General features: G+C 40.2%; 3 protein-coding genes across 10 annotated transcripts in view; 1 reads left to right on the top strand and 2 right to left on the bottom strand.

The window, feature by feature from the left end:
* Positions 1–5,325, top strand: part of LOC133256897 (cytochrome P450 1B1) — an 8,531-nt gene extending 3,206 nt beyond the window's left edge. The window contains exon 3 of the mRNA XM_061432104.1: positions 1,488–5,325. Coding sequence (XP_061288088.1) covers positions 1,488–2,076 — 589 coding nt within the window. The 3' untranslated portion in view covers positions 2,077–5,325. The remainder of the gene's footprint in view (positions 1–1,487) is intronic.
* Positions 5,326–45,810: 40,485 nt separating this feature from the next.
* On the bottom strand, positions 45,811–114,241 carry RMDN2 (regulator of microtubule dynamics 2). Of its 8 annotated transcripts, XM_061432097.1 has the most exons (12): positions 103,168–103,284; positions 101,575–102,270; positions 89,062–89,236; positions 87,301–87,403; positions 84,732–84,792; positions 78,336–78,411; positions 76,007–76,084; positions 67,679–67,777; positions 59,977–60,030; positions 59,812–59,892; positions 47,033–47,082; positions 45,811–46,269 (listed from the first exon to the last, which is right to left on the bottom strand). In XM_061432097.1, the coding sequence occupies exons 1-12, from the start codon at positions 103,182–103,184 to the stop codon at positions 46,194–46,196; spliced, it is 1,566 nt and encodes a 521-aa protein (XP_061288081.1). In that variant the 5' UTR covers positions 103,185–103,284; the 3' UTR covers positions 45,811–46,193. The 8 variants fall into 8 exon arrangements, with proteins under 8 accessions (XP_061288081.1, XP_061288085.1, XP_061288082.1 ...); XM_061432101.1 differs by lacking the exons at positions 45,811–46,269; positions 101,575–102,270; positions 103,168–103,284 and adding exons at positions 107,185–107,652; positions 114,152–114,241 and having other exon boundaries at positions 46,698–47,082; XM_061432098.1 differs by lacking the exon at positions 45,811–46,269 and having other exon boundaries at positions 46,698–47,082.
* LOC133256896 (large ribosomal subunit protein eL27-like) lies at positions 103,452–107,178 on the bottom strand. The gene has a single exon (XM_061432103.1). It carries the CDS (start codon positions 105,806–105,808, stop codon positions 105,503–105,505), a length of 306 nt encoding a protein of 101 aa, XP_061288087.1. The 5' UTR covers positions 105,809–107,178; the 3' UTR covers positions 103,452–105,502.
* Positions 114,242–144,179: the final 29,938 nt, after the last annotated feature.

Raw genomic sequence — 144,179 nt, 5'->3', positions numbered from 1 at the left:
GTGTACTCCAACTGGGCAGCAAAAGGGAATAAAACAATTTGGGGGTCACTTTCAATTCACTATAGCTGATGAAAAGTTCTTCTTTTTAGTGAAAAGACAATATGATGGGGTTGGCAAATTGCATTTCCTATTTTTTATGTAACTTATGGAAATGCAGCTATGCCCATTAATTTATGTATTGTCTGTAGCTGCTTCTACCCCATAGCACAAGCTGGGAGGTAAGAGGGCTTGATCCACAAAGCCTAAAATATTTACTCTCTGGCTCTCTATGAAAAAAGTTTGCAAATCTCTGAAAAATCACCCATAATGTCATCACAGGCACACTTAAAATTTTTTTTTCAAAGTTGCAATAATTACACATTTTTTTACTTCTGACATTTCCACTTACTATAGTGGCCATTTCCCTGTCTTTTAAACTTTAGTAATTTTTTACTACACAATTTTAGTAATTTTTATGGCTGTATAATATTTTGCCATAGTAACAGATCATTATATACAATCATTTATCATGTTTGTCTAAATATTTCTTTAAAGAGTGAGCTATTTTAATGTTTCTGCTATATTTTAATGTTTCAGCTGTATTTAAAATTTTAGCTATTATGGTTACTTTTTTTATACCTGCTAAGTTATTTCCTGAAAATAAATTTCCAGACATGGATCACTGGCTTTTAAAAGAGTGGGGAGAAATTACCCTTATAGATCTTGCTTTGTAATAAGATTTTGTTTTCCAATAGGATTGTACTAGTTTTATCGGCAACAGTGAATAAATGTTACAGTCTACCATAATCTCATGAACATTAGGGATTTGCTTTTAAAGTTAGAAGATATGTACCTTTATCTATCAGGATACCAATGATCTTTGTATAAAATGAGAACATTGTGTTCTCTGGAATTGTCTAGGGAGATGAAGAAAAAAAGAATTCACTTTCAGGGTTACATTTTAATTTTTGTGGGCCCCAAGTGCTTTTGCCTTTGAGGACACCTTACTCCATAAAATTTTTTTAAATTAAACTTTATGACTATATTGGTATAAAGATTAGCATGTTAAAATTATAAAACATTTTCATTGGCCTAAAAGCTTTTATTCTTCTGATTTTAAAAGAAATGAGTTTTCATGAGTTCCTAAAAAGTATTGTATGTCCCCGGCACTTTCTGCTGTATCCAGTGGAGAGAAGTCATCCTTACCCTTGTCATGCTTTTTCAGGTTGAGAAAACTTAGACCCTTTTTTAACTTATGATGGGGAAGAGAGTTAGAGCTGTGTGAGACTTATTATAGGAAATATAACTGTTATACTCCATCTTGTAATAAAGTGATAAATTAGGAAACTGTTTTGGATTTTTTTTTCTGGAAATGTTAATTCAATTACTGATTCAGATAGCCAGTTTAAAGAATGGTGGTATAAAAATAAATTGTAATGGGCTTTCTAGATGAAAGAAGGATCAGTGTTCCTCATTGACTTTCTCTCTCTGCCCTTAACACCAAACAGGTATTCGGAAGTGCAGGCGCGGGTACAGGCAGAACTGGATCAAGTGGTGGGTAGGCACCGGCTGCCCACCCTGGAGGACCAGCCCCGCTTGCCCTACGTCATGGCCTTTCTTTATGAAGCCATGCGCTTCTCCAGCTTTGTGCCCGTCACCATTCCGCACGCCACCACGGCTAACGCTTCCGTCTTGGGCTACCACATCCCCAAGGACACGGTGGTGTTTGTTAACCAGTGGTCCGTGAATCATGATCCGGTGAAGTGGTCGAACCCAGAGGACTTTGACCCAACCCGATTCTTGGACAAGGATGGCCTCATCAACAAGGACTTGACGGGCAGCGTGATGGTTTTTTCTGTGGGCAAACGGCGGTGCATCGGGGAAGAGATTTCTAAGATGCAGCTGTTTCTCTTCATCTCCATCCTTGCTCACCAGTGCAATTTCAAGGCTAATCCAGACGAGCCTTCGAAAATGGATTTTAATTACGGCCTGACCATTAAACCCAAGTCATTTAAAATCAATGTGACTCTCAGAGAGTCTATGGAGCTCCTTGATAGTGCTGTCCAAAAGTTACAAGTGGAGAAAGAGTGCCAGTGAGAAGCCAGAGGCAAGCAGAAATTTTATAAGTATGCAAGTCGGGAGATGGGAGTAAAATTACAGTTTTTTTTCCCCCCTAGCTCCTCTGTGCCACTTTCTCAATTAGTCTCTAAAATGAGCGTAAACCAACTGACCCACAGATGATGTGCTTTGCACACGTGTCTTCAGAATAGTACCTCACGAGCCCTGGGCTGTGTAGGGGCTCCAGGAGACGTTTTGAGTGAAAGAGCTAAAGGGCCCAAAGAATTTTTTTACATATATTGAATGTTGCCAATAATAATTTCTTGAGGGAGCTTTCTTTGGAGTTAAAACACACATATACATATACACAGAACTACCTAATAAAGAGGCATTTCAGTAACCATGCCTTGCTTGGTGGGGTCCAAGGTTATGTTCTGTATGCTCTATAGAAAATTGTATTAAGCAGTTTTAGGAAATATTGTTGAATATGCAAAGATGAATAATTTCAGTGTAAGATTGGATGTGATCTGGGCTAATAAGGGAAAAAATAAAGACCAGAAATTCTCTTCTCACTTTTTCAATAAAATAGCTTAGTTAGGCTCTAATATCTATGGGTGGATTTATCTTTTTTGCCCACTGATGTGCTTCCTCTTACTTTATGGGATGAGTCATAAAGTTATTTGCTCAGAAGGAAATCAACTGTAGTTGATTTAGTGGGGTTCAGTGATTTCATGAATTTTAAACTATAAATTGTTAAATCGTAAAAAATTCCAAGCTGAAGACATACCTCGTTTGGTTACTAAAGTACAGAATTTCAATTATGAAGAAAAAAAATTTATCAGCTCAGCTAAACTTTAAGTTTTGTGATTATAACATACTGACTTCAATAAATCTCATAGGTTAAAAAAAAATCACCAAATAGTGTTCAAGATGTATGTATATATTATATAATTATTCAGTACCAATATGTATTAGTTATTTTATCACTAAATGGTATTAGTTATTTTGGTCAAGGAAAGGTTGAACAATGTCTTTTATAATATCACAGCATATAGAAAAGTACAACCAATTTAACCAATTTTAATTCAAATACATAGTATGAGCTTGATTAAATCAAATACCTGTTTTTGACATCATGAAAACCAAGTTGAAGCAAAGTCTCTTCTCTCATTGGAAATTTGAATTGAAAAATCTTAAAATTGGATCCGAAAGATGTGTTCCTTATCACTTTACAGCATGTTTATTAAACTTATATTCGCAGTACAGAATATCTTCCAAACTGATTTAGTTCATATGTTATATTTCTAAACTCTTGTTGTGCTTAAAATTTTAATTTAGTTTTAAAGCCATTCTGATTATTGAGTTCCAGGAAGTTACTGGAAATCTGGCTATTAGCCTGTGGAAGGCAGGGAGACTGAATCTGTGTCTGCCTGGTGAACAGTGAAAAATGCCACGAACTATCTTGATGTTCTTTATTAAATAACATGGTGAGGAAGTCCCATTATAATGGACCTAGTTTTCCTTTTAAATAATTTTTTAGATAGCAGCGGTGTTTGTGTTTTGGAAAGTCAGAATTAGTCTTGGGAGATTGTTTTGAGGATGGCATTGGATTTCAGTGGTACCAATCAGATCGGCTGTGCTGTTTAAGATGGCCTATTGATCTTAAGCAGGCGGTCACTTTGGTAACTGTGAAGACCTAAAGCTTGAACAAAATATATATGTTCAGTTTATGTAAATAACTTGAAAACCTTTTTTCAAAAAGTGATGGAAGGTCGCAAAAGTACAAAGTGAAGTTTGGAGTTTTAACTTTCATTGCTCATAAATGTACAAAGGAAGTTGTGAAGTGTCCTAAAAGCTTACTGCTTGTTACATTTCATTAAGCTTTTTGGAATCTCTGTATCAAAATTATAAAAGAAAGAGTGTATGATTGTGGTGTGTGTTGGGACGGGCAGTGCAGGGGTAAGAGAAAGGAGTGAAAAATATGAAAAGAAAGAAAGATGGTTAAACATTCTCCCACTCATTCAGAATTAATTAATTTGTAGTATGAATATTTAGAAAAAAAAGTGTTTCATGGGCTAGTGTTGAATCCCAGGCAGATTTTAAAAAATCCACAGCATAGCAGCTCTATTATAATGTGGAATTCTTATTAATAAACATTTTATACAATTTTAATTAATAAAATCTCACAGATGTACCTCTTGAATATGAAAAAATCTGTGCCAGTATTTTTAAAGGCCCCAAAGTCAACAGTAGAAATCAGGCTTACCCAATATGTTTCAATTTTTTTGGCACTGGCTATTCCAAAACATTGTTATCTACCCTTCCCTGTGCCCTGAACAGGGCTGAGACTGTAATTTGGGGCTGCCCTAGCCTACTTACTCTGAGAGACTTGTGGCAGCAAAAGTAATCGTGTACCAATCCGGATGCCTCATTAAGTCAACCAGATCCAGATGCTCTGTAATCTGTTTCTATGTACGTAGGCTCAATTCTTCTGGCGCTTTCAGTGATGAGAGAGCCGGGTTTACGAAGAAGACAATAAGGTGAGTACTGGGAGATTTCCTGGTTTATTTAATATGTTTGTAACCCAGTTCAAGGAAGGAAAGAAAAACCAAAAACAGACAAAAAAAAAAAACACCCAAATTTGAGGGCTGCCGCAATCAGGTTACAGGCTCAATCAGAAAATCTAATTTTATTTCTGCCAGAGAAAGAATGTATTTGGTGGTCACCATTTTAGTCAGAATGTCTACTCCAGGTTATTGCAGTAGTTAAATATATTGTTTATGAAATGCTTCATTGATATATTAAAGCATTGACTCAGTAAGAAAATTGCTTTTCTTTTTTTTTTTTTCCAAAACAAGAGGAAGATGTCTCAGGTTTGTTTTATGGATTATCTGAAAGCTTTCATGTCTCAGAACTTAGCCTTTACCTGTGAAATGCTATTACTGCCTTAACACTTTCATGTTAGATCTATATTAGATCAAATAGTTGCCTAGCATTATGTATGGATTTGTATGCTTTTTAGCCTTGACACAACTGTATAATACAAAGGTATACTTTAGTAGACGTTTATAATTCAAGGATAACCTCTTATTTAACCTTTTCTTGCTTTTGTATTTTATCATGTATGCTTTCCATCTGTACACAGCAACTATAATACTTGGTTGTAACGAAATAGATTTGTGGGGACATAGCATTGGTTTGATATACCAAATTTTAAAAATTCTATATCTGTAATTACCTATAATAGGACACCACTGCCAAAATAATAAAAATCACTTTCATAATCTTGTCAGGAAGTTTTTCTTTATGTTGTAGCAAATACAATCTAATGTGTTTATTCATTTTAACTACTATTTATAAGTGCTTGACTTAAAATATTGCATTGTGAATATTTTCTTTGGCCTTTTTACATTTTAGGCAGCTTGCCTTTTTCTTTTTAATAGGTTTTCAACATCCAGTTCTCTACCAAATTCTTGTTCTGTCTCTATTTTTTAGTTGAAATACAGTCGATTTACAATATTATATAAGTTTCAGGAATATAGCATAGTTCCTGGATTCAATGTTTTTATAGATTCTGCTCCATTTTAAGTTATTACAAAATAATAGCTATATTCCCTGTGTTGTACAAGATATCCTTGTAGCTTATTTATTTTATACACAGTAATTTGCACCTCAATCCCCAACCCCTATTTTGGACCCCTTTCCCACTTCCCACTGGTAACCACTAGTTTGTTCTCTGTATCTATCAGTCTGTTTCTATTTTGTTACAATATTCACTTGTTTTATTTTTTCAAATCCTACATAGATGATAAAAATTTTGAATTTATAAGAACCAACTCGGCAATTAAATTTTAATGGCAAACACCTGGTAAAGTAGGAATTAGTTTCTGGTTTTGAGAGGTTGAATAGATTGAGATTTTAAGACTCTGACCTTGTAGTTCTGCTTCATCTAAAAAATATAGGATGTTTTTCTCCTTTAACAGCATACCGGTCCTTTTCCTTGAGTATTTCATTCATTCATTTTGTTTTCTTTTGTCATGAAAACTTTTGTTTTTAATTTAGATGATAAACATTCATTCATTCATTTTGTAAGGGACATGTGCCTTATTTAATATGTGCAATTAATGTCCAATAAAATGGAACAGATGAGAGTTTTCTGTAAGATACTATGTGGAAATATTTTTCTGCCGACTCTTTTACCTGGTAAAGATTTGACTTCCCAGGGTCCTGCTGGGGTTCTCCAGGCTTTCCCTACCCCACCCTCACAGATGGCAGGGTCATGCAATGCCAAGGCCCCTTATTTCTTTCAGACTTTAACTCCCATTATTGTGAAATCAGGAAAAGTAATTTTGAGGTATAATTGCACACAATGTCATCGAGCCTTTGACTTGAGAACATCACTTTAGCAGCCCAAAGATATGGTTAGAAATTGGTTTAAGAGAATACTTGCTTGTTTTCCAGATGTATTAATCTAGGATCATGAAAATTGTCCTAAAGGTTCAGGATAAGTGAAATAAATATTTTCATAGAAAAAAAAAATGTCTTTAACGAAGTTGTAATTGGTGTCAGGTGTTTGCAGCAATGTCAAGCAGAGTTGTATTCCACCTAATCAATCTGGTAGCATATACGACTACAATGCAGGGTGAGAAATGAATACAGTTTTGGACATAAAGCAGGCATGGTCCTTGCAAACTCATAGAGATTGTTTCTATGACTTCAAAGTCAGTTTTTCTGCACAAGTGCTACAGCAGTTCTGGCTGTTACCTCGCCCTTATTTTGGTTTAGTGACTCACATACTCTGCTCTCAAGTTTTGATCTATTATAATTCTCAGAGAAGGAAAGAGAAAGAAAAGAAATTAACATATTCAAAAATATTTGGAAGCAATTCTTTTTAATGGTTTTTTTTTTCTGGCTGCACTGGGTCTCCATCATGGTCCACGGGCTCTCTCTAGTTGAGGTGCGCTGGCTTCTCTTGTCATGGTACACCCGCTTAGTTGCCCTGCAGCATATAGAGTCTGAGTTCCCCAACCAGGGATCGAACCAGCGTCCCTTGCATTGGAAGGTGGGTTCGTAACCACTGGTCCACTACGGAAGCCCCTGGAAGCAGTTATTTTTAATGGGAATGATCAGAGGAAAATAATCTAGCTTAAACAGGTAGACACAAGCTGTAGGTAAATAGCAGCTTTGTTTGTTGGGCCTTGATTCACTCACACACAGGCTATGTGGTCTTCAGTAACACTTTTCAACCAGAGCCAAGAATAAGGAGAAAAAATGAAGCTAAAATATGGTGTGAGGGAGACAGTAATATCATGGGCCAAAATTCTATGTTGAAAAGTGTCAGATTGCAGATGTTCCCTGGAGATGAACTGACCCAAGAGCTCACTGTCTTTCAACAGGCGGGCTTGTCACTTTCCAGCATCCCCGTGTTTGGGCACACAAGCCAGTCTGTTCATTTTTCTGTCCCTGTGATCCTGGGTTTTCACCAGCCCTGCTCCTCCTTTGTCTCAGCCACATGCCACACTGACAGTATCCTGTGCCAAGAAGACTCACAACAATCCTCCTTTCGAAGAGAAGCTTCCGCAAGCAAGAAAACTTTAAAAAGAGAAAGGGGGAGGTCATATTTTGTTTTGTAATATTAAAACTTCTTTCCCATAATCTGTGGTCAGGAATTTTTGCCTGAAGTTCATCCATAGGTTGGCCTGTGAAGTGGCCTGATTTGAGAACTCTCCCTGATAGGAGTGGAAGAGTGCAGCACACTCCACATTGGCTCTTATGACCAATCAGAACCTTTCCTGCTCTCAGAGATTGAATAGGATTCAATAGGATAGCGAGACTCTCCAGCCAGAGAAAGTGTGCAAAACTGAGGCATGAACGAGACAGGCATGTTAACAGGAAGCCTGCTTTTGAAGAGTGTGGCTGGAGTGAATGGAATTGGTTTTGGACTGCTTGAGATCCCTTTAAGTGATAAAAAGGCTAAATAAACTAAATATATTATGCTAAATAAACAACACGATATTATACAAATTATGCAATATTCCCCCACACACCTAACAGCCCCTGAGAGGCGGGCTGGTCAGGGCTCAGAGTCTCTACACCAGACTGAAAAATCTTCCAGCCTCTTTTAAAAATGTTTAATTCTGCTTTTATTCCTAGGTGCCTACTTTTGTTTCTTTCCCTTTCCATCTCAGTACTGTTTAATATGCATTTTTTTTGTTTGTATGTGTTCCAACAAAATGTGTATGATTATTTTGTACACGTGTGTGCATGTTAAATCGCTTCAGTAGTGTCCAACTCTGTGCGATCCTATGGACTGTAGCCCGCCAGGCTCCTCTGCCCATGGAATTTCCCAGGCAAGAGTACTGAAGTGATTCTCAGGGAATCTTCCTGATCCAGGGATCCAACTTGAGTCTTTTAAGTCTCCTGCATTGGCAGGCAGGTTCTTTACCACCAATGCCATCTGGGAAGTATACATGTGTTTTAAGGTATACATGTGTTTGTGTGAATGCTGTTCCTATCTTATCCTGTTGCTCAATCTTCTCTTATCACATCATTTTAAAGACCCATCTCTGTCTGATCTTATGGTTTAACTGCTACCTAAAATTCCATGGTATTCATCCATCACGTTTTCTCTAGCCACTTTCTTGAGAATGGGCACCTAGATGGCCCCCAAACCCATGCATCCCCAACTAAAGCTTCAAGGAACATCCTTGTATGTGTTCCCTTGCCAACTTATAAAAAATTTGCAGTGCACACCATACCCATGATTAGAGGTGCTGGACAAGCAGATCTATGTCTACATAATGTAAGTGCTGTAAGCATGTTCTGTAGAATGCCAGCCCACACTCCCATTAGCTGCATACAAGGGTTCCTTATACCTGTATCCACATTGACACATGGCATGATCTCATTATTTCTATTTTCTTTTAACAGAAGAGTATGTTTACTTCTTTAGGTAGGAGAAGATTTCCTAAGTAAGACATGAAAAACATAAACAAATAAAGAATTAATAATTCAACTGGACTAAAAATATCTTTTCATCAAAAAACATTTTAAGGTGAGTTAAAATACAAGCCATTGACATCCCCCCCGCCCCACCCCACCCCTTGCTGACCAGTGATTAAGATTTCATGCTCCCAATGCAGGGGCCCGGGTTCACCATTTGGTCATATGACCAGAAAAAAAGAAGTCTAAGCATCTCATTATTTTTGAATGAAATATATACCTTTTAGGAAGGGGTAATGCAGTAAATAGATTTTTTTAAAAGAAACATCGACAATCATTTTCCCTATGGATATATTTGTGCTCATATCGCATCTCTTCTCGGAGATGCCACATTTGTTGAAGGCAGGACAGGGTCCCCGGTCCTTGTTACTGAAAGATCTTATGCATATGGAAGTAGGCGTGAGCAGAGGGTGAGTTCTGTTACCCCTGTTTCTCTTCGGGAATGAGGTACTCTTTCCCTGACTCAGTTTTCATTTGGTGACCTTGAAGTCCATCTCAGTTTCTTCTCCTTGCTGTAGTGTTGAGCTAATTTAAGGTTTCTAAGTTTCCTATGATTCCTTGGTGGGAAGTTTCCTATAACTTACTGTGAAACAAGTAAAATTGTCATCCCTGGGGTTTCTACCCTTTGGTATGAATAGTGGCTTTCAAACTTTTTTTCTTTTTTACCATAACCCACAGTATAAAATGTGCATTTAGCTCTCAAACATACACGTTTGAGAGCGTGTATATTTACATACATATATACTTATATAGGGGCTTCCCTGGTGGCTCAAATGGTAAAGAATCCACCTGCATTGTGGGAGACCTGAGTTTGATCCCTGTGTTGGGAAGATCCCCTGGAAGAAGGCATGGCAACTCGCTCCAGTGTTCTTGCCTGAAGAATCCCCATGGATAGAGGAGCCTGGTGGGCTACAGTCCATGGGATTGCAAAGAGTTGGACACAACTGAGTGACTAAGCACAGCATATAGGGCTTCCCAGGTGGTACTAGTGGTAGAGAACCAACCTGCCAGTGCAGGTAGATGTAAGAGATGCAAGTTCAGGCCCTGGGTTGGGAAGATCTCCTGGAGATCAGGGACGACAACCCATTCCAGCATTCTTGCCTAGAGAATCCCATGGACAGAGGAGCCTGGCAGGCTGTAGTCCATAGGGTCGCACAGAGTCAGACATGACTGAAGCAACTTAGCATGCATACTTATATATAAGATCAGTTTCTAACACTGCTTGCTGTGATGCAGTCTGTTTTCAAATCTATTTTCTTATTTTTCCTTAAAAAATGCACCACAATGAGATACCACTATAAACCTTTTAGAATGGCTAAGTTAAATAAGTGCTGGAGAAAATGTGTAGCTACCGGAACTTTCAAACATTGCTGGGGATTGGTAAGGGTGGGGAATACAAAATGGTACAGAATGACCCAACAATACCAGTCTTAGATAGTCATCCCAGGGAAATGAAAACTTGTTCACATAAAAGCTTTACATAAATATTTGTAGCAATTCTATTCATAATTACCGAAAACTGGAAACAACCTAAATGTTCTTCAACAAGTGATTGGCTAAACACATCACAAATATCTCGCATGATTGGCTAAAAACATGCATATCCATGCAATGGAATGATACTCAGCAGTAAAAGGAATGACATGTTGATCCATGTAGCAATTGAGATGAATCTCAGGAAACTAATACTGAGTGAAAAAAAAAAACAAAAAACAACCTTGAACAGTTATATGCTATATGAATTCAGTTATATGACAGTCTCAAAAAGTCAAGATTAAAGCAGTTAGAGCAAAAAGTCAAGATTAAAGGCAGATTACTGGTTGCCAAGGGTTAAGGGTGGGAGGAGGGAAGCATGATGGAATTTTGGGGGGTTTTCTGATTGTGATGGTGGTTAGAGGGATGTATACTGAGTTAATATTTATAAAAGTTTTTGTTAAAATAGATTGAAAAAATGCTTTTAAAGGATAGTTGGTGCAAGTGAGCTTAAATGAAGTTGAATTGAGGTTGACAAATAGCACCGAAACTGCTGGCAGACAAAGAAGTACTGAACCAATCAGCTCAAGACCAGATGTGTGAACCAGGATGATGGCTGAGGTTGAGTTCCTGTAGGCTGGGAGAGAAGGATGGTACTAGGTTCTCAGGGCAGGACAGGAAAGTAGAATACCAGCCTGTGGGATAACAACAGCAACAAAAGCCATGGGCTGAAAGCTGCCCCGCAGGGGAATTTCAATTCAATGCCACAAGTGTTAATTGAGCACCTCCTAGATGGAAGGCACTGTAATTAGCACTGGGGATATGACAATAAAGACACCCAGTCCCTGAGCTCTTAGAGCTGATATTCTAGTAAGGTGTTGTTTTATTTTAGTTGCTAAGTCATGTCCTCTTCTGTTCATGGGATTATCAAGGTAAAAATACTGGAGTGGGTTGCCATTTCCTTCTCTGGGGGATCTTCCTGACCCAGGGATGGAAACTGAGCCTTCTGCATTGGCAGGTGGATTCTTTACCACTGAGTCACCAGGGAAGCCCCTAGAAGGGTGAGTAGAAGGGAAATAAAGATATAAGATTGAGTTAATTGTAAGTGCTGTAAACAATAGAAGAGAGAGAGAGAATATGTGTGTGTGTGTGTGTGTGTGTTGGGGAAACACTTTAGAATGAGTAGTTAGGGAAGCCTTTTTGAAGGAGGTACCATGTAGGGGTAGGCATTTTGGTCAAGCACCCTATACGCCAATAAAAATTAAAAAAAAAAAAGGCCTGAGTGTAGTATAGACTATTTCCTGCCTCAGACTCTCAGGCTCGCACTCAATCATGTTCCCCTGGGAGCACTAAAACAATTCCTGAGGAATTTAGCAGAGAGCAGGCTCTCTGTGTATGTAAGTATGTTGGAACTCACAGAGTTGACAGTGATGCTTTGAACAATACAAGTTATGATGGCCTGCTGATTCTTCAACTTTATGGTCACCAAAGGACTTCCAATTGATTCTTTGGAGCACTTAATGGATCTTCTTCTGAGATACTTCGACCTCTGACCTTTGAGTGAAATTTCTGTTATATCTGATCGAGGAGGATTTCCACCCTAATCTCAGTGGACTTGCTGAGAAAAGTGAGAAGCCTCAGGTTGCGTTTTCCAGGATCTCATAATCTGATGTTGTTCAGCATGCCCGGTGGTGCTTTCTCTGCTGTGCCTGGCTTCACTGTTTAACAACTCTGGCTCATGTCTAAGGCCTAGGAACACCAGGGCTCAGGTCACACCCTGCTTTGAGAGTTCCATGCGGTTCCCTCCCCACACTTGGAGAAAGGGCCAGACTCTGTACTGGCCCTGCTGATGTCTCCACTGGTGCTCACCTCGCTGTTCACATTTCACTGATGTTCCCCTTCTGTAGGTACCTCGGGGCTCCCACTGCCCTTCCCCGCAATCACTACTTCAATCTTAAGCCTCTGCTGTTTCCACAGCCCCCAAGCAGATCCAGCTGGCATTCTGGTTTCCTAGCACTTGACCTTGACATTGAGGGTAAAAGTGGGAAAACACAGGCTGGACAAAGAGGTGAAAGAACAAGGCTGAATTTTTACTGCTGCGTTTTCCAATATGGTTTCCAGAAACTTGTTGCAATGAAGAGCAGAATGAGCCTGCCTACCACTTAGTTTTAATTCCTTTGGTTCTGGAAACTGCTATGGAGGCTTGGTTAATACAAATCAACAACAAAAAAACCTTGTTTTCCTTCCTCTTTGCCCCACTAGGCTCATTTTCTTTGTGACAACGTGTTCAGTTCATAATATAGATCTGCTGTTTGCTCTGCAGAGTTTAGTACCTTTTTCACTTTTTTTTTTGGCTCGAACCTCCCATCATCTCCCTGTAGTCAGAGCTCAGATTTCATCTTAATGAAGCCTGTCTGGGCCTCTCTGTTTAATACTCAGTCTGGCCCAGGCACTCAATTCCCTGACTTTGCTCTGCCTTTTTCTGCTTTTCTTTTTCATAGGACTTATTTCCTGTTAACAGAACATAAAATTAGTCTTTTAATTTCTTTCCTGGTTCATGTTTTATTGCCTCTCTTCACCAGACCCCACTCTCCAGGATGTGAATGCCACAGAGCTGGGCATCTTTATGTTGCTTGAAAAGTGGAATATTCAATCATTCTGCTGCATTCCTTACACAATATTCCCAACGAATGATTTGCATTATATTTTAAATTCAGATGGTGTGATCACTGCCTAAATAATCCACTCACAAAAAGAAAGTACTTTTTGTTGTGTAGACCTGTGCTACCCAATTAGGTGAACATTAGTCACATCTGGCAATTTAAATTAAGATTAAATAAAATTAAAAGTTCAGTTCCTTGTTTACAGCAGCCATATTTCTGGAGCTCAGTAGTCACATGTAGTAAGTGGCTAGTTGTGGACAGCACAGATGAAAAACACGCCCATCAGCAGAAAGTTCTATTGGACTTTCTACTCCTCTATCGCAGTGCTATGGAGGAATCAATTTGCCAACTTATTTGATTTTTACTTTCATGTAGTTTGTAACTATATATTTAATATTTAATACTGACTTGTAGTAAGGCACCATGATAACTGCATAGGAACGATTCAGAGACCTTGCTTCTTTCAGCAAGTGGGTCTGAAGATAAATATAATATGCAGATATGTATCAAGAGCCTTGAGAAGACACAGATGAAGTGCTGCAGAAATTCAAAAGAGGGAGAGATCTGTATTTTCCAGCTGAGGGTAGAAAATCAAGGAAAGCTTCTTGGAGGAAGTGGGTCTAAAACAGAAAAGTGCCTATTACCTCAGTCCTGAAGCACAGCACACTCAACACCTCAAGATAGCTAGAGGATACCAAGTAACATTCTGGTGGGAAAATTAACACCAAAAAGGAGATTTTTTAAAGTTTTATTTATTTTATTTATTGCCTGCACTGGGTTTTCGATGCTGGGCATAGGCTTTCGCTAACACTGGTGTACGGTCTTCTCACTGTGGTGCCTTCTCTTGTGGCGACACAGAGGCTCTGGGCTTCCATAGCTGCAGCACAGGGCTCAGTAGTTGCAGCTCGCAGGCCCTACAGCATGGCTCACAGCTGTGACACATGGACTTAGTTGCCCCAAAGCATGTGGAATCTTCCCAAACCAGGGGTTGAACCCGTGTCCCCTGCAGTTGCAGGCAGATTCTTAACTGCTGGACCATCAGGGAAGTCCCAAACGAGGAGATTAATGACTATGGCTCCAAGACTTTGGAACTCCATTTTTACTTCTCCCTCACCTCCACCTTGGAACAACAAGCCCGCACATTTACAGAAACCTCGACTTCTGGTCCTGATGTCCTCTGCTTGTGCAGGGCTGAGACTAGCTGGTGAGAACTAAAACAATTTGGATGATTGCTTCTCTAATTTTCCCTTCTGTCTGGTCATTGCAATCCAAAGAGAATCTCCTAAAGCTGCTTCTCCTTGTAGGATAAAGTTTGATGTCTTGATCTAAAGAGCTATATTAAGGGGTGATGAATGGTTGATGTGATTTTCACATACCTGAGATTCTCCACTTGGGCTCATGTATCCCTCTCTCTGAACCCATTGGAGCTGACTTGTATTAACCTGACTTTCACCCATAGTTGGAGAACCCAATACTCCCAGTGGAAAATAAACTCGGATCAAGGAAACAAGGCATGTGAGAAGCACAATTATTTCTGTAGAAAGACACTGCTTTGCTGAGAGCTGTGAGGCTCCCCAGTGCCACTAATAAAAGTTCAGTATCTCTTGAGTGTTTGTTCTGACTGCTCAGATAGCCCCAGTAGGCTCCATTGGCCACTGGCCATCTTGGTAATGACTCTTCCACGGTTCACAGCAGAGGCTGCCAACTATGGCTCATAAGACAAATCTGGCCCCCTGCCTGTTTTTGTGCAGCTATGTGAGCTATGAATGGTTTCTACATTTTTTAAATTGCTGGCAAAAATCAGAAGATGGATATTTTGTGATACATGAACATTTTATGGTATTCAAAGTTCAGGATCCAGAAATAAAGTTATGTAGGAGCACAACCGTGCTTATTTACGGATTGTCTATGGGGTGTCCTGCTGCAATGACAAAGCTGAGCAGTTGTGACAGAGACTACAGGGCTTGCAAAGCGAAAAATATTTACTCTCTGGCCTTTTACAAGAAAAGTTGGCCAACTTTGGTCTATACCCTCAGCTTCTCAAGCACCAACTAATAGTGATAATAAACTCCTGGCAGGCTGATCCTGCCTCACAGAGAACTCACAAAACTGAAACCTCAAGTGAAGTCATTAGGGGGTAGAAACAGGTCAGAGGCATCTTTCACGAAGGCAATATTCCAGATTGTTTGGAAATGGAGGCATTTTCTCATAGACTAGAGACACTATAACGAAATCAAAAAACAGATTGTGGCTTCAAGCGTTGAATTCTTGACTCAGTTTTTTTCTTCTTCCTGAACTATTGGGTCTCTGTAATTTTATATTGTTTGAGAGTGTGCCATAGGGTCACAATTCTTCTGCACAGCCTAAGATAATGCAACAATCAAATAAACAAATTCATCCTCTCAGATAGTCACAGGGAACACTCTGAAATGTGTTTTTGAAGAGTTCTTATATGTTGTTAAATGCAGGACACCATAAATCAAGTATAATTTTATATCGTTCAGATCAGCCAGATCATCATTTATTCAGCATCTGATTTATGTTTCTTAAACACCGTTAAGCACTGTTAGGTTGTTATAAAACAAAACTGTTATAAAAACAGACACATTTCCTGATTCAGAGGTGTTCATTTGAGGAAAAACACTGAACTCCCCTGACACAGTGTGACAGACGCTGTAACAGAGATACCCGTCAAGTGCTATGGGAATAAAGATTAGGAAACTCCTGATTCTTCTAGGGAATGTGAGGAGATGAGGATCAGGAAAGGCTCCGCAGAGGAGATGCCATGTGAGCTGGGCCTGGGCAGGTGATTAGGAGTTGACCAGAGAGACACAGACCTGCGAGAGGGGATGAGAGGATCCCAGACAAGGCCCTGAGCTACAGAAAGGTGTGGCCATCTGCTTTGTTCCTGCTGGAAGCCCACGCGTGGCCCAGCGCTGCCATCTTATGCCTGTTCCATAGATTTCAGATGAATGAATGACTGTGATGTGTTTGGTGATAATCGAGGTAGAGTGGGGAGTATGTGTATGTATACTCTATATACTCACTAACGTGCCATTGGGGAACCATTTCAGGGACTAGACAAGATTGTCTTTTAATATTTCACGTATCTGTGGGTATATAAACGGCATTTCTTGGAGTCCTTGGAAATAGCTTGTAGTCTTTCTTAGCAGCATTTCTGAAGCTCTCTCCTGCTCTGGTGGACAATGTGCACGTGTTTGACATTCTTGTGAAACCTCTGAAAACTTACCAGGATATTTCAACTCACACTTGAAGTGCCCAGCTGTTAATGATATGTCGTAGTAGCCATTTGCTTTTGAATGTTTGGTCTTAGGTAAGACAGGCTATGGGCCTTTGGCAATTGGAAGGCATGACTTTTTCTCACACTCAAAAAAAGTATATATCAATTCATGCTGCTGCTGCTACTGCTGCTAAGTTGCTTCAGTCATGTCCGACTCTGTGTGACCCCCATAGACGGCAGCCCACCAGGCTCCCGTCCCTAGGATTCTCCAGGCAAGAACACTGGAGTGGGTTGCCATTTCCGTCTCCAATGTATGAAAGTGAAAAGTGAAAGTGAAGTCTCTCAGTCTTGTCCGACTCTTAGCGACCCCAGGGACTTCGGCCCACCAGGCTCCTCTGTCCACGGGATTTTCCAGGCAAGAGTGCTGGAGTGGGGTGCCATTGCCTTCTCCATCAATTCATGGGATTACCTTATATCAGTCACTCTCGTTTATTTTTAAGGTACATTATTTGCACTTGTTGGCTCTTTTTTTTGGTAGCAAATGACTTTCAGTCTCACAATGAATTAAAAGATAAGAACTGGGGTTTAAAAGCACTGCTTTGATTCTGTTTTATAAATAAGTTCGTCTGTATCATTTTTTTTAAAGATTCCACATAAAAGTGATATCATACAATACTTCCCTTTCTCTGTCAGATTGACCTTACTCAGATGGCAATTTCTAGGTCCATTCATGTTGCTGCAAGTGGCATTATTTAATTCATTTTAATGGCTGAGTAGTATTCCATATACATATGTACCGCATCTTCTTTATCCATTCCTCTGTCGACGGATGGATAACTAACAAGCACCTGTTGTATAGCACAGGGAAGTCTGCTCAGTATTATGTAACAACCTAAAAGGGAAAAGAATTTGAAAAAGAACTGATACACGTATGTGTATAACGGAATTACTGTGCTGTATACTTGAAACTAATATAATATTGTTAATCAACTATATTCCAATATAAAATAAAAAGTTCAAAAAAAGAAGCACCGCTTTGAACTAAAACACCTTGACATTTGCAGATTTGGCAACCACGGGGTTAGTGACTTGGGATCCACCCACACAGTAAATCACTGAGGCACAAATTCGAATCCTGTGGATAATAAAGCCAGAACATGGGAAGGCAGCCAAAGTAGAGTTAAAGTTTTCTACTTGACTTCGGAGACCCGGTAATTCTTAAGCACTGGTTTTTAAGTTTGTAGAAAATGGTCACAGGGGAAAAAAAGCAACTGCTGGCCATGACAGTAAAAAGAAAGGAGTCTTTTCAGAAAGAAGGATTCTTAGGCAGGTTTGGAAATGCCTATGGAGGATCGTTAGGAATATGAAGATCACTGAAGTCTTTCATTTCCACTTGACTGTCTTGAAAAGGGGGAATTCAAAGTCTCCTCAGCATTCACAAGCCCCCGCGGACATATCCCTGTTGTCTATGAAGGGTTGACTCTATCTTGAGCACTCTCCTACAATTTGAATTTCTTCTGTGAATTTGCATGACCCAGAAAAAAGGACTGGCAAATCCAAGGTAAACATCAAACCAGACTCAGTCTCATGGCATAAATTCCAGGTTAATGAAGCCTGAGCTAACGAGGTTTCACGCCCTCAAGTAAGTCTTAATCCTTGTCACCGGTTTTGGTGATGTCTTCCCTGAAGAGACTTGTTCCTGGGGCCAAGCCAGCCGCACGAGGCCACGTTATAATAGCTTCTCCCCTCTCCACAACTCTGATTCTGGCACTTAGAGATCATGTGCCCTTCGTGATACTTTCCAGGTAATTTTTTCAGGTGGAAGGTTCTTGAAAGCAAAGGATTACTCATGAGCCTTCTCTGTATGCTGCTTCCCTTTCTCATTTCCTTCTGGTTCTCAGGCATCAACCACATGGGGGGAGGAGATGGAGGGGGAGCCCAACTTGAGTTTCCAAATTCAGTGAATCTCTCTCATAGCCAGGAAACTAGATGCATATTAAGAATTACTAATCAACTTCATTGAGTCCGTTGTAGTGAGGTGGATGAACCTAGAGTCTGTCACCACACAGACTGAAGTAAGTCAGAAAGAGAAAAACAAATACCAGACATTAACATATATATGGAATCTGGAAAAATAGTACTGATGAAGCTATTTGCAGGAAAGGACTCTCTATTCCCGCAGATGCAGAGAATGGACTTGCGGACACAACGGGGGAAGGAGAGGGTGGGACAAATTGAGAGAATATTATTGACGTATATACACTACCATGTGTAAAAGAGACAGTTAGTGGGAAGCTGCTGTTTAACACAAGAATCTCAGCTCAGTGCTCTGTGATAGCCTAGAGGGGTAGGATGGGTGGGCTCTATCTTGAGCACTTGGATTTCTCCAAATTGGGGTGGGGGTGTGGGAGACTCAAGATGGAGGGGATATATGTAGACACATGGCTAATTCATGTTGTTGTACAGCAGAAGCCAATATATCATTGTAAAGCAGTTATCCTCCAATTTTAAAAAATGGGAAAAAAAGAATTGCTAATGAATTTCAAATTGTGATGCTTCTCTTAAAGCACATGAGGAGCAACTCATAAATAAAAATCATAGGAATAATCATCCCACATGAAGTAAGAACTTATTTCAGTTTCTTAAGCTCATGTCTTTTAAGTAGTATCTTGCCTTCATAGAGTGCTTCAAGCTTTTTAAGGTCTTTTTACTTTTATTGCCTGGTTTTCTATTTATGTTGATCCTACAGATAATAACATGTATGCATGCATGCTAAGTTGCTTCAGTCGTGTCCAACTCTTTGCGACCCTATGGATTGTAGCCCACCATGCTCCTCTGTCCATTGGAGTCCCCAGGCATACTCTTGGGGTGGATTGCCATGAATACTGCCAAGAATACTGGAGTGGAGCCATGCCTTCTTCCAGACAGATAATAACATTAATCATCATAATCCAACAAAATAACACGTTATTACACCAATTCAATAGATGTGGAGGTTGAAGCAATCATTCAGAGCTGTACAGTGAAATGATTCTTTGTTCTAACATTAAGAAATAAATGTGGATTTCATACAGAATCATGTTTTCTTTTGATCCCAAGTTCTTAATGAGATGATCAGGAGGTCTGTTAGAAATTGATCCATGATAGGATATCCTGGCCAGCTTTTTGCCCAACTAAAAACTAGCTTGCATTCCAGGCAGGCAGGGCATAAACACTATGGACTTTTTAAGGTTCCACAAAAACATCTGAGATCTGAAAATAACATGCTGGGTGGGTTACATTGCTGGTTTTTTCAGGAACATTCGAGGGGAATCACAGAGATTTGGGCTATGTGAGCGGATACATTTTAGGAGGTGTACAGTCGAGGGAGACATTTTTTCAAAGCAGGTGATGTGTGTTTGCAGGACAGAGGGGTCCAACAGAGAGTGAGGAGAGCGTGAAGCAGGACAGAAAGGAGCTGGTTGAAGGAGTTACTCCCTGAGCAGGCACTGGGGGTTAGGGTGCACGGGACCTGGGATGCTGTGCTACGTACACAAAGTGCGCGTAATGTGAGGTGAAGAGGTTTCTTCAAATCTTTTCTCTACCAGTTTGTAGAAATGTGTGGAATCAATGCAAGTTAACATTGGTCAGTGGCTGTTCCCACATGTGTAAGACGGAAGGAATAAGCTTTCACATTCAATGATTGTGAATATTCAAGTAAATAATGCAGGCAACCAGTTTAGCACAGTCTTTGGAATAAAGTACCATGTGTAGATGTTAGCTCCAATTGGAAGAGTAGCTATTATTATTGCTAATATGAGGCTGGGGAAGCAAGACGACAAGATGTCTAAATCATGGTGTCTGCCCACAAGGAGTTAAAACGTTGTGAGAGTTGTGAGAAAAATAAACAAACCACGGTAATACAGAGCAGAACCACAGCCTTCACATTCTGCTCTCATCAGGGATGTAGAGGCCAGTAAGGACTGGGCGGGGCGGGGTTCATTCCTGAGGACCCAGGACTGAGTCCTTAGGTGCCCACTTGTTATTCCTCTTTTCTCCTTTGCAGCGGGAGGGGTTGGTCCACTGTTAGGGCTTCTTGGCTCTCGCCAGCCTCTAGCCTATGACCCTACCTCGCCCTCTCCCAATCCTTCTTTCCACTACTCTCTGCTTCCTTCCCCACAGAGGGAGAAGGAGCTGCTCCTAAGAGGCTGACTTTCCAGGTCTGATTTGCTCAAGCCCAGGGCACCAAGTCATAAGCAACAACCCTTCCTGCTGTGAAGGAACTGGCTCCGTTTGATAAGCAGGTTTCTGGGTAAGAAGATGAGTCTGTGTTCTCTATATTCCACAGTCTAGGGGAAAAAAACAAAACACCTGCAAGGTACTTCATGTCAACGAGCAAGCTACTCAAGATCATCAGGTAAATTTTATTTATTTTCTATCCTCCTCACCTAACATCAGACTTCCCTGATAGCTCAGTTGGTAAAGAATCCGCCTGCAGTGCAGGAGACCCCAGTTCGATTCCTGGGTCGGGAAGATCTGCTGGAGAAGGGAATGGCTACCCACTCCAGTATTCTGGCCTGAAGAATTCCATGGACTGCACAGTCCATGGGGTTGCATAGAGTTGGACACAACTGAGCGACTTTCACTTTCTTCTAACATCATGCCTGAGAGGAAGCAGGTCTTCACTACCTGTTTAATCAGAATGAGTTAATTTCTTTGTGTTCAGTCACTCAGTTATGTCCAACTCTGTGACTCCACAGACTGCAGCACGCCAGATTTCCCTGTCCTTCACTATCTCACGGAGCTTGCTCAAACTCATGTCCATGATCATGTGGTGATCAAGTCAGTGATGCCATTCAGCCATCTCATCCTCTGTCATCCCCTTCTCCTCCTGCCCTTTTCTAATGATCCAGCTCTTTGCATCAGGTGGCCAAAGTATTGGAGCTTCAGCTTCAGCATCAGTCCTTCCAATGAATATTCAGGACTGATTTCCTTTAGGATTGACTGGTTGGATCTCCTTGCAGTCCAAGGGACTCTAAAAAGTCTTCTCCACAGTTCAAAAGCATCAATTCTTTGGCATTCAGCCTTCTTTATGGTCCAACTCTCACATCCATACATGACTACTGGAAAAACTATAGCTTTGACTAGATGGACCTTTGTTGGCAAAGTAATGTCTCTGCTTTTTAATACAGTGTCCAGGTTTAAGGCCATATATTAAAATCTACCATTGCACTGCAAATTGATCTCAGGCTCCCAACTCATAGCTTTGTAGTTGCACTTGAATTTTAAGTTGCAATGGATTTGGTGCTAACAAGTTAATATATAACATTTTCTTACATTTTTGTGAAAATTAAGTAGTGCAGTACATAAAATATGCTCATTATGAAGCTTTTGACATAGTATGCAATCATAATGGTTACACTAGCTGTGTGACTTCAGCCAATCTGCTCATTAACAAAATGAGAATAATAATACCTCTCTCACAACTGTAGAGCATAAGATCATACAGACCTAGTGAATTTAAATGAATGGTTCAAGGTCACACAGATGGTTATTAACGGGCCAGAGCTCAAGCCCAGACTTAGATTATAAATGTTTAAAACATGATGACTGTTAATTATACCTATTATTTCTCTCTCTGTCTCTTCCCACTCACCCACCTGAATCATACACACACACACACACACAAATTATTCACATGCAGTGAAAAAACTAGATCCTCATTCTTCCTACCAGCTTGCCTTCCCATCCCTGGGCTTTAGGGCTGGCCTTCTTTGTCTTCCCAGCCCACATTGCCTTTCCCCCAACTTGAACTGCTTCTTGCTCTTTGGCCACGGGGTGCCGGAGGGCAGGAGTCTTCCTGCTGTCTGGAACATAATTTTGCAGTGAAGAGAAGGGAGCCTGATGGGGAGAATGGCAGAAAGGTCCAGCAGAGAGAGACAGAAATGCTAAGAAATTGAAAGAGGGGACACATGGGGATTGCAGTCTGTGTGATCAGGCACTGTGCTGGGCACTCTCCTGTTCCATTGAATCCTCATAACAAGGCCTGACCTTTGACATCCTGGGGCACGTGGTGACACTGGAGATATTAGGGCTGTGGGAGAACAGGACCAGTCCAGCATTCTTTCTTGCTGTCCTTCCTGACCCCTCAGGGAACCTATAGGTCTGTCTCAGACACAGGATGATTTTCTGGCAATGGAGGAAGAGGAAGTCTTCCCTAATTTGTCCTCAAACTTAATTCCTCCCTGCCAGGCCTTCTAGTTAACAACAAGAGTAAAAGGGAGGGTGGATGCTTCCATCGAAACAGAAATAGCAATGATATATCAGAGGAGCAGAGCATGTAGATAGGAGGGACGATGTCTCTTAGTAAACGAAGATGTCAGGGCTTCCATCGAAGAAGTGAGAACACGCAGTGCCCCCAGGGCACTCAAGAACATCTTAAAAGACCTCATGCCAGCCTCCATATATGGCCAGTCAATGGACTTTGGAACCAGACAGGTCTAAATAAGAATCACATTTCTGTGATTCTCTTGCTGTGTGACATTAGGTCAGTTAACTATCCACTCTGGGCAATACTTTTCTCATTTGTATGATGAGGACAGTCTCAAATGACTAAAATTTTAGAAGACAACTCTAAAATGAAGACTGTCCTTTGCAGGATTAAAGTGATATATATAAAACATTGAATAACATCTGGCTTTTAACCATTGCTGAAAAAATATGATTATTTCATCATCATTTAGGAAGGAAAGTTACACGGCTTAAAATAGCCTGGAGTTAAAACTCCCCTCCAGGTCCTCCCCACCATTCTATGCAAAACAAAGTACTCTCTCACCCTAAGAAAAAAATGGACATTAAGGTTGATTACACCCAGCTCCCAGCCTGTCCCAGCCTCTGGCCGATCTCCGAATTCCTTGCCCCAGCCGTTTAAGAGATAACTACTCCGAACAACCTTGGAGAAGAAGAGGCCCCCTTAAGACAGTAGATTTCCACATATATGCCTATATATACTTACTCTTTTCTTGTTAGTGCAGCAGCTCACTAATCTAACTGCTGCCCCTTCTCACCTCATTAAAGGTGATCTGTTCCTCTAAAGTGCTGGTCTTGTTCTTTTTCCGAACCTCACCTTCTCTAGCTCCCTTACCCTATAATTTATGAAACTGAAGTCAAGCTGAGCTCAGAGGAACTCCATGTTCTATTTGGCATCCAGGGGGCTTACCTCAATGGGACGCACGGGCCTGGCCATCCTAGTGCTGAGAAGGGCAGGGTGGGGACGCAAGATGCCAAGGAATGTCCTCAGATATGGACTCCAGAATCTGATCAGGCGAGACCAAGGTGCCTCTGCTTCCACCTGTCCATAGTGTACCTACTGGTCCCAACCCTGTGGGCTTATGAGAATTCCAAGTGTAATGAACTGCCCCTCCGTTCCGATTCCAGAGGACCTGAGGTGCCTGCTACGTGGCAGGTTTAATTCTAGAGGCTGTGGGTACAACGACGTGTGGCTTCTGCTTGGCAGCACCACAGCTCAGGAAGATGAAAGGTGGACACAGACCCTGCTCCCAAATGCTGAGGCTCTGATACTAAAGGCACAGGCGGCCCTGCAGCACAGACAGTGGTGACAGCCCTGAACCACGCAGGTGACAGTCCCGAATTTTCCAGAAAACAGTGTATACAGTGCGGGTATCAGTTTTCTTCTTGGCTCTTTACCCTAGCTACCGAGACCACTGAACCAGCAACACAGAACTGGGCTTACTTGATTGTTGGGAGAAACCAAAAACACCCTGAAGGAGAGAGGGGCAGAGAGCCTCGTGCAAAGAAAGACCCGAATTAGCAGCTGCCCTGCCTTGCCTGATGATCCTGGGGCTGCTGAAGGGCACCCACCCACCACTAAGGCAGACCCGGCTGAGGCAAGTCCCTGAGGTCCTCCCCTGGGCTTGGGGGAAGGGGTTGAGGGAGAGCACAAATGGGAAGAGGGCAGGGAGGCAAAGAGAGTCCTGGGCTATACTTTACTCGGACATGCAAGTAAAGGCACCAACTGCCAGGTTTCAGAGTCTTCTGAAGCTTACAAACGACTGAAGGCAAGTCCATTTTTAACTTTTCTTAAAATTCTCCTTCTCTCATCATCTCCTGAAAGTGCCGGATGTGACTCAGCTTGGGAGAGTCATCTCCCTATAGCCCTGTCAGACTGCCTGGGTTATTGACCCTCAGGGCACTCGTGTCTCATCATCTATAAAATGGGCATAGTGACCCCGTGTGAGGATGATACAAGCCAAGGGCTGTAAAGCATCTCACCCAGCATCTTCTACCAGCAGTTTGTAGGATTCCTTCCTTGAGTTTCTGCCAAGCTCTCCAGACCCAACAGGAAATGGAAAACACCATCAGATAAAACAATGTGGATTCAGAAACATCTCACTTGGGTTTGGAACTATCTTTTAAGATCCAGTGAAACCAGGACAACTGGCATGGGTTCACCATCCGGTGTGTGTGCAGCACAGTCCTGGGGCAATAGAACATGTGAAGGAGTGGAAAACTGCTCTTCTCCCAGGACTCACCAAAAGTCCCCTGCGTGCTGCCATGCACGTCTTTGGGGATTATGGGCAGTGTGCTCAGGGCTGGGCCTGTTTCTGGAGACAGTCATTAAACAACCAGAATCCTCAGCCAGCACTTAACCAAATTCTTATCTGTGGGCAGTATCAGTGGTGCCACAGGGATGCAGGGATAAAAAGCAATGTGGAAACATCTAGGGAAGATATAGAGAGCTGGAAGATTCCCTCCAGGAGGGAAGCTGAGAAATATTCTCCATTTCTACAAGCTTGTTATTGTATGCACGTTTATTTAAACTTCCTAACAAAATCCTGCATAGTAGGAATTTTTATCACCATTTTACAACAAAGAAACTAAAGCTCAATGAGCCTAAGTTGCTTGCCAAAGTCTGGATTTGAATCTGAGTCTGAACACAGGACTCATTTTTCTCTCCTGCTGCCTTTCCCAAGAAGCCTGTATTTCTGGGAAATAAATGAACTCCAGGGATAAGGCAGCACTTTCCCCATGTTTTGTTTTCTTTTTTGTGCATGACCTCTTCCTACTTTTTCTCTAGAAATAGATAACAAGGCCACCAGGATCCTAGGGGCAACCCTGGTCATCCTTTTACTTGGGTCAGCACAGTGGATTTTTGGCTGAGTTGCTTTCCCATCAGGCTTTTCCCAGAAAGAGCCCTGCATCTGACAGTTCAGTACAACACATCTCTCAGGCTCTGTTTTCTCCCCACAGGAACCTGAGATTCTATCTCTGTGTGTGTTATCAGACCGCTAAAGAGTTACATATGTCAGCAGAGAAGAAGAGCGTGTGATGTGAGCTTGGCTTCCAGGAAAGCCCTCTCTGCTGCCCTGTTCTGGCTTGAGCTTTGTGTCTTTCATCAAGTTCCACAGGACACCTCACTGCCTGCCAAGATCAAGGCAAATGAAGCAGAAGGCTCTCTGGGTAAATGCTCCTTTCCAGGATCTGAATTTGGACAGCAGCAAAAGATGCTGATTATTCCATGGCTCTGACCCTTCACTTCCTTTGGGAGAGGGTATCTGAATTCTTGCTGGGTCTGATAGTCTGTGGCTCCTTTGGAAATAAAATGTGGACAACAGCAAAGTGATGCATGTCACAAGTACCAAAGTGAACGATTACCTCCCATCAAAGTTTGCAAACTGTACCCACACTTGTCATTTTACCTCCTTCTTATGTGAACCCTATGAGCTGGGGACAGCAGGCACGAGTGTTCCCTGCAACAGATACTTGGCTTAATCAAGATCAGGTGGGAGTCACACTGGGCTCCTGGCATGGAGGTCCTAAAGGAGATGAATGTCGCCGGATGATAGCAGATCTGTCCGTGATGAAATCTCCATGGTTCTCTAGCATCAGTTCAGTTCAGTCACTCAGTCGTGTCCAACTCTTTGTGACCCCATGAATCGCAGCACACCAGGCCTCCCTGTCTATCACCAACTCCCGGAGTTCACTCAAACTCATGTCCACCAAGTCAGTGATGCCACCCAGCCATCTCATCCTCTGTCGTCCCCTTCTCCTCCTGCCCGCAATCCCTCCCAGCATCAGAGTCTTTTCCAGTGAGTCAACTCTTCGCATGAGGTGGCCAAAGTATTGGAGTTTCAGCTTCAGCATCATTCCCTCCAAAGAAATCCCAGGGCTGATCTCCTTCAGAATGGACTGGTTGGATCTCCTTGCAGTCCAAGGGACTCTCAAGAATCTTCTCCAACACCACAGTTCAAAAGCATCAATTCTTCGGCGCTCAGCTTTCTTCTAGCATAGGCACCTCTTTATCTTCAAGTTGGGTGTCTATCAACAAGGGTCCCCTGGGTGTGTGCCCTGCTAGGCTATTCTTTCCCTCCCTTTTCCTCCCATTTTCTATCTATCCTTTTCAATTCAGAGCCTTGGTTTCCTTCCTGGTTGGTACATCTTTCCTGGCTGTGGTATTCAGAGCTAAAGAGCGTGTGGACTTTTCACGAAGAGTCACAGTATGTAGCTGCAGATGCAGCTGTGCACACCTGGAAGGTAAGCCTCTGTATAACACAGCTGGTACCCTGAAGAGGCTCTGAGTATCACGCTGCTGTGCGAGGGCAGATCTCAAGATGCTGCTGCCTTCTGCTGGTTAAACCAGTTCTAAACCAGCCGCTTCATTTTAACAGTCTATCTTCACATCCTCCCTTTTCTTCCAGGGACTCTTTTTTTTTTTTTTAATTGAGGTAACATGGATTAATAACATAATACCTCTATTTCTGTATACCCTACCATGTGCTTGCCACCCAATGTTTATTTTCCATCCATCACCATGCAGTTGACCCTTTGTACTCAATTTGCTCTCCCTTCCCCTGTCCCTTCCCCTCTGGTCACCGTTGCTCTGTTCTCTGGGTCTACATGTTTTTGTTCGGTTTGTTCATTTATTTTATTTGTTTATTAGTTTTTAAATATTCAACATATGAGTGAGATCAGGTGGTCTTTCTCCATCTGACTGGTTTCACTTAGCATAATATCTTCAAGGTCCATCTGTGCTGTCATGAATGCAAGACTGCATCATTTTTACGGCTGAGTCGTATTCCAGCTTCTTTATGCATTCATCTGTTGATGGCCTGGTGGTCATTTTTGAATGACCCATTTTACACACCACTTTTAGCACATATTAAATTTGAATGTGTATGTGGATGTATTTATGACCTTTCACTTCTGTTTCACTGATCTGTTTACCTATTCATTCACAATACTGCATTAATTATCATTGATTTATAGTACATTTTTCACATCTGCACAGTATGGTTGCCTTTCCTTGACTGTTTCAGAATTTGCACAAAGATGCTTCTGTTTGTTTTTCCATTTGAATCTTAGAACACAAAAAAGAGTCTTGTTGGTGCTTTAATTGGAATTACACTAAATTCGTAGATTTACTGAGGAACCTTTTTTGACTCTTAGGATGCTGTCTCCTTAGACAAAATACACTATATCTTTCTATTTATTCAAACCCTTGGAATGCTTAGACTTTTGCTTATGTGAAAGTGAAAGTCACTCAGTCATGTCTGACTCTTTGTGACCCCATGACCTCTACAGTCCATAGAATTTTCCAGGACAGTATACTGGAGTGGGTAGATAGCTGGTCCCTTCTCCAGGAGATCTTCCCAACCCAGGGATCGAATCTAGGGCTTCCACACTGCAGGAGGATTCTTTGCTTATGTATCAGGTATGAAACTTATTTATTCCTAGATATTTGATTTACTGTGGTACTGGTAAATGAAATATTACCTTTTATTACATCTTCTATCTGCTTGTTATTTGTATTGGTAATGGCTATTGCCTTCTACACATTAATGTTTTACTGCACTAGCTCAGTAAATTCTATTACCGAAAATAGTTTTGAACTTCATTTTCTCACATTTCTCATGCATAGAAGTTTATTTACCTACATAAAGAATGATATTTATTATTCCTTGTTAATATATTAATTTCAAACGTTGTATTGTAATTAAAGTATCTTTTCTAATTAGAGATAGTACTTCCAAAACAATATTAAATAACAGTAGTGGTAATGTCACCCTTATTTTGGTTGTGGCTTCTGTACAAATGCTTCTAAATTCTGTGTTCATAAGCACGATGTGCTGAGATAAATATCTTTCATCCTGTTAAGAAAGTATCCCTTTATTTATGCTTTGCTAAGAATTTCTCTTGTAATCAAGAAAGGGGGTAATCTTACCCTTTAAAATGTCCTGTATGCTATGTGCTTAATCATGAACATTTCAGTAGAGTATATATTACATAATTAGTTAATTACATAATTCAGTTCAGTTCAGTTCAGTCACTTAGTCATGTCCGACTCTTTGTGACCCCATGGACTGCAGCACACCATGCTTCCCTGTCCATCACCAACTCCCAGAGCTTGCTCAAACTCATGTCCACTGAGTCGGTGATGCCATTCAGCCATCTCATTCTCTGTCGTCCCCTTCTCCTCCCGCCTTCAATCTTTCCCAGCATCAGGGTCTTTTCCAAGGAGTCAGTTCTTCACATCAGATGGTGAAAGTATATGAGTTTCAGCTTCAGCATCAGTCCTTCCAATGCATATTCAGGACTGATTTCCTTTAGGATGGACTGGTTGGATCTCTTTGCAGTCCAAGAGACTCTCAAGAGTCTTCTCCAACACCACAGTTCAAAAGCATCAATTCTTCGGTGCTCAGCTTTCTTTAGAGTCCAACTTTCACATCCATACATGACTACTGGCAAAATCATAGCTTTGATTAGCCGGGCCTTTGTTGGCAAAGTAATGTCTCTGCTTTTTAATATGCTGTGTAGGTTGGTCATAGCTTTTCTTCCAAGGAGCAGGCATCTTTTAATTTCATGGCTACAATCACCATCTGCAGTGATTTTAGAGCCCCCAAAAATAAAGTCTGTCACTGTTTCCATTGTTTCCCCATCTATTTGCCATGAAGGGATGGGACCAGATGCCATGATCATAGTTTTCTGAATGTCGAGTTTTAAGCCAAATTTTTCACTCTCCTCTTTCACTTTCATCAAGAGACTCTTTAGTTCTTCACTTTCTGCCATAAGGGTGGTGTCATTTGCATATCTGAGGTTATTGATATTTCTCCCAGAAATCTTGATTTCAGCTTGTGCTTCATCCAGCCCGGTATTTCACATGATGTACTCTGCATAGAAGTTAAATAAGCGGGGTGACAATATGCAGCCTTGACATACTCCTTTCCCAATTTGGAACCATGTCCAGTTCTAACTGTTACTTCTTGACCTGCATACCGATTTCTGAGGAGGCAAGTCAGGTGGTCTGGTATTCCCATCTCTTTAAGAATTTTCCACAGTTTGTTGTGATCTACACAGTCAAAGGCTTTGGCATAGTCAATAAATCAGAAATAGATGTTTTTCTGGAATTCTCTTGCTTTTTCGATGATCCAGCGGATGTTGGCAATTTGATCTCTGGTCCCTCTGCCTTTTCTAAATACAGTTTGAACATCTGGAAGTTCACGGTTCATGTACTGTTGAAGCCTGGCTTGGAAAAATAGTGTAATTCTTGGAGAATTAATGTAAGTATATTGGGAGATGTCAATTTTTAAAAGTTTCAAACATGATTTTCATTATTCAAGCATTTATATTAAAATATTAACATTTAACACATATGATTTACTCTTTTATTTACTCTTCCCTTTTTTTTTTTGGTCTTACCACACAATTTGTGGGATCATAGTTCCCTGACCAGGGATTGAACTTGGACCTTCAGCAGTGAAAGCTCAGAGTTCTAATCACTGGAATGCCACGGAATAAAATATTAACATTTAGCGTATATAATTTACTCTTTTATTTACTCTTTTTTTTTTTTTTTTTTGGCCTCAACACACAAATTGTGGGATCTTATTTCCCTGATCAGGGGTTGAACTTGGGCCCTCAGCAGTGAAAGCTCAGAGTCCAAATCACTGGACTGCCAGGGAATTCCCTACTTTTTCCTTTTTAATGCAGAAGGTACTTCAAGATCGTGAAGTCTTTATGGATCATTATGGATACTGATTATCTTATTGGTTGATGGAAAATCAGTTAACTGAGGCTCAGTGTTTGAAAAGCCTTCGTTCTCCTGTGGAAAAGTCTGATTTTTGTGGCCCTCTCAATGTCCTCCTCTATGTCAGACAGTAACACTATGCTCAAAATCCTTCAAGCTAGGCTTCAGTGGAATGTGAACCAAGAAATTCCAGATGTACAAGCTGGGTTTAGAAAAGGCAGAGGAACCAGAGATCAAATTCCAGCATTTGTTGGATCATAAAGAAAGCAAGGAAATTTCAGAAAAATATCTACTTCTGTTTCATTGACTATGCTAAAGCTTTTGACTGTGTGGATCACAACAAACTGTGGAAAATTCTTAAAGAGATGGGAATATCAGACCACCTTACCTGTCTCCTGAGAAATCTATATGTGGGTCAAGAAGTAACAGTTAGAACCAGACATATAACAACAGATTGGTTCAAAATTGGGAAAGGAGTACAAAAAAGCTGTATATTTTCATTCCGTTTATTTAACTTCTATGCAGAGTACATCATGCAAAACGCTGAGCTAGATGAATCATGAGCTGGAATCAATATATCGCCAGGGGAAATAGCAACAATCTTCGATATGTAGATGATACCACTCTAATGGTAGAAAGTGAAGAAGAACTAAAGAGCTTCTTGATGAAGGTGAAAGAGGAGAGTGAAAAAGTTGGCTTAAAATTCAACATTCAACAAACGAAGATCATGGCATCCAGTCCCATCACTTCATGGCAAATAGAAGGGGAAAAAGTGGAAACAGTGACAGATTTGATTTTCTTGGGCTTTGAAATCACTGCAGACCATGACTGCAGCCATGAAATTGAGACACTTGCTCCTTGGAAGGAAAGCTGACAAACCCTAGACAGTGTATTAAAAAGCAGAGACATCACTCTGCTGACAAAGGTCCGTATAGTCAAAGCTATGGTTTTTCCGGTGGTCACATATGGTTGTTGAAAGTTGGACCATAAAGAAGGCTGAGGGCCAAAGAATTGAGGTTTTTGAACTGTAGTGCTGGAGAAGACTCTTGAGAGTCCCCTGGACAGCAAGGAGATCAATCCAGTCAATCCTAAAAGAAATCAGTCCTGAATATTCATTGGAAGGACTGATGCTGAAGCTGAAACTCCAATACTTTGGCTACCTGATGCGAAGAGCCAGCTCATTGGAAAAGACCCTGATGTTGGGAAAGATTGAGGGCAAGAGGAGAAGGAGGCGACAGAGGACGAGATGGTTAAATGGCATCACCGACTCAATGGACATGAATTTGAGCAAACTCCAGGACAGAGTGGAGGACAGAGGAGCCTGGGGTGCTGCAGTCCATGGGGTCACAAAAAGTCAGACATGACTTAGTGACCAAACAACGACAACAAAATGTCAGATGGTGGTAGTGAAGCAGCAGTACACTGGGCCCCCGGACCCACAGCTCCCCATCATGTAGGCACCACAGAATGACAAAGGCCAGTTTAGAGGGTGAGCTGTGTGTCTAGGCCCGGCCTCTCTGGCTCACGTTGACACAAGTAATGTTCCAACTGAAAGATGCTCTTTCTGGCAGTGTCTGGGTGGGAGCTGATACACCTATGTGCACACTGAAGAGTGGGAAGGAATCAGGTCTCATAATGACCCGCAGCTTTAGCACAGCGGGACTTCCTGTCGAGTCACTGCCAGAAGTCTTCCTGAGCAGATGATTCTGAAAAGTGAAGAAACACTAGTATTCTCTGTGGTCATAAAAAGGAAAAAGATAGCTGGAGGGATAAACATCTCAACAAACAAATTCTTTTTTATGGGATGTCTGGCTTTCTGCAAATTGTTACTGAACCAAGACATATGTTCTTTTTGAATTAATACATGTGGGGCAAAAACTCAAAACAATATGCTGATTTACTTCATAAAGATAATTTCCAGGCTAACTGGTTTGTTTTACACTGTCAACAAGAGAAGGGAGTGGGTGGGGAGGAATCTCGTAAAGTGCTGGAGATAAAAAGCTTGGGTTCACATGAAATCTAGAGTAAGTTCAATCTGTCTCTCTGTCTCACTCTCTCTAACGAAAATCTCTAGGGGATCTTCCTGACCCAGGGATTGAACCTGAGTCTCTCACACTGTAGGTAGATTCTTTACCATCTAAGCCACCAGGGAAGCCCCATGAAAATTTAGTTTACTTTTGAAAGTATTTATTGAGCACCATGGAAACACAAGGGGTTCCCTTGTAGCTCAGTCGGTAAAGAATCTGCCTGCAATGCAGGAGACCTGGGCTTGATTCCTGGGTTGGGAAGATTCCTGGGAGAAGGAAATGGCAACCCACTCCAGTATTCTTGCCTGAAGAATCCCATGGACAGAGGAACCTGGCAGGCTACAGTCCATGGGGTTGCAAGAGTTGGACATGACTTACCAACTAAACCACTACCATGGAAACACAGAAGCAAGATAAGATGTTCATTTCAGTTCAGTCATTAGTTATGTCTGAATCTTTACGACCCCATGGACTGCAGCAAGCCAAGCTTCCTTGTCCATCACCAACTCCCAGAGTTTGCTCAAACCCATGTCCATTCAGTCAGTGATGCCATCCAACCGTCTCATCCTCTGTTGTCCCATTCTCCTTCTGCTTTCAATCTTTCCCAGCATCATGGTCTTTTCCAAGGAGTCAGTTCTTCGTATTAGGTGGCCAAAGTATTGGAGTTTCAGCTTCAACATTAGTCCTTCCAATGAATATTCAGGACTGATTTCCTTTAGGATTGAATGGTTGGATCTCCTTGCAGTCCAAGGGACTCTCAAGAGTCTTCTCCAACACCCAAGTTCAAAAGCATCAATTCTTTGGTGCTCAGCTTTCTTTATAGTCCAACTTTCACATCCGTACATGACTACTGGAAAAACTATAGCTTTGACAATACAGACCTTTGTTGGCAAAGTAATGCCTCTGCTTTTTAGTATGCTGTCTAGGTTGATCATAGCTTTTCTTCCAAGAAGGAAGCATCTTTTAATTTCATGGCTGCAGTCACCATCTGTAGTGATTTTGGAGCTCAAGAAAATAAAGTTTCTCATTGTTTCCATTGTTTCCCCATCTATTTGCCATGAAGTGATGGGACCGAATGCCATGATCTTAGTTTTTTGAATGTTGAGTTTTAAGCCAACTTTTTCACTTTCATCAAGAGGCTCTTTAGTTCTTCTTCACTTTCTGCCATAAAGGTGGTGTCATCTGCATATCTGAGGATATTGATATTTCTCCCAGCAATCTTGATCCCAGCTTGTGCTTCATCCAGCCCGGCATTTTGCATGATGTACTCTGCATATAAGTTAAATAAGCAGGGCAACACTATACAGCCTTGACATACTCCTTTCCCAATTTGGAACCAGTCTGTTGTTCCATGTCCAGTTCTAACTGTTGGTTCTTGACCTGCATACAGATTTTTGAGGAGGCAAGTCAGATGGTCTGGTATTCCCATCTCTTGGAGAATTTTCCACAGTTTGTTGTGATCCACACAGTCAAAGGCTTTGGCATAGTCAGTAAACAGAAATAGATATTTTTCTGGAACTCTCGGTTTTTTAATGACCCCACAGATGTTGGAAATTTGATCTCTGGTTCCCCTGCCTTTTCTAAATCCAGCTTGAACATCTGAAAGTTCATGGTTCAAGTACTGTTGAAGCCTGGCTTGGAAAATTTTGAGCATTACTCTGCTTGCATGTGAGATGACTGCAATTGTGCGGTAGTTTGAGCATTGTTTAGCATTGCCTTTCTTTGGGATTGGAATGAAAACTGACCTTTTCCAGTCCTGTGGCCACTGCTGAGTTTTCCAAATTTGCTGGCATATGGAGTGCAGCACTTTCACAGCATCATCTTTTAGGATTTGAAATAGCTCAACAGGAATTCCATTACCTCCACTAGCTTTGTTTGTAGTGATGCTTCCTAAGGCCCACTTGACTTCACATTCCAGGATGTTTGGCCAAACTCCTTATTGCTAAATTCAGACTTAAATTTAAGAAAGTAGGGAAAACCACTACACCATTCAGGTATGACTAAATCAAGTCCCTTATGATTATACAAAGTGGAAGTGACAGATTCAACAGATTAGATCTGATAGAGAGAGTGCCTGAGGAACTATGGATGGAGGTTCGTAACATTGTACAAGAGGCAGTGATCAAGACCATCACCAAGAAAAAGAAATGCAAAAAAGGCAAAATGGTTCTCTGAGGAGGCCTTACAAATAGCTGAGAAAAGAAGAGAAGCTAAAGGCAAAGAAGAAAAGGAAAGATATACCCATTTGAATGCAGAGTTTGAAAGAATATCAGGGAGAGATAAGAAAGCCTTTCTCAGTGATCAATGCAAAGAAATAGAGAAAATAATAGAATGGGAAAGACTAGAGATCTCTTCAAGGAAATTAGAGATACCAAGGGGACATTTCATGCAAAGATGGGCTCAATAACGGACAGAAACGGTATGGACCAAACAGAAGCAGAAGATATTAAGAAGAGGTGGCAAGAACACACAAAAGATAAGATGAGGTATATTTTAGTTTATTTAGGGAATGAATACATGTGCATATGGAGTAGGTAACAATTCAAAAGAATTTTAAATTGAATAACACTATACGCGGCATAGACTGTATTGTGAGAGGTCACAGAAATCAGGAGTAGTCCTGAGTTTGTATCAACAGTGGTTCCTATAAGCAGAGAAGAGCAATGGAGTTAGAGGGACGGACCCATGGTTTATATTTCCCTTTTCCCAGCAATGTTTCAATGCCATAGGCTCAATCTACCTGCTCAGTGTTCAATGCAGGGCATTTCTGAAAGTCTGCTTGGATGGTCTCACCCTGGGAGACAGCTTCTGTCAGATTTATTATGTATTGTCAGCATTAAGGCAAGAAAGAAAAAGTAATAACCTGCCAGCAACTTACAAGGATGCTTTGGCTATGGTATTATTGAATTTAGTATCATGGAGCTAGTCAGAGTGATTGAGTCACAGAAGGAGATACCCAATGAGCACAGAATTTCTGATCAAATCACTAGTCATAATTAAAACCACAATGAGATGTTGCCACACATCTACTAGAACAGCTAAAATGCCAAGTATTGGTGAGGATGTAGATAACTGGAACTTTCAGACATTTCAGTGGAAATGCAGAATGGTGCAAGTGTCTGAAAAACAGCACGGCAGTTTCCTTTAAAGCTAACAGACACTTACCAAGTGACACAACGATTCCTATTCTAGGTTTTTACCCCCACCCTCCAATGAAACTTCTCTGGTGGCTCAGACAGTAAAACGTCTGCCTACAATGCGGGAGACCCAGGTTCGATCCCTGGGTCGGGAAGATTCCCTGGAGAAGGCAATGGCACCCCACTCCAGTACTCTTGCCTGGAGAATCCCATGGATGGACGAGCCTGGTAGGCTACAGTCCATGGGGTTGCAAAGAGTCGGACATGACTGAGCAACTTCACTTTCCAAATAAAAACACATCCTTAGAAGGACTTCTACATGAATATTCAGATCAGGTTCATTCATAATAACCCCAAATTACAAACAACCCCAGACAGGCTCCCCACTCCAGTACTCTTGGGTTTCCCTTGTGGTTCAGCTGGTAAAGAATCTGCTTGCAATGCAGGAGACCTGGGTTCCATCCCTGGGTTGGGAAGATCCCCTGGAGAAGGGAAAGGCTACCCATTCCAGTATTCAGGCCTGGAGAATTCCATGGACTGTATAGTCCATGGGGTCACAAAGAGTTGGACACAACAGAGTGACTTTCACTTTCAGACAGGTGAATTGATAAACAATTTGCTGCATATTCAAGCTATGCAATATTACAGCAACAAAATGGAATGAACTATTGATATACCCACCCAATAAAAATATTATAGATGAATCTCAAAAATGTGCTTGATGGAAGAATGAGCTCATTTATTCATTCATTGTTGAGAATAAGTAACCTATAGTGACAGGAAGAAGATTTGAGGTTCCCTAGTTCTGGGGCAGGTGAGATTGAGTGGGATGGGACACAAGGGAACTTTCCGGAGGGATGCACATATTTTATACCCTGCTTGTGGTAGGAATGACCCTGGCATAAACATCTGTCTAAATGCAGCAAACTGTGCAACTGGAAACGATTGCATCTGGTTGTATGTAACTTATACCTCAATAAAGGACCGCGGCGGAGTCAGAGGCTGGCAGCAGTAGGTCACTGTGTGCTTGGGTAGATGATTCTTCAGAGACCTGACTCCATCCACTGGCTCTTCCCTTGATCTAGAAACTTCAGGTGGGGTCTAGCTAATTACGTTCAGCAGAGCATTCTCTCCCAGGGCCTGTACATCCCCAAGAGGGTCCCTGCTCTGAGAGCTCACCTAGCCTGAGGAGGAGGAGGAAGGTCAGGAGGGGATGTGCCACTGTCTCTTCTACATCCCAGCAAGCTGGTCTTTTCATAAAGGAACCCAGTGTTAGTGGTATCTAGCTGAGTTTGGGAAAAATCCAAATAAGCTTACTCCTCATATTGAGATTTCTTGGTCAACTCAGTGAGCCAGATAAAGCAGTCCATGTTTAGGGGGGTTTTGCAACTGTGAGATAGGTCATAATCTCCACTAAGTAAGCTATGAAATGTAAATTATAGTTATGGAACAGTGAAAAATCACATATTGACATCAAAATTAAAAGGGAAACAAATTATGACTATGAGCATCATCTTTTGGAGAAATGACCACAACCAGATGTAAGTAAATTATACTCTAAGGAGAAGAAGGCATCTTTCCTGGCCACTGCCATGAATTTATCTTAGACATATCCTAAACTCCCTATCCAAAGCCCATCTTAAATAACTGTTTTCCCATCCAATGAACCATCTCCTTCACTGTGGGAAATTCATGTACATTTCTGGCAAGTTAGCAATTATACAAATTTTAAGAAGTCTTATCTTTGTAGACATCTATCTTTTTAGCTGCTTTAATCACTTGGTTGGTAAATGAAAACAAAAGGAAATAGAGTTAGTTCCTGAAGGATGTTAAATCTTACATGGTTTAAGATGGATTGTATGGCTCCAATTATGATGTCTTTCATCACTGCACAGGCCCAGGCTCAGAGTCAGGACACAGGGGTCTGACCACTGCTCACTCTTGAACTCGGTATGTGACCTCCAGCAAATCTAACCTTTGTTCCAGTTTCTTCCATGGTCAGAGGAGGATGGCAGCATTTTCTCAACCCATCTCAGCAGGTAAAAAGCTTTCATTGAAATATTACACATGAGAACACTTATAAAAATTAAAAGTTTAATATGACTATGAAGCATGGCTTGTTTTGCATTTAAAAGAAAACTTTTAAAATGTTATAAACATGATACGTGTGCTATCACTATACATATATGTTGTAAGACCAGGTCTCTCAAGCAATAAAAATAATAGGTTATCTTTTTATTTTTCCAATCCATTAGCAATGAGTCCAGGGGCCAAAGAGTCTCGAAAACAACAGGTACTCCTGCCATGCTGTCGGGGATGGTCCTCTAAATCATTTTAAGCTTCACACTGGGGTACTACAGGATTACTTTATTGCTAAAACAATAGATCAGAAACTAAAGTCTAGAAATAAAATTTAAAAAAAAATAATTGGGTCATAGAAATGCCACAATGTCTAATCCTAGTATGGGGTCTGTATTTCAATGAATGAAGGTTATGGCAACAACAACAACAAAAAAACCCCACTAAAATTAAAAAAAATTCTGTATTGTCTTTAGGGAAGTAAGAGAGCACTTTAAATTTGCAGTAGAAAGGCTGGTCTTGGCGTTGCCTCAGGCTTGCTGCCTCTTCTGTGGTCCTTGACCTGCCTCCTCTCTTTGCTGGCTTCTTCTCTCTTTCTCTGCTCTCTCTCTGTCACTTCATATCTGAAAGCAGACATTTTTTCTCTTTTGGGAGCACTTTCTCAACCCATCTCAGCAAGTAAAAAGCTTTCATTGAAATATCAGGCATGAGAACACTGAGATGGATGTGGTGGGCGGGAGGGTCAATGGGCGACTTCCAGCCTGCACGTCTGTGGCCCCAGGGACAGCTCGCTCCTGGGACCTGCACTGAGCTTTAGACCCTGACTTGGACTCCAAGGAGAAGGACCTGGACAAGGCGCTGCTTGGTCTCCTGCTTAGGGCCCACCATGATCTAGGTTTCAAGGCTTCCTGGGACCCCCTCATCGCTGGGGTGTGATGGGACTGGGAACTGGAGGCACAGAGGCTGGGCGGAGATGGACCAACCATTGCCACAGGGCGCCCCAGGCCAGCTCACAGTGCTCCAGGGGTGGGAGTCCTCCCAAGGCTCACTCACCCTGGGGAAGCTGTGCCGCGGAGGAAGTCATTGCGTGCCATTTGTGATAAGAAAGGAGGCTGAGAGGGGCATTTCTAAACCATCCGAAATGAAAAATATTAATACATGTCAATCACTCATGCTAGGCGAGAGACCAGTGTAACTATCCTATATCCTTTTTATATACAATGACATTAAAAATTAACATTTTATGACAAAAAGAACAAAGTATGTGACAAAGTACAGGAAACAATATCCCAGAGATGTCCCTCAGAGTTAATAAATAATAATGACATGTTATTTTTTCTCAATTTTTTTATATTTGTGGCATTTATCAGCTTTTAAAACTTCGTATTTGTTGTGATGTCTCTTTCATTCTAAATAAAGTTACTTTCATACCTAATTTTGTATTTTTCTATTCTTTTTCTTGGGCTTCCCAGGTAGCGTTAGAGATAGACTCCACATTATGTAAACTTGCACACAAACTTCAATCAGCCCTTGGATAATTCCATGTTAGCTCAATATACATGTGATTAATTATGATTATTGGGTAACTTGAGCTCCTAGGGCTGAAAAACATTAAGGAAATAAATGCATTTCAAAGAGACAAAATAAACAACTAAATGGTAGGTTGGCTGGAAAATCACTATCTTCATGACTGGTACCTTTTAAAAATGAGAACAGACTGTGTTAGGCACCAGATGATTTCCACACTACACCACGGTCTGCCAGATTGGAAGGGGCTGGTTGTCCAATGAGGGCTCTGCCAGAGGCAGATTTATGTGCCATTAATAATTTCTGATGCCGTTTCTACCTGCCATTTCAGCAGACTATTTTCCCAATCATGTTTACCAATTTAAATTAGGAAATGTAAATATAAAGTATTTAAGAAGGAGGAAAGATACAATTTAATTCTTCATATGCAAACTTTATGACCAAAATGTAACAATGTTATATAAAAACAAAAAAATCTCAGAGTTCTAACCAAAGTCCAATTAATTAATTTCATAGTGCAATTGCTCAATTTGCTTTATTTTATAGAATAGACATATTTGAATGTTATAGAAACTTCTTTAAAAAAATAAAGTCAATATGTTAGAGTCTGGAAAGCACCACAGTTACAACTTGCAAATTAACAATTTCTGTCTTTCAAAACCCAAAACATGGACAATGGATATGAATTAGTTGTTTTCAAGATATTGGTCAGCAGGAAAAAAAGGACAGTAGTTCTCGAGACACAGGTAATAAACAAAGTTAAGCCCTACAATTGCCCTAGGTCACTGTCTGGAGAGAGTTTCCAGGCAATGGTGCATAGTGGGTGCATCTCCTTGAGGAGACAAATTAATCGACACAATGCCAATCAAAATCCCAGGTAGATTTTTTTTGTGGAAACTAAAAAAAAAAGAATTCCAAAATTCATATGTAAATGTAAAGAACTTAGAGTAGTCAAAAAGAGTTAGCAAAGGAACAAGCTTGGAGGAATATCTGATTTCAAGACAAGAGAAAACTAAAGTAACTAACCAAGGGAGCTATTGGCATTATTACTGATAATAGATCAGTGGAAAAAACTGGAAAGTACATAAATAGACCCACATATATATGAAAAACTGACTTTTGACAGAGGAGCAAAAGCAATTCAGAGGAGAAACAATAACCTTCTTAGCAGATGGTGATGGAACAATTGCAAATCCATTCACACAACAAATGAACTTCAATCCATAACTCAGATCATATACAAAAATTAACCTAGAACAGGTCACAGATTTAAATGTAAAACCAAATATTAAAAAACTTTTAGAAGAAAATATAGGAGAAAATCTTTATGACCTTGGATTAGGCAAAATATTTAGATATAGCACCAAGAACAAGATACATGAACATATAAATTGTCTTATCAAAATGAAACACTTTTGTTTTGTGAAGGACACTATTAGGGAAGACAAGCCACAGGGAGATAAAACATTGGCAAAATCTGTATCTAATAAAAGACTTCTATCCAGAATACTTAAAGAACTCTCAGAATTCAACAAAAAAAGAAAACCAGCAACTCAGTTAAAATAATGGGCAAAAATATTGAAAGACACTTCACCAAAGAAGATATATAAATGGCAAATAAGCACATGGAAAAAAGCTCAGTATAATTTGTCTTTAGGGAAATGGAAATTAAAATCCCAAGTAGAGGTTACTATGTACCCAAAGTAGCAGCTAAAATGCAAAAGACTGACTCTATTGTACAACACAGGGAACTGTATTCAATATCCTGTAATAATCTATAATGGAAAATATGTAACTGAATTACTGTTGAATACCTGAAACTAATATAATATTGTAAGTCAACTATACTTCAGTAAAAAAAAAAAAAAGAAAAGACTGACCATACCAAGTGTCAAGAAGCTAGAAAAAGTGGAACTCTCATACACTGCTGGTGAGACTGTAAAATGATACTTTGGAAAACAGTTTGACAGTTTTTAAAAATGCTAGATATAAATCTACCATATAAATTCAGCCACTCTCTGCCTAAATATTTATCCAAGAGAAACAAAAGCATATGTCCATTTTAATAATTTATATGAAGATTCATAGATGTATTTCTAATAATCAAATACTGGCAACTACCCAAATGTTCATTAACAGGTGAATGGAGAAAAACAACAATACTGTGGCATACGTAACAAAATACCAGTCAGGAATAAAAAGGAATAACTATTATTACACACACCTACACAGCATATTAAAAAGAAGAGACATTACTTTGCCAACAAAAGTCCATCTAATCAGTTCAGTTCAGTTCAGTTGCTCAGTCGTGTCTGACTCTTTGTGACCCCATGAACTGCAGCATGCCAGACCTCCCTGTCCATCACCAACTCCCAGAGTCCACCCAAACCCATGTCCATTGTGTTGGTGATGCCATCCAACCATCCTCATCCTCATCTCATCCAACTCTCCGCATCAGGTGGCCAAAGTGTTGGAGTTTCAGCTTCAACATCTAGTCAAGGCTGTGGTTTTTCCAGTAGGCATGTATAGATGTGAGAGTTGGACAATAAAGAAAGCTGAGCACTGAAGAATTGATGCTTTTGAACTGTGGTGTTGGAGAAGACTCTTGAGTTCCTTGGACTGAAAGGAGATCCAACCAGTCCATCCTAAAGGAGATCAGTCCTGAGTGTTCATTGGAAGGACTGATGCTGAGGCTGAAACTCCAATACTTTGGCCACATGATGCGAAGAGCTGATTCATTTGAAAAGACCCTGGTGCTGGGAAAGATTGAGGGCAGGAGGAGAAGGGGATGACAGAGGATGAGATGGTTGGATGGCATCACCGACTCAATTGACATGAGTTTGGGTAAACTCCGGGAGTTTGTGATGGACAGGGATGTGCTGGTGATGGACAGGTGATGGCCTGGTATGCTGCGGTCCATGGGGTTGCAAAGAGTCGGACATGACTGAGCAACTGAACTGAACTGAATGACACAAATGAATCTCAAAATAATTATGTTGAGTAAAAGAAACCAGACAAAAATGAGAGTACATAATATACAATCCAGTTATATAAAAGCCTAGAAAATGCAATTGCTAGTGACAGAAAACAGATATGTGGTTGGGGATTGGGGGCGTGGTTAGGGAGAGTCAGGAGAGAAGGGTTGCATTGTCTTGCAGTGATGGTTTCATAGTGGTATATACATATATCTCAAAACATATCAAATTACACACTTTGTGCATTTTTTGTGTATCAATTATACTTCAACAAAGCTATTTTTAAAACACTATTTGACTTTAGACGTGTAGAGCAAAATATAGGTTTGGGAGCTCTAAAAAAATCATAGAACATCAAGATAGTAACCATATTTGGTTCTACAAATGTGACCTTATCTTTAACTGTGAAGTGAAATATTCTTGTTAACTGCCCATTCAGTAGTTCATGCAGTCCATAATGAGGCTCTCCCCTACACCCAGAGCAAGTGGAATGAGTCATTTAAAATAAGTTTCACCATTCCCCTCCTCTTTCTCTTTCCTTATCTTGTGGGGAGAAGGTGGAAATACAAAAAACAGTTTTAATATAAGTCAGGATGCACAATGGGCTTCCCAGGTAGCTCAGTGGTAAGGAAATCAGCCTGTCCATGCAGAAGATGTCGGTTCAATACTTTGGTCGGGAAGATCCCCTGGAGAAGGGAAATGGCAACCCACTTCAGTATTCTTGCCTGGGAAATCCCACGGACAGAGGAGCCTGGCGGGCTACAGTCCATGTGGTTGCAAAAGAGTCAGACAGGACTGAGCAATTAAACAACAATATGCCCAATAGATTGTTGGGTACTTAACAATGATACCAGAAGATGGGTATCAATACCCAAAGAGTAAGTACAAGGAAAGATTTTTCCTTGCTCTTTTCTTTTCCTTCTTTTTTTTCACTTTTACCATCCCTCTCTACCATCCTTTTTTAAGTACCACCCCCCCTTTTTTTTCCCTGTTCTCCTTCTACCTTCTTTTATTCCCACATCCCCACGTTTGTCGGCAGGATTCTATGGTGGTTCGGACCACTGCTCAGACTCTGGAGCTGGCTGCCCAGTTCAGATCTAGTACTGTGTCAGGCATGGTATCTAGAAAAATGGCACGGATGAACCTATCTGTAGGGCAGGAATAGAGACACAGACTTGTGGACACAGTGGGGGAAGGAGAGGGTGGGATGAACTGAGAGAGTAGCATTAGCATATATACATGACCATGTGTAAAATAGATAGCTAACAGGAAGCAACTATATAGCACAGGGAGCTCAGCTCAGGGCTCTGTGCTGACCTACAGAGCGGGAGAGAGGTCCAAGAGGGAGGCTATGTCTAGCGGATTCACGCTGTTGTATAGCAGAAACCAACACAACACTGTAAAGCAATTATCCTCCAATAAAAATAAAAATAATACCCCATGCTTCAGATCCCCCATCTGTAAGTGGGCTGTTTTAAAAACTGTTTTTAGTAGGGCTGCTGTGAGGATGAAATGAACTAATACAGGGAAAACACTCAGAACAGGTGAAACCATGCACGTGTTACCATTTTCAGAACTCTTTCCCTCCCTCCCACTTCCCTCTTCCTCGCCATCAACACTAAACACACTGGACTCCACTCAGTTCACTGGAAAAGGCCCTGACCTCAGAGAAGTGTGCAGAAGGCATGAGATTCCAAGACCTGGAACCTGGTCCTGACTCAGCCACTCACTAATTTTCTGACCCTGTCTGTGTTGCTTATGCATCAGAGCTAAAATTGTTTACTGGTAAAATGAAAAGGCAGGTCTAGAAGATCTATGGTCCCATCCACCTAACACAGCTTTTTATATTTTAAAAGTATGCAAAGATTAAGTGAAAACCTTTTTGACAACTTTCAGGCACAACAGAGATTTTCATTTACCATGAAGGATATCCAATACTTAGTAAGAAAGATAACATGGCAGATCACCCAGACATGACAATTGTTAAAATTTTAGCAGAACACTGAGTTACATGAATGTTTTACGAGAAATGATAACATGCCCCTTACTATATGCAGAAATTGAACACATTCAAACGTTCTGGACTGGAACTCCCCCTTTCCAAACCTGTATATGAAGTCTCTTGAAAGTATAGGAGTTCATGTACTTTGTGGTGGAGGGTATACCTTGGCCTTGGCCTCAGTGACCTACCAGGAGAAATCATTTCAAAAACTCTCTGCCGCTAGTCTGTCTACTCCAAGGTCAGTAGAATGAGTGGTGAGTGAGCAACTACAGAGAGGAAAGAGTTCATAATGGTTCACTTTGTATGAAAGTGACTGGAGTTTAAGTGTAATAATCTACATATAATGCCGCCATCCAAAAATACCACTCAGCTTTTAAAAGTGGGGGGAGGGTGGATTTAATGTGGAAATTGTCCTTAGCTGGCTTCACACATACATGCTTTGATTATAAACCTGATGAAGACTAGCTATGATCAGGCAGCAGGGCTCTGATGTTAATTGGAAGAGGATATGGTATTACCACAATGAGGAGAGAGATTTCCTCTATCAACATCTTACTGAGAAATCTGTCAAATGTGGCAGAAATTCACAATATTTTCAAGATTCAAATAACTTTCAGAAAAGTTACACTCCTGTTGGGTCAAGTCCTTATTCAGAAACTTATCACTCAATCGAGACATCAATTTGTCCAATGAAGGCATTATGGACTACAGGGACCAAATAGGACTTTTGTTAAAACAAGTGAGATTGATTAGGCCTTATGTTTCAATTACGATCCCAAGTCCCACCATTACCAAAGAGTGTTCTTGTAGTTTCTCATAATTCTTAGCCGAAGTCTCTGTACCACTTTCTGCTGGCTTCCCAGGTGGCGCTAGTGGTAAAGATCCCACCTGCCAATGCAGGAGACATAAGAGACACGGGTTCAATCCCTGGGCCAGGAAGAGCCCCTGGAGGAGGGCGTGACAACCCACTCCAGTATTCTTGCCTGGGAAATCCCATGGACAGTCGCAGAGTCGGACATGACTAAAGCAACTTAGCACGCACGCACTGCTTGAATGAGCTGCTCCAGCAAACCTTACAATGTGACTGATTCTACATTACTTTCTGCTGCTAGAATCAATCACCTGTCTCAACTTGTGCATTCTCCTAGCTGTATAGGGATAGCCAGAGGTAGGCTTTGTGGACACAAGTGTACCTGCAAAACTCTTGTCTCTTCAGCTAGTACTTTCAGTGTTAAACTAGTTGTCAGAGTTTGGGCATGAATCAGTTGGACTGATTTAGGTATCTTGATGGGCTGTTATAAAAGATGAAAGGGAGAAACTGGCTCAGTTTGATGAACTGGTATCACTAGAACAAGGCTTGAAATTTAGGTAACAAGTGTGCATGTGTGTCCACGCATTTGGGATAGCAAACCAGCAATTTTTGACCTGATTTCCAGGATAAAGATGGTTAAAGGGTAGTGGGGAATCTATAGATCACTGCTAGTTAAGTTCAACTGAAAAATCCTTTTAACTATTAAAAATTGGGGAATATTAGAAATAAAACACAACTCTACAGAAATATGAACATTTTCAATAGATGAACTTCTATGCACATTTTTATAGAGTTGAGATCATGTGCATATATTATTTTGTCTTGTACCTGAACTTAAGATGCTCTGTGCATTTCCCTATGTCATTTTTGATATTATTTTTAATGTCAAAAATATTCTATTGTAGTTATATTCTAATATGGTTAACTGCTTTATTACTGTTCTGTTCAGTTCAGTTGCTCAGTTGTGTCCGACTCTTTGTGACTCCATGGACTCCAGCACACCAGGCTTCCCTGTCCATCACCAACCCTTGGAGCTTGCTCAAACTCAGGTTCATCAAGTCGGTGATGCCATCCAACCACCTCATCCTCTGTCATCCCCTTCTCTTCCTGCCTTCAATCCTTCCCTGCATCAGTCTTTTCCAGTGAGTCAGTTCTTCGCATCAAGTGGCCAAAGTATTGGAGTTTCAGCTTCAGCATCAGTCCTTCAGTGAATATTCAGGACTGATTTCCTTTAGGATTGACTGGATTATTACTGTTTCACATAGGGTTTTACTGTAAAAAATAATGCTATTGTGAACATTTGTGCATAAGTGTACTTTTTCACTTTAAGATTTTTTCTATAAAATAAAATTATGAGATAAAGAGTTTACATATTTTTAAGGCTCTGGTTAAATTTTACCAAATGTTTGGTCAAAATGCTCTCCCAGCAGCAGTGCATGAGATGGTCCACCTCGAGGCATCACTGTCAGTACTGAATGTTTCTTTAAGGAAAAAAAGTCCTTGCTATTTTGATGGTAAAACAGTATTCTATTATAATTTTCTTCACATTTTTAAAATTACTAGTTATAGTTTCCCTTTTGTTTTCTCTTATCAACAACTTATGTCCTTTGCCTTTTCCCCCTTTTTCTACCACATTAGTAAAATTATTTTGTTTTATAAAGTCGCCATTGAAGCAGCAATAAAACACTCACTAGAGTTCATTTTGTTGAATTGATTTAAATATTTTATTTAAGGAAATATTCTGAAGACTATAGTTCATTATTTATAGGAAAAATATAAAGCATACATGTTTAAAGATCATTTTGTAGTGACATTATAGGAAATAGATTTCTCCAAATAACATAATTAGTTTTGTAGTGCTACCAGTGGAATGCATTCTGCAGAAACATGGTTTTACCTTCAGATCTGAGCACACTGCCCTTACATCAAAAAAGAAAAAAGGATAATAAAAAAAAAAAGAAAAACACAACTTTGATTAGTTTAAATTTTTAGTAGACCACATCTGATTTGTTGAAGAGCAAGTTCTTTTATTTACCTCTTCAAGGAAGTGCTTATTTTTTTCACCTCTTTCTGAGCATCTTTATCCTATAAAGAAAATACAAATACACAGTAAAATTTCACACTTCACCCTGATACTCTAGGTACTTTGAAACAGACTTGTTGAACAAGGGGGTATTTTTTGAAAGACCATCACAAAGAAACTGTGCATGTCTTAGCACCAGGCATGATTTGGATCTCTGAGAATGTAAGTGATACAGAAAGCTATTTCCAGGCTCTTTCTCCAGCTGGTCTGGGGTGGTAGATACAGGAAGCAGAGCCCCTTCTGAGTAAGCTGACACACTGGATCCATCACCGTGTTAATGATAACATTGTTTTCTTCTTCAACTATAACATGTGGAAAAGGTCTGAGTCCTAGCAGCAGAATTTGAACAACTCTGAGATTACTCTGTAAGATCCAGACAAGATTCCATGGTAAGATCCAAACTACCTATTTTTTTATCAGGTAATTTAAGATTTAAAATCTGGAGATCCAACCAGTCCATCCTAAAGGAGCCCAGTCCTGGGTGTTCATTGGAAGGACTGATGCTGATGCTGAAACTCCAATACTTTGGCCACCTCATGCAAAGAGTTGACTCATTGGAAAAGACTCTGATGCTGGGAGGAATTGGGGGCAAGAGGAGAAGGGGACGACAGAGGATGAGATGGCCAGATGGCATCACTGACTCAATGCACATGAGTTTAAGTGAACTCCGGGAGTTGGTGATGGACAGTGAGGCCTGGCATGCTGTGATTCATGGGGTCACAAAGAGTCAGACACGACTGACCGACTGAACTGAACTGAATGTGTTTTATAGGACTCTATGTGTGTTATTATTTCCTTAAAACAAATGTGGAAGTTATGAAGAGTGGAAATAAATTCAGATGGTAGGGTGCTCCTACGCATTTTTTGTGTTTAACAGATACTTACCAACCACCTATCAGAAAAGGTTTAAGGTGTTTAACATATTTAAAGAAAACAGAGGAGGAAAAACTGGACAAAGTTTTTGGAAGCAGTCGTTGGCTATATTTTTTTAAAAAAACTGGAAGTTCTTCAATAGTTTTAATCATAAGCTTTAATACAGTGATTCTACTGCAGTGACTGATAAACTAGAAGTCTGCCTGCCTGCTAAGTCTACCTTCTATGAAATCAGTATTTTTGAAGACTCTGAGAAAATATGGCTAATGAATCTAGGTAAGTGATGCATTATTGAAAAGAACTTACAGAAAAGCCACAATTCAAGGTTAACTTTGTAATCCTAGGGCTAGCTTAGTGCCTGGCACCTAGAAGATTCTAAATAAGTGCCTATTAAATAGGCAGTTGGCTACCAAAGCTCAGTAACATTTTCTGAAATCTAGGAACCAATTTCTTACAGACAAATGATGTAGATGAAAGAACTGTTTCCATTAAATGCCTAAAGAAATAAATATACTCAAACTACAATAAAAGGTTTAAAATTAAGCTCATGGCTTAGCAATATCTGCCCTCTAGAGGCACCACAAAAAATTCCTCTAATTCCTACCCAATCCAACTGGTAACACCACACACACACCCCTTCCTTTTTTTACCTTCTTCCCAGGGCTTCCACCCCAGTCTTTAATTAATTTACTTTTTTTTTTTTTAATAGAGAGGACACTGGCAGTGCCTTTCAGCTAAAACAAACAAAAAAACAAAACAAAACACCACCTAAAACCACCACCTCCAGTCACGCTTTCTTGTCACTGCCTAAAATGCACCCCATTCAGACCATTAATCCTCTTTGGTACTCACCCCAATACTGCTCTTCTCTGCTCTCTCTTCCCTGACTCAACCTCTCACTTCTCCCCCTTTTCCCAGACAGAGCTCCCTGGAACTCCTGTTAGAAGACTTGTTTTGAAGTCATATTTGCATAACCAGCAAAGAATTTGCTAAGAGAATATTTTTGAGGGGGGCTCAGGAAGAGAATGAGGGAGTGGTTAGGGCCAATGGTAGAGGGTAATTGCCCTCGACCGTTTCTTATATTTGTTAACAAACTCCTGATCACTCTCTTTCTATTTTTGATGACTTTGGCGCCTTGGTCACTCTCTCCGAGTTCTACCACCACTGATGGAGACTCCACTGTTCCCATGGATTGTGTATCCCAGCCTTGCAGAAGGATGCCTCTTCATCTTTTCTTCCTCCACAATGAGCACACCCTGGGATGTGTCAGACCTAAAACTGCTCCATGTCTGAGACAGGGATCTTGTTCTCTAAAGACTGCTTATCCTTGAGGGTCATTTACCTATCCATTTCTCCTCTCTCAAGAATTCAACATTTCAGCCATACTGAACTGTGGTGTTGGAGAAGACACTTGAGAGTCCCTTGGACTGCAAGGAGATCCAACCAGTCCATTCTAAAGGAGATCAGCCCTGGGTGTTCTTTGGAAGGAATGATGCTAAAGCTGAAACTCCAGTACTTTGGCCACCTCATGAGAAGAGTTGACTCATTGGAAAAGACTCTGATGCTGGGAGGGATTGGGGGCAGGAGGACAAGGGGACGACAGAGGATGAGATGGCTGGATGGCATCACCAACTCGATGGACGTGAGTTTGAGTGAACTCCAGGAGTTGGTGATGGACAGGGAGGCCTGGCATGCTGCAGTTCATGGAGTTGCAAAGAGTCGGACATGACTGAGCGACTGAACTGAACTGAGACTTGCAGAAGCTGAAGTTCCAATACTTTGGCCACCTGATGTGAAGAGCCAACTCACTGAAAAAGACCCTGATGCTGAGAAAGACTGAGGACAGGAGGAGAAGGGCATGACAGAGGATGAGATGGTTGGATGGCATCACCGACTCAATGGACATGAGTTTGAGCAAACTCTGGGAGATGGTGAAGGAAGGACAGGGAAGCCTGGTGTGCTGTAGTCCATGGGGTCGCAAACAGACACGAATGAGTGACTGAAAAACAACAATACACTCGATAGAGTGCTTTTCCACATCATATTTATCAGTTCCAAGCCTTTGTTAGTTCTCTAGTATTTCATAAAATATGGTGTGTATACCACTAACATTGGTATCACCTGGGATATTTGAATTACTTATAAAGTATGCATATTTGTCCATGTTTTCATTCACCCTTGCCAAGTAGGTATGTATTTCAACAGAGTGATGAGAACACATTTTTTATATGTTTCATTTTTCAGTCACATTAAAAGGTGTTGTCTGATTAAACAAAGACTTTGTAAATACGTTTAGAGCTGTGTAAAAAAATGGAAACTGACCAATTGATTAACAGTGATGTAATAAAGGAATACACCTCCATTACTCAGCATAACGTTTCACGACTTTTTAAACATTTATTTATTATTTGTTTTTTGGCTGTGCTGGGTCTTCGTTGCTGCACAGGCTCTTCTCTAGTTGCAGCGAGCAGGGGTTACTCTCTAGTGGTGGGGCGTGGGCTTCTCACTGCAGTGGCTTCTCTGGTTGCAGAGCTTGGGCTCTAGGGAGCAGGGACTTCAGTGGTTGAGGCTCCAGGATTCAGGAGCACAGGCTCAGTAATTGTGGAGCACAGGATTAATTGTTCCATGGTATGTGAGACTTTCCCCAACCAGGGATCAAACCGATGTCTCCTGCACTGGCAGATGGATTCTTTATCACTGAGCCACCAGGGAAGCCCCATTTCATGATTTTTTAAAGACAAATACCCATGTATTAGATTTTTCATCAACAGCTCTTTCTCATTGTTTATTACGTCTCACCAGAATCTGTATTCAGCGTTTCTAAGAATGCATCATAGTTTACATCTTTACATGGCATTATTTTCAGTAATATATTTGGCAAAAGTCTAATTATATGTTGAATTTTGTACTAAAGGGTTCTTGATAGGTTCCCCCCCTCCCGAGTATGAAGTTTCTTATATAAAATCCAGATGAAGGCATTTCTACATTGACTTGAGGCCTGAGGAATTCTCAAGTGTAAGAACTTGAAGGCTGACTGAAGCATGATCACTTCATTCATAACATGGAGAGTGTCTGATACGGTGAAAATCTTCGCATGTCCTGGAGCGTTGCTTTATGAGCAATGGGTTTCCCATGTTTATTTCACTTAATTGCTTCTCCGACATGAACTATCTTGTAGTTTCCAAATGTCCTTCTCCTGGTAAAGACTTGCTGCTTCCCTTCCTGTTTGAGTTTTCTGTAAGGCTTGTGCGTTGGCTGACGGCTGCAGGGTTTCTCCCCTCTATGAGGTCTCTGCTGTTTATAAAGGTTGGTGCTGAGACTGAAGATTCCTCCATACTCTCTAGAGTTCCTCTCTGGTGTAAGTTGTTTCATAATAACTAAGGTTACAGCATCAACTAAAGGCTTTACCACATAGATGATATTCATAGTTTCTCTGTAGTATGAATTCACTCATATCATTTCAAAGAAGAATTATTACTGGAGGCATTTCCATAATGATCACAAAGGGTTTCTCTCTGGTGTGAGTTCTCTGTTATGAAGAAAAGGTAACTCTCTGGCCAAAGTGTTCCCCACGTTTGTTATAGGGTTTCTCTTCAGTGTGAGCTAACATGTGTTAAGTTACTGCTGAGCTGTGAGTGAATACTTCCCCATTCTCAGTATGTTCAAAGAACTCCTTTCCAGTGTGAAATTTCTGCTACTGATGAGAGGCTGTAAAAGGTTGGCCCACATCCATTCATCAACTCATTCATTTACATATGAATTCTATGCTGATCATTCAGTGATAACCTTTAGTTAAAAGTCTTTGCCACATTGGTTACATTCAAAAGGTGTGTTGAAGCATGTTCACTGCACAGCTATCTGATTAATTTTGAGGCCTTCATTATGCTTCAAGCACTTGATATTTGCCCATGTTTATGCAAATGTCCTCTTATAAGAACCCAGGTTATTGTTTTGAGTTCAGATTACTCCTTTCTTCCTCAAATTCAAACTATTTACTCTGACAGGAGAGGTGAAAAATATCTTTAAGGGACTAGATCTGATAGACTGCCTGAAGAACTAAGGACGGATCCTGACATTGTACAGGAGACAGGGATCAAGACCATCCCCAAGAAAAAGAAAAGCAAAAAAGCAAAATGGCTGTCTGAGGAGGCCTTACAAATAGCTGAGAAAAGAAGAGAAGTGAAAAGCAAAGGAGAAAAGGAAGATATAGCCATTTGAATGCAGAGTTCCAAAGAACAGCAAGAAAGATAAGAAAACCTTCTTCAGTGATCAGTGCAAAGAAATAGAGAAAAACAATAGAAGGGGAAAGACTAGCGATCTCTTCAGGAAAATTAGAGATACCAAGGGAACATTTCATGCAAAGATGGGCTCGATAAAGGACAGAAATGGTATGGACCTAAAAGAAGTAGAAGATATTAAGAAGAGGTGGCAAGAAAAAACTGTATTAAAAAGATCTTCATGACCCAGATAATCACGATGGTGTGATCACTGACCTAGAGCCAGACATCCTGGAATGTGAAGTCAAGTGGGCCTTAGGGAGCATCTCTACAAACAAAGCTAGTGGAGGTGATGGAATCCCAGCTGAGCTATTTCAAATCCTAAAAGATGATGCTGTGAAAGTGTTGCACTCAATATGCCAGCAAATTTGGAAAACTCAGCAGTGGCCACAGGACTGGAAAAGGTCAGTTTTCATTCCAATCCCAAAGCAAGGCAATGCCAAAGAATGCTCAAACTACCACACAATTGCACTCATCTCATACACTAGTAAAGTAATGCTCAAAATTCTCCAAGCCAGGCTTCAGTAATACATGATCTGTGAACTTCCAGATGTTCAAGCTGGATTTTAAAAAGGCAGAGGAACCAGAGATCAAGTTGCCAACATCCGCTAGATCATCAAAAAAGCAAGAGAGTTTCAGAAAAACATCTATTTTTGCTTTATTAACTATGTCAAAGCCTTTGACTGTGTGGATCACAATAAACTGTGGAAAATTCTTCAAGAGATGGGAATACCAGACCACCTGACCTGCCTCCTGAGAAATCTGTATGCAGGTCAGGAAGCAACAGTTAGAACTGGACATGGAACAACAGACTGGTTCCAAATAGGAAAAGGAGTACATCAAGGCTGTATATTGTCACCCTGCTTATTTAACTTCTATGCAGAGTACATCATGAGAAACGCTGGGCTGGAGGAAGCACAAGCTGGGATTAAGATTGCTAGGAGAAATATTCATAACCTCAGATACACAGATGACACTGCCTTTATGGCAGAAAGTGAAGAAGAACTAAAGAACCTCTTGATGAAAGTGAAAGAGGAGAGTGAAAAAGTTGTCTTAAAGCTCAGCATTCAGAAAACTAAGATCATGGCATCTGGTCTCATCACTTCATGGCAAATAGATGGAGAAACAGTGGAAACTGTGGCAGACGTTATTTTTTTGGGCTCCAAAATCACTGCAGATGGTGACTGCAGCCATGAAATTAAAAGACTCTTGTTCCTTGGAAGGAAAGCTATGACCAACCTAGATAGCATATTCAAGAGCAGAGACATTACTTTGCCAACAAAGGTCCGTCTAGTCAAGGCTATGGTTTTTCCAGCAGTCATGTATGGATGTGAGAGTTGGACTATAAAGAAAGCTGAGTGCTGAAGAATTGATGCTTTTGAACTGTGATGTTGGAGAAGACTCTCGAGAGTCCCTTGGACTGCAAGGAGATCCAATCAGTCCATCCTAAAGGAGATCAGTCCTGAGAGTTCATTGGAAGGCATGATGTTGAAGCTGAAACTCTAATACTTTGGCTACCTGATGGAAAGAACTGACTCATTTGAAAAGACCCTGATGTTGGGAAAGATTGAAGGCGGGAGAAGAAGGGGACGACAGAGGATGAGATGGTCGGATGGCATCACTGACTCAATGGACATGAGTTTATGTAAACTCCAGCAGTTGGTGATGGACAGAGAGGCCTGGCATGCTGCAGGTCATGGGGTGGCAAAGAGTCGGATATAACTGAGCGATTGAACTGAACTGAACCCTGACACTATATGGCTCCTTCCTACAGATATTCTGCATGGAAGTTAGGTCCTAGCTTTTAAGAGTTTTCAGCCTAGACTCTGGCCTTGGGCAAGTCCTTTCCCTCCCGTACTCCAGCTCTTCCCCTTGAACAAGGTGGGCAGGCACATCTGATTTTCAGAGCTCATCCCCCAGGCAGATCCAACGACTAATGTTTTCCATCAGTCGTGTCTCTGTATGGCTTCCTCTGAGATGGGTCCAGCAGACCCACTCTCCCTAAGTCCACAGCCATGTCCTCAAAGGTCCTCATCTCCTGGGGCTGCGATGCCAAGAACTCAGCCACCACGTGCCTTCCTCTGTTCTCTCACCCAGGGACCATCGGAGCACTAGGCCTGCAGAGCAGACCCCAATGGACAGAGTGAGTCACACTGACAGTGAGGTTGTTGTCACCACCCTCTGCAGCTCGGCACTTCTTTCTCTCTATAAAAAGGCCAGGAATTCATATTTTTAACAAGCCTCCCACCCCCAAGAAAGTCTTAAAGATTTAAATGACTGGGTTTAAATTCTAATTTCCTTAGAAGCTCAGTTACCTGTCAGAACCTCAAGAAGGCTTTTCTTAGCCCTAGTTCAGGTTGCAGTCCCAGTTTTATTTTCTCATAAACTCTGTGCTTTCATCTCTATTACCCTCATCATACTTTATTGCTATTACTTGTTCAGTGCCTGCCTTCAGACTATAGAATTCATGGTGGCAAAGACAGGATCTGCTTTATTTCTCACTGTGTCCCAAGCCTCTGACAGAGCAGCACCATATTTTTAATATAAATGAGTAAAGGTAATTTTTTTCACTTATTCAAGCACACACATTTAAAAATACAGATTTTTTTGATCTGAAAATACATCAATACTGTCTACTAAAGACTTTGGATAAATAAGAGAGAGACATATTAAGCCATTATACTCTGGGCATTTGAATAATGATTTATCAGACATCAACTTTACTAGACTGCATACTGGTTAAGAATGACTGATCACAAACTGATGCTATATCAACAGTTATTTTAAGAAAATTACAGTTAAGTTCAGTTGCTCAGTTGTGCAAAGCTGAACTCTTTGCAACCCCATGGATGGCAGCACGCCAGGCTTCCCTGTCCATCACCAACTCCCGGAGCTTACTCAAACTCATGTCTATCAAGTCACGAGTTTCTTTTTTTTTTTTTTAGACAGCATATTTAAAAAATTCATTACAAGGAAGGCTAAAAAACTTCTTTAAGGTGTTTTTTACATAGAAAGCTTAAGAAATAATATATATATGTATATTTTAGAAATAATGTATTTTGAATGCAGATAAACATAAGGTAAGAGACGAAAGAGTGCAAATTGGAGTATGTAAACAGAGTAACACTTCCTACCTACATTCAGGAAATGTCTGTTCAGATAGTGGGAAAGTATCCACTCCAAAATGGCTTTATCAAAAAAAATTTCTTAATGTACAAGGAAGGATATATTCCCCAGGCAAGAATAGCACAGAAGGTAATGTACAAGAAATACATTTAACTGAGAAAAAAATAGGCAAATACAAATTTCTAACAAATGAGACCCTGGACAACATTGCTGGATTCCTTACAACAGGAAGATAGATTAAGAGTTGGGGACTGACTATACTTTCTAAACTTATCTGAAAAACTGACAGTCTTAACTAAGATAATCAAATATGAGATCTTAATTAAAACAGAACTTAGAACTGAAGATATTTAAAGTAGATTTAGGATTTTAGGGAATTCTCTGATGGCTTAGTGGTTAGAATCCGTGCTTTCACTGCCAGGGCCCTGGGTTCAATCCCTGGTTGGGGAACTAAGATCCCACAAGCTGAGTGGTGCAGCCAAAAACAAAAAAAATTTAGGATTTTTTTTTTTTTTTTTACTAAGAGTGTTACTAAGGAAAGTAATGATTATCAATCTGTAGAACAGGTTGTAAATAAAGCCCAGAACTTTAAACTACAAGTAATTTCAAAGACAACTATATCACTTGCTTTAATTTCTACACTCCCAGAGGCATATTCTTTCTGTAGTCGTTTCTGGTATATTGTATTTATTGTCCAAAAAGAGTTTGTCTTAGAGGAGCAATGAATGTCATTTCAAAGTTTTATAACATTTTTAAAGTAGTTTTTTTTTTCTTTACTGAATTAGCACATCCCTCACTAAAACTCAAAATCTTACACAATGTTTTTTTACATTTGAGCCTTCTCAGGTTGCTCTGAGCCAGTAACTTGGACACTTCCTCTGGGCAAACAACTTTCAGGCTACTGAGGTCATCATTATTTCACTCAGTGATCACTCTCACATTGTCTCAGACACAGGAATCCCTTTTATTTTAAAAGAAGGAATGCTTCCCAGGACCTGACATTACCTTTCTAGGGTCAAGAAAAGTTCACATGAATAATAAAATACCGTAATTTCAGATTCTGGAAACATAAAGCCGCTTACATGCACGAATCTGGGCTCTAGAGGCCCAAGGGCTGACAGTCCCAATATTAAGTGCTGTGTGACGAGCTCCAGGCTCCTTGATAAGGACAGAAGTCATTTCACGAATAACTGTGATGCCAAGAAGAGGGTACGAGTGCCATACAAAGAAGCACAGATGCTTTGCAAGTTCACAAAAGGGAGAGAGAACTGATGGCTGAGCTGCCTTTGTTGTGACGAATGCCAAAGCTAGATATGTTGGAAATAAATAACTGGGTCAGCAAAATCACTGATGTGATATACTTCAACTTAGAAAACCTTTACAGAAAGTGGATACTACAGATAATTTGCCTCATTCTAGTTTCTAACTGAAAAAGAAATTGAGATATTCCTGACAGTATCTGAACCACGTTAAAAAAAAAAACTAGGAATATAAATTATTGGAAAAATAAGTAATGTGGGAAATATTTGCTAATGCTGTTTTGCTTATTACATAAATAGTTCCACATGGCCCAGCTTTCTTAGCTACATTTATTACTAGCTCAGCTGGTAAAGAGTCTACCTGCAATGCAGGAGACCCTGGTTCGATTCCTGGATGGAGAAGATCCCCTGGAGAAGGAATAGGCCACCCACTCCAGTATTCTTGGGCTTCCCTGGTGGCTTAGACGGTAAAGAATCTGCTTGCGATGTGGAAGACCTGGGTTCGATTCCTGGGTAGGTAAGCTCCCCTGGAGAAGGGATATGCTACCTACTCCAGTATTCTTGGACTTCTCTGGTAGCTCAGACAGTAAAGAATCCGCCTGCAATGAGAAAGACTTGGGTTTGACCCCTGGCTTGGGAAGATCCCCTGGAGGAGGGCATGGCAACCCACTCCAGTATTCTTGCCTGGAGAATCCCCATGGACAGAGGAGCCTGGGGGGCTACAGTCCATAGGGTCACAAAGAGTCGGACAAAACTGAGTGACTCAGCACAGGGTAGCTATTTAGTATTACTTATTAGCGCTATTCTTTTTCTTTTGTACGGCATTAGTCTTTGGAGCCTTCCTACCAATACTTACGGAGTCCTTGTTATATGCCAGGCACTATATTTGGCACCAGGAAGAGAGTGATGAATGAAAAACACCTAGTTGCTACTTTCATGGAACAACCACACAAATAACTATAGAATCACAACTGTGCTAAATGACAAGAAGGAAAAGCATGAGGTGCCTTCTTGCCTGAGAGTGCCAAGGGAATCTTTCCTGAAGAAATGCCGTTTATGGTGAGGCTTGAAGGATGAAGGGAGTGGGGGGTGGTTCGTAAGGGAATGTTTCAGAAAGAGGGAACGCCATATGCCAAGGGTGCAAGGTGGGAGGAGCACAGCGCAGAGGAGGAGAGAGGGGCACCAGCCCTGAAAGGCATGCTAAAAATTCTGAACTGCATCCTAAAAGCAAAGGGTGTTCAAGCAAGGAAGTGACGTGTGAGGTTTATGTTTAATCTATGGCTTTGGCTGACACTGGGAGCCAGCAATGACTGAGCAGGGGCAAGAGGCTATGAGACCAGCTGGGAGGTTGACATGATTGTAGCTCGGGTGAAAGAGGATGGTGCCCTGCTTGGAGGGCTGGCTGGAGAGTGAGACAGGTAGAGAGAGAGAGAGGGAGCACGCACGCAGCTGGATGACTCAAGGCATGTTTTAGAACACCTCTGAGAACTTGGTGACTGGGCTGAGAGACAAGGAAGAGTCAAGGAGCATTCCCAGCTTTCCTAGTTATGGGGGTGGAGGTGCCATTTACTAAGAAGGGCAGATGGAGGAAGAGTGGATGCAAAGGCCTAATGATGAGTTGAGTCTGAGATGTCTGTGAGTCATCCAAGCGGAGGTGTCAAGCAGGACACTGGATAATCAGGTCTAGACTCAGAGGCGAGGTCTAGAGACACACATCTGAGGATCCCTGGTAGTTATGTAGCATTTGAAGCCATGGAGGATAGGTTTGGCTGGCAGGGAGGAGGAAAGGGAGAGAAGACTTAGCAACCAAGGATCAAACCCTGAAGCTCATCAATTTGGCCCTCTTATGAGAGCTCTACATGTCAGGCATAGATACTTGCATTTCATACCAGGTAGTATACCTCATTATCATATTGCATTTTAATCTTGTATTTTAATAAGAATGCATGGGCTTCCCTGGTGGCTCAGCTGGTAAAGAATCGCCTGCAATGTGGAGGACTTGGGTTTGATCCCTGGGTTGGGAAGATCCCTGGAGAAGGGAATGGCTACCCTCTCTAGTATTCTGGCCTGGAGAATTCCATGGACTGTATAATCCATGGGGTTGCAAAGAGTTGGACATGATTGAGCAACTTTCACTTTAACTTTCTAATAAGAATGCATAGACACTTAGTTTAAAATGACTGCATGTAACCCAAACTGTCATTGCTCAGGAGAGACGTGAAAGACAGTAGGGTCCCAACCACTAAAAAGGAGCAAGCAACCTGGGGGTACAAAATCTGTTTTCTGCAGAAAAAGTTACACAAACTATCTTCTGGAGAAGGCGGGCTGTTTTCTTTCCAGGTGGCTCAGTGGTAAAGAATCCGCCTGCCCATGCAGGAGACACAAAAGGCGTGAGTTTGATCCCTGGGTTGGGAAGATTCCCCTAGGGAAGGAAATGGCAACCCACACCAGTATTCTTGCCTGAAAAATCCCACGGACAGAGGAGCCTGGCTAAAGGGTCACAAAGAGTTGAATGAGCCCAGCACAGCACATGAAATGGGAACAGGAAAACATTTATCTATTTCTTTTTGTTCCCACAATACCTGTACACAGGAACACAGACTGAGCTGTTAATGCTGTGAAATTCCTAAAACTTAGAGCACATCCAGAATTCTGAATTAGTGGGAAAAAAGGCAAGAAGTAATATGACTGCTTCTTTTTCATTAACGGGGTTCAAAGACCGAGAAAACGTTAGTACGTATTTTTAGTCCTCTCCACGGCCTTGGACAGGCACAGCCTGCTGTGCACTGGGGGCTGATGGTGGCCACTGCATGGACCCTCCTCCTGCTGTCACGGGGGTGGCCTGTCTAGCTTGCTTGCTGCCTCCCCCAGTGTAATCACCAGCTTGCAGAATTACACCTTCCTCCATCCTTCCTCTGGGGCTTGTCTTACTCCCTGCTGTGTAACACCCAAAGAGCATCACCACATCTTAACTGCTAGCCCACAACTGATTTTCATGTCTATTCAAGATACAAGGGGTCTCCTGGTGAAGGGTTAGCTATAGCAGTTTTTAAAACTTCACAGTACACGTTAAATCCAAGTTAAAATCTTTTAGGATAGAAAAAAACTCCCGATGTATCTGAGCCACTCACTCATAGTTGAGGCTGGAATTGTACTAATAAAATAAATAGTGCTCCTTGTTACTGTGTGGACTTACCTCTTTGGTAATACAAGGAAGCAACACCGCCAAATTACAGAACTTCATAGCACTGTCGATTTGATTAAGATCAGCATAACACTAGAAATGAGAACAATAATGTGAAGGGCAGCACATTTTTGTGCAATGGATTCAAAGTGATCTTAGAACAGTGGTCTTCATTACCTTGGCCATGAACATGTAATTGGACTTAGAAAACCCAGGCTGTAGTTCTTCAACCTGATTTTAAGAGAAAACAGAAAAGAGACTATCAGGGAAATATTAGAACCCTAAGTAAAGGAGATATATTTCAATAAATCAGACATTAACCAAGTTACCCTAAGAATTTAGGTTGGCTGTGTCACATCGGAATCATTTTATCAGCTCCAGTATCTTTTGAGTGGAAATACAGCTTTTGAGCTTACCCATCAAAATGGGATTATTACTGTGGTCATAAAGCTTGCAAAGCAATGAGATACTTTAAGATTTGGGGATCACCTTGTATAACCATCTTCCTCACTTCCCCTTCTCTATCCTTTCTTTTTTTTCTTCCAGGGACAAAACAACCGGTGGTCCAGTCTCCTCAGGACAAGTCCCTGCAATCTCCTTAGGAAGCAGGAGTGGAGTGTGACTGGCATTCCGTGGCAAGCATCTTCCACTACATTAATATTTGATTTCTGATGATTTCAACACATTCTGTACGAGCCGAATAAGAGCTGAGGCCCATGACATCAAGTTCTTTTAAATAAAAGGCAGATGCTTAAAATAACTAGTCGAAGTGGCGAACCACCTCGCAGATTTCAGTTAGTGGGTATGATAAAGTTCCTTACGCCTCATCTGCTAGTGTCTCATGTACCAGTCCTTTTCTTTATCTCTGGTAAATAAGAATTTCGCCAGATATGTGGTGTTGCTACTAGAGAACTCTTCTTAGAACCTAGGTCTGTCTTTGCATTGGAGCCAGATTTTGTTCTTATGAAAGTCGATGCAGGAAGCTCCCAGGTTGGGTGGGACCCCGACCCCCGACACAGAAGAAGGCAGAAGCCAAAAGGAGGATGCTTTAAAAAAATTTACAAATATATGCTTGTTTTACAACTTATCAGACATAGTCAAAATTAAAAAGTGAAAGCTTCTCTGTTCCAATTTTATTCTCAATTACGATCTATTTCCCCAGGGGCAACCACTCTCAACAGTGTGACAAATGCATCCTACAGACCTTTAGCAGAGGAACTCCCTGCCTCCCACCTCCCACCTCCCCACTACTCAAGATGACTCATTTCTGAAAAAAAATTTAAATAGGACCATTTCCTACTTATTGGTCCCAAACTTTTTTTTCCCTCAACGTATCACAGACACGTTTTTGTGTTCACATACGCAGATCTACCTCATTGTTTCTACAAGCTGTATTTCATGCTACATATACACTATGACTGGGGCTTCCCTGGTAGCTCAGAGATTAAAGCATCTGCCTCTAATGTGGGAGACCCGGGAGACCTGGGTCGGGAAGATCCCCTGGAGAAGGAAATGGTAAACCACTCCAGTATTCTTGCCTTGAGAATCCCATGGATGGAGAAGCCCTGTAGGCTACAGTCCATGGGGTTGCAGAGAGTTGGACACGACTGAGCGACTTCACCTTCACCTTCACCTTCATACACTATGATAGACATTTAGACTTATTTTTCACTATTACTAACAACGATCAATGTATATACTTGCTCCTATATGCCTGTGTGCATGTGATTATGTGTGCAGGAGAGAGTCCCAGAAGTTGGATTTCGGAGTCAAAAGATACATACATTTTAAGTATTGATAGAGGGGAAAGCAAGAGCTAGGGTTCTGAGGAGTGTTCCAATACGTTATGAGAGCACATCCCTTATAAAGGCCACTTATTCTCTGCAGAATCCAAGAGAAGGGTCCTGGGAGGAGGAGAAGGAGGACAAAGTCTCGTGGGCTAGGAAGCCAGACTAGGTGTAACTCTTTAAGACTGAATGGATGAATAGTGTGTGGATTTAGCCTAGAGCCTGTTAGTGAAACACTGGAGCTGCCGACGGACTGAAGGAAGTTGTTCAGTCCTGGCCAAAGCCTTGAAAGCCCAACAGAGCCATCCATGGTGCCAGTGGGTTCTGGTTCTCCCGCTTCTTCTCTCTTGTCCAATTATTCCCATTTTAAGTCTTTGAGTTAAAAATTTTTTAAAAATTTCTTTAATGTTGTTCCTACATGGAGATGATGAATGTTCACTAAACTTATTGTGATAATCGTTTCATGATGTATATAAGTCAAATCATTATTCTGTACACTTTAAACTTATACAGTGCTACACGTCCATTAGACTTCAATAAAAGCAGAAGAAAAAAAAGAGAAGGACCTAGATTAAACTATATTTGATTGATGTCCAGTAGTTGTCCCAGTTCTGTCCAAATCCTATCTAGATAACTTGCCCCAACATAGGCACATCAGCAGCTTATTTCTTTAATGTTAGCATTTTAATTTCACATATATACTTTAATGCTATGCTATGCTAAGTCACTTCAGTCGTGTCCGACTCTGTATGACCCCATAGACGGCAGCCCACCAGGCTCCGCTGTCCCTGGGATTCTCCAGGCAAGAACACTGGAGTGGGTTGCCATTTCCTTCTCCAGTGTATGAAAGTGAAAAGTGAAAGTGAAGTCACTCAGTCATGTCCGACTCTTCTCGACCCCATGGACTGCAGCCTACCAGGCTCCTCCGCCCATGGGATTTTCCAGGCAAGAGTACTGATGTCTAATTAACCAGAATGATCTTAAGTCAGAGCACCTCTTTTTGTGCTTATGGTTAAAAAAAGAAATCCAAAGGAACAAAATCACTGAGGACAGTGCAGCCATGAAATTAAAAGACGCTTGCTCCTCGGAAGGAAAACTACGACAAACCTAGACAGTGTATTAAAAAGCAGAGACATCACTGCTGACAAAGGTCCGTATAGTCAAAGTTATTTGGTTTTGCCATCTGAGCCACCCTCTGGCTGATTCATGTTGATGTTTAGCAGAAAACAACAAAATTATGTAAAGCATTTATCCTTCAATTAAAAAAAATAAATTTTTTTAAAAGCTATGGTTTTTCCAGTAGTCATGCATGGATGTGAGAGCTGGACCACAAGGAAGGCTGAGTGCTGATGAATTGATGTTTTTGAATTGTAGTGCTGGAGAAGACTCTTGAGGGTCTCTTGGACAGTAAGGAGATCAAACCAGTCAATCCCAAAGGAAATCAACCCTGATATTCATTGGAAGGACTGATGCTGAAGCTGAAGCTCCAATACTTAGGCCACCTGAAGGGAAGAGCCGACTCACTGAAAAGACCCTGATGCTGGGAAAGATTGAAAGCAGGACGAGAGGGTGAAGGACAGGGAAGCCTGGTCTGCTGCAGCCATGGGGTCGCAAAGAGTTGGACACGACTTAGTGACTGAACAACAACAAAGGAACATAGGCAGGCCACTAACAATACTTACATCCTAAAATGGAGCAGATTCTGACCTCTGCCAAAGGCATTAGCAGCATAACAAGGAAGGCTGGGTCATTCGATAGAATGTTTTAATTAACAGGCAGTTTCTATGATGTTCTTCAAACTATGCCGTAACATCTGGCAGAAAATACTGTACTTGCTTACTTCATCTTGGTCATCCAAGTCCCCCAAAGGCAGGAGCTGTTAAGGTCATTTCTGTGTTCCCTTCATTTGGTATTAGGTATATGCTTAAAAAACATTGCTGAATAAATCAGCTTTGTTTTAAAACATCTCATGAACTCATGCAGCAGCCCTCTGTCATATCAAGTCACAGAAGACAGCTTGGCAGCTGGTGAAACCACTAAGGAAGATTCGGGGATCCTGTGACTGCTAACAGTGAGTGACATCAGGATGGCCAAAACTGCCACACCTGTCTTCTACTGCACACACCCATCCAGGAGTGCTCCAACATGCCATGGCCTGCACGTGAAGGACCTTGAGATCTTTAAAAACAGGTCAAGCTTTAAAACAGCGTTGTACCACAGTTCCAATCATAGGTATTTACCTAAGAAAATTTAAAACATGTCTACATAAAAGCTTGTCTATGAATGTTCATAAACACTTTATTCATAATAGCCCCAAGCTGGGAACAACTCAAACGTCCATCAATAGGTAAGTCCATAAGTAAATTGTTGTAAATCCATGTGATGGAATATTATGAGTTAATCACAAATACATTCAATAAATTGACTGCATCTCAAAACATGCAGAGCAAAGGAAGCCAGATATACAAAGTACCAAAACTATGATTCTATTTATATAAAATTTCAAAACAGGCAAAGTGGTGGTAGTTACATAAGTATACAAACTTGTCAAATTTCACAGAACTGTACACATAAAATGGGTGTATCTAATTGTATATAAACTATATCTTAATATATTCAGATATTCTGAAATAATTAGTCTGGGTTGTAGCCCGGGTTAGCATTTTTTAAAGCTCTCCAGACAATTCAAATGTATCAGTTCTGTTCAGTTCGCATAGACAAGGTTAAAAACCACTGACTGAGGGAATCAGGCCAGAATTTTGGATGAAGTGGGAAGCATGCTATATCTTAAAAGAATCCCAACATGGAATTTGCAGATGACTCTTGGTCTCAAACTACCTCCCTAGATGGTTTGAGGCTGTGGAGAATCAGGTTTCACCAGTTATATGAAAAAATAACAGCAATATCAGCAATATTTGTTTTTAGTTAGAGCACTTTGTGTGTGAGACCATGGGCCAAGTAAACGGCATGTATTATTTCATGTAATTTTCACAAAACCAAAATTCAGTATTATTATGCCTACCTTACTGATAAAGAATTTAAGGTTAGGAGAAATAAACAAACAGGTCCATGTCATATTAACAGTAAAAGTCTCAGGTCTTAAACTGTCTGATTCCAAAACTAGAGCTCTCTCTCTACACAAGTGAACGGCATGGCTCTGGAGCTGTATTCCTGTGAACCTCTTTGGAGGCATGGAGCGGGGCAGGACTTCCACAGTCTGGGTTCTGACGGCATGACTTCCTGTTGGGACTAGAGGGGGTGCAGAATCACGGAGTGTGGGAGCCATGGTATGTGCTGTTTCTTTTCCCCGCTTGTCCCCCCAGGTTTCTCAGCTCCTCCACAGCCCTCAGCCCTCTAGGCTCCTCGGTACCCTCGTGTGCTGCAGTAAATAAGGAGTGAAGCACCCCTGATGCCTTCTCACCCTCTTGACAAACACTATGGAACACATTTCAGACAGTATCTAAGTCATAACTGAATGGTGAGGTCCTCAAGATGGTTTGATGAGGTGTTTACAATGAGGGCTTCCCTGATGGCTCAGACGGTAAAGAATCCGCCTGCAATGCAGGAGACTCAGGTTCAATCCCTGGGTGGGGAAGATCCCCTGGAGAAGGGAATGGCTACCCACCCCAGTATTCCTTCCTGGAGAATTCCATGGACAGAGAAGCCTGGTGGGCTAGAGTCCATGGGATCTCAAACAGACAGACACAACTGAGCGACTAACTTTCTTTCTTTCCTTTTACATTTTAATGAAGTTAAAATTCTTTGAGTCTTTATTGAGCACTTGTGAGGTCCTGGGCACTCTCTAAGCAATTTTCTTGGATTAACTTATTTAACCTTCACAACAATACCATCACCTCCATGTTATTGATTAAACTGAGACAGAGAGATATTAAGTAACTTGCCCAATGTCAGTCAGCCACTAAAAAGCAGAACTGGGATTTAACCAGGTGGTCTGGTTTCAGAGTTGTACCTCTACATCCTTATGCTTCTTACTTACTTTTGATTTTATCTGTGTAATACTTCCGGAAAAGGCAGTGGCACCCCACTCCAGTACTCTTGCCTGGAAAATCCCATGGGCGGAAGGGCCTGGTAGGCTGCATTCCATGGGGTCTCGAAGAGTCGGACACGACTGAGTGACTTCACTTTCACTTTTCACTTCCATGCATTGGAGAAGGAAATGGCAACCCACTCCAGTGTTCTTGCCTGGAGAATCCCAGGGACAGGGGAGCCTGGTGGGCTGCCGTCTATGGGGTTGCACAGAGTCGGACACGACTGAAGCGACTTAGCAGCAGTGTAATACTTCAGGCGCAGAAGCACCTTAAGAACTTGTGTTCCATGTCCTGAAAACCTGACCCTCTAATTATAAATTTGATACCATCAAAAATAGGTTCAAATGAAATTTTTGCTAATGAACATGTGATTAGTCACTTAGTTGTGTCTGACTCTTTGTGACCCCATGGACAGTTCTGTAGCCCGCCAGGCTCCTCAATCCATGGGGATTCTCCAGGCAAGAATACTGGAGTGGGTAGCCTATCCCTTCTCCAGGGAATCTTCCCAACCCAGGGATTGAACCCACGTCTCCCACATTGCAGGCAGATTCTTTACCAGCTGGGCCACCAGGGAAGCCCAAGAATACTGGAGTGGGTAGCCTATCCCTTCTCCAGGGAAACTTCCCAACCCAGGAATTGAACCAGGGTCTCCTGCATTGCAGGCTGATTCTTTACCTACCAGGGAAGCCCCATGAACATAGCAACTTTTATAAATCATTTTAAATGCACAATGATCTATATCCTTATAAAATTTAACAAGGGAGAACTAATTCTTGATGTTAGAAAGAAGGTGAAGTGATAATACAGTATCAGACTTCATTCACGTCTTTGACCTGCCATTGTGTGACACTGGAAAAAGTTACATTCCTGATGTCTTGATTCCCTTTCTTATAAAACAAAAAAGATCACACTAAATAAAAAAGAAGAAACATACAGCCCTTGTACTTGTATATTCATACTTTATCCCACAGGGTACAGGCTTGATTTCAGAATACTTATTTTTTCAAAAAGCCACTAGCCATTGTTCAGAGAAGTGCAGTATATTTGCTATCTTAGAATATATCATTTTTAAACTCCCTCTCGGTTCTACAAAATCGAGCCCTAAAATATACCAAAAAATACTAGGCTTTAAAATATATTTGACAATACTGTTCAGAGCCTGATTTTCTCTATATTGTTACAAATCTGAAGGAAGCAGGAGGGAAAAGAAAAATCAGTATCTATAAGATTCCATAAATGGTTCCAGAGAAAAATGAAGAGATTAGCCCAACAGCAAGTTGGTTAAATGCGTGGATATATTACACATTCTCATGTGTGCACACACACATATTACTATTTAGAGTTTATCAGCAGAGCAATCGTACATTTTAGGATGGTAATGAAAATCCTGGTTTGGTCTGATGCCCCACAAATGTTCCATAGAACTGTCTGCAATTCATAGAGTAACTTTTAAAATAACTCATCTTCTTGGCAACTTTTAGTTCTTTAAGATTAAACTGGTTCTATGTTAGGATAATCAGGAGTATTTTGGACCAAGTCTAGTAATCAGGTGGGCTTCCCAGGTGGGCCCAGTGGTAAAGAATCCATCTGCCAATGCAGGAGATGCAGGAGACACGGGTTCGATCCCTGGGATGGGAAGATCCCCTGGAGGAGGAAATGGAAACCTATGCCAGTATTCTTGACGGGAAAATCGCATGGACAGAGGAGCCTGGCAGGCTACAGCCCATGGGGTGTCAAAGAGTTGGACACGACTGAGCAACTGAGCATGCATGCTTTCTAAAAATTAGGACATGAATGCTTTTGTACATAAACAGTCTGGAGAGCTATACTGGATTTGGCAGTAAGGGCTGCCACAGCTAGGACTTAGCACATAACTATCCTCTAAGAAGTAGTTTGAACATGCCAAAATGAGGACACAATCTGGGGCTCCAGTTAGAGGTCTACACATGGACAAGAGGAAGATTTCCTTGACAGCAATAGTAGGCGGGCCTGATGAAGAGAGGGGCCAGACTGACATTGAAAAAACGGATAGGCAAAACATACCTTAAGGAAATTTTGCAAAGCTTCTTGTACAGTTGAGGACGGTATATTTCCAAACAGAGTCGCAGCCATTTTTCTCTCAATCCAGCTCAGTTTTGAGACCTGCAAATATACAGCAACAGCACTCAGACAGTTGACCACCTTTTGAATGAATAATCTCTCCTCAGATGCATGTGTGTGTGCACAGACGTAGGGTGTGCATACAGTATCAGGCTGTCAGTTTCAGTTCATTCAGTCGTGTCTGACTCTTTGTGACCCCATGAACTGCAGCATGCCAGGCTTCCCTGTCCTTCACCACCTCCTGGAGCTTGCTCAAACTCATGTCCATAGAGTTGGTGAAGCCATCCAAACATCTTATCCTTTGTTGTCCCCTTCTCCTGCCTTCAGTCTTGCCCAGCATCAGGGTCTTTTCAAATGAGTCCGTTTTTCGCATCAGGTAGCCAAAGTATTGGAGTTTGAGCTTTTTTTAGCTTCAGCATCAGTCCTTCCAATGAATATTCAGGACTGATTTCCTTTAGGATTGACTGGTTGGATCTCCTTGCAGTCCAAGGGACTCTCAAGAGTCTTCTCCAAAACCACAGTTCAAAAGCATCAGTTCTTCAGTGCTCAGCTTTCTTTGTGGTCCAATTCTCACATCCATACATGACTACTGGAAAAACCATTGCTTTGACTAGACAAACCCTTGTTGGCAAAGTACCATCTCTGCTCTTTAATATGCTGTCTAGGTTGGCCATAGCCTTTTTTCCAAGGAGCAAGCGTCTTTTAATTTCATGGCTGAAGTTACCATCTGCAGTGATTTTGGAGACCCCCCCAACATAAAGTCTCTTACTGTTTGCATTGTTTCCCCATCTATTTGCCAAGAAGTGATGGGACCAGATGCCATGATCTCAGATTTTTGAATGTTGAGTTTTAAGTCAACTTTTTCACTCTCCTCTTTGACTTTCATCAAGAGGCTCTTTAGTTCTTCACTTTCTGCCATATGGGTGGTGTCATCTGCATATCTGAAGATATTGATATTTCTCCCAGCAATCTTGATTCCAGCTTGTACTTCATCCAGTCTGGCACTTCGCATGATGTACTCTGCATGTAAGTTAAATAAGCAGGGTGACAATATACAGCCTTGACGTACTCCTTTCCCGATTTGGAACCAGTCTGTTGCTCCATGTCCAGTTCTAACTGTTGCTTCCTGACCTGCATACAGATTTCTCAGGAGGCAGGTCAGGTTGTCTGGTATTCCCATCTCTTTCAGAATTTTCCACAGTTTGTTGTGATCCACACAGTCAAAGGCTTTGGCATAGTCAATAAACAGAAGTAGATGTTTTTCTGGAACTCTCTTTCTTTTTTGATGATCCAGCAGATGTTGGCAACTTGATCTCTGGTTCCTCTGCCTTTTTTAAATCCAGCTTGAACATCTGGAAGTTCACAGTTCACATACTGTTGAAGCCTGGCTTGGAGAATTTTGAGCATTACTTTGCTAGCATGTGAGATTGTGTGGTAGTTTGAGCATTCTTTGGCACTGCCTTTCTTTGGGATTGGAATGAAAACTGACCTTTTCCAGTCCTGTGGCCACTGCTGAGTTTTCCAAATTTGCTGGCATATTGAGTGCAGCACTTTCACAGCATCATCCTTTAGGATTTGAAATAGCTCAGCTGGGATTCCATCACCTCCACTAGCTTTGCTCGTAATGATGCTTCCTAAGGCCCACTTGATTTCACATTCCAGGATGTCTGGCTCTAGGTGAGTGATCACACCATCATGATTATCTGGGTCATGAAGATCTTTTTTGTACAGTTTCTCTGTGTGTTCTTGCCACCTCTTCTTAATATCTTCTGCTTCTGTTAGGTCCATACCATTTCTGTCCTTTATTGAGCCCAACTTTGCATGAAATGTTACCTTAGTATCTCTAATTTTCTTGAAGAGATCTCTAGTCTTTCTCCTTCTATTGTTTTCCTCTATTTCTTTGCACTGATCACTGAAGAAGGCTCTCTTATCTCTCCTTGCTATTCTTTGGAACTTTGCGTTCAAATGGGTATATCTTTCCTTTTCTCCTTTGCCTTTCACTTCTCTTTTCTCAGCTATTTGTAAGGCCTCCTCAGACAACTATTTGGCCTTTTTGCATTTCTTCTTCTTGGGGATGGTCTTGATCACTGCCTTCTGTACAATGTCACAAACCTCCATCCATAGTTCTTCAGGTACTCTGTCTATCAGATCTAATCCCTTGAATCTATTTCTCACTTCCACTGTATAATCATAAGGGATTTGATTCAGATCATGCCTGAATGGTCTAGTGGTTTCCCCTACTTTCTTCCATTTAAGTCTGATTTTGGCAAGAAGGAGTTCATGATCTGAGCCACAGTCAGCTCCCAGTCTTGTTTTTGCTGACTGTATAGAGCTTCTCCATCTTTGGCTGCAAAAAATATAATCAATCTGATTTCGGTATTGACCATCTGGTGATATCCATGTGTAGAGTCTTCTCTTGTGTTATTGGAAGAAGGTGTTTGCTATGATCAGTGCCTTCTCTTGGCAAAACTCTGTTGGCCTTTGCCCTGATCCATTTTGTACTCCAAGGCCAAATTTGCCTGTTACTCCAGGTATCTCTTGACTTCCTACTTTTGCATTCCTGTCCCCTATAATGAACGGACATCTTTTTTGGGTGTTCTAGAAGGTCTTATAGGTCTTCAAAGAAATATTCAACTTCAGCTTCTTCAGCATTACTAGTTAGGGCATAGACTTGGATTACTGTGATATTGAATGGTTTGCCTTGGAAATGAATAGAGATCATTCTGTTCTATTCTGATCATGAATCAAGGTAAATTGGAAGTGGTCAAGCAGCAGATGGCAAGAGTGAACATCAATATTTTAGGAATCAGGGAAGTAAAATGGACTGGAATGGCGAATTTAATTCAGATGACCATTATACTAGTACTGTGGGCAAGAATCCCTTAGAAGAAATGGAGTAGCCCTCATAGTCAACAAAAGAGTCCGAAATGCATACAATATAATATATATAAATATATATCCATGTTATATACACGAGAGATATAACCTTATGGTATTAGTATCTTGCCTTCCTTTTTCATAATTCTAACAAACCATGAGCTCTAAAAGCACTGGTTACCAAACCAATCTGAAATACTCTTAAGCAGGCTTGTGTCCAAAGAAAGGCAGAGCGGGTGGGGGTGGGGAATGATGCTGGTCCTGTTTGTTCACGTGATTCTTGATTGTGAGATGATGAACAGCATTTCCTTGTACAGAATACAGCAGCTACAGGACTCTGCCTTTGCCATGCTCCCAACCTGACCAGATCACAGCAGCTCAGAAATGTAAACAGGCCAAGGTTCCTCAATCCAGAAGGAGTGTGCTGTGAGGGCCCGGTGTATGCATTTGTAATTCAGGGGAATTTTTTAAAAAGCAACAACCACCAAAATTAAATCTCATATTGTCATTTGTTTTTTGCTTCTTTTTAAATTTTTTCACTTTTAACAAACATGAATAGTAAATATATAATATAAAAGATAAAAGGGATTCAGAAATGAGTACTTAAAAGGAGAACTATGCTCTCCATAACCCCATCGAGTGCCTTCCTTCTCAATGCCATTTTCAAGGGTTCTAGGTAGCTGTTGTTTTGTTGCCCAGTCGTGTCCGGCTCTTTGCTACCCTATGGAATGTAGCATGCCAGGCCTCTGAGGTAGCCATTCAATTCAGTTCAGTTCAGTCACTCAGTCGTGTCTGACTCTTTGCAACCCCATGGACTGCAGCACGCCAGGCCTCCCCGTCCATCACCAACTCCCGGAGTTTACTCAAACTCATGTCCATTGAGTTGGTGATGCCATCCAACCATCTCATCCCCTGTCGGCCCCTTCTCCTCCTGCCTTCAATCTTCCCAGCATCAGGGTCTTTTCCAATGAGTCAGCTCTTCGCACCAGGTGGCCAAAGTATTGGAGTTTCACCTTCAGCATCAGTCCTTCCAATGAATATTCAGGACTGACTTCCTTTAAGAAGGTAGCCATTTTTAAAAATTATTCTATAAATATTTTAAAATAACTTCAAATGGAATGTAACCTTTAAGCAGTGTGAAATACTATGTTGTACATCTGAAGCTTACATAATATTGTATGTCAACTATAGCTCAGTTTAAAAAAAAGGAGGTATGAACTATTGATATTATGTAACTATTAACATACGTAAGCTGTAAGGATACACCATATAGCACAGGGGATACAGTCAATATTTTATAACTTTAAATGTAGTATAATCCATACCAGCAGCTTCCCAGGTAGCGCTAGTGGTAAAGAACTTGTCTACCAATGCAGGAGATGTAAGAGACTCTGGCTAAATCCCCAGGTCAGGAAGATCCCCTGGAGGAGGGCATGATAACCCACTCCAGAATTCTTGCCTGGGAAATCCTATGGACAGAAGACCCTGGTGGGCCACAGTCCATGGCATCACAAGGAGTCTGACACGAACCAACTGAGCACACATGCACAATCTATAAAAACTGCATTCACCACGTTCTACTCCTGAAACTAAGATAATAACTGTAAGTCGACCATACTTCAAAAGTAATACTATCCACCCAGAACTATTCCCTGGCTTTCCTACATAATGTTACTTTATTGCTATGCTTCTTTTTTCTTTTTTGAACAAGAAAAAAAAGATATCTTGTTCATCTCCTTCTTTGACTTGTTGTTTTCTCTTAACATTATAGGTTTTAAGAGTTCATCTAGAGTAATTGAAGTTCAGTCATTTAAACAACTCCAAGACAGTCCATCATTTAAACGTACATCAGTGATTTTTCATGCACTCTTTTTTTCAGTGGACATTTGGGTCTTTTTCCATTTTTTCACTCTCAGAAACAAGGCTGCTACAGTAACCATTCTTATATATCCTTCTAATGCACATTTGCAAGAGTTTCTATAGGGTAGGTACCAGTGTCATATAGTAAACAAGCAATCAAATTCAAGAGATAATACCCAATTGTTTCTAAGATGGTTCTATCAATTTGTGCCCCCACAACAGTGTAAGAATTTCTGTTACTCCATATTTTTGAAACATCTCATATTAATAAAGTTTTATCAAATGGGAATAAAATGGCATCTCCTTATTTATTTATCATTTCCTATTATTTCTAATTCAAAATTAATGGTTTTTAAGATTAATGTTTTGCTTCTGAATTTCTAATACTGATATAATTGCTTTATGATCAGAAAAGCTATATGATATCAATTCTGACTTCTTTCATGATCTCATGTATGGTCAATTTTGTAAACATCCTGCATACGCTTGAAAAATGTATGTCCTCTTTGGCTAGATACATGTTTTCATCTATGTTTATTAGATCAAAATTATTAAATGTGAGGCTCCAATCAATGTTTCAGATACTTACTAGCACTTTTTTTGTCTCTTGTTCTATTATCATGAGAGGGGGTGGAAATCCACCACTATGTAGTGTCCTTACGTCCCTTCCGTGTCTTTTGATTTTCCCTTCATATTTTGTCTGTTCCTCTGTGCTGCTTCCTGGCAACGTTTTCAGATTTATCCTAAAGGTCGTTAATTCTCTCTTTAGCAGTGCCTGCTGCTGCTAAGTCGCTTCAGTCGTGTCTGGCTCTGTGCGACCTCATAGACGGCAGCCTACCAGGCTCCCCCATCCCTGGGATTCTCCAGGCAAGAACACTGGAGTGGGTTGCCATTTCCTTCTTCAGAGGATCTTCCAGACCCAGGGATGGAACCCGCGTCTCTTGTGTCTTCTGCATTGGCAGGCGAGTTCTTTACCAGCTGAGCCACCAGGGAAGCCCCAAGTATATGATATATACCAAGAATATGATTTGAAAATATGTTCTTCCATTCCATCCGTTGCCTTTTCACTGCTTTTTCACTGTTTCAACTCCTCAGACCCCAGGGGTCGCCATCCCTGAATCAGCCAGAAGAGGGCGCATCATTGCAAGAGCAGAGCTGGGGGACGATGTCAGGATCTATTGGGTTATGCTGCTGCTAAGTCGCTTCAGTCGTGTCCGGCTCTATGCGACCCCATAGACGGCAGCCTACCAGGCTCCCCCGTCCCTGGGATTCTCCAGGCAAGAACACTGGAGTGGGTTGCCATTTCCTTCTCCAATCTACTACTAAATCCTTCCACTGAATTTTCTTTTAATCACAAATAATATACTTCTTTTTAAAATCTTTTTAATTGGAGGATAATTGCTTTACAATGTTGTACTGGTTTTTGCCTTTCAACAATGTGAATCAGCCATATGTATACATGTATCCACTCCCTCTTGAACCTCCCTCCCACTCCCCCACCCCCATCCCACCCGTCTGGCTCACAGAGCACTGGGTTGAGCTGCCTGTTCTATACAGCAATTTCCCACTAGCTATCTATTTTACATATGGTAATGTATATAAAAAACTGTATATACAATTATATATAAAAATGTTATATACAAAAATATACATAAGAATTGTTTCTTTTTTTCATATCTACCTGATCATTTTTGTAGTCTCATGTTCTTTGTCCATTTTCCCCTGATTCATTTTATTTTTAGGAACACATTATATGGGGCTTCCCTGGTAGCTCAGCTGGTAAAGAATCCTCCTGCAATGCAGGAGACCCTGGTTTGACTCCTGGGTTGGGAAGATCCTCTGGAGAAAGGGTAGGCTACCCACTCCAGTACTCTTGGGCTTCCCTGGTGGCTCAGATGGTAAGGAATCCACCTGCAATGCAAGAGACCTGGATCTGATCCCTGGGTTGGGAAGATCCCCTAGAGAAAGGGACAGCTACTCACTCTAGTATTTTTGATATACATAGATATATCAAAAATTGTTCCATCTTTTTCATATCTACCTGATCACTTTTGTAGTCTCATGCTCCTTATCCATTTTCCCCTAATTCATTTTATTTTTAGGAACACAATACATAGCTGTTTAAAACTCTGTATTCCATGTTTGCAAAATCTGAAGTCCTTTCAGATGTACCTCTATTCTTTCTGTTTGTCTGTTCTGTTGACTGCCATTTATGATGGCTTGTTTCCTTGTATGTACTCTGTTATTTTTGAGTATGATATGAGCTCAACTCTGTAAGAATGTTCTAAGGTTTGTGTGTGAAGGTACAGTCCTCCAGGGAGGATTAGCATTAGCTTCTGCCATTTGTCTGTGGCATGAAGATCAGGTTCCATTTGGAATTAAATTTTCCTTCTTGGGTTTTTGGTTTGTTTTTTTTTAAGCCTAATCCAATAGTGTACATTCTAGCTCCAGGCTCCTATGAGTCTGGGTCACCGATTTTTAAGTCAGGGGAGTCCCTTACCGTCATGACACTATTTTTTTTAAATATTTAAAACTGGCATAATAGAAACTCCTTACTCTTAAAAGGATGAAATGTGATAAGAAATATAAAGTATAAAATGCACACGTGACATACACAGCAGGTGCTGATTAAAAGTAAAACCTCCTGCCTTATCTCTAATCCTCTATAGGCCACAATTTAAAAAAGCTGCTTCTTCTGCCTACCCCAATTTTCTCATTCAGAAATAGCATTTCTCTTTGGGGCAATTTTTAATGCAGCTGTTAAGATATACTTTCACATTCTGTTAACTTTCTGTAGATGAGTGTCATTTAACACACTGGGTCTCAGACTTACCAGCTGCTTTGATTTATTTCTATACATCTTAGGTCCCCGTCTAAATTAAGTTCCTTGAAGATAAGGATGGTTTTTTATTTACCTTCTGGCCAGTGAGCACATAATTTATGCTCAGTAAATTCGGATATGTGAAAAAATCCTCTCACAAAACAGAGAGCAGTGCATCAATCTAGGGTACACGGGTGTAGGTGGCTGATCACCATCTGAGAAAGCACATATAAAGGGAAGCACTGTGACTACTAGGGAAAAGGGAAAGGCAGTAAAGAAAAAGGACGTATACATTGATAAAATCAAACAGCGTATGTGGCCCTTCCTACTGGCTCAGCAGTTTAGAATCGCCAGCAATGCAGGTGATTCAGGAGATGTGGGTTCAATTCCTGAGTCAGGAAGATCTCCTGGAGGAGGGCATGGCAACCCACTCCAGTATTCTTGCCTTGAGAATCCCATGGACAAAGGAGCCTGATGGGCTACAGGGCATGGTGTCGCAAAGAGTCAGACACAACTAAAGCAACCGAGCATATTGTATGTAATGCAACATATATTTATATAACATGTTCAATTTATAAACTCATAAAATATGTACTGATTTCACAATTTTCTCCATAGCAGGCACTACATAAAACAAGAGTAAGCCACTGAAAATCTATCATATAATCATAGTATATTCAAATAAGATTTACAGATAGAAGCATTCAACTTACAGCGTAACAGTATCTTCCTTTGAGGTAATACAAAAAGGGTTCTTCAGGTAAAAATTCGATTGCTTTATCTAGATGTTCCTGAAAGAAAATTTAAAAAAAAAATTTCATCTCCCAAGTTTCAGGCAGTGCTGAATGGAACTCTGCCTAACAATTTCAAAGGGACTTTATGATGTTGCTTCTTCCTTTATCATTAATAGAACTAAGCTTATCAATAATCCAATCATCAAAATGCTCACAACTAGAAGTGTGATTATGATTTAATAAGGCTACAGAGGATGTCACTTTAAAAAGAGAAAACATCCAAGTCGCATTTTTGTCTGCCCATGACTTGCCTACCTAATACTTACTGATTGTCAAATGATGTGGGTATAATGGAGAAAAAGAAGAGCAGAACTAGGTGATAGAGGAATCTACCCACTTAACATTGTCAAATGGTTATAGGGAGCTGGAAAACAAAGAACTCTTTGCCCATCCTTACAATTATTGACCCTGAGGGGTTATTTACTGAGTGACTATAACTATTTACTGTTGCTGTTCAGTTGCTAAGTCATATCTATGCTTTGTGACCCATGGACTATAGCGTGCCAGGCTCCTCTGTCCTACACCGTCTCCTGGAGTTTGCTCAAATTCATGTCCATTGAGTTAGTGACGCTATCTAACCATCTTATCCTGGGCTGCCCTCTTCTCCTTTTCCCTTCAATCTTGCCAGGCATCAGAGGCTTTTCCAGTGAGTCAGTTCTTCGCATCAGGTAGCCAAAGTATTGGAGCTTCAGCTCCAGCATCAGCCCTTCCAGTGAATAGTCAGGTTTGATCTCATTTAGGATTGGCCGGCTGGATCTCCTTGCAGTTCAAGAGACTCTCAAGAGTCTTTTCCAACACCGCAATTCAAAAGTATCAGTTCTTCAGCACTCAGCCTTCTTTATGGTCCAATTCTCACAACCACACATGACTACTGGAAAAACCATAGCTTTGCCTATACAGACCTTTGCTGGCAGTGTGGTGTCTGCTTTTTAATATGCTGTCTGGGTTTGTCTTAGCTTTTCTTCCAAGAAGCAAGCATCTTTTCATTTCATGGCTGCAGTCACCATCTGCAGTGAGCCCATTTAGAGCCAATCTAGAGCCCATCTGCATTTAGAGCCCAAGAAAATAAAATCTGTCACTGTTTCCATTTTTTCCCCATCTATTTGCCATGAAGTAATGAGATCGGATGCCATGATCTTAGTTTTTTGAATGGTGAGTTTCAAGCCAGCTTTTTCACTCTCCTCTTTCACCCTTATCAAGAGGCTCTTTAGATTCTCTTCACTTTCATTAGAGCAGTATCATCATATCTGAGCTTGTGGATATTTCTCCCAGAAATCTTGATTCCAGCTTGTGATTCATCCAGTCCAGTATTACACATGATGACTTTACAAAGAAGTTAAATAAGCAGGGTGACAATATACAGTCTTGATGTACTCCTTTCCCAATTTTGAACCAGTCAGTTGTTCCATGTCCAGTTCTAACTGTTGCTTCTTGACCCACAAACAGGTTTCTCAGGAGACAGGTAAGGTGGTCTGGCACTCCCATCTCTTTGAAAACTTTCCAGTTGCTGAACCACACAGTCAAAGGTTTTAGCACAGTCAATGAAGCAGAAGTAGATATTTTTCTGGATCTCCCTTGCTTTCTCCAAAACGTAACAAATGTTGGCAATTCGGTCTCTGGTTCCTCTGCCTCTTTGAAACCCAGCTTGTACATCTGGGAGTTCTCGGTTCACGTACTGCTGAAGCCTAAATTCAAGGAGTCTAAACATAACTTTGCTAGCATGTGAAATGAGTGCAATTGTATGGTAGCTTGAACATTCTTTGGCATTGCACTTCTTGGATTGGAATGAAAATTGATCTTTTCCAGTCCTGTAACCACTGTGACTATAACTACAGGCACATTATAAATAACGAGTATGCTCATTACTCATTTTACTCATCTATCATGGCAAATTTAAGCCCTACATTGAATTCTACCCCTCCTAACAATTTGTAAAAAATGTTAATGAATTAATTCCAGCCATGTTTATGATGTAGGTGAGCTCATGACCAAAAGGCTAAGACTTTGCCTTTAGAAAAACAATACTCATCTACTTTGTGACTTCTTTCAGGTTCTATAATAATAATAATAATAATTTTTAATCAACCAAAGAGCTTGATTCTTTTGGGCACAGTACTTTTAAAAACTGACATTTCATTTAAGTAAAAAAGATGAATTCCTAGAGATAAATTTGTTGAATAATTTGATTTATACTTTTTAATGGAACATTAACAAGCTACATTAAAACATTTTTAATATCAAGAAATACCTTGAAGCGATATCCATAGTTAATTTTGTTTTGTAAGCCCTCAAACTCAGATACATAGCCACACAAAACTGCATACCTGAAAAGGATAAAAACAGTGGATACTGTGTAAACTTTTAATGAAATATCATGAAATTTAACATTTAAAAAATATATCTAAACTATTCATTAATATTTAACAAAAGTATTCATATAGATGCAAGGACCCTAAAAATAATAAATACTTGACATAAACATGAAGCCAGTTTCCTCATCTATAACTTGGGATACTAACACCTTTTATCTTGTGTAAGTGCTGAGGGTAAAATATCTAAAATGTAATTGCTTAGAATAGTGCCCGGCACGAGTGAGTTTCAAGAAAGATGAGCTGCTGCTATCACAATCAACATCAAAGTCACTAAGAGACTCTCAGGAAAGTCTAATCAAATTAAAAGTATTAAACTGAAAAATATACTGTGTCAATGGATTCCTATTTCTTTTTCATAAAAATAAAAAGTTCACGGTTCCCTTTAATGTCATTTGAAAATTAAAATAAATATCATCACTAAAAACAAAAACTAATAAAAATTTTTAAAAAATACTAAAATCAAAGATAATTTTAGACTATGTTTTTTCAAAAATTCCCCATGCCCTTCAATCCTTCGTTGGAAACACACTACTACAATATTGCATCTCATGAATTCTTTACTTTTTTTCCATTAGGAATATAAAATTTACATCAATAATTACTTGACTGTAAATTGGATACAATATTTGTTCAGCAAACTGCTTCCTCTAAAAATTGGGCATATATTACTTTTTACATTCAGACTATTTCTGTACAAAAGTATTTAGAGTTTTTCTGTCTGAGGCAAAATATTCATTTACCTAAATATCAGTATTTCAAAAGTAGGTCCTAATTTTCACTTACATTGTCATAACTGAAGTGGAAAATGCAATTTTGGGTGTTATTTAGCTTATTGTTTCTGTGAATATGCATATGAACGTTCAAATAAGAAGTTGAAGAGAACAATTTTCTTAATTTGGAATAGTCAGACCATTCCTGGACACAGAAGATCACACAATTCACAAAAACTTATGCACAACCAATAAAATGGCCACTTTTCAATTATAACTTTTTTGACCTCTTAATTTTCACTGGAAAATCAATAATGTCCTAACAGTAAAAGCAAGAGTTATGACAAAAGCAACCTATTAAAGGTGAGCTGAGAACTTACCTATATTAGGAGATATTATTTAAATTACTATATTTAAATAGTATCTTAAATTGCTATAATCCATTTATCATAAGTGTTGTTATTTAGTCACTCAGTCATGCCTGACTCTTTTGTGACCCCATGGACTGTAGTCCATCAAGCTCCTCTGTCCATGGGATTTCCCAGGCAAGAACACCGGACTGGGTTACCATTTCCTTCTCCAGGGGATCTTCCCAACCTAGGGACTGAACCTGCATCTCCTGCATTGGCAGGCACATTCTTTACCACTAAGCCACCTGGGAAGCCCATCACAACTGTAGCAATATTGATATATGATATTGAAAAATTTTATAATGAACCAATATTAATACATTATTGTTAACTACACTCATGCTCCCTTCTAATTTCCATCTGTTTTTCCCTCATGTCCTTGAATTTTGACATTTTTCTCTCCATCCCTCCTTTCATATTTATCCCTGTTAATTCACATCTTTTTTAGTATCTCTTTTCCATATGTGAAAAGCTTTTAATTACTCCTGTCATCCATCATCCATCCTGTTTCTCCTAATTTTGTGCCAGCTGCAACCTTTATAAGAATACCTTCCACATCTTCACTCACTGAAACAAATGACTGAACACACTAGTGTCTAAGATTCAGATCTGGAATGATAGGATAATGATATTGTCAACAGATATTCTGTTGAATAATTGAGGCTCAAACCATTCTCACAGCACAGGTAACCCAGAATCTTGCCTGTATTTTAACATCGTCTCCAAGAAGATTACAGGTGAACTTGTCTTCATGCTTTCCTTAAATCCAGATAATTAGCTTAATTTCCCTACTCTATTCATTAGCAAAGAAAAAACAGATGATGTCACATTTTTAGAAAAATCTATGTTGGATCTACTTGAACTTCATCATTCACAGAAAACCAAATCAACTATTCATGCTGGAGTCAAAGGAAAAGATTCTATGCTCATTGATCTATAGTGGTGGAATAAATCATCTGTTTTCTGAAATATCAGAAAAGCTTATGCACATCTGATCTAGCTTTTACAGAGTTCTTTCAGCACATTCTTTACAAGTTACTCTAAGTGAAGGGGAAAAAAGGAAAAAAACATGACTTATGAAAACCATAATATGAAATATGTGCATTTTCCCTTATAAAATAATCTGTCACCAGAGTCTCACTTTTTTTAAAGTCTGTTTCTTTAAAGTATTATTTATCTTCTTACAAACCATAAATTCAAAGTTCACCTGACCACTTTTCCCAAAAGAATCATCATTTCTTTTCTGGCAATCAATCTCACCTATATCTACATGTATGTGGTATATATGTTGTTCTTTTTGATACTGTTTGTCTTGAAAAATGTAATTTAAAATTTTACTTTGTAAACTCTTAGGCTGATGGGAACAAGTAAGAAACTATATACAATATGGTCTATGACCTCCATCTAGAGGTTGTTCTAACTATATTTGCTTTAACAAAAATTCTGTATTTTCTTTGCATGTATAGCAAATATTTTAATAATTGACAAGCAGCCCTGTCTCAACAACTAGTAAGCAACTATTAAATCAACTCCAAGAAGCACTTTTGATTTAGTGCCAATGCTATTTATACTGTGAAAAAGCAGAGGAAAAGTAATGTAAAAGATGAAATACTGAGTATATACAAATATAAGATCTGGCTTTTATTTTCCCCAGTTATCGTGTGACTCTTGGTTACTAATCACAACACCACATGGCACACACATATACCAGCCCCCACACACAAACACGACACACACAGACTGCCTTGCTTACACTTTCCATAAAACGGAAACAGGTTGTTCTGTGAAACATGCATGTGGATATAATTTGTGAACAGTAGAGCACAATGAATATGTAAGGCATTATTTATAATTAAGGTCAGGCCTGATTGCTAACAAACTGCGAATCCATTGGTAATTTTGCTCTCTTGATTCTAGAAGTATTTTAGACTGGTACAACAAAAACAATAGAATTTTACAGAAGGCTTATGTAGCTTTAGAGATACAAGGCAATTTCACTTGGAAAATATGAAGATGAAAAATAAGTTTTTAAAATAACATTTATTTTTCAATTATTCCCTTGATATCAGTGAAATTATTTCTAATGATTGCTCTTTTATTTCAGATTGAAGGCTTATAAAGCATCATAGCACCCTGTAAACCGTGGGTCAACAAACTTTCGCTTCAGGGTTAGGTAGTAAACATTTTAGGTTGTGGGATCAGAGTCTGTTACAACTATTCAACATCAGTGCTGTGTACAAATGCACAGGGATGGCTGTGCTCCAATAAAATTTTATTTACAAAAGCAGGCAGTTGCATTTGGCCTGGAGGCCATGGTCTGTCATTTATGCTCAATGAATGAGAAAAAGTCTTAACATATTGAGAAAAATTCCAGCACAATAAGACATTTTCATGATATTTTATTACAATTGACTATGGAATCAGTCAACCTAAATTTCACCCATTGCTTCTCAAATCAAAGTTTTAATTTTTCTTTTCCATCAGCCTAAACCTCTATTACTAAATTTAATTGAATGAGAATTCTTAAATCTAGTAGGTACATCATAATAAATTCTAAAAATTAAGATAAAATTGACTTTTGAATTTATTAAATTTTATTAACTTACCAGATTTGAACTGTTTTTTAATTAAAAAGTTATACGGAATAAAAAAACAATGTGAAACACAAATCGATCAGTACTCTGTGTGTTTCTATGTGCATATGGACAAGATTTCCCTCATGGTCAAATATCACGGTTATAAATAAGGCAGTTGCATGCAAGCTAAGTCGCTTTAGTCATGTTCAACTTTTTGTGACCCCATGGGCTGTAGCCTGCCAGGCTCCTTTGTCTATGGGGATTCTCCAGGCAAGAATACTGGAGTGAGTCACCTCCAGGGGATCTTCCTGACCCAGGGATCCAACCTGTGTGTCCTGTAGCTCCTGCTTTGTAGGCAGATTCTTTACCACTGAGCCACTGCTGCTGCTGCTAAGTCACGTCAGTTGTGTCAGACTCTGTGCGACCCCATAGATGGCAGCCCACCAGGCTCCCCTGTCCCTGGGATTCTCCAGGCAAGAACACTGGAGTGGGTTGCCATTTCCTTCTCCAATGCATGAAAGTGAAAAGTGAAAGTGAAGTCGATCAGTCATGTCCGACTCTTCGCAACCCCATGGACTGCAGTCTTCCAGGCTCCTCTGTCCATGGGATTTTCCACGCAAGAGTACTGGAGTGGGGTGCCATTGCCTTCTCCGCTGAGCCACTGGGGAAGCCCAAATAAGGCAGTGAGTACACAACAAAAGGGCTTCCCTAGTGGCTCAGTGGTAAAAAATCCACCTGCAATGCAGGAGCTGCAGGAGGCATGGGTTTGATTCCTGGCTCAGAAAGATCCTCTGGAAGAGGGCATGGCAACCCACTGCAGTATCCTTGCCTGGAGAATCCCATGGACAGAGCAGCCTGGTGGCCTACAATCCATAGGGTGGCAAAGAGTTGGCCATGACTAAAGCGACTTTGCACACATGCACACACACAACAAAAGTGAAAATAGATGAACAAAGAAGAAGTTGCCAGATTAGTGGAAGACAGGCTGGGAAATACACTAAGGAAGAGTTAAGCATAATGTGTCCTCACACAGTGAATTTTGAAGTGTTTATGATGCCTTCAGGGAAGATTCAGGATGGTTCTTGTATGGAAATTTGGAAGTTCACACTGATAAGTGTCCTCAAGTTGAGGATTAACATCAAATGTACCTTTTTTAATGTGATTCTTCACTGACACAGATGCATGTATGGGAGAAGGAGGGCTTCCCTGGTGGTTCAGACAGTAAAGAATCTACCCCCAGTGCGGGAGACCTGGGTTCGATCCCTGGGTTGGGAAGATGTTCTGGAGGAGGGCATGGCAACCCACTCTAGTGTTCTTGCCTGGAGAATCCCCATGGACAGAGGAGCCTGGTGGGCTACAGTCCATGGGGTTGCAAACAGTCAGACACGACTGAGTGAATAAGCACACACAACACATAGGACAAGGCAGAGGACACCAGAGAAAGAGGAAGCTAAGAGAAGGCAAAGAATTCTCTGTAGCAGAAGAGAGCTGGATGGCGGGGGGCGGGGGGGGGGGGGTGTGGCGGGGGGCGGGGGGTGGCGGGGTGGCGATTTCTGCAAATAGAATTGCTAGGGTACTTGGAGTCTTGTCCCACCTTCTCATGGGAGAGGGAATGCGGTAGACTTGTATCTCATTTTAAGCCATGTGATGGCAGCTTCAAAAGATTTGCTCTTATTTTGGCATGTCCCTTAGAGTTTGTCCTTTAGTGTTTGGGGGACATAAAAAATGTTGATTCCTGCCCAGGAATTTTCAAATCAGAGTTTGTGAGTGGTGCTCCCTCTGCTGGTGGCAATATAAAGAAACAGGTCTGCTTTGAGAAAATGGATTGCAATTTTGAATCGGAGGAAATACGAATTTCCTGGAGAATAAACGTGGACCTGCAGAAGAGAAGCCATTTTAAGAGAGATTTTGCCTAAAGCATCTCAGAATAATAAAATAATCCCAAAGAGGTGTGGATTTCTGAAAACCTAGGTCTGAGAGAAGGGTCATAGATAAATTTATTACTAGCACCTAACATACCTATATTGCTGGGGAGAAAAAATAATTAAGGAACTGAGAAATGTTGCAAAAATGCAACTGTGAGTAAAATGAAGTATTAATTAAAAGCAATATATTTATTCTTGTGTTTTATAATTCTAAATATATAAAGGATCCAAAACAAAACAATACTCTCAAGAATAAATTTTTTGTCCCAAGGATGCCCACCTACAACCATCTAACTAATTAAATTTTCTTTGTTTGAGTTTTCTTATATTAGAAATGGCCTTTCTTTCACTTATGGAATGTATATACCTTGTCATCAAGGTATAATGGCTGATGTGCTTTTATTCTTTGAAGCATTCTCCTTACATTTCATTTAGAAACATGGCACCATTTTAGCATTTGTTTCCAAATAAAATCTTAAACAAATATAATTTAATTAGAATTTGTCATATTCAAAGTTATTGGACTTGGTAGATTCAGTTATGAAATATTCAATGAAAGTTTACCTTAAAAACATTTAAAATATACGTACTGAAAAATACATGAGAATAAACAGAACAAGAACAATTACCGCATAAATTTTATGTACTTACCATAGATGACAATATCCATTCTTGGGTGCTCTCATAATAGCTTTTTCACCTAATGTCTTTCCTGAAAGATAAACGTACTTACAGTTTGGTACCTTCGTGTGAGTTGGTAGGAGGTAAATTATTGAATTAAGCCAGTAGTTCCCAAAAGTATGGTCCCAATACCAGAAGGCATTACCTAGAATCTTGTTATAAAAGCAAATTTGGGGCCACATGGAAGACTTACTTGATCATAACCTCTGAGACACAGCTGTCTGCATTAACCGGCCTTTAGCGGTTCTGATGCACATTCAAGCGTAGGCTCACTGGACTAAGTGATTTAGCCAAATGCAAAAGAAGTCATTCTATCATTATTAATAGACATTGCTTTATAATTAACTCAACCAACATTTACTGAATATTTTCTAAATGTCATATTGTGTGAGCCCCTGGGAATAAAAAGTCAAATAAAACACAATTCTTGACCTCTAAGAATTCACTGTTCAGTAGGCAGCAGGTATATAAACAAAAAAATTATGTATAAAGATAAATACAAGGTTAAAAAGAGCATAGCAGAGAATGGAGAGAGCAACTCTATCTAAAGGGGTAAGGGAAGGTGTCCCAGAGAAGCTCTTATCTAATCATTCATGATAGTGAACACACTCAGTGCATAAATAATTCCCTTAAATAATTTTACTTCATTTTAGAATAACTTTTAATAATCTGTTAATTTCTGGATAGAGGTTTGTCTAAACCACATTCTCAAACTCTTTCTCAAAAAGCTGCTTTTATTTTATACACTCTCCTTTTCTCTGCTCTAATTTTCTTTTGCTTGAAGAGCAATGATGTGATCCAGTGATCTGAAAAATGCTCTTCTAAATAAGTAGTTTAGATAATCTTTATAAATAAAGATCTTTTATTCTAAAATCATTCTCCTATTTGTTAAGGTGGTATTCTATAGCTCTCTCCATTAAGAGAACTACGCAGTGTAGAAATCTACATAAATTGGAAAAAATTAAAAAGCAGTCTTTTAAAATGACAACTGATATTACATTGTGGGCATATATTAGAAGAGTTAATAATTTGATAATGAGTGCTTGAAAACATAAATATTTTTAATGTAAAAACATTAAAAACGAAATCAACATCTTACCTACATTACCAAGTGAACAAAAATAGCTTTGAGGGCACTGCCGTAAGCCTAAAATAGAGGCGATTCCATCGCTCTGAGAATGTAAAAGGGAGCCGGGTAGTATACATACTGGTTTTGTACCCTCGCTGATGCAGCTTCAGCCTGAAAAGAAACCTATTTCCCTTAAAAAATTTATTTTGTGGTCTATTTGTGTCCACCATTTAATCCTGAAAGTTACAAATGTGTTCTTTTAGATATGATTCATATTTGATTTGCAAGACAAGTGTGATCAGTCATAGGACTTCAACAGATGTACTGCAGAAATGGGACACCACAGTTAGCAGGTTAGGAAAGAATTTTGTACTCTCTAGGGATCCAATCTTCCCTCCACATAACAAGTTCAAATATACTGTCATGAGGAGGAAGAGTCTGCAAACTCTTCCTCCTTCATACTGAGTGCCCATGCCCTTCAACTCCAAGTCTCCAATTTCCTGGCTCCTGGGTTCTCTGCCAGGCGGTTATTACCTATGCACTGAATTACAATTGCCTGTCTCTGTATTGATCTTGTCAAATCATTTGCATTCTGGCTGTTATTCTTTTGTTGTTACTTTAGAAAACAGGATGATATAATGAACAATCATGGACTCATCACTCTGCTTAAACAATTGTCAACTCAAGGCTTATCTTGTTTTACTGAGATAAATTTTGAAAAAAACATTAAAGTCTGAGTAGTTATTTCTTTGTGGTACCTGGAGTTCTATGTTATAGGAAGTAAGAAGGGTTATTTTAATTTTGGTGAAAGACTACTATTATTATTGCTTCTCAAATTATTACCACTTAATGTATCATCTTCCTATGATTTTATAAATTTTGAAAGCTGGAATTTGAGTTTTTCAGTTGCCTATTCTAATATGCTCAAATATTTTTAGAGACCATATGCTGCTGCTGCTGCTGCTGCTGCTAAGTGGCTTCAGTGGTGTCCGACTCTGTGCGACCCCACAGATGGCAGCCCAGACAGGCTCCCTCGTCTCTGAAATTCTCCCGGCAAGAACACTGGAGTGGGTTGCCATTTCCTTCTTCAATGCATGAAAGTGAAAAGTGAAAGTGAAGTTGCTCAGTCGTGTCCGACTCTTTGCGACCCCATGGACTGCAGCCTACCAGGATCCTCTGTCCATGGGATTTTCCAGGCAAGAACACTGGAGTGGGGTGCCACTGCCTTCTCCAGTGCATGAAAGTGGAAAGTGAAAGTGAAGTCGCTCAGTTGTGTCCGACTCCTAGCGACCCCATGGACTGCAGCCTACCAGGCTCCTCCGTCCATGGGATTTTCCAGGCAAGAGTACTGGAGTGGGGTGCCATTGCCTTCTCCGTTAGAGACCATATACTTTTATCTAAAAATTCATTCATGGTTTACTATAATAATGATTACTACCTGAGAATAATTAATATTCACAAAATACTTACCAATATTAGCATAATGCTTCTTTTCTTGTGTATTTGTAGATAGCTCATACATGTCACCATAAGCACGAGCAAATCGCCAAATAAACTCTATTTCATCTCTAAACTGAACACACAGAACTGCCCATTAGATAAACTTAGTAATGTGACTAAACTACTGCAACATTTTAAAAAATTAGGTAGCTAAACTGGTACTTAGAAATGACTGTATTCATGTGCATATCACACTTTAAATTCAAATATTCATGGCTATAAAATGTGATCTAAGGTAGTTTACATTTGGGTCTTAGAAACCAATGAATATTATGCAGACACCAGCTCCACACCTATGAAGAGAAAACTGACGGGTGTTAGAACTTATAAATTCTCTCTGGGTAGTAGCATCCTCTCCTTGCTTTCCTTTCTAACTTATCTACTATCAATATGATGCCTCAATGGGCATTTCAGATAATATCTGTAAGTTATTAGAGAGTATATATATTCAAAAGAGCAATCACATTTTTTTTTTACCTAAATTACCTAAAGCACAACTCTAGAAATTTAAAAACTTTGAGTTCGTGTGTTTAGAGTTTCTAAATCCTCAAAAGTTAGCCTTAAATTTCTCATGGGAAAGAAGATTTACTGATCTTTGTGATACTGCAAAATCCTTTTTTTCCCTTTGGTGGTGGTGGTGGTGGGAAGGATGAGCTTTGTCAATTCAGTCCAACATTAAACACTGAAAAATGATTACTAGTAGAAATACAGTAAAATACTAATGGCTGTTATATTAATAACTGAAAGATAGTGAGACTAAAGTGTAGCTTTTCCTCCCTTGAGAAGCAGTATGTCTTGTCCTTTATCTGTTATACAATATTTAATAAATACATCAAATTGATAAAATCAATGTCAATCTGTATAATCAACCAGATCTCTGGTTCTCATTTTTATGACCTTTGAGCCTAATAAACCCTTTGTTGTTGTTGTCGTGTCTGACTCCAGGTTAACCCTTTGCTACTCCACAGGACTGCAGCACGCCAGGTTCCTCTGTTCTCTACTATCTCCAGGAATTTGCACAAATTCATGTCCATTGTGTCGATGATGCCATCCAACCATCTCATCCTCTGTTGCCCTCTTCTCCTCCTTCCTTCAATCTTTTCCAATATCAGGGTTTTTTCCAATGAGTCAGCTTTTCCCATTAGGTAGCCAAAATACATATTGGAGCCTCAGCTTCAGCATCAGTCCCTCCAATGAATATTCAGGGTTGATTTACTTTAGGATTGACTGATTTGATCTCCTTGCTGTCCAAAGGACTCTCAAGAGTTTTCCTGAGCACCACAAGTTTGAAAGCATCAGTTCCTCGATGTTCAGTTTTCTTTATAGCCCAACTCTCACATCTATACATGACTACTGTAAAAACAATAGCTTTGACTGTATGGACATTTGTCAGCAAAGTGATGTCTCAGCTTTTTAATATGCTGGCTAGGTTTATCATACCTTTTCTTCCAAGGAGCAAACGTCTTTCAATTTCATGATCTGTCACTGTTTCCACTTTTTCCCCATCTATATGCCACGAAGGGATGGGACTGAATGCCATGATCTTAGTTTTTTGAATAAACTTTTTTATTTACTTTCAAAAAATTTTTAGTAATATTATAAAAAAAATTTACACCAGTCATTTAGCTTTTGTAAACTGTGACACAATTGCTGTGGTCATAACATGAATGGAAAAGTAGATTAAATAAAAATTAAAACTATACAAACAGGTTATTATCACATATATCTTACCTTTTCTTTGTGGTCACAAAGCAGCTCAAAACTCTCCACTTTTCTGGACTCATTCACTCGTAAATTATCAGCCCTCTGAATAAGGGCATCTAAATTTAATTCCTCCACATGAGTGTTAAACTCCTTAGGGACTGGAAAACTCTGTTCTTCGGTGTCAGTATTAGCTGTAACATACCTAAAATTGCAGAAATAATCATCAACTCTCTGGAAAGTTATACTCTAATGGCCAGAGAGATCCTTTTAAAATGTAAGTCAAATCATTCTACTCTTAGGCTTGAAATCCTGCAATGGTACCTTTCACTCAGAGAAAGCTCATGTACTAATCCTTGGAGGAGGGCATGGCAACCCACCCCAGTATTCTTGCCTGGAGAATCCTCATGGACAGAGCAGCCCATACAGGCTGTGGGGGCACAAAGAGTCAGACACGACTGAGCGACTAAGCACATTGCCTAATAACCATCTGCAAAACTAGATGAGATTTGCCTCCCACCTCAATCGACTCTCTGACCTTGTTTCCCAGCATGTTTCTCATTCAGTCAATTGCATGCTGGCTGCCCAGCTACTCCTTAAACAAGCCAGGACACTCCTACATCAAGACCTTTGCTTTCTGTTCCCCCTGATGGGATGGCTCTTCCTTCAGTGCTGTGCTGCACTTAGTCACTCGGTGGTGTCCAACTCTTCGCAACCCCATGGACAGTAGCCCACCAGGCTCCTCTGTCCAAGGGGATTCTCCAGGCAAGAATACTGGAGTGGGTTAGCATGACCTTCTCCAGGGAATCTCCTAACCCAGGGATCAAACCTAGGCCTCCCACATTGCAGGCAGATTCTTTACCATCTGAGCCATAACTCACACCCTCACCTCCTTCAAGTCTCTGTTGAAGGTCGTCATCTCAATATAGCCCATCCAGACTCCTTTATTTAATGTTGCAACCACCACTTTCCAACACACATGCATTTCCTTCACCAATCTCCCTTATCCTGCTTGACTTTGTTTTTTCTGTAGTACATACTGTCTTCTGATACACTGTATATTCTACTAACCTACTACATGCGTTATTTTTTTCAGGATCTCTCCACTAGAATGCATGCTCCCTCAGAACATGATCCCTAAAACAATTCTTTGTTTTATTAACTGTTGTCATCAAGTGCCTAGAACAGCACCTGACACATAGTGGATACTCACTGGATACTGCTGAACAAATGATATAGAGTTGTAGGAACTCGGAGGCAGTCAGGTATATATATAAATTAAATATATATATACTCATGTATTTATATATACATATGTATATACGCACATATATTCACACACACACACATATATATATAAATTTGTGGTTCAAGATGATATTTTAACCCTTAGCTTCGTTGTTAAAAATTCATGCTACCTCCCACATTTCCTTTTTGGTGGCATATAATGCAACAATTAATTTTCATTTATTCACACATTCACATTTGTTCTAAAAAAGATCTTAAGGAAGTATATAAGGATATATAACACAGAAGAGAATGAGTTAGAAGTGGTGAGAAAAGATAAAAACAAAGTCAAATGTGAATAAGGCCAATAAAAAAGTACATATACTTTAGATACCTTTATCCTTGCTAAAAGGCACATAAATGTGATTTTACATCTAATAGCTGAAGCAGTCACAGTCTCCAGCAGATACTAACAAAGAGAAAGGAAGCAAGTTCTTGAGAGAAGTACACCTATTTTCAATACTGACAAATAAATTTCCATCAAAGTCCTTATAAAGAAGACACTACCTGTGGCGGATTCATTTTGATATTTGGCAAAACTAATACAATTATGTAAAGTTTAAAAATAAAATAAAATTTAAAAAAAAAGAAGAAGACACTATATAAATGATACTCAACTTCTTTAACAACATTATTAATGGCAACTTCATTCTTCTAATTGCTCAAACCAAAAATTTAGAATCATCCTTGACTTGTCTCTCCTAAGCAACATTCAGAAATGTCTGTTGTTTCCATCTTCAAAATATATCTAGGATCCAGCTACCTCTCACCACCTTTGCCCACTACTCCCCTGTCTAGACCACCACCAGGTTACCTGTATTAATGCAAACCTATCATGTCTCCCTGCTTTAGTCCTTGACCATTATAGTTTATTCTCAACATAGGAGCCAGAATGGTCCTCTAAAAAGCTGAATCAGATCATGTAACCCTTTCCTCAAAACCCTCCAATGGATGACAAAATCACAGTAAGAATGTTAAGTCCTTAGAGTTATCTATAGGATCCTTTATAATTGAGTCCAATACCTCTGACCTCATCCCCTATCACTCTCCTGCTTGATCAGCACTCCAGGAACAATGGCTTCCTTCCTGCTTTAATATCTTTGTGTTTGCTGGTCTTTCTGCCTGGTATGTTCTCCACTGAGTATCTATGTTAATTTACCTCCTCACCTGTTTCACAACCTTTTATCAAACATAATCTTTACATTTATGGCAGATGCTGTGGTTACCTACATAGTATACATTAAGAAACCTACAAATTGTGGGACTAACAGAGTTTAGCAAGTTGGCTGCATATAATACTAAAATATGAGTCAGTTTCATTTCTAATATATTAGCAGCAAAAGCCTAAAAAACAAAATTAAATAAAATATTTCACTTATGATGATCTCAGAGAATGTCAGACACCCAGGAATAAACTTAATAAAACATGTGAAAATTCTATGGAGAAGATTATAAAAGATATATAAAAAAACTGTTTATAAAAGAACCTAAATTCATGAAAATATCATGTTCATGGCTACAAACAACTGATATTATAAATGAATGAATTCTCTCTAGATTACAGATTCAGTGTAACTCCAATTTATAAACCTAAGAAGAAATTTCATACAATTTAATGAAATGATTCTAAAAGTTACAAGAAAAGGCAAACAGCCTAGAATAGTCAAAGCACTGTTAAGAAAGAGAACAGGAAGAGAAGACTTACCTCGCCAGATATTAGACCTATCTTGCAGCTACAATAATTAAAGACAGATTGCAACTGGTAAAAGGATGGATGAGTAACTGAAAACAGAACAGAGTCAAGAAACAACCCCATATGCAAATGAAAAGTGTGCTATGAGACAGACACGGCATGTCAGATTAGTCTTGCTTCAGCAGGTGGTTTCGCAGATGCTTATTATATTGTTTACAATAGCAAACTAAATAAATGAGTAAAAGGGGCACATGCATGGACATTAATCAGAGTTTGCATAAACTAAAGACAGTTTTTAGTACAATTCTATGCACCTGAGATACAGTAAGAAAATAATGACCAAAAGAAAGTAACTAGTTTAATATCAGACACTATTATTTAAACTAAAACCCACCAAACAGTACCCTTTAGAAGGGTGAATTTTATGTTATACGAATAATATCTCAATAGAGATGCTTTTTTTATAAGAAAAAATTGAATATTCTATAGCCATTAAATCAATTAAATCAGAACTTGTATGTCTATTCTAATAGAGAGAGAGGGAAAACACAGAATAGCTATATAGAGAGTTCCATCAATATATGCAAAGAATTAAATTTATTCAAATTCTAAGGAATTAAAAAAGAGGAAACATTACTTACATCATTTATGAAGCTAGTAAAATTAATGCCAAAACCAAATAAGTATAGTAAAATAAGAAATAAAAATTATAGGCCAATTTCACATATAAATTTTGATACAAAAATGCTCCAGAATATCAACCAAAAAATTTCAACACATGTGAGAGAATGCATCATAACCAAATTGAGTTTATCTCATGAATTACAAGCACAGTTAACATTAGAAAATTTCTCTAGTATAACAGATAAAATGAGGAAAACTATATGATCTTTATAGTGGTCACCAAAATTTTTTTTTCAATAAATTCAAGACCATTTCAAGATTTCAAGACAAAAGAAATACCAAACCCATAAACAAGGAACAGAACTTCTTATAACAGAATATAAACCCCAAACCATGATACAGTTCACATATAATGATGAAACTTTATAAGCATTATCTTTAAAATCAGAAATAGAGAAGGATATCCAATATTGTTGCTTCTATTTAACAGAGCACTGCAGGTTCTGTTAGCACAATATTAAAAGAAAAACAAAAAATATATAAGAATTGGGAAATAAGAAACAGAACTGGTATTATTTGAAGATTATTCAATAAAAAGAAAACCTAGCTCCCTCCACCCAGCAAGAACACTGCAAGAAGCTGTCTGTGAACCAGAAAGTAGGTTTCCACCAGATACTGAATCTGCCGTAACCTTGATCATGAGCTTTCCAGCCTCCAGAACTGTGAAAAAGAAATTTATGTTGTTTATAAGCCACCCATTCTATGGTACTTGTAGCAGCTCAAACAGACAGACAGTATTCAGTATTTAAATTGAAAGAAAATCTAACAGAATTTATAGATGAGTAAATAAAACTAACATATATGATCAATTATCCCCATGGACAGAGGAGCCTAGCAAGCTACAGTCCATGGGATAGCAAAGAATCAGACATGACTGAGTGACTAAGCACACAGATTCCTATAGAACAAGTTACAAAATGTAATTTTATAAAATATAGCCTTTATATACTATAGGACTATATACAGGAAAAATATACAGTAGCCAGAAAAAAATTCCACAAGAAGTTTGTAAGATTTTTCTATAGAAAATTATAAAATATCATCAGAGAACATTAAAACGTGTTTAAATAGATGGGAAAAGATGTCATATCCACTGACAGAAAAACTTCACTTTAAACCAATTTCATATGGTACCAAATTAATCTATAGTTTTAATATAATTCCAGTCAAAACCACAATGGTATTTTCCTATGGAACTTACCTGACTCTAAACTTAATATGGAAGCACAAGTGTAAAAAGAACCAAACCATTACTCAAGGAAATAGACAGACTCAATGCAATCCCTATCAAATTACCAATGACACTTTTTACAGAACCAGAAAAAAAAATTATAAAATTTGCATATAAACACAAAAAACTCCCAATAGCTCAACCAATCTTGAGAAAGAAGAATGAAGCTAGAGGGATCAGGCATCCTGACTTCAGAGTACACTACAAAGCTACAGTAATCAAAACAGTGTGTTACTGGCACAGAAATAGACATACAAATCAATGGAACAGAACAGAAAGCCCAGAAATAAGCCACGCACTTATGGCCAATTAATTTACAATGGAGGCAAGAATATAAAATGGACAATAACCAGTCTCTTTAATAAGTAGTGCTAGGAAAACTGGACAGTTACATGTAAAAGAATGAAGTTAGAACATTCTCTAACACCACATACAAAAATTAACTCAGAATGGATTAAAGACTTAAATGTAAGACCAGATACTATAAAACTCCTAAAAGAAAACATAGGCAGAACACTCTTTGACATAAATTGCAGCAATATTTTTTGGGGGGATGTATCTCCTAAAGTAATGGAAACAAAAACAAAAATAAATGGAACCTAATTAAACTTAAAAGCATTTGCACATCAAAGGAAACCATAAAGAAAAATGAAAAGACAACTGATGGACTGCGAGAAAAATGTTTGCAAACAGTGCTACTGACAAGGGATTAATTTCCAAAATATACAGATAGTTCATACAGCTTAACATAAAAAAATAATAATAAATGGGCAGAAGACCTAAGTAGACATTTCTCCAAAGAAGATATAGAGATGACCAACAGACACATGAAAAAATGCTCAATATCACTAATTATTAGAGAAATGCAAACCAAAACCACAATGGGATATCACCTCACACCAGTCAGAATAGCTATCATTAAAGAGTCTACAAGTAATAAATGCTGGAGAAAGTATGGAGAAAAATAAATCCTGTTGGTGGGAATGTAAATTTGTACAGCCACTATGGAGAACAGTATGGAAGTTCCTTAAAAAATTAAAAATTGAGTTACCATATGATCCTGCAATCCCACTCTTGAGCATATATATCCAGAGAAAACTCTACAGCAAAAAATCATTTTACTGTACACTTGAAACAACCACAAAATTGTAAATTGACTGTACCTCAAAAAATTTTTTTAAAGAGAAAAAAATAAGAAGAGCCAAGACAATTTTAAAGAACAGGTATCAGGACTATAATATAGAGAATAAAGCAATGATAAATCAGTCTGGTACTGGCATGACAAGAGACGAACTGGCCAAAAAAACTAAGAAAGAGAACAACTAGCCTGGTCTCTTCTCCACATTAAAAAATACCCAAGTGCAAAAAAATTGTTTTCCTATTGTGAAAAGGAATCTTCTACTTATAATTGGGCATTAATAAAAATTATAAGAAAGTTTTAAAAGCAAACTTTAAAAATGCTGCTGCTGCTGCCACTAAGTCGCTTCAGTCATGTCCGACTCTGTGCGACCCCAGAGACGCCACCCCACCAGGCTCCGCTGTCCCTGGGATTCTCCAGGCAAGAACACTGGAGTGGATTGCCATTTCCTTCTCCAATGCATGAAAGAGAAAAGTGAAAGTGAAGTCGCTTAGTCGTGTCCGACACTTCGTGACCCCATGGACTGCAGCCTACCAGGCTCCTCCGTCCATGGATTTTCCAGGCAAGAGTACTGGAGTGTGGTGCCATTGCCTTCTCCAACTTTAAAAATAGGGCCCGGGAAATAAATATGCCTGGGAAAATATACAACATACATACTGACTTTGTGTTAGAGCTTAGATTTCTACTGGGGGCAAAAAAAAAAAAGAAAAAGCATTTCATAGGTTATCTAATGTCTAACAGTCTTCCAACACTCTTTCAGCAGGCCTGGAAAAGTCTGCCCCCTAGTGTCAAATTTACTTACATCTTCTAAACATTCATCTTTTAATAGGACTTTTCTGGCTTATTTTCTGCTCCAAATTTGACTAAGAATTGTGCCATTTTATGTATCTCACTATTGTTGAACAATTGATTCCTTGCTTTAACAGCAACAATAGCATATTTGCAGGCATAGTTGTATTATTTAAAGAGAAAATGACCTTATTTGCTGTGAAAATAGTGTATTTATAGAAATATATCAGTAGTGAGTTGCATCAGAATATGCAAAAACATGCCTGCCTTCAGTACTGTGGCCTCTCTCCATATCAGGCATTCTGATTTAGTTCCCTTTGCCTAACCTTACCCACACACACCTCACTGCTCCCACATTTTTTAAAAAAATACATACTAACAGAGACAGATGTCAGCAAGATGATAAACTAGGAAACTCTAGGCCCTTAGTCCACCATGGAAACACTAAACAAACAGCAACAGACAGATTGAAACAGCTTTGTGGGAGATCTAAAAAGTACTCAAGGATTTGCAGCAATCAAGAAAAACCCATATTCAAACAGCAGAAAACTTCACAGTGTTTTCACTCACTCTTGCTTCACCCTTCCCTGGTATGGCACAGCATGGCTGGGAAAAAGTCATGCACTTCTCAGCTCCTCCCTTAGGACAGAAGGAAGTGAATGCATCTTGTTTGTAATGTTCTGGCATGTTGAGGGGCTTCCTAGAAAATTAGTTTCTGTTTAGCTTTCCTTAGAGTTCAGGCAGAAATGAAGGCATAATATGGGCATCATATTAGAGGCCAGTGAAAGCTGCGGCAATCACTGCGACATGTGAGAGCTACAGAGGGACCATGGATACCTGGGCACAAGAGATTATGGGGAGAGGAATATTATAAGACACCTAAGGTGCCAAGAAGAACAGAATGAGATTCTTATTGAACAGATATTTTTAAATAGTTATGTATTTGGGAGAAAGCACATACTCAGGCCCATAGAAAACTGATGCCTAGGAAAGACCTGAGAAGCCCATAAGCCTTTGTGTTGGGCTAATTAGTGGGTCTTCCCTGTATACAGCCAATCTGCAAATCTAGAATAGATGGCTATTTTTCCAAAAAGTACAATTTTCAACAAAAGATCACAAAGAATACAAAGTTCAGGGAAAGACTGCCCGTCAAATGAACAAAATAAATTTCCAGAACCGGACTCTAAAGAAATACAGCCTTTGTGCTTATCGAGACAACAATTTTTAAAACAACAGCCTTAAATATGTTCAAAGAGTTAAAGGGAAAAAATGGAGAAAGAACAAAAGGAAATTGGAAAAATAAATGAACAAAAAGAGAATAAAAAGAGAGAGCTAGAAATTATTAAAAAGAGGATCAACAGAAATTCTGGAACATCAAAAGCAATAAGAAGAAAAATCCACTAGAAAGGATCAAGAAAATACTTGAACAAGCAGAAGAAAGAAGCAGCAAATTTGAAGACAAAACACTTAAAACTATTGAGTCTGAAGAGTCAAAAAAAAAAAAAAAGAATGAAGAAATAGAGCCTAAGAGACTTTATGGAACATCATAAATCAGGCCAATATATATAAGAGTCACAGAAGGAGAAGAAAGATGCAGAGACCTTATTTTGAAGAATAACGGCCAAAAACTCCCCAAATTTGAGGAAAGACATGGATATATAAATACAAGAAGTTCGATTAACTCCAAATAGGATGAACTCAAAGAGACTCACACCGAGACACATACTCAAACTGAAGGACATTATGACAAATCATAAAAATCTTGAAATCAGCAAAAGAAAAGCAAATCATTACAAAAAAAGTGAAGTAAAGAAGTCAAGTCGCCTAGTCATGTCCGACTCTTTGTGACCCCATGGACTGTAGCCTACCAGGCTCCTCCCATGGGATTTTCCAGGCAAGAGTACAGGAGTGGGTTGCCATTTCCAAAGTGATCCTCAATAAAATTACCACCAGGTTTCTCAGAAGAAACCTTGTAGACCTAAAGACAGCAGGATGATATATTTAGAGTGTTGAAAGAAAAAACTATCAGCCAAGAAGTATATATCCTTAAAGGAAAACTGTTCTTGAAAACATGATAGAGAAATTAAGGCATTCCCAAATAAACAAAAAAAATGAGGATGCTCATTACCTCTAGACCTGCCTTACAAGAAATGGTAAAGGGAGTTCTTCAAGTTGAAACAAAGGATATTAGGCAGTACTGACTTGAAGTCATATGATAATACAGTTTTCTGGTAACAGTAAATAAAAATGTTGTTAAATATAAAAATTAGCATTATTGTAATTCTGGTTCATAACTCCATTTTTATTCTTGTACAGTATTTAAAAAAGAAAAGCATTAATATAAAAAAAGAAAAGTATAAAAATAATGATAAATCTAGCTAACAGCTATACAACTATATAGACATAATATGTGATATCAATAACATAAATAGGGGAGTAAAGTTGTAAAGGAGAAAGCTTTTATATACAGTTGAAGTTAAGTTGGTATCAGTTTAAAATAGATTGCTATTACTTTAGGATGTTATTCATAATGCCCATGCTAAACATACAAAAATATCTATAGAATATACACAAAAGTAAATGAGAAAGGAATAAAAAATATATCACTATAAAAAAATTAAGTCAACACAAAAGAAGGGAGTAAGGGGGGGAATGAAGGACAACAGGGTATAAGACACATGGAAAACAAATAACAAAAAGGCAACTACTAGTAATTACTTTAAATGTAAATGGATTAAATTCTCCAGTCAAAAGACTCAGGCTGGTGGTATGGATGAAAAATCAGGATCAACTGTATGGAGTCTATAAAAGACTCATTTTAGAACTGAGGACACATATAGATAGAAAGTAAAAGGATGAGTTCTAATGAGGTGGATGAAACTGGAGCCTATTATACAGAGTGAAGTAAACCAGAAAGAAAAACACCAGTACAGTATACTAACACATATATATGGAATTTAGAAAGATGGTAACGATAACCTTGTATGCGAGACAGCAAAAGAGACACAGATGAATAGAACAGTCTTTTGGACTCTGTGGGAGAGGGAGGGGGGGATGATTTGGGAGAACGGCATTGAAACATGTATAATAGCATATAAGAAATGAATCGCCAGTCCAGGTTCGATGCATGATACTGGATGCTTGGGGCTGGTGCACTGGGATGACCCAGAGGGATGGTACGGGGAGGGAGGTGGGAGGGGGGTTCAGGATGGGGAGCATGTGTACACCCGTTGCGGATTCGTGTTGATGTATGGCAAAAGCAATACAATATTGTAAAGTAATTAGCCTCCAATTAAAATAAATTTAAATTAAAAAAAAAGAAAGTAAAAGGATGAAAAAAGATATACAATGTAAAATAATATCCAAGAGAGAACAGGGGTGGCTATATTAATATCAGATAAAATCAACTAAGTCTAAAACTTATGAGACAAAGAACAACATTTTATAATTATAAAAGATTCAATTTTACAAGCATATATAACAACAATAAACATATATGTAATAAACATTAGAGCTTCTAAATATATGAAGCAAACACTGGCATAATTGAAGCGAGAAATAGCAACATAAAAATATAAAACTCTTTAGAGAAAACATAGAGGCAAAGCTTCATGGCATTGTATTTGGCAATGATTTCTTGGATATGACATAAAAAGCACAAACAAAATAATAAATAGATAAACAACTTCAAAATGTGTCAAAGGACACAATCAACAGTGAAAGGCAATGCACACAATGGGAGAAAATGCAAATCAAAACCATAAAGAGATTACCACCTCACTCTCATTAGGATAGTTATTGTCAAAAACCAAAATAACAAGTATTGACAGGGATGTGAAGAAACTTGAGTCCTTTTGCATTCTTAGAGAAATATAAAATGGTGCAGTTACTATGGAAAAAAGTATGATAGTTCTTTAGAAAATTAAAATAGATTTATCATATGATCTAGTAATTCCATTTATAGGTATAAATCAAAAGAACTGAAAGTAGGGCCTGGAGGAGATAATTTATACACCCATGTTCATAGCAGCATTATTCATTATTCAAAAGGTAGAAGCAACCAAAGTAAGCGTCAACAGAGAGTGAATAAGCAAAATGTGGTATATACATACAATGGAATACTATTCAGCCTTAAAAAGGAAATGCTGACACATGCTACAATATAGATGAAACTTGAGAACATTATGCTAAGTGAAACAAGCCAATCACAAAAAGACAAATACTGTATAATTCCACTTATAGGAGGCACCTAGAGGAATCAAATTTACAGAGGCAGAGAGTAGAATAGCAACTGTCAAGAGGCTAGGGGAAGAGAGGATTGGGGAGCTATTGCTTAATGGGTATAGAATTCCACTTTTGCAACATGACAGATAATGGTGGTTGCACAACAGTATGAATGTACTTAATGCCACCAAACTTAAAAGTGGCTACAATAATGAATTTTTGTGTGTGCATTTCACACAACAAAAAAATTACAATAGAAAAAGAAGTATGATACATTAAGAGGAAAAAAACATAACAGTAAAATTATCTTAGTACAAATGATATTAACTTAGGGGGCATTTTATTCTGACAAATAATTGAAAATAACTCAAATTTGTTCCATCTACAAAAACCAATTATTTTCTAAATATTTTTAATTCTTATATGACTTTCCATTTGTTATTCTGATAAACATATTTATAAACTTTATTAATAGAATGGAAAAAAACTAAATATTCAGTTCAAAAATAAAATTTTGGAGACATGTTTTAAAATAAAAATTTTATTAAAAATTTTTTAAAAATAAAAATTTTGGAAAAAATCAAAAAATTTTCACTTTAAAAAAGTCATAAAAATCTCTGATTTCAGAGTTTTCTGAATTCTCATATACATACACAAATGTGTATTAAAACTATTTAATTAAAATATCTGGTTTCAATAGATTCTATTTCTGACAGTATGTTTTTATTTATGATTTGATCCTTGTGTAGTATAAAAACACTGTCTATCAGTGGGATGTCTGGCATGAGAAATAGGGCTAGCAAGGCTGATATAAATAGGAATTAGTAAACTAATATAGATCTATAGGTTATATAGGAATACTATTTTAATGACTAGAGTAGAATAAAAGAGGATGTTAAACTCTCTAAGAATGTAATACATTTAGAAGACCTATTTATCAAAACCTGATGTTATTTTCAGACCACAAAAGCATTACAACAGTAACTCAGAAATCTGGGACTAGGCAATTGGTAAGCAGTAAATCTGTTAAAAGCCTGAAACAGATGAATAATCTTTGACTTCCATATTCCAATGTTAATAAACTATCTTTAAAAAATACAGAAATTAACATTAAATTTAGACTGTAATGTAGAAATCTTTTTCAGAAAATGCAGTGATTTCTACAGCCTCTATACTATGCCTGCAGGGAGAGCTTCTGGTTTGAGCTGCCCTTCCAAGAGAGGGTAAAGTCTAAGGTGACCTTATTTTAGGAATTTCATGTGTGAAGATTTGTCTTCATCTTTAAACGAGAGAGCATTGTTTCCGTCTTCAAAGGGATCTGAGGTAACTTCATTTTGAGGTAGGGCAAAGCCACTAGCATTTTTACAAAATGAAGTAAATTCAGCGTTATGGAGAACAGGGAAAGTTACACGTCGAGAGGGACGCTGTCAAACCATAGCTGGAGAAGTGTTTCTACTGTGACTTTGAGAAGTGGGATAAACAGAATTGCTCCTTAACTGGTCTCTTTCTTGAATATCATTGTCAATTCCATGTTGTTCAGAGGAATAGGAAATAATACTTGGAAGAGTAAGCATGGTTGCTGTGCTTTGATACAAGGTGGCAACAGTGTCCCGACAGGCAGAGGAATTCGCTTTTGATTTAGATTTCATAAAATATGTAGTGTCATATTCAGGAGAATAAGAGTGTATATATTTTTCAGCACCAGTAATATTCGAGTTTTTGGAAATGACTTCAACTTCGTTTGGATTAAATATGCATGAACTACTGGCATCAAAAGTACCAGCATTCTCGTAACAGGAAATTATACTTAGTTTTGGGGCAGAGAAAACACTTCTGGATCTAAAGCGAAAATGTTCTGAGGCTGACTTTAAATCACTGAAGCTTCTTTTTTCTTCAGAATCAAAGTTAGCTCTACTTTGTACAGTATGAAGGGACGTACTGCTTTTCTGAAATTTAGGAAATAAAGAATGTCTTCTTTCAAGGAAAGTTGCGTAAAAAGACACATTTGATGACGGCGAGGAAATTTTACTTCCTTTATGTGAACTGCCTTTAAGCATCGGAGTAGGACGAGCTGCTTTAAAATCAAGAAATTTTGTTGGCTGAATAACAGAAGAGGCTCCACGATGCAGGAGGTCTGAAGGAAGTTGATCTGCTGGACATTTTGGTTGGCAGTTCTGCTCCTCTTTGTAGCAACTGGAGTGAGAAAAGTGTCAAATGAGGAAAAAAGAACAGGGAGCCCAGGCGGAAACCTGCCAAGCATCCTGAAGAATAATAGCTACCTTATCAATATGGAAACAGGGAATAAGAAATTAAGACAAGGGAAGTTGATGGTTACCCAGATGTACCCCCCCGAGAAGGCAATGGCACCCCACTCCAGTACTTTTGCCTGGAAAATCCCGTGGACGGAGGAGCCTGGTGGGCTGTAGTCCATGGGGTCACTAGAGTCGGACACGACTGAGCGACTTCACTTTCACTTTTCACTTTCAGGCATTGAGAAGGAAATGGCAACCCACTCCAGTGTTCTTGCCTGGAGAATCCCAGGGACGGGGAAGCCTGGTGGGCTGCCGTCTCTGGGGTCGCACAGAGTCGGACACGACTGAAGCAACTTAGCAGCAGATGTACCCCCAAAGAATGCCTAAGTCTAAAAGATTATTTCTAACCACCTACACAGTACCTGCCCACTCTACTAAACCTTGGGAAGATAAACTGAAAGACTCAGGGTGGTAGGCAGAAAGAAAGGTCAGGGGAAAACATAACAGAGGGCACCAAAACAAAAGGGTTCCCTGTAGGTAAAGGGGGAACTTCCTGTTTTGAAAATAATCAAGTCATAATATCTGTTTGAGAGTACTGAACTAATAGTTTTGAAGGAGTTGATAAGTACAATAAACTTATACCCCACTGGCTAATGCTATTTTAAAATATTAATCACGGATAAAGCAGAAGCTCTCTGGAGAGAATATTTCAGATAAATATCCAGATATTCAGTTACTGTGGGAATCTAAAGGAAGCATTAAAGCTTGGTTTATGAATATTTCAATGTTCTTTAGCACATGAAACATATGGAGACATGTTTTCTTTTTAAAGGCTTACCTTAAGCATTTTCCCATATTGAATTTAATACAAAGCAAATCTTTCCCTTCCTTTCTAAGCCATCATCTTTAGCCACAAAAATGTCCTATGTAGGTGGAACAGGTTAGATGCCGAATGCTTAAGCTGCATATAGAATTAACATGGCAAAAACATAGAGTATGATGATAGCAGATTCTAGAATCTAATGACATCAGTTTAAAATAAAATTGTTCTATGGCTCATCTTTCTGAAAAACTGCAATTCATGTGACTGTGGAATGTGTATTCTAACTTCAAAGCTAAATTTATCTTGGCAATAAAGCATGGCATCCGATTACATGGGCCACATGCACAGATTATGGAGATTTGCTGTTATATTATAACCCACTTAAAGGCAAGAATAAAAAAATTATTAGAATACCGTCCTCTTCCTTTTCCACCTATGACATAAAACACTCCCTCAACAAGCTTCTCCATATCCTGTATACTGTAATATTACATCTTGTTTTTGTTCCCTTTCTAACAACTTTCTTTGGGAAACCCTTGAATAAATCCCTTTCAAAGCTCTCTAATTCTCACCATACCACTGTCAGTTTATAATCCAATTTTACCCAACATTCAAATGAATTTATCTGTTCCTGTTTCATAGTTGCTGGCAGAAGACATAGGATTCTTGCATAAGAGACAGAGGACTTTGTTACTCACAGCAAATTAAGCAATGTGATCACCCGCTTATTTATGTTGGTTCTCCTTGACCTCAGGACCCACAAGGGCAATGCGGAGAGCCCAGAGACTCTTAATATCAAGTGAACTGCCTTTCAAAGAAGGCACACCAAGCTCAGGGAATCCCCTACTTTTAGAGCAAGCAGTAACCAAATCTGTTCAATCTGCTGTTAGTCCAGAGGGGAAACACTGCCTCATTCTTCAGAGTTTCTCATCACAAACCAGAGAATGGCCTGGAGAGAGAGGCCACACCGACCTTACACCTGTCACAAAAATGAACTCAAAATGGGCCACAAACTTACATATAAAATGTAAAACTATGAAGCTCCTAGAAGATAACATGGGAGAAAACCTAGATAAATTTGGCAATGACTTTTTAAATACAATACCAAAGCCATGATCCATGAAAGAAATAACTGATAAGCTTCTGCGCTGAGAAAGATAATGTCAAGAGAATGAGAAGCTACTTTGCAAAATCCTTGCAAAGAATATTTCCCTTGAAAAGGGACCGTTATCCAAAATATACAATGACCTCTTAAAACTCAGCAATATAAAAATGAACAATCTCATTTAAAAAATGGGCCAAAGACCTTAACAGATAGCTCACCAAAGATGCACAAAGGGTAAATAAGCATATGAAATGATGTTCCACATGGTGTGTCATTAGAGAAATATAAACTAAAACAACAATGTGATGTCATTACATACCTATTGGAATGGACAAACTCCAGAACACTGACAACACCAAATGCTTGTGAGGATGCAGAGCAGCAGGAATTCATTGCTTATGGGAATCGAAAACGGGTGAGGCACTTTGGAAGACAGCTGGAGGCTTTCTACATAACTAAACATATACTTACCATACAGTCCAGCAATCATGCTCCTTGGGATTCCCCCAAATGAGATGAAAATTTATGTCTACTCAAAAACCTGTACATGAATGGTTATTGCAGCAGTTTTCATAATTACTAAAACTTGGACGCAACCAAGATGTCCTTCAGTAGGCGAATGGATAAATTGTGGTATATCCAGACAATGGAACATTATTCAGTGCTAAAAAGAAATGTGCTATTAAAGCACTATGAAAAAGTATAGAGGAAACGTAAATCCACATTACCAAGTAAAAGACGTCAAACTGACCACATACTATATGACTCCAACAATATGACATTCTAGAAAAGGCAAAACAGTAGACAAAGTATAAAGATCAGAGGTTGCCAGGGGAGAGAGGGGAGAGAGGGATAAACTGGCAGAGCACAGAGGATTTTTAGGGCAGTGTAAGACCAGCAAGAACAAATGGTTCTTCTAGAATACATGACTTGGAAAACTAGATAATTCTATTAAGTGAGCAAGGCTGTATGGCCCATGAAGTCTCTTAAAGCCCAAATGAAACGGACAAACAATGAATTTTATTATGGGGTATTACTTTAACCTAAACGGAAATAAAATCTAATTTTTGAAAGGGAGATTTCTAAAGCTTTATATAACACTGTGATACAAATAATACCTTTTTTTTGGCCTGGGGTGGGGTGGGGTTTAATGACTGAACAAGACAGACAAAACTGAAGCTTCTAGAAAAACTATCTGTCCCTGCTGGTCTTGTATCTCTCCTCGAACTTGACCTTGGCCTCTCGTCAGGCTTTGCATTCGACAGCAGGGTCTCTGAAGATATCCTTGTTGGCAACAGTTTCGTCCAAGGGGATACCCATAGAGATCGTGGTGGGCCTGAGGTGATTATAATGATAAACTTTCACCAAAGACTTGCTCTTTGACCTCTTGGTGATTTTCTTCTTGGCCATGGCAGCTGTCGCTTTGCAGGGACAGTGATTAGTTCCAGCCACCAGAGCGTGGCTGTGGGGTGTGTCGGAGGCGCCATCATCAGTGTTCTTCACAATGACCTCTGTCTCCTTTGTAGTGACTGGCCAGGGACAGCATCGCATTCCTGGGTTTCATGAACTTGTTCATTTCGGCAGCTACCACTCAGGACAACAGCAGAAAACTAAAATAATTATTTTAAACCCATGGTTTGATAGAGCAATACAAGTAAAAGATTGACAGCCTGGCATATTGCAGTCCAGGGGGGTCACAAAGAGACGGACGTGACTCGGGGATTGAACAACAACAAGCACTGATCTCAAAAGACTTGATCAATCATTTACGTTTCTTCATGTATGAAATCACCTTTAAATTCCTTCTCTTTGTTTCCTTTCTCTAGATCCCTCCTCCTTCTCCCAATTCTATATTCAGCAGATCACCTATTAATTTAAGTAATAGTTATTGTCATCTACTCGGCTTTCCCGGAGGCTCAGCAATAAAGCATCTGCCTGTAATATAGGAGCCACAGAAGACGGAAGGTTCGATTCCTGGGTTGGGAAGATTCCCTGGAGAAGAGAATGGCAATCCATTCCAGTATTCTTGCCTGGAGAATCCAATGGACAGAGGAGCCTGATGGGCTGCAGTCCATAGGGTCACAGAGTCAGACATGACTGAAGTGCCTTAGCGTATACACACGGTGGGAGGCATAAGAACAGTGTTAGGAATACGATGATGAAAACATCCTTGCCCTGATGAATTTCAGGCTATGTTACATTCACTAGTGCATCTTTATTTACTTTCCTATCTTACTCCTTAGAAACACTAGTCAGGCACAATTCCTTTTTTTTTCATAAATCATTTGTTTTTCCCCCAAAGGATATTATTCATGCCTTGATTTTAGAATCCAATGAATTAATCCCATGCAAGGATGAAACTGAGTCACTTGTACATTCTCAACTCTTTTTAGGTCTGTACTGCCCAATTCAGTAGCCACTGGTGCCATGTGACTGTTTAATTTTAAATTAATTGAGACTAAAACTTTTCAATTCCTCCGTTGCACAAGCTACACTTCAAGCTTAAGAGTTACACATGGCTTGTGGCTACCATACTGGGCAGACAGATTTAGATCATTTCTATGATCACAGAAAGTTTTATTAGACCATTTATTGGACAGTTCTTAACTACATAAGGGGTCAGAAACTGGCCACATTTAAAAACAGGTTACACGTTTTGGCAAATGATCACTGTCTTCCTCATACTCACGTGACGCCACCAGCACTAGTAAGTATTCTCTTTGTCAATGAGCTCTAAACTAAAGTACTGACCTCCACTGAATATGGTTTTAATTATAACATAAGCAAAAATAATCACTCCTTTTTATGCCTTATTATTAAATAGTAACAGCATATTTGACTGGGAATGTATAATGAAAATACCTAAATAATAGCAATGCTGCAATAAAGAATCAATTTAACATAAAAAACATCTTAAAGAAACTTACCCTCCCTCACTTTCCGCTTCCTCTGAACTATTACTTGTTGCTGAACTTTGAACTGTGGCAAGCCTTCTTTTTCTAGCTCTGTGCTGAGGACTTATCTTGTGAACAGTTACCTTCCCTCCAAGTTCACCTTGTATATACTCCTCCAGCTTTGGAATGGCTTCTTTAAGAACTCTGATTTCCTCTTTGAGTTCTTCCATATGTGTCAGTAATTCATTTAACTTCTCCAGTATTTGAAGCTGCCTTCCTTGAAAGATCGCTGTTGTTCCTTGGCCACTGGGCATTTCATCTTGCAAAGTCATCAAATCAAGTGAATTACCCAGAGAAAGAAATTTAGGTAAAGACATTGCTGTCCTTGGTTTACGAACCTTGTGATACCACAAAAGCAGCAAGCTGATTCCGGCAGTTCCCACCACAATGCCAAGTATCATTTCTCTATTTGTGGAATGAGGCATTTCTTAGGTTTTGTTTCTAAAATTAAAAAAAAAAAAAAACAGTAAATGAACATTATTTCTGTCTTTGCCCAGGACAAAAATACTGGAGTTTTTTTCCCCATCAACAAAAATCACGTTTGCATCATCACAAAAAATTTAATAACACTTGATAAATCACAAACTAAAATAAATTATGAGTAATGGCCTCTATATGGCAATTACTATCTGAGTTTCCCCAATGGCTCAGCAGTAAAGAATCCACTTATAATGCAGGAGATGTGGCAGAAACCACGGGTTCAATCCCTGGGTCAGAAAGATCCCCTGGAAAAGGAAATGGCAACTCACTCTAGTGTTCCTGCCTGGAAACTCCCATGGATAGAGAAGCCTGGCAGGCTACAGTCCATGGGGTCGCAAAAGAGCCGGACACGACTTAGTGACTAAACGACAACAAAAAACCAAATTGCCTCTATGATGTATGTGGGTGAGTGGAAATACTACCTTTAAGGATATTACTGACAACCAATGTAAAGTATCAACTTTAATTCAGAATCTGTATTCTATACATCTGATCTGAAATTTACTCTTTTTCATGTATTTTTAAAGGGTATGATAGAGGTAAAAGCATCATTATAAATTTCTGAAAAAAACTGTTTCAGAATTCAAATTATGCTTAACTGTATCTGAACCTCTTGTTTGTATATAATTAACTTTGCAACGCTATGGACTGTAGCTAGCGTGCTAATGTCTGGGTTTTACTTTATCTTTCAGGAAAGCCCAAGAGAAAGCTTTTCCTTAGCATCTGGTTCACATTTCGTACTCCAATTTAGAGTGATCAACATTTTAAAATGGGATTTGGGATATATAATATAGAGAAAGTTTTGGCTTGTGTGTGCCCACTTCATCTTCTGCTTTATTCAATGCGGAAAGCAGAGACACTACCGTATGTGCAGGCTTCACCTCATTTCTTCCGACCAGGAATTCTGCTTCTTACTCATAGTTCTACTTCTGTCTGAGGCCTTAATGCTTTCATTTTCTTTCAAATGTTCACTTACTTTTAAAGTAACAAAAAACTAATTTCTTTGACTCCTTCCTCCTCCTGAACTTTCACCATTTGCATCAAAGACCTAAGCTCTGGCCCATCTAATTCCACATAACCTCAGCTACTTTGACAAAATGCACCATAATCTTTCTTTACTTTATCCCCTCTTCACTAGTTTTATTGCTTATCACTGTTTTTAAAGTCAGAAGGCCACTAAAGGAAAACAATAGTATAAATCTTTCCGCCACATAAAGTTACAGCAAGAAGTTGTCATCTCTAAACCAGGAAGCAGGCCCTCACAAGATACTGAATCTGCCAGTGCCTTGATCTTGGATTTCTTAGACTATAACATAATGAGAAATAAATTTTTGCTGTATATAAGCCACCCAATCTACAGGATTTTGTTATAGCAGTCTAAATGGCCTAAGCCATCATCCAGAAAGCACGCAGATTAAAAAAAAAGACTAAACAGAGAAACCAAGTAGAGCCTATAGGGTAGTATCAAGCAGTCTAAAACATATATAGTTAAAAGGAAGAAGGGGTACAAAAAAAAAAACCTTAAAAGGAAAAATGGCCAAAAAAAATTCCAAGTTGGACAAAGCCTAAAAACCCAAAGATCCAAGAAGATCAACATAATCCAAGAAAAATAAAATCAAACCAAGGTCAAACACTATTAAAATGCTGAAAGCTAGTAAGAAATCTTAAAAGTAGCCAGTGATGGGGGAAAAAAAAGACATTACTTACAGAGAAAGAAGATAAGATTACAGCAGACAGTGTCTCAGAGATGTCACCTTAGAAACTAATCAAGCAAGAAAACAACGGAGTGACACCTTGAAACGGCTGAAAGAAACTTTCAACTTGCATTTCTATACCCAGTAAAATAGTTTTCAAAAATCAGGGTATTTTAAACAAAGAAGTATTTAAAATACTATTTTAAATATTATTTAAAATAATATTTATTTTAACTATTGAACTATTTTAATATTTTAAAGACTATTTTAAAAAAAGAAAAGTTGAGAGACTCCATTACCAGCAGCCATTCACTACAAAAAATGCTACTGGGGTTCATCAGGCAGAAGTAAAATGATAACCACAGAAATTCGGGTCTACGCACAGGATGAAGAGCGCCAGTGGTGGCAAACATATGGCAAAATATGAAAGTCACTTTTTTCTCATTTTAAGATTGATTCATTAAATACTTGCTTATTACAGCAAAAAATGACAGTAACATCATGAGGTTTTTTATCAGATGTCGAAGTAATAAAGTAGGATAACAACAGCACAAAGGATAAGGGAAAAAGAAAATCTGCTGTTGTAAGGGTCCTGGGTTATAAAGCAGTGTTATAGTAAGTTAAAGATCCCAGTTGTAAGCCCCAGGGCAACCACTCAAAAGACAAAAACAATAACACCAAAAAAAAACGAACAAACTTCCATAAAAATGTAAATAATCAGCCAAAAGTGGTAATAATAATGGGAAAACTGAAGCTATTTCAATCAGTCCAGAAGTCAGGAAAAGAGGAAAAAAGAACAAATGGGCAACCAGAAAACTAGAAGAAAAGAAATACCATGACTATACTGGAAAACAGCACCAAAAGATGGAGAAATAACATTTTTGTTTGTCAGTGGAAAAGATCCAGCTTTTTTTTAAAGGAAGATTAGATAAATGACAGTAAAAGACAGATTAGAGAATCGCTGCAATTAACATGAGAAGGAAAGGAGGGTGGATGGTCTCCAGTGCACAAGTACAGAGGCCGACCTCTGATGGAAACACAAACCATTCATTGGAGTAATGAAAGAGAAGACAGATTACGTAAGCAGGTTCAGGAAGGCGGGGAGGTGCGATGGTGGGACCTATGGGAACAAAATAAACCACTGAGGGGGAGAAAGAGGGGAAGTAGTATTGTAAAGATGCAAATTCTGAATTCAGTTGTATACCTGAAATATGCTTTCCTATGGTTCATAGCCTATGATCTCACATACTGAAGCGAAGCATTACTGGGATTACCTGGTGGTCCAGTGGGTTAGGACTGGGTGCTTCCAACTGCAGTGGTCTGGGTTCAGTCCCTGGCTGGGTAACTAAGATACCACAAATCATAAAGTGTGGCCAAAAATCGTTTTAATTAAAAAAAAAAAAAAAAGGCATTACTCATACTCTAAACAGTCAAATATGTTTCAATGATGCCCCATGGAAGAGAAAGACTAAGACTCTATTACCAAGAAGCCTTCCTAAAAGAAACTTTATTATTTATTTATTTTTATTTGGCTATGCCGCACAGCACACAGAATCCTAGTTCCCTGCTGCTGCTGCTGCTGCTAAGTCGCTTCAGTCGTGTCCGACTCTGTGCTCCCTGCAGTGAAACCACAGAGTCCTAACCACTGGACTGCCAAGGAAGTCCCAAGAATATCTCTTTAGACTCCTCCGTAATATACTAGACTACAAGCGTTGAACACATGGATTACCCTATTTGGATGTATTCCTGCATCACAGGTTTAAGTATAAAAGAACTAATGCTTTTTAAATAATAATTTTCCAGAAACTATCTTGCGTGTTGGTGAATATTATATCCAAGAGACTTAAGAATTCCTTCTCCTGAAGCCAAAGGTTCCAGTAGCAAGCCTGTGTGCTTAACCTGGCCTACCTGAATTCAGGACATAGTTTGTGCTGTGCTTTGTCGCTCAGTCATGTTGGACTCTTTGAGAACCCATGGACTGTAGCCTGCCAGGTTCCTCTGTCTATGGGATTCTCCAGGCAAGAATACTACAGTAAGCTGCCATGCCCTCTTCCAGGGGATCTTCCCAACCCAGGGGATCGAACCCAGGTCTCCTGCATTGCAGGCCATCTGAGCCACCAGGGAAGCCCATCACTATTTTTTTAAGCAAAAAGTATTTTTGCCTAACCATTATAAATATGAACTCTAAGTCTAACCATCTGTCCACTCCCATCCTGTGTAGGAGACATGCCAGCAGCAGATTCAGACCAGTTTGTAACTTTACCTAAAGTTGGAGGTAATTATTATCAGCTGGTCAATTTTATTTCTACAAAAAAATATATCATAAACCATTTCAAAAGAGTACTACAAAAAGGCAACAGATACAAGAAAAGTCACTATATGTTCATGATTTAATATTTACAGCACATCTAATAATCACTGAGCGTCAAGCTTGACCATCTTGGCTCTTTCTTGTCAATACAAAGATTAATGCAGGATGTTCACATGCTGACCTTGAGGTCTATCAGAAGAACTCTTCCTATAGATTGCTTTCTTGGCTCATTCCTGTTGGGCCTTCTTTGAACTTTACATTAAAAAAAAAATAGCCTAGTTTGAATTATTTTTTAATTTAATCGGTAAATAAATGGAAGTCAAGATCTACTAAGGAAGATCTTATTCCTGAGATGGTACCAGGTTTAAACAGGTGAGAAAGAGTTATCAAATTTTGTTTGACCCTTTCTTTAGAAATTATAACTTTCCTGGTGGTTCAGACAGTAAAGCGTCTGCCTACAATGCGGGAGACCTGGGTTCAGTCCCTGGGTCGGGGAGATCTCCTGTAGAAGGACATGGCAACCCATTCCAGTATTCTTGCCACCACCCCATACCAATCCCAAGTTATCTCTTTGAGGCAGGTCTTGCTATTATCTCTACTGGGCAGATAAGGAAACTGAGGCACATAGCTGTCAAGTTATTTATCCAGAGGTCACCCAACTAGGAATAAGAACTGTTACCCTTGATAACTCCTGGTACTGTTGCATGATGAAGATTCAGAAAGCATCAACAAGGACATAAAGGAGAATGCTGAGTGGGTAGAGATGTTCAGAACTGAAATACAACTTCAGAACTTTAAAAAATCAACTGTGAAAAAAGCTAGAGTCAACGCAGCAGGTATTGGTTTCAAATAACCACAACTAAAGAATAACAGCTCAAACTATGTCTGAGTTTTATATCAGTATAAAATGAATGTTCTAAGTCAATTAATTTGAAAAAAGGAGCTCATTAAAAAGAGTAACAGGAGAGTAATAGAACACTTGCTTGCCTGCAGTATAATTTCAAAGTTAATATTATATCATTTATATAATAACTTTGATATTTAATTATCACATTAGTAGTAGACACTTGCAGTTTATTATAAAAACAGTAACTTAAAAACATGTTGACTAGGGCATTTCCTAGTTGTCCAGTGGTTAGGACTCAGTACTTTCGGTCCAGTGGTGAGGACTCAGTGCTTTCACTGCTGGGGCCTCCAGCAATCCCTGGTCAGGGAACTAAGATCGCACAGTAGAAAGAAAGATAAAAAGATAGAGAGAAAAAAAGAATAAATCTTGGTTTATAATATAGATACACATATATAGAGAGAAATCAGACAGATTAATCAGATGCTGGGTATTATTCCTGCCACGTTTCAATTTGTAAGGTGCTAATAATAATGTACAATAAGATATAATTTTATTACAAATTATTGGTATCTAAAATTAATATGTAATACATAATTAAAAGATTATTTGCAGAGATGAGAATTAAGAATTCTGCTGAAATAGTAAATCATCAAAATGTTGACTCTACAGAAACTTCTACATTAAAATTCCTTTGAAGAACATGTCATAAAAAATTAACTTCAGAAAACATTTGTCATGTTCTAGTTTCAATTAAAATTAATTTTCAGATATGGAAAGTATGCTTTACCAAGTTATTTACAATGCTTTCAAACAATATTTAGCATATACATTCACTTAGTTCATCAGCAGATTCTTAGCGGGGAAATACATAAAATACAGAACTCTGATAAACTCGGAAGAAGGATGAAAACTTGTGCAAATCAGGTAAAAGTACACAGTACGGGTTACAAGTGACCATGAGTTGTAAGCATAAGGGAATTCTCTGAGACCTTGAATTAGCGATTAGATTCCCCACAGCGACCTGGATAACTCGATACTTTCTAAGTGAATTCTAATACTCCTATTTCATTCGGTTTTCACTTTTTCCCTCCTATTTAATAATTCTTTATTTCGGCCTCCCTGATGTTTGGCTTATCTGCAAATGTTTGTCGAACTAAAAATCTAGCATTCCTTTTCTGTAAAACAAGTAGAGAATCCGAGTTTGCCAAAACAAAACAAAAAACGTTTGCCTAAGGCTGAAAGGTAAGAAAGCCCCAGGGCGCTCAAGCGAGAGGAAGGCAAGTGTCTCCGGCGGAAACTGAGCTGGGTCTGCTGCCCGCTCCCCACGCACCCCAAGCCGGGGGCCCGCGCGGAAATACTGGCGACCTCTGGGGTCGAAGGCGGCGCTGGAGGAAGCCGCTGTTAACCCGCTCTGCTGCCCCCAAAATACACAGCACCGCGGGCCTGCGGGAGGATGCCCAGCAGCAATGCGGCGGCCGAGAGGACGCCTGCACGACCCGGAAGTGCGGTGGCCGCCGCCGGAAGTGCCGCCTGGGCCCTGGGCTCTCGGCCGTTGCCCGCGTCCCACCCCGGGCCGCAGAGACGCACACTGCCAACCGGCTGACGCACCTGTTTTCGCGGCGCTGGTCTCTCTGCCGTCGGAGACCTGGGACCTGCTGGCGGGGTGATCGGGAGCGAAGCGGCGGGCGGACAGTAGTCCGGGAGCTTCCGAGTCCCAAGGTCCAGCGCCGCGGCCGCGGTGTCCTGCCCAGCTACCGGAGGCGCCGGGGGAGGGGCCGGCTCCACTCGCCCTGCGGGCTCCCGCCTCTTCCCGCTGGCGGTCAACTCTCCGGGGCGGGGGCCCCGCGCATCTTTTACAAAAGGAGACAAGTGCGCCCTACTTGGCGCCTCGACTCGCTTCGGACTTTGCCGCCCGGTTGTCGCCTCCCCCACAGCTCATCTCCCCGCCCTGACCACCGCGCCCTGGCTCAGGGCCACAAGCGGAGGTTCGGCGCGTTCTTGCTGCCTCCGGCGCGCTTTCGTCCATCACTGAGGCTCCCCAAACCCATCTCCTTGCCTTAGTATCATCCTTTTTCTCTACCGTTTTCTAGATAATAATCTTGAACCTTCCACGTGACAGAGTCAAACGTGATGTCTTGCACGAATTACTGATCAAATTATCCCAACTTTAACTCACTTTTTATTTTTTTTTAATTGGGGGATAATTGTTTTGCAATACTGTGTTTATTTCTGCCATACATCACCATGAATCAGTCACAGAATATATGCATATATATTCTGGGTCCTGAACACCCGCCCTCCCCCGCCCGGCCCATCTCCCTCCCCATCCTTCCTGTCTAGGTTGTCACAGAGCACTGGGTTGAGCTCCCTGTGTCACACAGAAAATTCCCTCTTGCTATCTATTTTACATACGGTAATTATATATTTCCAGTTAATTCTCTCAGTTCTTCCCACCTTCTTCTTTGTTCTTACCCCAACCCCCACTATGGTCCTGAGTTGCCTTTAGGTAAAAACCTTTTTCTTCTCAGATGCTTAACAAAATAGAGATTTTATCCAGCTTCACCTTGTGTGGTTTGTGTCAATATAAGGAAAATAAAATTCTGTCAAATGAACTATTAAAAAAACTGCACACTCACTCTTTCTGTGTTGTCCTTGCTTTGAGCTTTAAATTTAGGCTTGCAGGAAACTTGGTCTTGAGTGGTAGTTTCCTACCAATGTGCTGAATGGAATTAAAAATAGATGCACTCCTGTTTATCAAAACCCCCCACAAAAACCACCAAAAAGCTGCTCTGTAGAGTCAGAAGACTAATTTCACAATCCATATGAAGCTATTTACTAATGGAGCTTCTATAGGACCTTTAAGACTACAAAATGTTTTTTGAGCTTTAGGAAAGCTATATTCAAGAGTAAGTAAGCCTAGCCAAGTCATTTTATTAAAACTAAGTTATATTTTGGAAGACAGCAAACCAATGTGTGTATATGCTCAGTCTCTAAGTTGTGTCTGACTCTGTAACCCCAGGGACTGTAACCCGCTGGACTCTTTCCATGGGTTATTCTAGGCATGAGTACTGGAGTGGGTTGCTATTTCCTCCTCCAGGGGATCTTCCCAACCCAGGGACGGAACCAGCTTCTCCTCTTGAGTCGCCTGCATTGGCAAGTGGATTCTTTACCACTGAGCCACCTGGGAAGCCCCAAAGTCATTTTATTAAAGCAATGTTATATTTTGGAAGACAGCAGACTAATACTTAGCATCTAAGATTTGAAACTGTGAGAACCCTTCTAAGAACCACTTTTGTTTACATCTTGTGGTTTGCAAGGATATTACAATACAATGCTAATATTTGCTTTATGTAAACAGAATATAATGTAAACCTGTCTAGCAGGTTTACATAGGTTTCTCTTTTAACAAGATTTTTTTCCTAAAGAAATTCAGCTGTTTCTTCGGTAACACTTAAATGGTTTGAAGCACCTTGAGATTTAAGCTTTTCCGGGAGTCCATTCAGTTGTTCACCGCTGTTTCCCCAGCATACATCACAGAAGAGGTTTGCAACAAAAATGTGGAATATGGGCTGAGAACAGTGCCTTACCAACCCCCTGCTCCAAAAGACAGTGCTGACTTGTTCTTCACGTTCAGGGAGTAGGGTCAAATAGCCAGATTCTTTCATATGCCTGTGTGGCACCTGTTTCCCCTTGATTATGTTTCTTGAGCAGTAAAAATTATCTGAGACGTAGAAACTCACATAGTGGTAGCCATTGATCTTTGGCAAAGTTAAAACTAAAAAGTAAAACAAGAGGAGCTGTATTTGCCAGGCATTGTAGGAATGCTATGGAAGAGAAGGAATGATTCCACCTGCCTCTACTAGGAATAAGGTCTAAAAGAAATGTCTGAAGGGAAAAAGAAAATCACTAGGAATCTCAGTCGACCCAATGGACATGAGTTTGAACAAACTCTAGGAGACAGTGAAGGACAGGGAAGCCTGGTGTGCTACAGTCCGTGGGGTCACAAAGAGTGGAACAGGACTGAGCAACTGAACAGCAACAACAAAGGAATCTCAGAGACTTTGTCTGTCATGAACTGAATGTTTATTTTCCTCCAAAATTCATTATATTTAATCCCTAATCCCCAATGTGGTGGTATTTGGAGGTGAGGCCTTTGGGAAATAATTAGGTTGTGAGACTGGACCTCTCTAGAATGTGATTAATGCCCTCATAAGGAGACATGGGGGCTGTTTCTTATTCTACCATGTGAGGATACAAAGAGAAGCCAGCAATGTGCAACCTAGAAGAGGACCTTCACCAGAAACCAATGTTTCTGGTACTATGATCTCTGATATCCCACCTCCAGGATCATGAGAAATAAATCTTGGCTATTTAAGCCACCCAGTCTACGGTAATTTGTTACAGCAGCCCAAACTAAAGACATTTTGATTCATCACCACCAGCACGGTATCACAGTCAGCTAACACCTCTGCTCTACGGGCCTTCACAATTTGTCCCCGTCTACTTTTCCAGCTTTTCTCTACCATTTTCACCAGACATCAATTCTTCACTTAAGCTGTAGGCAAACTACCTTATTTTCTTTCCATCAGTCACACATTTCCCTAGTCTCTGTGTCCTTTTTAGGCTGCTCTCTGTAATACCCTCCTCTTTGCCACCTGTCAAAAACCAGTTCATCCAATTTAATCTGCTTCCCTTGAGAAGCTACTTCACACATCCTCCTCCTCCCCCAAAGAAGTACTTCTCCACGCCCTGCCAAAACTGTGTGGAAGGGTAAGGAGTTCCCGTGAGCACAAACCCACTCCGGGCTGACTTCCTGCTCCCAGGTACACTGGATTATTGTTACCGCTTGCTCAGTGACTGCTGCATCCTGGGGTCCCAACATATTCAAGGCAAGGATGTATTCATCTTTGTATCCCCAGCGCCTGGCACAGTGCTAGTATTCTGTATTGATAAATATTTGAAAAGCTTTCTTTGAAAGTATTATTTACTCTCAAGAGAAAAGCGTTAACGAAATTTGTAGTCTTTTGGATGGTGGAAACATGAGAAGTGTCAAGGGTATGTGGTGCAGGAGGGAGTGTTTCATTTTTATTTCTTGGGTTTTACCTACATGGTTTTATTTCCAGCAAGAAATTGAATGACAAAGTTGGTGGATGAAGGAGCCATCCAGACATAGCTGAAGCTCCAAGTTCCCCAGCTTAGGTCTGTAAACTGGAGGGAGATCTAATAGCAACTACAGCCACAACAGAAAGGTTGATTGACTCCTAGACTCAGGTCTTGCTTTATTCTGTATATGAATTATCTTAGTTCATCTTCCCAACAGTCTTGTGAGGTAGGTTATATTATAGATGAGGCTTGCTGCCTGTGATGGAACGTTGGCAGGGGACTCTTCATAACACCTTTGGTGAGCACATCATAGCACTTCTCAAGTAATACTGTTCTGTCTGCATGCCCTACTTCAGTTACTTGGCGTTCAGCCTTCTCTGCTCCCTCTATGGGGATTGAACCTCCAAATCAGAGCACTTATCCCATGGAAGGCTTCCTCATTAGGGCTCTGCCACTATCTCTAAACCACAGGGTTTAAAATTATGGCAGGTCTATCATATTCAGTGTAAGCTAGGAATAGAGTTTGGGGGAAAATAATCCTGTGTCTAATATAAACAGTTTGGGGCTTTTTTTGGATATATATATCAGGGATCTATGCTATGCTATGCTATGCTATGCTAAGTCATTTCAGTCGTGTCCGACTCTGTGCAACCCCATAGATGGCAGCCCACCAGGCTCCCCTGTCCCTGGGATTCTCCAGGCAAGAACAGTGGAGTGGGTTGCCATTTCCTTCTCCAATGCATGAAAAGTGAAAAGTGAAAGTGAAGTCACTCAGTCGTGTCCGACTGTTAGCGATCCCATGGATTGCAGCCTACCAGGCTCCTCCGTCCATGGGATTTTCCAGGCAAGAGTACTGGAGTGGGGTGCCATTGCCTTCTCCTCAGGGATCTATAGAACACAAGAAAATTGTTCCCAAAATTTCCGGAAAAATACCTATGACTAAATTGGACCTGCCAAGGGAAAAATGCTTTCATTGAGAAAGGTATAAGGATAAGTTTATTAACTACTTCCATAAGACTAAGCAATTAATATAATAAATTATCAGTCACATCATACAATAAAATAGCCCAATATTTTGGTACTGAATGAATATTAAATGGTATTTTAAAAAGACATGTATAAAAAAGAAGCTAGCAACAATATTTATGTAATGCTGCTGCCAAGTCGCTTCAGTCGTGTCCGACTCTGTGCGACCCCATGGACTGCAGCCTACCAGGCTCCTCCATCCATGGGATTTTCCAGGCAAGAGTACTGGAGTGGGTTGCCATTGCCTTCTCCATTTATGTAATACAATGTAGCAATTCAATATTAATCAATTTGTTAAAAATATAACTGCCTCGTTAAAGTATAGAATTCTTATAAGAAAATTTTTGTTGTGTGAGAAAAATTAAGTTTTTGTTCAATGTCATATAAGTTGCCTGATTGATGCTAACCTTGCTCAGTGATTATCAGCAGTTTTTCCATGACAGATAAAGATAGGGATGAAGATTCTTCAGATATTGCAGGAGTTTTGTAAGTCACATTCTTAACACTGAGTTTCTGAGTACAGCCTGTTCAAACAACCGCTTTGAATATACTCTAAAATGGAATTCAACCAACGCAGAGCAAAAAGTCAATTTGTCCCTCCCTTCTGCATTCTTTCTTCATCTTGAGAGCAAGTGTTATGGGACATCTTTGACAGTATGTACGTCAACTTTAGACGTCAAGGTCAGTTTCATTGTTTGTGGCAGATTGCAAAGAAGTCAAATGTTCATCAATTAGACAAAATATTGTTACAATATATGTATGTGTAAATTAGGCAAAATAACTGAATACTTTTAATTATATATAAAACTAGAACAAACAATTTCATTTAGGATATGGATGGTAAGTCAATTTTGTGTATGGTTCTCCTGGGAAAAATTGGGGTTAGCAATTTTCCAGACCTACTGTCCTCAGACAATCCAAATAAAACTTATTTTCCCTTTAGGAACAATATCTCATTCAGGAAATCGTTCAGTAGACAGCGGCAGCCTCTTGGTGTGCAAATCAGCTTATAGAGACAGTTACTCTCCTAATGCAATAGAGACACATTAACTAGTCTTCCACTGTTAAAACTTTTTCCATTTTATAAAAGTTGTGTTCCTATCTTTATAATTAAGGTGTGTATTTAGACTCTCATACAAAGAAGTGAATCTAGAAAAAGAAGGAAATTCACCACTGTAATGATTTTAGAAGAAAGCTTGTCTCATTAAGCAAGTGACCAAGTCATTTGTATTGTAATCAAAAATAATTGTAGTTTGACTGCTTAGAACTGGAAACATATCATAAAAGTCATGCTATAGAAATTGTGGTTTGTTACTTAAGTAACCTCATAAAATCCTTTTAATCCATACGATAATATGCTCAATGGTTTTCAGCTGAATTCTAACAGAATTGCTGATGTCAGGAAATCATCTTCTGTACTATGGCCTTGGCTGCTTCCATTTAAAAAAAAAAAAAAGTACCCTTGACTTTACCAGCTGCAGCAGCTAATAACTGTCCAATGAAAGAAACACCCATCCTCCAGCTATGACGTCTGTCAGCCTCTGCCAGGTTTTTAGCAATGAAAGAACCACCTATTCAGTAATGGGGCTCTTTGACTGTCTCGCATGAAGCAAAGCAACCCTTCTGATCCTCCCTAAAATAAAAAAAATTCTGACAGTAATAACATTTACTCTCTCTCTTACTAATGGAAACCTCCCGTTTCTCAAAACAAACAAAAAGGTGCTAAGAGGAGCTTCTCTTCCAGAAGTAATGACATCATACCCGAGACACAACTCAGAAGGCACAACTCATTTATATATTTCATAAATGAAAGACTGTTGACAAAACTAACTTGAATAATTTAGTTATTTGCATACAGACATTTTGCAGAGTGAAAATAGCTTCAAAAATTTTCATAAAGCACTTAATTATGAGAACCCAACTTTAAATGTAAAGGCACTTCCCTTATTTTCCTCTGCTAAATGTTTGCTGTTATGGAGACGTGACCATAATTATGTACCACGATTTTCTCCTCTTTTTAGGAGGTAGAATCTATAAAGATCTTTCATCAAAATAATTTACTGCTACATGCGAAGAGTTGACTCATTGGAAAAGACTCTGATGCTGGGAGGGATTAGGGGCAGGAGGAGAAGGGGACGACAGAGGATGAGATGGCTGGATGGCATCACCGACTCAATGGACGTGAGTCTGAGTGAACTCCGGGAGTTGGTGATGGACAGGGAGGCCTGGCGTGCTGTGATTCATGGGGTCTCAGAGAGTCGGACACGACTGAACGACTGAACTGAACTGTGGCTTAAGTCATGGCTTTAAAGGCATCAAACATCTAAATAAAAAATGAAAATTTCAGTTGATCCAAATACTTTTAAATATTTTGGTACCACCTATTATCTTTCCTACAACCCTGCCTCTCCTCTGTGTCAGTACCATATATCACAGCTATCGCTATCAAAAACTTCAAGAGAAAAATTTCCACTCACAGCCTTCACTTCCGGGCTTCTTACTCACATATCAGCTTGCTGCAGAAACCACTAAAGCTGCACTGATGCTGCTCTCACAAGAAGGACAAGTTTTCCTCATTTCCCCTAGATAGTGGTTTCGGTCTCTTTAGAGAGTTTCTCAATTTCAGTACTATTGATTTCTGTTGTTGTTTTTGGACTGGAGAATTATTTGGTGTAGGGAGAATTCTCTGTTTTGGGATATTTAGCAGCATCCTTGGCCTTGACCCATGAGTTAGTATGAGTGTGATCATGCTCAGTCGTGTCTGACTCTTTGCGACCCCGTGGACTGCACCCCACCAGCCTCCTCTGTCCATGGGATTTTCCAGACAAGTATACTGAACTGGGTTGCCATTTCTTCCTCCAGGGGATCTTCCTGACCCAGGGATCAAACCCATGTCTCTTGCATCTCCTGCATTGGCAGGTGGGTTCTTTACCACTGCACCACCTAGGAAGCTGCCAAGTGAATATAGTAAGTACATTTTCCTAGTGAGATAAACAAAACTTGCTAAGCAATGCCCCAGCATTGAAAGAGGATGCTATAAATTCTTAATTTCTAAGTTTTGGATAACTTTTTCTTAAAAGCATGTAGCATACCTTTTTCCTTTTTCTATCCTCAGTACCTGATGTTCAGTGATATAGATTGCAAATGAATAAATAGATTGATGGGTAAATGAAAATATCTAGGTATCTAAAATTTTAACTTTTCAACCAGAAATTTTGGCAAGTTTGAACTTCTGTGATCAGCCTATATGATTGCTTTTAAAAAATTATTTTAATTGGCTAATTCCAAGTAAGGTAACATAAAGAAAGAAAGTCCCCTTGGCCATGGAACACGGAACACGGAAAAAGGAAATTTCCAAAATTAAATAGAAATTTTTGATTTTACCTCAGATACCTAAATCTTGCCTAAAGTCAGCTCTGTATATCAAAAAGGCTTTTCTCATCAGAATTATAGTATCAAGAGTTTGGAATTCTTTCAAAATATACATACTCTTTGAAATGTTTTAGTGTCACTGGTTTCTGCTTTGCAAAGTCTTTTAGCTAGCATTTATAACTAAGAAGACAAACTGAAAGACTGGGATATGTAGGTGCATACAAATCAACTAACTGCTGCTGATTATGTACAGTCTCTGCGTACCAAAGCTTCCGATTCTTATTTCCGAGATGGGGTCCAGGAATTGGTATTTCAAAATATTATCCTGAGTTGATGTTGCGTAGACTATCCCTCAAGAAACATAGAGTGTACTTTTTCTAAAGTAAAAACAGGATCAGGCAGCCTTATTCTAGAGGAACAACTGTTGAATCTGGTTTTTATTCACTTTTGCTCTTTTATGCAAAAAAAGGGGTTCAAAGACCATATTGAAAGGAACCAAATGAAATTCTGGTTTTGGAAACTAAGTATTTCATTAGGAGTTTTCTTTACTATTTCTCCTGCCAGAGGGACAGTGGTAAGAAAATAGTCCTCTTTCATTCAGCCGGAGACTAAATGGTCCCTGCTTCTCCAGCCTCTTCTGACAGGCGCACACCCTTGGCGTCGGGCCTGCGGGGCAGCTCTCAGCCATGTGTCCTAGCATGCCCACAGGAGATGAGATAAGGCAACCCTCACGTGAGCAGCACCTGCTCTTTCATTCTTGGCCAGCAGGTTTAGACCTATCATCCAGATCAATCATTTATGTCACAATCGTTCTCTGCTCACCAAATTCCTTTGCTCCCACCGTTTAATTCCCAGAATGTGTATAACCTGTGAACACAGTCAAAGATTTCATACAAGAGGTATGAGAATGCTTTCTGCCTCCTTTATCAGACACAGGACGCTTCACAATCGTGGGGCACTTGGGAGCATTCAAAGCTTCTACATGTTAGTGTTTGATGGTCATCCCAACCTCTGAGATGGACAGAGCAGGGATTTTCATTTTCACTTCACAGATGAGGAATCAGCTTCTCCGCGATTAAGTCACACAGCGGAAAACAACAGGCATTTCTTTAGAATAAGGCTGCCCGATCTCATCTTTACTTTAGAAATTCGGCTACATGTGATGTTTCTAAAAGGGTGGCCCATGCAACATCAACTCACTACCTTATTCTGAAATGCAAACTCCTGGACCCCATCTCAGAACTAAGAATCTGAAGGTTTGGCTCTCAGAGAACCTACGTAATCAGCAAGTAACCTCATTGATTTATATGCACATAAATTTATGACATTACTTTGCCAACAAAGGTCCGTCTAGTCAAGGCTATGATTTTTCCTGTGGTCATGTATGGATGTGAGAGTTGGATTGTAAAGAAGGCTGAGTGCCGAAGAATTGATGTTTTTGAACTGTGGTGTTGGAGAAGACTCTTGAGAATCCCTTGGACTGCAAGGAGATCCAACCAGTCCATTCTGAAGGAGATCAGCCCTGGGATTTCTTTGGAAGGAACGATGCTAAAGCTGAAACTCCAGTACTTTGGCCACCTCATGTGAAGAGTTGACTCATTGGAAAAGACTCTGATACTGGGAGGGATTGGGGGCGACAGAGGATGAGATGGCTGGATGGCATCACTGACTCAATGGACGTGAGTCTGAGTGAACTCCGGGAGTTGGTGATGGACAGGGAGGCCTGGCGTGCTGCGATTCATGGGGTTGCAAAAAGTCGAACACAACTGAGCGACTGAACTGAACTGAACTGAAATTTAAAAAGCTCAGTACTCTTGATTTACTATGAAGGGCGCTTTCTTGCTTCTCCTGCTGAAGCCTAGCTGCTAGTGTGCATTTCTGCTCCTTGTTGGCTGAATTGTGAGAGCAAGTTTAAGCCCAGATGATGGCTGAGCAGAAAGGTAAAGCAGCAGTAGTTAATTTTTCATGCACAAAATCTGAAGTTCATTAACGTTTCCCACTTGTGCATTACTTATTTTAATCAGCAGGAAAAGAAAACTTTAAAGTGTTAAAGAGTATAAATAGTACCCTTTATTGCTGAGAGACTAGCAATATACAATTTGTTGTTTCATAAAGTTTTTATGAAATGTTTTTCAAGTCTTGATCTTAGAGATGATAAAGCATGTTCATTATCTTCATCACCCCACTCCAGTACTCTTGCCTGGAAAATCCCATGGATGGGGGAGCCTGGTGGGCTGCTGTCTATGGGGTCACACAGAGTCGGACACGACTGAAGCGACTTAGCAGCAGCAGCACTGATTTCCCATTTCTTTAAGATTATTTCCAGTCCAGTGCTTTTGTGGAAAACATGACTGTTCAGATCTTTGCTACAAGGTTCCATAGTGTGTTTGTAAATTCCTAGACTCAGAATTAGAAGGGACTTAGGGAGGTCACTTAGGTGACATCTAAAGGAATATTTCTAGGGTTCTACATATAAAATCAGAGGCCTTGTTGGGGATGACACAAGGTCTTGTGACCTTTACTAGCACAGCATGTGCATGTAAACAGGGGGAAAATCTGTTCCACTTTACTCAGAAGGAGTAAGCAAGTAAACACACTTTCAAATGAAAGCTTGGAATAACTGACAAGGACAACTTAAATTTGCAGGTTCAAAACACTTGAGCAGTTGGAAATTTACTTTTCCAAATAGTGCCTCAGTTTCTAACAACCATTGTCACAAAAAGTAAGAGCCTCCTGAAGTGTATCTCAGGAATAAAAGAGTGATAAAATTTGGCAGCTTTTGAACTCACTCAGTAACCAGCAAAGATAACACAGGCTCTCATTCATTACATGCATTGCTGAAAAATCAGTCTTGTGATTCCAGGGAAAGGGTGTCTCTCAGTACTTCTGGTTAATCCTAAACATCCTGCTTTTATGAGACTTACTAGATTGGGTTCTAGGGATCATCACTTAGATCATGGAAAGTAAACAGGGACTAAGTTCATGAAGAGTTGTGGTAGGAAGAGGGAAAACGTAAAGAATGAAAATCCAGAAGATGGGGTCACAAAATAACAGTACAGAGGCCACATCCTCTGTCCATGTGTATACTTACTTACAATATCTAAATATTCATGGTAGTGAGTCTTATTTGATCTGTCATGGCATTATGCAAAAGCCACCTGAAACACTGAAGACAGAAACCCATATCAGGAGCAGAACTAGAATTAGAAGCAAGGCACTAAGAGGGTGGTTCCGAGAGGACACAGCCTCCTCCTGTTGGATGCAAACATCTCACGGAACATCCAACTCAGACCAAGATACACAACAAAGAGGCCAAACACATGCCTCTCTTGCTAAATGAGTAACTTCGGATTCTTCACTGGTTACAGTTTTCTCTTACCTCTAGTCTGCTCTCCTTATACATAAGATTTATTGATACCCTTCAGGAAGCTCCCCTGGAGAAGGAAATGGCAACCCACTCCAGTATTCTTGCCTGGAGAAGCCCATGGACAGAGGAGCCCGGTGGGCTACAGTCCATGGGGTCACAAAGAGTCGGACCCGACTGAGCACCTTCACTTCCTAGAATTGGTCCCTGTTTCTGACAACACACACTTTAGAGCATCCCTTATATCCACCCCAAAACTACCCAACCCAAACTCAAATCCTGTAGGTGCATTCTAATACTCTTTATGAAACATCTTGCTGTCAATTGCAAGTGTGCTCCTGGTGGTCTTTGGCTGGAGAGTATTGACAGTTAAAGTATTCCTTAAATAGGTAGGTAAATTTTTTTGAATTGGAACTCTGAGATCAAAGGGACTAATGTTTGAAACTATGATCAATATTGCCTAATTTCCCTCAAAATAATATTCATTTCAAATGCTCATCAGCAGTTTTTCTATTGGTTATTAGTCTTTTCTTATGGTTGTGAAAGATTTTCTTTGTTATAATGGTAACATCAGTTACAATAAAGCAGACACTGTTCTAAGTGTTTTCTATGCCACAAACTCTTATTAATCCTCGTACCAAATCTGTGATGTAAGTTCTATTATTCCCATCGTACAAATTAGAAAACTGCAGTAATTAGAGGTTATGCAGTTTGTACATGGTCACGTGGCTGGGAAGCGCTGGAGCTGGGATTTGGATCCAGAGCCTCTGCCTATAGCCACAATATCAGGGTGCTTTATTGCAACAGTGGAAAATAAGCAGCGTTCACATGAAGAAGTTAAAGCCTTAGGGAGAGACATAAAAATAGGCTGGAATAAATGAAAAGCCATGCTACATTCCTAAAGATTTTCTATTTTAAGAATGTTATGTATTCTCACTTTAATCCACACAATTTCATCTCAAAACAGGCCATTCTGGGGTGCTTTACAAAAGCATTATTTTAATGTTCAACTGGAAAAATAAACTGTATGAATAATAAAAAAAAACTCTGAACAATAATAATGAAATTAGACCAGCTCTACCAAATATTAACATTTACTATAAAATAGAAACTATAGCACAGAACTGGTACAGGAATAACGTAATTAGTCCTGACTGTGGGCTTTTCACCTTAGTAAGTCCTAGTGACAATTTGACCTCTGGAGGAAATTCGGCTATTTCTGGAGACACTTTGGTTGTCACCACCAGGGAGAAGCTATTAATATCTAGGAGACACAGGGCAGGGAATCTGTCAGATGTCTTTCAATGTCCAAGACAGCCCCGTATAGCCAACAATGATCAATTCCAAGTGCCATAGTGCTGAGGAAGGAATTCTGCCTGAGATGAACTTTGGAGAAGGAGGTATCATAATCTCTTAAGTCACATCATTTCATTTCAGTTCAGTTCTGTTCAGTTGCTCAGTCGTGTCCGACTCTTTGCGACCCCATGAATCGCAGCACGCCAGGCCTTCCTGTCCATCACCATCTCCTGGAGTTCACTCAAACTCACATCCATCAAGTTGGTGATGCCATCCAGCTATCTCATCCTCTGTCGTCCCCTTTTCCTCCTGCCCCCAATCCCTCCCACCATCAGAGTCTTTTCCAATGAGTCAACTCTTCGCATGATGTGGCCAAAGTACTGGAGTTTCAGCTTTAGCATAATTCCTTTCAAGGAAAACCCAGGGCTGATCTCCTTTAGGATGGACTGGTTGGATCTTGCAGTCCATGGGACTCTCAGGAGTCTTCTCCAACATCACAGTTCAAAAGCATCACTTCTTAACCTCTTAAGTCACATCATTTAGGCACCTTTAAAATTTTTTTAAATTTTACTTCTAGAGTGACTTACTATTGGATCTTTTTCATGAAAATAATTTCCTGATTTTTTGTGAAGACCTAAACACATTGGAATAAAATTTATGACCAACCTAGACAGCACATTAAAAAGCAGAGACATTACTTTGCCAACAAAGGTCCATCTAGTTAAAGCTATGGTTTTCCCAGTAGTCATGTATGGGTGTGAGAGTTGGACTATAAAGAAAGCTGAGTGCCAAAGAGTTGATGCTTTTGAACTGCGATGTTGAAGAAGACTCTTGAGAGTCCCTTGGACTGCAAGGAGATCCAACCAGTCCATCCTAAAGGAGATCAATCCAGAGTGTTCACTGGAAGGACTGATGCTGAAGCTGAAACTCCAATACTTTGGCCACCTGATGCGAAGAACTTACTCATTTGAAAAGACCCTGATGCTGGGAAAGATTGAAGGTGGGAGGAGAAGGGGACAACAGAGGATGAGATGTTTGGATGGCATAACTGACTCGATGGACATGAGTTTGAGTAAGCTCCGGGAGTTGGTGATGGACAGGGAGGCCTGGTATGCTGCAGTCCATGGGGTCGCAAAGAGTGAGTGATTGAACTGAACTGCAACACATTCCATAGTATGCATTTTGGAGCTTTGAAAGGAAAAGGTCTATATGAATAAAAGGGTTTTTCTCCAAGTCTATACCTAAGGCTGTGTATTTACAACCCAGGCTATGTCTAAGGGTCCACCATGCACCTGCTATCTGCCTGGCGTGGTCGGGACCCTGAGAACGCAGCAAACAAGATAGTCAGGGTGACACAGGGTGGAGAGACAACAGACAAATCACCAGCTCTAAAGCATGTTGGCAGAGCTAAGGGCTATGGTAAGTTGAAACAGGGGAACACGGACTTCCCTGCTTGTCTGGTGCTTAAGACTCCATGCTCTTAGTGTGGGGGGGCATGGGTTTGATCCCCTTTGGGGGAAAATCTCACACGCCACATGCACTAAGTTGGTTCAGTCATATCCGACTCTTTGCAACCCTATGGGCTGTAGCCCACCAGGCTCCTCTGTCCATGGGATTCTCCAGGCAAGAGTACTGGAGTGGGTTGTCATGCCCTCCTCCAGGGGATCTTCTCCACCCAGGGATGGAATCCATGTCTCTTACGTCTCTTGCATTGGCAGGCGGGTTCTTTACCACTAGCGCCACCTGGGAAGCCCTTTGGCGGTGGCCAAAAAAAAAAAGAAAGAAAGAAAGAAACAGGGGAACATGACAGAGGGGCAAGTTTAGACTGGACGGTCAGAGAAAATCTTGTGGAGAAGAGTGCTCTAAGCCTCTAAGCTGAGATTCAAGTGAAGGACAATACAAACAGAGGGAAGAGCTGGGCAAAAGCGTTAAGCTAGGGGTGAGCTTGGCCACTAGATGAATGAGAAGACGGCTGGTATAGCTGCACCATAGTGATGGAGAGACAGTGGGTACCGGATGAGACTGGAGGCGTAGGCAGGACCACATGACGGACATCATGTAAGAAGTATGGATTTCATTCTAAGTAAAATAGGGAGTGGGAGGGTGTAAGGATTTGGTTTTCATTTTTAAAGGATTGGCCTTGATACTCTGAGCATGAAGTAGAGGACAAATGTAGAAGCAGAGAGTCCAGCTGGGAGGGATGTTAGTTCATCCAGTGGAGAGGCAGTGGGGGTGTGGTCAGGGGAAATAACAGGTGACATGGAGAAAGAGTGTCTTGGGATTTGGGTGTGGCTTGGCTCATTTTGTGAACTCATAGGGCAGGCCCTGAATAGCTTACTTATATTGATACTAAAATTCTGTTCATATAAAGTAGGAGTGATGAGGTTAGGGACCTAGAGAAAGAAAGCAAGATGGAGAGCATGACCTGATGTCCCAATAAGATCTCTCTAGTGGAGGGCTTCATATGAGAGGTGTAAGCAACATTCTTTTGTCCTGGGTGACATGCAAGATACAGGATGAAGGATATGAAGATTCCTTTACCACTGGGAAGACTCTAACGTATGTAATGTAAGGTCTGGAAGACCAGGGCTGAGTCCTGGGGAAGCCATGGTGTCCTCTGGGAAACAGCAGATGGTCAGTGGATACAGTCATACACAGAGGAGGATTTTTCTAAAAGCAGAACAGATGTGTTTGTGAGGACATATAAGAGACTTGCTGGGGATTTCTGAAAATGCATGAGGCATCCTCATTTTGGGGAATCAAGATCCTATATCAGTGATTGGGGACAGTGAGTCATCAAATATGAGCTAATATTAATGTGATGTTACATATACTCACCCTCTGGGGCATCTTGGTGAAATGTGGGTTATATTTAGGCTATTAGGTTGAGTCAACAGATCTACTTCATTGTCTGTATGAAACAACCAGCTCTGCCAAATGTCTTAAAATTCAGATAATGATGTGTTTTCCCCAGCATATGGAACTTACTGCTTCTAAGTGCAGCGGTTAAAGTACTTTTTCTTCCACCTTTGAATTTTATGTATGCAGAAAATATCACTGGTTAAAGTCACATACTCACCATTAGCAGTTGTAAATCTCTAGATAAAGGATGATGAGACTAGAAGGAAAATGGTGCATAGGAAGGGGTGCATAAAGTGAAAGGAATATATTTGATACTTTTGTGTGTTTGATTGGCCACATGCTCTAAATGTGATGAGCTCTAAGAATTTTTGCCTAAAGGAGAAAAGTGGAAAATACATATCACTTGGGAATGCTTTTTAAAAAAATAATTTTGTTTATTTTTGGCAGTGTTGGGTCTTTGTTGCTGCGCAGGTTTTTCTCTAGTTGTGGAGAGCGGGGGCTACTTTCTAGTTGTGATGCTCAGGCTTCTCTTGTTGCAAAGCACAGACTCTAGGGCATAAGGGCTTCAGTAGTTGCAGCACATGGGCTCAGTAGTTGTGGGTCCGGGGCTCTAGAGCACAGGCTCAATAGTTGTGGCGCATGGGCTTAGCTGTTCCATGGCATGTGGGGTCTTCCTGGATCAGGGATCGAACCCATGTCTCTCCTGCATTGGCAGGCGGATTCTTTACCACTGAGCCAGTGGGGAAATCCCACTCAGGAATGCTTTTAACCACAAGTAACAATAACAAAATAATCCAACTAACAATAGCTTAAAAAAAGGCAAGTGCTTTCTGGCTTTGATTCACCAGTCAATGATGCCATCAAAGGCCAGGCTCAATCTTTCTGCACAGTCATTTACAGCATTGGCTCTTGGTCCTAAGGCTTGTCTTGCTCATGGTGGGAAGAATGGAGAGAGAGAGACATGTTACTGGTTGTCAGGAAAGAGAAGCTGTCTCAGAAATCCTTGTGAAACTTACGCTTGTAACTCCTTGGTCAGGAATGGAACATGTAGCCATTTCTAGTTGCAAGAGAAGCTGGGCAAGAGGTTTTCTGACCTCCAGAGTTGAAGAATGAAAGAGTAAAGGATATTGCAAACGGTTTTTGGTTAATCAGCCAACAGGGTCTGCTATTCTGATTGAGTGGGAGGTAGAGTGTCTAACTGAGATCCAGACGCTGATCTCTGCAGCACACAGCAGGGGATCTCAGCCTACTGTGTACACTGGCTGTCTTCTCAGTCTCTCCCTTGTCTTGATACAATACTGTCTCAGTACTTAACATCATGTGGTAACATATTAATGCAAATATTGAGAGATCTCTTGCACTGAAGAGTTTTAAAGCAAAATCATTGTCTCATCACCTAATTTTTAGTTGCCATTCAATGCTCTATTTTCACACACTATGGATTCTAAGAATATTTTTATACAAACTGCCAATTTCTGGCAGACTCAGGCAAGATTTCTTTCTGAAATAAGAATTCTTATGTATTCAGTGGTCTATGTAACAGCCTATGGTTTGAGATCTCTTCAGCAGAATGGAGGAAGTGAACTGGAAGAAAAAGAACAAAAGATAGTAACCAGGTGGTAAGGACTTTGAAAGAAGGGAGTTCTCAAAAATACTGTCTTAAGAATATTATAGAGGTAGCTACAATAAAGCTGTAAGGAAAGACATTGGGCCTGGAAAGTATGGTTTTTGCAAAAGAGGAGAAATATAAATTTTAAAACTAGAAAGTTAAAGAATTAGGAATCATTAAAGGTAAACTAAAATTTATTTTTTATCTTTTATCTTTAAATATTTAAAATGACTGAAATGAATGTCTAATCAGAGTGTCTGGATTCTAATCTGCCTGATTTTCCCTGTCTAATTTTTCTAGATCCAAAGAATCACAGCAGGAAAATTAGAATACAAACTAAAACAGTTTTATTGCATCTTCACAGCTTATGGGAAGTAGTTCTGCCTTCTATGACTTTTAATATATTGCTTGGACATCTCTGGTTGCAAGTAACTAAAAACCAACTTGAAGTGCCTTAAACACTCAAGATTTTTCTTATCCCGCATCTTAAGAAGTCTAGAGGTTAGACTGATTCGGCATCTCAACACTGTCGTTAGAAGCCCAGACACTTTCCATATGTCCACGCTTCCAGCCACAGCATACTGACTTTCAGCCAAGGCTTGTATTCTCATGATTGCAAGATGGCTGCGCATCTCTAGGAATCATGCCCTCTCACAACTGCTTCCAAAGGCAAGAATGAAGACAGAGGCTCTCCTCATGCATTGCTTTCTCTCTGAGAGTGAAAAAGATTTCCCTAGGTGCTCCTTATGTCTCAGTGGCCTTAATGGATCATCTCTGTGCCATAGCTGTTTTAGAAAAGTATGTGACTGTTATCTTGCACCCCTTTTGTGGGAGGGTGTGGCACCCCACTCCAGTACTCTTGCCTGGAAAATCCCATGGATGGAGGATCCTGGTGGGCTTCAGTCCATGGTGTCGCTAAGAGTCGGACACGACCGAGTGACTTCACTTTCACTTTTCACTTTCATGCATTGGAGAAGGAAATGGCAACCCGCTCCAGTGTTCTTGCCTGGAGAATCCCAGGGACGGGGGAGCCTGGTGGGTTGCTGTCTATGGGGTCGCACAGAGTCGGACACGACTGAAGTGACTTAGCAGCAGTAGCAGCAGTCTCTGTCAAACAGCAGGAACAGGGAGGGGAATGGCTATTGTGCAGGGAGCCTTGTGAGTAAGGAAACAAAATGATAAATACTTCATTAACAGATTTGGTATCTTTCCTAAGACATTTCAATAAAAGTGAGTCTGATTTTAAACCTGACTTCAAATCAGAATAGTTCAGTCTCGAGTGTTTCCTATCTCCTGAGAGTAATTCTAGTTAACTAACCACCTTCAGAAAATAGAATGCTGATCATGAACCTAGGCTAGCCCCCTGCTAATACTTATGCACTTTAAGGAGTAATGCCTGCATGAAAAAGAAGGATGTGTTCCAGCAACATATTACATTGCCAGAAGCATCATTAACAGAGACCTAAATAATATAGGAAGTCAAGAATCTTTAATCACTTAATCCTGGCTAGCAATGAGATAGGAGAAATCAAAATTGCCTATTCAAGGCAACTCAGTTATTTTCAGGTTTTAAGTCTGGGATTCTCCCTGTTCCCGCTCCCTTTCTCTTTCTGGGTTCATGCTCAGGCTTCAGCTGCTGAGTCATGTCTATGGCCTTCAGTGTCAAGGTCTAGCATTTGGTTTCTTTTGTGGCTTGATCATAAGCATTTTCTGGTCTCTGGCCCTCTCAGCACTCAGCTCCCCTCTCCTACTCCATCCCTTGAGGTTTCAGAAACCCTTGCCTGCTTTCCTACCTCAGCTGGGTAGCAGAACTTTCGGAGACAAACTGGCCCATTCATAAAAAATAATGGTGACAACAGTTAAGCATTGATATCTAAAGAGACGCTTCTTGACCATGAGATTCTACAAAACCTCTGGTTTCCTTTTACATATGTGCTTGCAAGTTGCGATTATGATAGAGGAAAATAAGAAATAAGCATTGTTTCACAACAGCTGCTCTGGGAAAGCAGGCAGAATTCAATCCTTTCTTCTTCAATAATGGAACATAGTCAGAGATAAGATAGTGTTGCCTTGGGAGAAAATGTTTGCTTTCGGCGGTTTTCCTCCTGGGACCCTGACTGGCATTTGGGGATTCAGTACTCAGAACTGTGTGGGTTTTTGTGCCAGTGACCTTCACGTATAAAGTATTCACCTTCTGGAATGAAAAGCTGTGAGATGCTAAGTACTCCCATACCGAATCAGTGCCTCAGGACCTGAGTGGCACGGGGGCTGTGGAATGAAACTGACATGTTTTTGTTTTTTTAAAAAAAGAAAACATGGAAAGAAAGATGACTGATGTAGTTTTACCACCGTCTTTGAATGTTACATGCAGCTTAAAGGAAGAGTTTTGAATGACGACAATCTACATGTTTCACTACATACCATTTTGCAAGTTAACATTTAAGTGAAGTTCCACACAAATTTAAATCTATCAAGGATTTTTCTGTGGGTGGTGGTGGCTGGGGATTTTAGCCTTGGGCTGTCTTGATGAAATAAACCTTCCAGGGAGAACTGGGCTGTTGTTTTGACCTCTGAAATTGATTTATTTTGTGACCTCAAGCAAGTCACTTCAAAGGATTTTTGTCATAGTGAGTCAAGGACAAAATCATACACTGGAGAAGGGAATGGCAAACCAGTTCACTGTTCTTCCCTTGAGAACGCCATGAACAGTATGAAAAGGAAAAAAGATTGGACACTGAGAGAGGAACTCCCCAGGTCAGTAGGTGCCCAATATGCTACTGGAGATCACAGGAGAAATAACTCCAGAAAGAATGAAGAGATGGAGCCAAAGCAAAAACAACACCCAGGTGTGGATGTGACTAGTGATGGAAGTAAAGTCTGATGCTGTAAAGAGCAATATTGCATAGGAACCTGGAATGTCAGGTCCATGAATCAAGGTAAATTGGAAGTGGTCAAATAGGAGATGGCAAGAGTGAACATGAACATTTTAGGAGTCAGTGAATGAAAATGGACTGGAATGGGTGAATTTAACTCAGATGGCTATTATATATACTACTGTGGGCAGGAATTCCTTAGAAGAAATGGAGTAGCCCTCATAGTCAACAAAAGAGTCTGAAATGCAGTACTTGGAAACAATCTCAAAAATGACAGAATGGTCTCTTTGTTATTCAAAGGCAAACCATTCAATATCACAGTAATCCAAGTCTATGCCCTAACCAGTAACGCTGGAGAAACTGAAGTTGAACGGTCCTATGAAGACCTATGAGACCTTCTAGAATTAACACCCAAAAAAGATGTCCATGTCCTTTTCATTATAGTGGACTGGAATGCAAAAGTAGGAAGTCAAGAGATACCTGGAGTAACAGGCAATTTGGCCTTGGAGTACAGAATGAAGCAGGGCAAAGGCTAACAGAGTTTTGCCAAGAGAATGCACTGGTCATAGCAAACACCCTCTTCCAACAACACAAGAGAAGACTCTACACATGGATATCACCAGATGGTCAACACTGAAATCAGATTGATTATATTCTTTGCAGCCAAAGATGGAGAAGCGCTATACAGTCAGCAAAAACAAGACCGGGAGCTGATTGTGGCTCAGATCAAGAACTCCTTATTGCCAAATTCAGACTTAAATTGAAGAAAGTAGGGAAAACCACTAGACCATTCAGGCATGATCTAAATCATATCCCTTATGGTTATACAGTGGAAGTGACAAATATATTCAAGGGGTTAGATCTGATAGAGTGCCTGAAAAACTATGGATGGAGGTTTGTGACAGTTTACAGAAGGAACTAATCAAGACCACCCCCAAGAAAAAGAAATGCAAGAAGGCAAAATGGTTGTCTGAGGAGGACTTACAAATAGCTGAGAAAAGAAGAGTTCAGTTCAGTTCAGTAGCTCAGTCATGTCTCATTATTTGTGACCCCATGAATCACAGCACACCAGGCCTCCCTGTCCATCACCAACTCCCAGAGTTCACTCAAACTCACGTCCATCGAGTTGGTGATGCCATCCAGCCATCTCATCCTCTGTCATCCCCTTCTCTTCCTGCCCTCAATCCCTCCCAGCATCAGGGTCTTTTCCAATGAGTCAACTCTTTGCACGAGGTGGCCAAAGTATTGGAGTTTCAGCTTCAACATCAGTCCTTCCAATGAACACCCAGGACTGATCTCCTTTAGGATGGACTGGTTGGACCTCCTTGCAGTCCAAGGGACTCTCAAGAGTCTTCTCCAACACCACAGTTCAAAAGCATTAATTCTTCAGCACTCAGCTTTCTTCACAGTCCAACTCTCACATCCATACATGACTACTGGAAAAACCATAGCCTTGACTAGACGGACCTTTGTGGGCAAAGTAATGTCTCTGCTTTTGAATATGCTATCTAGGTTGGTCATAACTTTCCTTCCAAGGAGTAAGCGTCTTTTAATTTCATGGCTGCAGTTACCATCTGCAGTGATTTTGGAGCCCAAAAAAATAAAGTCTGACACTGTTTCCACTGTTTCCCCATCTATTTCCCATGAAGTGGTGGGACCTGATGCCATGATCTTCATTTTCTGAATGTTGAGCTTTAAGCCAACTTTTTCACTCTCCTCTTTCACTTTCATCAAGAGGCTTTCGAGTTCCTCTTCACTTTCTGCCATAAGGGTGGTGTCATCTGCATATCTGACATTGTTGATATTTTTCCTGGCAATCTTGATTCCAGCTTGTGCTTCTTCCAGCCCAGCATTTCTCATGATGTCTCTGCATAGAAGTTAAATAAGCAGGGTGACAATATACAGCCTTGATGTACTCCTTTTCCTATTTGGAACCAGTCTGTTGTTCCATATCCAGTTCTAACTGTTGCTTCCAGACCTGCATATGGGTTTCTCAAGAGGTAGGTCAGGTGGTCTGGTATTTCCATCTCTTTCAGAATTTTCCACAGTTTATTGTGATCCACACAGTCAAAGGCTTTGGCATAGTCAATCAAGCAGAAATAGATGCTTTTCTGGAACTCTCTTGCTTTTTCCATGATCCAGCGGATGTTGGCAATTTGATCTCTGGTTCCTCTGCCTTTTCTAAAAACAGCTTGAACATCAGGAAGTTCACGGTTCACGTATTGCTGAAGCCTGGCTTGGAGAATTTTGAGCATTACTTTAGTAGCGTGTGAAATGAGTGCAATTGTGCAGTAGTTTGAGCATTCCTTGGCATTGCCTTGCTTTGGGATTGGAATGAAAACTGACCTTTTCCAGTCCTGTGGCCACTGTTGAGTTTTCCAAATTTGCTGGCATGTTGAGTGCAGCACTTTCACAGCATCATCTTTCAGGATTTGAAATAGCTCAACTGGAATTCCATCACCTCCCACTAGTTTTGTTTGTAGTGATGCTTTCTAAGGCCCACTTGACTTCACATTCCAGGATGTCTGGCTCTGGGTGAGTGATCACACCATTGTGATCATCTGGGTGGTGATTACCATTAAAAAATAATTGATTAAATTTGATCCCATCAAAATTAGGCATTTTTTAAGGATAGGGAAAAGACAAGCTCATACTGGAACAAGATTTTTGCAATACATATAATTGAGGAATACCCAGAGCATGTAAAGAACATTAATCAATAAGAAAATGTTTGTAAAGTCACTGCTGCTGCTGCTGCTGCTAAGTCGCTTCAGTTGTGTCCGACTCTGTGCGACCCCATAGACGGCAGCCCACCAGGCTCCCCCGTCCCTGGGATTCTCCAGGAAAGAACACTGGAGTGGGTTGCCATTTCCTTCTCCATGTAAAGTCACTAGTGCTTCACAAACAAGCAAATCCAGAAGGATACTGCAAATATTAAAAGATGTCTAACCTCATTATCAAGGAAATGCAAATGAAAACCTAAAGCTTATATCTGTTTTGTAAATAAGTTTATTTGTAATATCATTTTTTAGATTCCACCTATAAGTGACAGCATATGATATTTGTGTTCTTCTGTCTGACTTACTTCACTCAGTGTCATAATCTCTAGGTCCATCCATGTTACTGCAAATGGCATTATTTTGTGCCTTTTTATTTGCCACAGTTTTAAACAAAAGGATAGTACAGTGTTTTTTAATATTGAAGTTAAAAAGTAAGCACAATGATAAAAACGAATGAAGCTTTTCAAAAGACCCTTTCTAAGAATGGATTTCCTAGCCAATCTCTTCTTAAATTATTTGCTAAAAATATGTCTCAGCCCTGAATTTCAAAGCTGAGTAGTTACACTATTAGAAATAATATTACACACAAGGGTGATGTGGCCAAGATATCCCTCCATTATGGTCAAAAACGAAATTGCAAATGTTTAGGATCAAGATATTTTCTCATTTGAAATATCAGTTTCAAATAGCTGTTTTAAAGGTTCTCAGAGTGGTTTGATTTCTTACTGTCTTGAAAGTGTTTAGCTTAACTCCATCTCCAACGAAATTTTTAGACTGTAAACCACACTGAAGGAATCCCTTGGACCACTTATCTCAAAGCTTCTGCTTGCAACCACAGAACACACACACCCACACCCACACCCCACACCATTTGAAGTGTTTGCCTAGCATATAACCATCTCTGTGGTTATAATTTTCAAATATCTATTTCTGTACCCTTTAATGGAGAATTCAAATCTCAAGCAGAAAATACTCTTCAAACAAACCCTACTCATTGCATTGGGCAACCACAGACTACCTGGAGAGCCTTCAAAGACCACATTTTCAGAAACTGTACTATAGAGCATAAAGGGAACCATGGTGTCTTGAGTTGAGGAGGACTGAAAAGACACCTGGTACCACCTCTCCCCTCTCCCCTAAACTTAAAAACCAGAAAAGCGAGTAATCTGCATTGATTCAGAAATAAAAAATGTTTTAAAGAGATCAACCATGGACCCCCAGTGTCACCTGAGACCTCCTAGCCCTCAGGGATTTAGAATACTTCCTAATGGAACATGGCTAAGCTCCTGCATTCACAAACATTTCTCTGTTTTGCTTTCCCTCAACCTGGACACTCAGGCCCTTGGAGTCTCTGGAACTGGTCATTCTCCTCTCACAAAGTTAATGACATCACAGAGGGTTATAGGGGGTCAAATGACCCCACTCCATATTCTGCCATCTCCTACATCTTCCCTCCCCTCCTTCCTTCGTCCACTTCCTAACTCCACCTTCATCCTTCCATAGGGAGTGGACAATCCCACCTTCTTGCACTATGTGCCTTTCTTGCATGGCCTCGGCACTAGCTCACCACCACCCTCCACCGTAATCATCTCCCCTTCCCTGAGACCAGCCTTCTTTGAGAGGCCCTATTGAGTATTTTCCTAATGAGGATGGGACTCTTGAAGAAGAATTCACCTACAAGCTGCTGAAAGAAAAAAAAAAAAATCTTTGTCTCGTTATATTGTGTTGGCCATAACATTGTATGGAAAAACCCAAATGAAATTTGTGGCCAACCCGGTACATGTGGCAGGTCTACATGTGTGCGTTCTATGTCGCTTCAGTTGTGCCCGACTCTTTGTGGCCTTATGGACTGTAGCTCACCAGGCTTCTCTGTCCGTGGGATTCTCAAGGCAAGAATACTGGAGTAGGTTTCCATTTCATCCTCCAGGGGATCTTCCCAGACCAGGGATGGAACCTGCATGTCTTCTGTCTCCTGCATCGGCGGTTGGGTTCTTTATCACTGCTCCACCTGGGAAGCCCGTGTATGACAGGTGTGTGTGTGTGTGCTAAGTCGCTTCAGTCGTGTCCAACTCTTTGCAAGCTCATGGACTGTAGCCAGTCAGGTTCCACTGTCCGAGGGATTCTCCAGGCAAGAATACTAGAGTGGACTGCCATTTCCTTCTCCAGGTATAATGATCATATCATGAAACTACACGAAAAGTGATTTAGTCTCATCCTCCACAGATAAAAACCCACACAGAAAAGCCCAGACAGATAGGTGAGGACAGATGAGAGGGTGTCTAAAGGCTTTGCCTCATAACCAACTCCTTTCCTCAGCAAGTTCAGCAAATGTGTGTTACCTGAAATTATGCCTTTCCTGGTGCTACCGTCAGAGAACGTGTCTCTCCCAAAACCACAACCAGAATAGGCTGCTGTTCCTCCACGTTCTTTTCCACCTCTGGGAGATCCTTCTTCCCCATTGACTAAGTCTGTCATTCGATTCTTTCTCCTTGTTTATAGGAACACATCCACAAGGTAAAATGTCTGCTTCTAGGTTTTGTACTTATTTCACTTGCTGTTGAAAAGACACTGTTACAGTGAACTGAACTCATCTGATATTTCATATATAGCAATTAATAAGTTCTTATGATGAAAAATAAGATGGAGTCTTATATTTTTCTTTAAGAGTTTCATGCATACATGTGTTGTTTTCCTGACAAGGCAGCAAGCTCTTGAAACCCTGTCTTCTGTTTCCTTTGAACCTTCACCTAATCTAGCATGCTGCCACCTACTTGCTTTAGAAACGAACATAAATCGCTGAGCCTTACTGGGCTGCTTGCTACGAAGTCAGACAAAAGAGGGCACTGTCTGCATTCCAAGAGGACTTGAAGGAGCACCGTGATGTAACAGGCAACCTTGGGGTTAGAGTCCAAGGGCCTGACGCCAAAGGTGGTGCAGGCAGGTTATTGAGCTTCTCCGAGTTTCTTTAGTTTCCTTGTTTATAAAATAATTAATCATAATCACTGCCCAGCGTAAGGCTGTTGTGAGAATCAAATATAATTAGGCATACTGAGTGTCCGTGTAGACTGTAAAACATTTTATGATATTGAGATATCAAGCAGGGTTTAGCCCTCAGTACACCACATAGGATGTGAAAGGAAAGAAATATGGATCTAGGAAATTATGAGTCCTCAGGTGCATTTCTTGGACTTAACCCTCAAATCCCTTCCTCCAGCTCAATTTTTCATACAAATCTTTCCTTTATTTCCAACAGTAGCCTTGGGTTTGTGATGCACTGGTTGTGGCCTGGGTCAACAAAATAAATCTGTGAGAACACGTAAACTCAGCCGTCGTAAAGCAAGGTCCCCCTGCACCATGTCGTCCAGGAGTGATCCATTTGTCTTCTCAGGGCTGCAGGCTCCAAGCATGCCTCTGTGGGTTGTACCTTTGCCTTCTTTCCAGGACTTGTCTGAGCAGCACTCCAGGGCATGGCATCAGACATAATCTGATCTGTCAGGCTGTGTCATTCAGGCTCGAGCAAATCTTCATCTCTCTGACCCAACCAAACCCTCCAAGAAGGGTCTACCGAATATTCCTCTTGTGGACTCCAGGGGACTCAACAGCCAGATTTGGCAGAGACCTGACTAGGGTGGGCACAGAAGTATTTTACCAAGCCCACAGGGCTAGGTAGGGTCTGGAAGTCCCCTGGTAGGTCAGGCATTCACCACCACCACCACCCCCTTTTTTTTTGGAGTTTCCTTTTATTTATTAATTTTATTATTATTATTATTTTAATTTTGGCTGCCTTGGTCTTCACTGCTGAGCCCAGCTCTTCACTGTGGTGCTCAAGCTTCTCTTATTGTGGAGCATGGGCTCTAGAGCACGTGTGCTCTCTAGGTGCAGCTTGAAGGTTTAGTTGTGTGATGTAGGATCTTAATTCCCAGAGGAGGGATTGAACCCTCATCCCCTGCATTGGCAGGCAGATTCTTAACCACTGGGCCGCCGGGGAAGTCCTAGGCATTCATTTTTTTAGTTTCTAGATCCAAGGGGAATGGAAAGGAACAGAGTCTGGAGAGTGAGAGTAGGGAGGAGGAGGTTGGAGGGGAGCCCTTAGGGAAACTGGACCAGCAGCTATTTGCCACCCTGCAGGAAATTATTTGTGGGCTACCCAAGTGGCTCAGACAGTAAAGAAACTGCCTGCAATGTAGGAGACCTGGGTTTGATCCCTGGGTTGGGAAGACCCCCCTGGTGAAGGGAATCCACTCTAGTATTCTTGCCTGGGAAATTTCATGGACAGAAGAGTCTGTCCATGGGGCAAAGAGTCGGACATGACTGAGCAACTTTTTATGGGCTTCCCAGGTGGCTCTAGCTCCTTTCTCTGTTCTCTTTCCTACCCTTCCCCGTGTCTAAAGAGAAAGAATTTCCTCTCCTCTTTTTAAATTTCCTGTATGGGCTTTAATGGTCCTATATGGACTTTCAGGTTTCCCAGCTGGTGCTAGTGGTAAAGAACCTGACTGCCAATGCAGGAGACATAAGAGACAATCCTTGGGTCAGGAAGATCCCCTGGAGGAGGGCATGGCAAACTACTCCAGTATTCTTGCCTGGAGAATCCCAAGGACAGAGGGGCCTGGTGGGCTAGAGCTACAGCTCATGGGGTCGCAAAGAGTGGGACAGGACTGAAGGAAGCATGGCCTTTCATATGTGTAAGAAGGGTAAAAAAAATTGGGGACAGTTTCTGCTACTTTGAATTAGGCCTAGTTTTTAGGCTTAGTGTTTTGATGCAAAATACTATTTTAAATAACTAAAGCTGTTATTCAAATATCAGATTTTTTCCACTTTGCATTCTTGCTGTGACAATCTTTTTTTTTTTTAATTTTTTTGGCTGTGTGGCATTCAGGATCTTAGTTCCCTGACCAGCAATCGAACCTGTGACCCCTGCAGTGGAAGTGCTGAGTCTTAGCCATTGGACCACCAGGGATGTCCCCCTGCTGTAACAGGATTAATCTTGTAGATGCCGCCTCAGGCTGCCTAGGGAGAAGGTCATGTACACGCAACATGTGAATTGCAAACACAGTAATATCTTGCAGCCTCTTTCTTTACAGACCTTGATCGGTTGACTTTACAGAAGGCTTCGCAGTGTTCTACAGACTGTGGTTTGCCTGCCTGATGTTTGAGCAGCACCAGCTGTGTGGCGCTGCAGTTTGCGGCTCTCCGAGGATTCCGTCTGGGTTCTCTGTCATGATTAGTGTTTCCCCCATCATGCTCCAGCTACAGCAGTTCTGGGCTTCGCTCTTTAATTTCTTCCTGTCCACTGCCTCCAGGGATGCTCTGACCCACCACAGGAAGTCTCCAATTTGTGAATGGTCTCTGTTTGGAATGCCTGTAAGTGTAGCATTTGAAACCCAGAACTCATTTTTCTGTAGAGAGAATGTTAGACGTGTTTGTTGGGTCTCCAGGTCAACCCACAAAGGCCCATTCAACCCCTAGTACAGGTAATGAATTTTCCCTCTGCTCCTTTCATGTATCATAGCCAGACAGAATGTCAGAGCTGAAAATGGAATTTAGAACATTGTGTTGTACACTGGTAATAGAGTTGTTTTCCACTGTATTCTATTACAAATACCCTACATTCCATCTACATTAGACTTAAGCAGGGTTCCATGATCTAGCCTGGAAACCCATCACCCTTTATAGCACAGTAAATTAGATAGTTATAAAGCAGGAAACAGTCTTGCCAGAGAGAACATCCTCTTGCCTCTTTTCTTTACAACCTTTGGAGCATACTGCAAAACTAGTCTTTGTCAGTGATGTTGTTTCTTCTAGGTACACAGACGTGATGTAGCCTGTCCTTATGCGGCCGCTGATCATTCCTGTCCTCTTGTTTGAAATACTTTCCCCCAGACATCCTTGAAAGATGTCATCAGTTCTTTACTCAAGTGTCTCTGCTCTGAGATGCCTGGAGTACCTGTCCTATCTAGACCAGCACTTCCTGGTGCTCTGGTCTCCTGTCCCCCCGTTGCTTTTCTCCATAGCATTTCATCTGATTATTTGTCAGATTCCTTGCCTGTCCCTCCCAATTCCCATGTAAGCTTCATGAGGGTGGGATTTTATTTCCTTTGTATACTCAGTACCATCACAGCCTAGAACACGGTCTATCCAACACACAGTAGGAGCTCCGGACATTTATTTTTAAGTGAGAAGATGAAGTGAGTGAGAATGGAGTAAGCAGTAAGTGCTAGTTGCTCTGTATATGCTATTTCATTTAAAACACTTTTATGGGGACTTCCCTAGCCTTCCAATGGAGGGAGTGCAGGTTTGATTCCTGGTTGGGAAGCTAAGATCCCACATCTCTGGTGGCCAAAAAACCAAATGTAAGACAGAAACAATATTGTAACAAATACAGAGAAAACAAACAACTTTCTTGCAAAAAAATTTTTTTTTTCTGTGTGGTTAAGTTGCTGCTTCTCCCTCCCCCTCTCCTCCTCCTCAAAGGAGAGGCAAACCACCTTCAGTTTTAAATGTCACTTTGGCAATATAATTTGTGACTTGCATATGCATTTTTTGCAGTTTCTAATTATTGATATCTTGAATATCAGTAAAATCCTCTCATATTTCCTATAGGAGAAAGTTGAAATAAAAAATTTTTCTTTGGATTGAGTTATTAAAAAGAGGAAAGGATAGCAGCCCTCAAGTGATTTGTCGGTAAGGATATACCCTGAGGACAATTTTTAGCCAGCCTGATTCAATTCAAGTCAAAAAATCTTACATGAGTAATTAGTATATGCTGGAGTGGGGAGAATTTTAAGGTCCCTATCCATCTCTTCATCCTGGGAGAAATGATATGTAATCATTTTTCATTCATCCATTCATTCATTTAACAAGCATGAGTTCTACCCTTGAGAAATTCAGTTGCAGAGAGAAAGCTGTAAAATCAATTAATAATGCAGTGAGATGATAGTGACAGAGAGGTTTGTACAAAACGCTCTAAGGACTTGTGGAACTGGAGGTTCATCCTCCTTTTCATCCTCAGTTATGATCAAGGTTGCATATCAAACTCTCTAAGAGTCTTTATTACTTTCACACACACACACACACACACACACACACACTCACTCACTCACACACACACACACACACACACAGCATGGTTAGGCAGACTCAGTTCAGTTCAGTCGCTCAGTTGTGTCCGACTCTTTGCGACCCCATGGACTGCAGCACGCCAGGCCTCCCTATTCATCACCAACTCCTGGAGTTTACTCAAACTCATGACCATTGAGTCGGTGATGCCATCCAGCCATCTCATCCTCTGCTGTTCCCTTCTCCTCCTGCCTTCAATCTTTCCCAGCATCAGGGTTTTTTCAAATGAGTCAGC

The sequence above is a fragment of the Bos javanicus genome, chromosome 11, assembly GCF_032452875.1.
Source record: "Bos javanicus breed banteng chromosome 11, ARS-OSU_banteng_1.0, whole genome shotgun sequence".
NCBI lineage: Eukaryota > Metazoa > Chordata > Mammalia > Artiodactyla > Bovidae > Bos > Bos javanicus.
Note: the sequence above shows the minus strand (reverse complement) of the source record. Positions and strands in the feature narration are given on the sequence as shown.

Bases quoted from the DNA above. Each gene is read 5' to 3' on its own strand.
- LOC133256896 (XM_061432103.1), bottom strand. From the start codon at position 105,808: ATGCGATGCTGTCCCTGGCCAGTCACTACAAAGGAGACAGAGGTCATT.
- RMDN2 (XM_061432095.1), bottom strand. The intron at 67,778-76,006 runs GTAAGTTGAATG...GTATATTTGCAG, and splicing joins AAGGAAGATACTGTTACGCT to GTCTCAAAACTGAGCTGGAT. The intron at 60,031-67,678 runs GTATGTTTTGCC...TCTTAAAATCAG, and splicing joins CTTTGCAAAATTTCCTTAAG to GTTGAAGAACTACAGCCTGG.